At 43.1% G+C, this 144,179-nt stretch overlaps 2 protein-coding genes across 2 annotated transcripts; one reads left to right on the top strand and one right to left on the bottom strand.

The window, feature by feature from the left end:
• Nucleotides 1–50,316: 50,316 nt before the first annotated feature.
• Nucleotides 50,317–97,951, top strand: LOC135542308 (SRSF protein kinase 1-like). The gene is made up of 15 exons (XM_064969186.1): nucleotides 50,317–50,599; nucleotides 51,234–51,288; nucleotides 72,836–72,957; nucleotides 73,713–73,821; nucleotides 80,065–80,240; nucleotides 83,027–83,133; nucleotides 83,397–83,562; nucleotides 89,683–89,708; nucleotides 89,916–90,123; nucleotides 90,470–90,850; nucleotides 91,317–91,417; nucleotides 91,870–91,977; nucleotides 93,004–93,073; nucleotides 93,250–93,342; nucleotides 94,944–97,951. Exons 1-15 carry the CDS (start codon nucleotides 50,587–50,589, stop codon nucleotides 95,126–95,128), a joined length of 1,920 nt encoding a protein of 639 aa, XP_064825258.1. The 5' UTR covers nucleotides 50,317–50,586; the 3' UTR covers nucleotides 95,129–97,951.
• A 76-nt stretch (nucleotides 97,952–98,027) lies between these two features.
• Nucleotides 98,028–111,276, bottom strand: lhfpl5a (LHFPL tetraspan subfamily member 5a). The gene is made up of 4 exons (XM_064969187.1): nucleotides 111,148–111,276; nucleotides 110,139–110,412; nucleotides 108,119–108,367; nucleotides 98,028–98,223 (listed from the first exon to the last, which is right to left on the bottom strand). Exons 1-4 carry the CDS (start codon nucleotides 111,274–111,276, stop codon nucleotides 98,213–98,215), a joined length of 663 nt encoding a protein of 220 aa, XP_064825259.1. The 3' UTR covers nucleotides 98,028–98,212.
• Nucleotides 111,277–144,179: the final 32,903 nt, after the last annotated feature.

Raw genomic sequence — 144,179 nt, forward strand, 5'->3', positions numbered from 1 at the left:
TTTTCTCTGCTACCACACGGCAAGCGGTACCGGAGCTCCAAGTCTAGGACCAAAAGGCTCATTAACAGCATATACCCCAAGCCATAAGACTACTGAACAATTAATCAAATGGCCATCGGACTATTTATATTGACCCCCCCTCCTCCATTTGTACACTGCTGCTATTCACTGTTTATTATATATGGATAGTCACTTTACCCCTACCTACATGTACAAATTACCTCAACTAACCTGTACCCCCGCACACTGACTCGGTACCGGTACCCGCTGTATATAGCCTCGTTATTGTTATTTTATTGTGTTACTCTTTACTATTTTTTACTTTATTTGTTAAATATTTTCTTAACTCTTCTTGAACTGCACTGTTGGTTAAGAGCTTGTAAGTAAGCATTTCACAGTAAGGTCTACAATTGTTGACCTTACCGTGACAAATGTGACAAATAAAGTTTGATTTGAACAGTCCCCCATTTTTAACAGTAACTCCATACAGTGCCTTGCGAAAGTATTCGGCCCCCTTGAACTTTGCGACCTTTTGCCACATTTCAGGCTTCAAACATAAAGATATAAAACTGTATTTTTTGTGAAGAATCAACAACAAGTGGGACACAATCATGAAGTGGAACGACATTTATTGGATATTTCAAACTTTTTTAATAAATCAAAAACGGAAAAATTGGGCGTGCAAAATTATTCAGCCCCTTTACTTTCAGTGCAGCAAACTCTCTCCAGAAGTTCAGTGAGGATCTCTGAATGATCCAATGTTGACCTAAATGACTAATGATGATAAATACAATCCACCTGTGTGTAATCAAGTCTCCGTATAAATGCACCTGCACTGTGATAGTCTCAGAGGTCCGTTAAAAGCGCAGAGAGCATCATGAAGAACAAGGAACACACCAGGCAGGTCCGAGATACTGTTGTGAAGAAGTTTAAAGCCGGATTTGGATACAAAAAGAGTTCCCAAGCTTTAAACATCCCAAGGAGCACTGTGCAAGCGATAATATTGAAATGGAAGGAGTATCAGACCACTGCAAATCTACCAAGACCTGGCCGTCCCTCTAAACTTTCAGCTCATACAAGGAGAAGACTGATCAGAGATGCAGCCAAGAGGCCCTTGATCACTCTGGATGAACTGCAGAGATCTACAGCTGAGGTGGGAGACTCTGTCCATAGGACAACATTCAGTCGTATATTGCACAAATCTGGCCTTTATGGAAGAGTGGCAAGAAGAAAGCCATTTCTTAAAGATATCCATAAAAAGTGTTGTTTAAAGTTTGCCACAAGCCACCTGGGAGACACACCAAACATGTGGAAGAAGGTGCTCTGGTCAGATGAAACCAAAATTGAACTTTTTGGCAACAATGCAAAACATTATGTTTGGCGTAAAAGCAACACAGTTCATCACCCTGACCACACCATCCCCACTGTCAAACATGGTGGTGGCAGCATCATGGTTTGGGCCTGCTTTTCTTCAGCAGGGACAGGGAAGGTGGTTAAAATTGATGGGAAGATGGATGGAGCCAAATACAGGACCATTCTGGAAGAAAACCTGATGGAGTCTGCAAAAGACCTGAGACTGGGACGGAGATTTGTCTTCCAACAAGACAATGATCCAAAACATAAAGCAAAATCTACAATGGAATGGTTAAAAAATAAACATATCCAGGTGTTAGAATGGCCAAGTCAAAGTCCAGACCTGAATCCAATCGAGAATCTGTGGAAAGAACTGAAAACTGCTGTTCACAAATGCTCTCCATCCAACCTCACTGAGCTCGAGCTGTTTTGCAAGGAGGAATGGGAAAAAATTTCAGTCTCTCGATGTGCAAAACTGATAGAGACATACGCCAAGCGACTTACAGCTGTAATCGCAGCAAAAGGTGGCGCTACAAAGTATTAAATTAAGGGGGCTGAATAATTTTGCACGCCCAATTTTTCAGTTTTTGATTTGTTAAAAAAGTTTGAAATATCCAATAAATGTCGTTCCACTTCATGACTGTGTCCCACTTGTTGTTGATTCTTCACAAAAAAATACAGTTTTATATCTTTATGTTTGAAGCCTGAAATGTGGCAAAAGGTCGCAAAGTTCAAGGGGGCCGAATATTTTCGCGAGGCACTGTACATATAAACTTGGAAATTAATTATAAATGAACACAAATAAAACAATAACATTTACAGTTGATTTGTATATTTACACCTCCGAGACTTACATCCTTTGATCTATAGTTACCATATGCACACGCTTATTTCCATCTCTTGTCAGACAACTGATAATGACATTTCAGCTGGAGCTTTTGACTTTCTCCATTTCTTGCTTCGGGTTCCTAAGAGAGTGGTAGCACACGACTTCAAAAGCAAAGGAAACGCAAAACACAGCAAGTATTAATAATGCGTTAAGCTACGCATAATTATATATGCAAAGAAAAAACAACGTTGGATAACATATCGATTCTATACCTTTGGGATTCTTTTCTGCCTTAAAAAAACACCTCATGCTTTCATCCAGTCTTCCCCCGTTAGACACAGGTTACAAAAGGTGTTCCCAACCCAGATAATCACTATCCTCCCCATCTCCTTCTTCCTCCATGGCCACCTGAAATACAATCTTACAAAACTCAGTCACATGTTTCTTAATCACACTTTGCAGGGGATGTGATGCTATTATTACAGCGAACTTCCCTTTCAGTGAGGTGGCCTCCTGTAGCTAGTCTTCCAGGAGCTGTACCTTCTTTGATTAACTTCTCACTAAAAGTTGCCAACAGTGTCTGAAATGTTAACACTATCTCTGCTCCACCATGATCTGAGTATGTGTGACATTCAACGTATCTTCATAGTAGTCTCTATGTTTATTTATTTGATTTATTTCACCTTTATTTAACCAGGTAGGCTAGTTGAGAACAAGTTTTCATTTACAACTGCGACCTGGCCAAGATAAAGCATAGCAGTGTGAACAGACAACAACACAGAGTTACACATGGAGTAAACAATAAACAAGTCAACACAGTAGAAAGAAAAAAATAGTCTATATACATTGTGTGCAAAAGGCATGAGGTGGTAGGTAAATAATTACAATTTTGCAGATTAACACTGGAGTGATAAATGATCAGATGGTCATGTGCAGGTAGAGATACTGATATGCAAAAGAGCAGAAAAGTAAATAAATATAAACAGTATGGAGATGAGGTAGGTAAATTGGGTGGGCTATTTACCGATGGACTATGTACAGCTGCAGCGATTGGTTTGATGTTTGAAGTTGGTGAGGGAGATAAAAGTCTCCAACTTCAGCGATTTTTTGCAATTCGTTCCAGTCACAGGCAGCAGAGAACTGGAAGGAAAGGCGGCCAAATGAGGTGTTGGCTTTAGGGATGATCAGTGAGATACGCCTTCTGGAGCGCGTGCTACGGGTGGGTGTTGCCATTGTGACCAGTGAACTGAGATAAGGCGGAGCTTTACCTAGCATGGACTTGTAGATGGGTCCTGTGTGGCTCAGTCGGTAGAGCATGGCGCTTGCAACGCCAAGCGTCGTGGGTTCGATTCCCGGTAGGGCCACCAATATGTAAAAGTAGTGGCCCCAGCCGACTTGTAAGTCGCTTTGGACAAAAGCGTCTGCTAAATGGGGTATATTATTATTATATATTATATGACCTGGAGCCAGTGGGTCTGGCGACGAATATGTGGCGAGGGCCAGCCGACTAGAGCATACAGGTCGCAGTGGTGGGTGGTATAAGGTGCTTTAGTAACAAAATGGATGGCACTGTGATAAACTGCATCCAGTTTGCTGAGTAGAGTATTGGAAGCTATTTTTTAGATGACATCGCCAAAGTCGAGGCTCGGTATGATAGTCAGTTATACTAGGGTAAGTTTGATGGCGTGATTGAAGGAGGCTTTGTTGCGGAAGATAAAGCTGTCTCTAGATTTGATTTTAGATTGGAGATTTTTGATATGAGTCTGGAAGGAGAGTTTACAGTCTAGCCAGACACTTAGGTACTTAGAGATGTCTACATATTCTAGGTCGGAACCATCCAGGGTGGTGATGCTAGTCGGACGTGCGGGTGCAGGCAGCGAACGGTTGAAAAGCATGCATTTGGTTTTACTAGCGTTTAAGAGCAGTTGGAGGCCACGGAAGGAGTGTTGTATGGCATTGAAGCTTGTTTGGAGGTTAGATAGCACAGTGTCCAAGGAAGGGCCAGAAGTATACAGAATGGTGTTGTCTGCGTAGAGGTGGATCAGGGAATCGCCCGCAGCAAGAGAAACATCATTGATATATACAGAGAAAAGAGTCGGCCCAAGAATTGAACCCTGTGGCACCCCCATAGAGACTGCCAGAGGACCGGACAACATGCCCTCCGATTTGACACACTGAACTCTGTCTGCAAAGTAGTTGGTGAACCAGGCAAGGCAGTCATTAGAAAAACCGAGGCTACTGAGTCTGCCGATAAGAATATGGTGATTGACAGAGTTGAAATCCTTGGCCAGGTCGATGAAGACGGCTGCACAGTACTGTCTTTTATCGATGGCGGTTATGATATCATTTAGTACCTTGAGCGTGGCTGAGGTGCACCCATGACCGGCTCGGAAACCAGATTGCACAGCGGAGAAGGTACGGTGGGATTCGAGATGGTCAGTGATCTGTTTGTTGACTTGGCTTTCGAAGACCTTAGATAGGCAGGGCAGGATGCAACAGTTTGTAACAGTTTGGGTCCAGGGTGTCTCCCCCTTTGAAGAGGAGGATGACTGCGGCAGCTTTCCAATCCTTGGGGATCTCAGACGATATGAAAGAGAGGTTGAACAGGCTGGTAATAGGGGTTGCAACAATTCCGGCAGATCATTTTACAAAGAGAGGGTCCAGATTGTCTAGCCCATCAGATTTGTAGGGGTCCAGATTTTGCAACTCTTTCAGAACATCAGCTATCTGGATTTGGGTGAAGGAGAAATGGGGGAGGCTTGGGCGAGTTGCTGTGGGGGGTGCAGGGCTGTTGATCGGGGTAGGGGTAGCCAGGTGGAAAGCATGGCCAGCTGTAGAAAAATGCTTATTGAAATTCTCAATTATAGTGGTGACAGTATTTCCTAGCCTCAGTGCAGTGGGCAGCTGGGAGGAGGTGCTCTTATTCTCCATGGGCTTTACAGTATCCCAGAATTTTTTGAGTTTATGCTACAGGATGAAAAATAATTCTGCTTGAAAAAGCTAGCCTTAGCTTTCCTAACTGCCTGTGTATATTGGTTCCTAACTTCCCTGAAAAGTTGCATATCACGGGGGCTATTCGATGCTAATGCAGAACGCCATAGGATGTTTTTGTGCTGGACAAGGGCAGTCAGGTCTGGAGAGAACCAAGGACTTTATCTGTTCCTGGTTCTACATTTTTTTGAATGGGGCATGCTTATTTAAAATTTGTTGAGGATAGGGGGCAGTATTTTCACTTTGGATGAATTGCATGCCCATAGTGAACTGCATCCTACTCTGTCCTAGATTGCTAATGTATGCATATTATTATTACTATTGGATAGAAAACACTCTGAAGTTTCTAAAACTGTTTGAATTATGTCTGTGAGTATAACAGAACTCATAGGGCAGGCAATCTTCCAAACAAGAAGTGAAATTCTGAATGTGGGTCAACTTTTACGTCATCACCCCTTCCTTTCCCAACAAGATATGGATCTGGTAGCACTTCCTACGCCTTCCACTAGATGTCCTCATTCAGTAGAAAGTGGAATGGAGCTTTTGGTGTGAACTTTGACCGAATGCCATTTTCCTGTGGCGCATTTCTCTGTGGGTGCCACCGTCGTTTCCATTTGGCTGCAGCTGAAAATGTATGATCCGGTTGGAACGTTATTGAATATATATATGAAAATAACATCCTGAAGATTGATTCTCTACTTAGTTTGACCAGTTTATTTGACCTGGAATAGATATGTTTGATGTTTTTGTGCGAGTTGTCCTGGACCAGCATCAGTTTTTGGGTACGTGAGCTGAAAGTGGTAGCAAATGCAGCTAATTGGACACTAGTATTGGACATTATGGAACAAAACAACGATTTATTGTGGAACTAGGACTCCTTGCACTATATTCTGATGAAAGATCATCAAAGGTAGGGGAATATTTATGATGTAATTTCGTATTTCTGTTGACTCCAACATGGCGGAGAAATACTTTTACGTCTGAGCGCTGTCTCAGATTATTGCATGGTAGGCTTTTTCCGTAACGTTTAAAAAAAATCTGACACAGCGGTTGCATTAAGAACCAGTGTATCTTTAATTATATGTAGAACATGTATCTTTAGTCAAAGTTTATGAGTATTGATGAGTATTTCTGTTATCTGGCGTAGCTTTCTATAATTCCTCCGGATATTTTGGAGGCATTTCTGAACATGGCGTCAATGTAAACCGAGATTTGTGGATATGTTGTGTTTTTGCTGTAAAACATTTTAAAAATCGAACATGATGGGTAGATGAACAAGATGTTTATCTTTCATTTGAGGTACTGGACTTGGTAATGTGTGAAAGTTAAATATTTCTAAAGAATATTTTTGAATTCCCTGCGCCACCTTTTCAGCTGAATGGGGGGGGGGTGGAGTTCCCCTTGGGGAAGCATGCTTATCTAAGATGGTGAGGAAGTTACTTTAAAAGAATAACCAGGCATCCTCTACTGACGGGACGAGGTCAATATCCTTCCAGGATACCCGGGCCAGGTCGATTAGAAAGGCCTGCTCTCTGAAGTGTTTTAGGGAGCGTTTGACAGTGATGAGGGGTGGTTGTTTGACCGCAGACCCATTACAGATGCAGGCAATGAGGCAGTGATTGCTGAGATCTTGGTTGAAAACAGCAGAGGATTATTTGGAGGGCAAGTTGGTTAGGATGTTATTTATGAGGGTGCCCATGTTTACAGATTTGGGGTTGTACCTGGTGGGTTCATTGATAATTGTGTGAGATTGAGGGCATCAAGCTTAGATTGTGTTAAGCATGTCCCAGTTTTGGTGACCTAGCAGCACGAGCTCTGTAGATAAATGGGGGGCAATCAATTCAAATATGGTGTCCAGGGCACAGCTGGGGGCAGAGGGTGGTCTATAGCAAGCTGAAACGGTGAGAGACTTGTTTCTGGAAAGGTGGATTTTTAGAAGTAGAAGCTGGAATTGTTTGGGTACAGACCTGGATAGTAAGACAGAACTCTGCAGGCTCTCTCTGCAGTAGATTGCAACACCGCCTCCTTTGGCTGTTCTATCTTGTCGGAAGATGTTGTAGTTAGGGATGGAAATCCTAAGCCAAGATTCAGACACGGCTAGGACATCCGGGTTGGCAGAGTGTGCTAAAGCAGTGAATAAAACAAACTTAGGGAGGAGGCTTCTAATGTTAACATGCATGCATACATATCGTGCACAATTAGCTGTCCTTCCTCTACTATGAGAAATCTCCTGTATCACTATACACAGAGGAGGGGTATCGTTCCCTTGAGACTCTATTACCTACTTCATGAGCCACACAGATCAATTGCTCTCCCAATTGCCTGTAACATTAAAGCCTTGGTTTCTGGGACTCCATAGAATCTACTGATGTCGGTCCTGCCAAACTCTGCAACTAAAACCCTTATGCAAACATTCTGTCTTTAACACAGGCCCTGTATGTACCTTGCCTCCGGCCACAAATACAGTACCAGTCAAAAGTTTGGACACACCTACTCATTCAAGGGTTTTTCTTTATTTTTACTATTTTCTACATTGTAGAATAATAGTGAAGACATCAAAACTATGAAATAACACATATGGAATCATGTAATAACCAAAAAAGTACTAAACAAATCAAAACCCTTTGCCTTGAAAAAGATTTGTAGTGTAGGACACACATTTCTTCTATTGATTCAAAGTCAAGAAAGTATCAGGTTTCAGGTTATACCCAAGTGCAGACTGTGTAGAATTAACAATGTTTATTGTAACAGGGGCACGCAAACAACAGCTCAAGGAAGGCAGGGGTCGATAATCCAGAGTGGTGGGGCCAAGGTACAGGACAGCAGGCAGGCTCAGGGGCAGGCAGAGTAGTCAGGCAGGCGAGCTCGGAGTCGGGACTGGCAGGCGTCAAAACCAGGAGGGTGAGAAAAGAGAGACTGGAAAAAGCAGGAGCTGAGACACAAAATGCTGGTAGACTTGAACAAACAAGACGAACTGGCACAGACAGACAGAAAACACAGGTATATATACCCAGGGGATAAGTGGGGAAGATGGGCGACACCTGGAGTGGGGTGGAGACAAGCGCAAGGACAGGTGAAATAGATCAGGGCGTGACACAAAGAAAGCACCTGGAAGCATATCAACAGGAAAAACAGAAAAGTATGCACTAAAACTCCAGCAATTGTTGCTCAATACTCACACGCACACACACCAACCCAGTATACTCTAACTCCTCATTCTTGTCTTATCCCCCATCTCCATAGCTACAAACATGTGGTGACACGGCGGCGTGCAGGCACGGCAGTGGTGGTGTGTTGGATGGTTGCCATAGTGGTTGGCCTGACGCCCATGCTGGGCTGGAACAACTGGCAGTGTCTCCATGACAACGTCTCTCAGGTGATGTGTACGTTTGAGAAAGTCATCAGCATGGACTACATGGTCTACTTCAACTTCTTCGGCTGGGTGCTGCCGCCACTCGTCCTCATGCTGCTAATCTATGCTGAGATATTCTACAAGATACACCACCAGCTCAACAAGAAGGTAGCTCACTGTCTGTAGAGAAGTACCTGTCTTGAGAATCAGATGACTAGAACAGGGTAACCCTACCTTCTTTACCATGAGCTATGTGCATTGTCTCTATTATATGTGCAATAATTATCTATGCTGAGGTATTATATGATCCAACGCCAGCTCGGTAAGAACATTAGCCTGATTTAGTCTTACCAATGTCTTGCTAAGGTTAGCTTGAGCTAGTCTTCCCAATGTCTTGCCAAGGTTGGCTTGAGCTAGTCTTTCCAATGTCTTGCCAAGGTTAGCTTGAGCTAGACTTCCCAATGTCTTGCCAAGGTTGGCTTGAGCTAGTCTTTCCAATGTCTTGCCAAGGTTGGCTTGAGCTAGTCTTTCCAATGTCTTGTCAAGGTTAGCTTGAGCTAGTCTTGCCAAAGTTAGCTTGATCTTGCCAACTCCTATGGTCATTCTCACATGGCCTGACAATGATCCCAGGAGTTGGCAAGACCGCACAAACAGTTCTGGGACCTGGTTACATGAAGGTCACTGACTAGACTAGAGTCAGGTGAATGAAGCGGGTACATTTGATGAGCACAGCAGGGAGGTGGAAGGAGATAAAGGGGTGTTGAAATTCGCAGTACTTTGGCATAACAGGTTATTCCCCTCAGGGATGAAAGCTTAGACAGGCATAATGAGCAGAGATGTTGATTTGTTTCTAAATCAGGTGTCAACTCACTCCACCCAGGACACAATGCTGTGCAAATCAAACACACTTGGAATAGAATAACCAAAAAATGTAACGTCAGTTAAAACCTGTTGAAACTCCCCATCCCGGATCCGGGATCGTGACTAAAGCCTCAGGCTCATTAGCATAACGCAACGTTAACGATTTCTGAAAATCGCAAATAAAATGAAAATAATGCGCCTGCTCTCAAGCTTAGCCTTTTCTTAACAACACTGTCATCTCAGATTTTCAAAATATGCTTTTGAACCATAGCAATTGACTAATTGCTAAGCTAGCTTAGCATTTTGAGTAGCATTTAGCACGCAACATTTTCACAAAAACCAGATAACCAAATAAATAAAATCATTTACCTTTGAAGAGCTTCGGATGTTTTCAATGAGGAGACTCTCAGTTACATACCAAATGCGCAGTTTTTCCTAAAAGCGTCTGTGTGTAGGAGAAATCGTTCCGTTTTGTACATCACATTTGGCTACCGAAACGAACCGAAAATTCAGTCACCTACAACGTCAAACTTTTTCCGAATTAACTCCATAATATCGACCGAAACATAGCAAACGTTGTTTGGAATCAATCCTCAAGGTGTTTTTTCACATATCTCTTCATTGATATATCGTTCGTGGAAGCCTGTATTCTCCTCTGAATTCTGTGAAAAAATACTTGCAGCTGACTTTTGCGCACCAATTTCGGCACAGGACACCGGGCGGACACCTGGTAAATGTGGTCTCTTATGGTCAATCTTCCAATGATATGCCTACAAATACGTCACAATGCTGCAGACACCTTGGGGAAACGACAGAAAGGGCAGACTTACTCCTCTCGCATTCACAGCCATATAAGGAGACAATGGAAAACAGAGCCTCAAAATCCTGCTCATTTCCTGGATGCCGTCTCATCTTGGTTTTGCCTGAAGCTCACGTTCTAGGGCACGCACAGAAAATATCTTTGCAGTTCTGGACACGTCAGAGTGTTTTCTTTCGAAAGCTACCAATTATATGCATAGTCGAGCATCTTTTTGTGACAAAATATATTGTTTAAAACGGGAACGTTTTTCATCCAAAAATGAAATTGCGCCCCTAGAGTTTCAACAGGTTAAAACATCAGTTAACTTGTAAGTATGCATTACAGAAAGTCTAAATCCTCTTCTCCATCCCTCCTACCCCAGGTGACGGAGAGCCACATAGACCGCAGCCATTACTACAGTAAGGAGCTGAAACTAGCCAAGTCATTGGCTCTGGTCCTCTTCCTGTTTGCCATCAGCTGGCTTCCTCTAAACATCCTCAACTGCATCACGCTGTTTAGCCCAAACGGTGATAAGCCCACGCTTCTCATCTACATCGCCATCCTACTCACACACGGCAACTCCGCTGTGAACCCCATTGTCTACGCATTCCAGATCAAGAAGTTCCAGAATGCGTTCCGGAAGATCTGGAAGCAATATGTGCTGTGTAGGGACCCGGTAGGCAAGCTGCCCCAGAGAGGGAGTCAGGGGTGCCAGAGCAGATTGGAGAGGATGTTGAGGGCGAACGATGATAACAATTATGTCTGATCTGGTGATGAAGGTCATAGGGGGGCACGGGTCTGTCGTATCCCGCAATGTGTATGTTGTTTGGTGTGGCGTTCTTTTATGCTTTTTAAATTTGTACACTTTGTTTGTTAACCATCTGTCAATGATGGCTTTCAGTGGTGGGGTGTTGGACTGATCGTGTTGATCATGTACATAGTCGGTACTAAATTGACTGTTATGGAAACGCTGCCGGCAGCGGAATCCAATACAGCAGAGAGTTTCTACTACAATGCAACTCAAACACGAAAGTAATGGATATCCCAAGGGCCAAACTAATCCCTGATTGTCTGCGAGTGGATTACAAACCCAAATGTAAATGTGGAAAACGCAGGGGAATCAGACAGAGAAGAATGACAGGATAGTAGACAGTATAAATAAATAAAAAACATCCCTTACCTACCACCTTGCTGATCAACACCCAGTCACTGAAGGGGAAAGCGGATGAGCTGTCAGCGAATCTGCGCCTCCAACATAAATACTTGGAGGCCTGTTTGCTGGCGTTTACTGAGACTTGGCTGGATGAGTCCCAGACAGGGAAGTGGAGCCAGCTGGCGTCACACTGGCCAGATCGTGATCTGACCGTCACAGGGACTAGTGGTGTAAATGGATCCCGGTAAGAGAGAGACTCTGTACCCGCGATATTGAACTGCTTTGTGTCACTGCGACCATACTATCTGCCCTGTGAGTTCCCCCAATTGTTTGTTACCGTTGTGTACATTCAACCGAAAGATAATATAGCAAAGGCATCAGATATTATTTATAATCTGTCACAGAAACTGGGTTCCATCTCCCCCGACGCACCCACATTTATTTTAAGGGATTTTAACAACAGCACTTTGCACAAGGTCCTGCACACGTACCACCAGTATGTGAAATGTCACACTAGGAAAAACAAGACTCTTGACCTGTGCTATGGGACAATACCAAATGCTTTCTCTGCCACCCCCGGACCTCCCCTGGGGACATCTGACCACAATGTTGTCTACCTCCAGCCAACCTACTGTTAGCTCTTGGAGAGGGAGAAACCTACAATTACAACTGTCCAGATCTGGAACGACAACAGTATCACTCCTCTATAAGGGTGTTTTGACTGTACTATGTGGGAGGTATTTGAAGACAGCAGCTCTGATCTTAACAAACTCACAGATGTTGTTTCAGACCGTGTCAACTTCTGTGTTGAGTCAGTTGTGCCTATAAAAACCAGTAATATAGTCCCTAACAATAAGCCTTGGGTATCAAAACATCTAAAATCACTACATGATAGGAAGAAGGCAGTTTATGCTGAGGGCGATAGACAGGCTTTAAGAGATGTACAACGTGAGATCAAAAGACAGATAGCGGGGGACGAGGAGGCATACAAGCAAAGGGTGGAGTGGACCCTCTCCTCAAGAAACTCAAGGGTGGCCTGGCAAAAGATTAAATACATGGCTCGTGCCACCCACAGAGGCAGGGGAAAAACCAATGCTGACCTTGGGAGACATGAGGGCCAGAACAAGGCTAATGAACTGAATGTTTTCTTCTCAAGATTTGAATCAGACGACTTAGGAAGCAAACAAACAAATGGAAGCATCATTACAAGTGTTTGAGAGGGTTGTTGTTAAACAGGCTGATGTTTTGAAGTTGTTCAGTGGATGTAATGCACAAAAAAGCCCAGGCCTGGACAAAATAAGTGGACATTGAAGCACTGTGATGAACAAATAGTTGGTGTTTTTACAGACATTTTCCAATCCTCGCTCGACCGGCAACTGTGGTGGAATATTGACTCAGAAATATAACACATTTTCTAGAACTTGTGAATTCAAATGAGACTTTAATACAAGGTAGCAAAGCCGAGCCCTTCCACGTAAAGACTCTTTTACAAACGTAACAGAGCCGAGCCCCTCCATAGAAAATACTAAATTCTCATATTACAGAGTCCTGCCTTTATAGGATTCTGTCTTTGCATAACGTATAAAGTCCCCTCCCTCTATATGAAAATAGCTTCCCTTGACCTTTCTTTATCATCATTTTTCCATCTCAGTTCTTGCTTGTTAACACCCACATCTGACAGCTGTATAGGTTATAATGGTAGCAGGGCCCTGGTCCTATACTGGTCCTATATGTTCCATTTCCTTATATGGCCATTCTGTCTTAGCTCTCCAACATGAACAGCTTAGATGCTGCTAATAATGGAAATGTAATCGATAGTCATGGGTTTTGCTCCAACACAACACGTGCCAGTATTGTGGAAAAACTCAATAATTATACCCATTCCTAAAGCATCTTAGCCCTCTTTGCTGCATGACCCTGTCGCCTTGACATACTTAGGAATTAAATGCTTTGAGAAAATTGTGAAAGGTCATATTCTCAGCACCACCCGTTTCAGTTTGCCTATCAGCCCAGCAGAGGAGTTGATGATGCCATTCTCACTCTCCTCAACATGATCTACAGACATCAAGAGGGCGCCAAATCCCATGTCAGTGTTCTGTTTGTTGACTTTTCTTCTGCCTTCAACACAATCCAGCCTTATATTCTGGCACAGAGACTCATAAGTGACTTCTCCTGAGATGGGGGGCTGGTTTTGTGGCTGTTGGACTTCTTGAGCCAGATGTCACAGCGGGTCAAGTTGGGTCCCCGAGTGTCGGACATATGCACCACCAACACAGGCTCCCCACAGGGATGGGTTTTGACCCCACTCCTGTACATTTTGTACACCAATAGTTGTACTAGTTCCCATCCTGACAGACACCTAGTTAAGTTCGCTGATGACACTGCCTTGATCAGCCTGTTACATGATGATGAGGAACAACATGGCCCCGTCCTAAATGACTGTGTGGAGTGGTGTGATGAATCACACTTGGTCCTCAACACCAACAAGACCAAAGATATGTGCATAGATAGAGGAATACAAATACCTGGGTGTCCTCTTGGACAATAAGCTTCAGTGGAGTAAATGTACAGACCTGATCTACTAAAAGAGTCAACAGAGACTGTACTTTCTAAAAAAGCTGGGATCTTTTAATGTTGAGAGTATTTCAACTTTTTGTATTGTTTGTTGGTTTGGCAATGCCCGTGTCAGCCAGAGAAAGATCCCGAGAAGGATTATCACCACAGCAAGCAAGGTACTTAGAGTCAAACAGACAGGCCCTCAGCAAGGCTCATAAAATTATTTTAGACCCAAGCCACCCCCTGTACCCGGACTTTGAACTACTCCCCTCTGGGTGCAGGTCTAGGGCACCCCCTGGCATGAAAACCAAACTAGACAATAATTTGTGCCAGGTGTGATATCCCTCCTAAACAGTTCAGGCTGATGTTCCTATCGACCCAGTAAGGCCAGCAGGCTAGCTAGTCTTTTTTTATTTGGATGTGACTGTTATGAATATTGTGCTGTCAATGAGTGGTATTGTCATGTACATGTTTAAACACCGCGTTAAACATGTACATGATACTGCAGCAACATTTCCCCATGGGGACAATAAAGTAAATAAGTAAGTAAGTGAAGATGTCTGGAATACTGGATTATAAGAGCAGAAGGATGAACATGACAATGGTTTCTTTGTTGATTCGCCTGCTGGTTAGAGAATTATGATTGGATAAAGAGGTGGAGGTGGTGGGAGGGATCCTAACAATGCAGTGATTGAACTGAAGGAGGGTATGGAGAAGGGACCCTATCCCTAACCCTTGGCAGAATCGAGGGGGACCCTAACCTCAGTTTGACCCCACACAGTGAGGAAGTTCTGTCAAGGAATGTTCCTAAATTAGGGTTGAAATGTTACCTCACACAGGCTGAACTAACTATCCACAGGTGACTGGGTTCCCATACCGTAACCGTGGGTGATTTAATCTCTCTACATTCTAGAATGCTGCAGAATGGCGTCACTCCTAATACATCACTAAGGTCCATCGACTGACAAGACAGGTTGTACTGTCTGACCTGATGTATGACAACAGAACAGAACAGACCAATGGAGAGGTCAGGTCAGAATGGTGATTTAGGATTCCAAATTAGAAGGAAGGCAGAACTACTAACAATGACTTCAACCATCTCCCATCGGCTTAGGGAACGATGATGTGTAACGGGTGAAGGGGGTATCTGGCATGTACCGATAGGAACCTGCTGAACTATTAGTAGCACACTATGGCTGTGTCTGAAATGACACCCTATATAGAGCACAACTTTTTGGGGGGGACCAGAGCCCGTAAATCACTTAACTTGAAATGGTTCAAACACGCACAGTCATGAAGAAGGTGCAACAGGAGGTTGAAAAAGTTTGGCATGGGACCTCAAATCCTCAAAACGTTTGACAGCTGTCCCATTGATAGCATTTTGACTAGCTGCCTCATTGCCTGGCATGGCAATAGCACCGCCCTCGATTGCATGGCGCTACAGAGGGTGGTGTCATACATTATTCAAAATGTATGACAAATCCAATAAGGATTGATCTAAGGGAAAATACTCTGACATTGTGGTTTTAAATACTACATTTTGTTTATAAACAAATGCTCTCGAAACAACTCAGTCTCTGGATCCGATTTTGGAGATGAGGGAGAAGGATAAAGTGAGTGAGAAGGTGAGGGATGAAAGAAGAAAAGGGTGAGGCTGTTGAGGGTGGGGGTGGGGGTGATGAAGGAGGTGAGTGGAGAGGAGGCAGGCGAGAGGTGAGAGGGGACATGTAATTGGACAGAAACCAATGGTGTAAAGTACTTAAGTAAAAGTACTTTAAAGTACTACATAAGTAGTTTTGGGGGTTATCTGTACTTTACTATTTATATTTTTGACTACTTTTACTTCACTACATTCCTAAAGAAACTACTGTACTTTTTACTCCATACATTTTCCCTGACACCCAAAAGTATTCGTTACATTTTGAATGCTTAGCAGGACAGGAAAGTGGTCTAATTCACACACTTATCAAGACAACATCCCTGGTCATCCCTACTGGCTCTGATCTGCCAGACTCACTAAACACATGCTTTGTTTGTGTTTAGTGAGTATTGGAGTGTGTCCCGGGACGTAATTTTAAAAAACAAAACAAGAAAACGTTGCATTCTGGTTTGCTTAATATAAAGAATGTGAAATGATTTAAACTTTTACTGTTGATACTTAAGTATATTTAAAACCAAATACTTTTAAACTTTACCTCAATTAGGATTTTACTGGGTGACTTTCACTTTGACTCGAGTCATTTTCAATTAAGGTATCTTTACTTTTACTCAAGTATGACAATTGGATACTTTTTCCACCACTGACAGAAACAACCACACAAAGTGTATAACTATCAATTAGTTCAACTGTGGTCAGATAAACATTAAATGTATTATTATTACTATTATTAAGTAGTATCATGATAGTCACCTACACATCCTTCACAGACAACCACAACACATATAGTGTTGTGGAATCCTGACTTTCATTCTCCTCCAATGATCCGTTAATTGTGCTCTTCAGGGCTGCAAAGGGTGTAGATTGAGTCAATTATTATTATTTTTTTTTAGAATAAGGCTGTAATGTAACAAAAAGTCAAGCTGTCTGAATTATTTCCGAATGCACTGTATAGGCCTACATTTGTGCGCAGGCCAGTTAGTCTAGTGCTACTTCTATATGCGAAATCAGGTGCGCATCCTTACTCAACACTGACAGAAGCATTTCAAACAGAAGACGATGACTACATTGACAAAACTTGCAAAAGGATTGAAATAAACAAGAACTTGTTTCTTACAAGTATAGCATAGGTTGTGAGTTTTTCAAAACACATGTTCACTCTGACAATGAGAAAGGTAAATGACTGTAATAAAATATATTGACTGCAACCAAACCAACATTGCAGATGAGAAATTATGGGAATTAACGGTAAATGTAGGCTACAGCGAGTTATATACAGTGGGGCAAAGAAGTATTTAGTCAGCCACCAACTGTGCAAATTCTCCTACTTAAAAAGATGAGAGATGCCTGTAATTTTCATCATAGGTACACTTCAACTATGACAGAGAAAATGAGAAAAAAAATCCAGAAAAGCATTGGATTTTTAATGAATTTATTTGCAAATTATGATGGAAAATAAGTATTTGGTCAATAACAAAAGTTTATCTCAATACTTTGTTATATACCCTTTGTTGGCAGTGACAGAGGTCAAACGTTTTCCGTAAGTCTTCACAAGGTTTTCACACACTGTTGCTGGTATTTTGGCCCATTCCTCCATGCAGATCTCCTCTAGAGCAGTGATGTTTTGGGGCTGTTGCTGGGCAACACGGACTTTCAACTCCCTCCAAAGATGTTCTATGGGGTTGAGATCTGGAGACTGGCTAGGCCACTCCAGGACCTTGAAATGCTTCTTACGAAACCACTCCTTCGTTGCCCGGGCGGTGTGTTTGGGATCATTGTCATGCTGAAAGACAAAGCCACATTTCATCTTCAATGCCCTTGCTGATGGTAGGCTTTGTTACTTTGGTCCCAGCTCTCTGCAGGTCATTCACTAGTTCCCCCCGTGTGGTTCTGGGATTTTTGCTCACCGTTCTTGTGATCAATTTGACCCCACGGGGTGAGATCTTGCGTGGAGCCCCAGATCGAGGGAGATTATCAGTGGTCTTGTATGTCTTCCATTTCCTAATTAATTGCTCTCACAGTTGATTTCTTCAAACCAAGCTGCTTACCTATTGCAGATTCATTCTTCCCAGCCTGGTGCAGGTCTACAATTTTGTTTCTGGTGTCCTTTGACAGCTCTTTGGTCTTGGCCATAGGAGTTTGGAGTGTGACTGTTTGAGGTTGTGGTCAGGTGTCTTTTATACTGATAACAAGTTCAAACAGGTGCCATTAATACAGGTAACGAGTGGAGGACAGAGGAGCCTCTTAAAGAAGTTACAGGTCTGTGAGAGCCAGAAATCTTGCTTGCTTGTAGGTGACCAAATACTTATTTTCCACGATAATTTGCAAATAAATTCATTAAAAATCCTACAATGTGATTTTCTGGAATTTGTTTTCTCATTTTGTCAGTCATAGTTGAAGTGTACCTATGATGAAAATTACAGGCCTCTCTCATCTTTTTAAGTGGGAGAACTTGCACAATTGGTGGCTGACTAAATACTTTTTTGCCCCACTGTACTGTATGTAATGGGGAATTGCTGATAGAAACAGCAAACAATGCACACAATAAAGCTAAGAATTGTAAAAAATGTGCAAATATTGTACAATCCAGATGAGCATAGCTCTTAGACTTTCCCAGCTGCCCCGGTCAACTGTAAGGGCTTGAATACTTATGCAAATGAGATTTCTGTATTTCATGTTAAATAAAAGTGCAAATATTTCTAAAAACATGTTTTCACTTTGTCATTATGGGGCATTGTGTGTAGATGGTTGAGATTTTTTTTTATTTTTTACATCTAACCATTTTGATTTCAGGCTGTAACACAACAAAACGTGGAATAAGTCAAGGGGTATGAATACATTCTGAAGGCACTGTAGTAGGGTAATCTCTATGAACACTAAAAACATTATCATTAGCGCTTTCCATCTGCAAATGTGTTTTGAACTATTATATTTGACTGCAGTGTTATTTCAATCCAGTTGTTATTTCCCACTGACTGGCAGCAGCATAGAAAAGCTGACGCCTCTCTTCTGGACCCCCTTCTTTCAACAACACTCCCTCTCTTCCCTCTCACACACAATCTACCCTATGAATATATTTAGGTCAAAGGTCCCAGCAGCTCCTCAGGTTTCTGGACACTTGACAGCATTTTTTACCACAGTCAGTTGACAGTTTTTTTTGTTCATCTGTGGGACTACATGCTGAGGAAAGTGTTTGTCTTGCACCTGTGATAAGATGCTATGTATAACTTCTCTACAGTATCTTTTCACAGTACAAGGAGTATAGACTCAAGCCTCATCTTGGTGTGAACTGTGGTGACCCCTGCCACTAAACAGCCAACTCACCTTTGGTTTAGGACAAGAACCGTTCAAGCAGATTTTTTTTGCTTCGGCCGAAGTATGTGAAAATATGTGAAAATATTTAGTCGCCAACGTATTCTTGGCTTTTTGTTGTGTATACAACTAAGGATGTATTTTTTAAAAACAGTAGTTGCTACAAACACCCTACTCAGTGTACATCTTCTGACATGTAGGTACATTTTGTGAAGATGTGTGTTTGTGTGAGGATGCATGCTTCTCTCACTGTTGCCACAAAACATGACAAAAATAAATTTGCAACGGAAGACAACAGCGTGATGCCTGGTCACCAATACACATCCTAATATAAAACATATTGCTGAGTATGGTCAATCCTTCTGTGACCCTATTGTCATCAAATGGTGTGTAATGACATCATTAGGAGTGAGTACTTTCTAGTGAAAATAAGTAAGACGCTGTTCTCTAGTGGTCAGAAGTTAGAACTACATCACAACATTCCCTCTCGATGAGAAGCAACCAGATCACGTTGAGCTCATGTGATGATGTAGGAGGCAACCCATCTGCCTAGGGAGACGAGATCACGTTTGGTAGACTCATACCAGCCAGGTAGAGTGCCAAGCCGTCCGGCCTACATCTGGCAAAAGACGAAGCTGTAAAGGCATGTTGTTTGACATCAGTTGCTTGAACTCACTGATTGAAATGTCTTTCATGGAATTGAACAAGCCGTTTGAGTCGTTCAGGCTGAACCAAATACAGAAGACTGAGATTACAAATATCGGTAATCATTAACACACCAAAACACTGAGACACAGTCCAGCTGTTTCACAATGCATCTATTTAAAAAAAACAAAAAACATAAAGACACAATTACACACAACTAGGCACAAACATACCATTGAAAACAAAGTTACACATTAAAACTTTAGCTAGCACTTATAATAAATTAGTAAATAGTTTATTCATAATTTATTAATCATTAAGCTACTGCATTTCATTAGATGTTTAACTATTTACTTATCATTAGTTAAGTATTTTTGTGGTGCCTCATCTAAAGTGTGGGCTATTTATACTTTATAAATTAATAGCTTGTTAAAGTGAGTCTTAAAGGGCTAGGCTACATATTGAACTTCAATCTTCTCCGGCCAATGGCACAACATATTGATTTATTGATAAATTCGAATCGCCGTCATAATCATTGGCCTGTCAACACCATAAATCCAAATCCACATCTCCATCTATGGAGTAGGAATGGGCTGATTTAGCAAGCTAGCTACTGCAGGACATCAACACAAGTGGACAAGAAATGAAAATGTGTTTAGGATGTGATTTAATTGGTGTGAAGCCAAATCCAAACTGGCCTCCCTTGGGAGGCATTTTGCTGCACCAGGACAACCCACGGCTGAGTTCAGCTTAAGATTGATTGGCAAATTATTTTATTAAAAAAAATATACAGGGAGCATCAGATACATGGGCTACACAATTTGAGAAAGAGGGGTTAGAGAGAATAAAGTAGACGGCACGGGTCAAAGTAATTGATTTATGACCCTGTGTCATCATGACGTACACATGTCCAAATATGGGCCTCCGGCCAGGCCATCCTGTTCCTGTGGTCACGTGTTAGAGGGTGTGTGTTATTTTATATCTATATTGCATCCTTTGAAGAAGTAATGGTGATTGATGTCTAGGGGCCTGGTTGAACTGGGGGGGTTGAGTGTTTGAACTTTTGGAACGTGTATGTCCCCCACCCCCAGTTTTATTGCCCTTGTGGTTGTTATCTGATGAAGCAGGAATGTCCTGGGGGTATTGGCTGTGGCATATGCATTATAAATATCCTGATCAAGGCCTGCGATTTTTAAACTAAAGGCCCGAATATTAAACATGAAAAATATGTCTCCTCGGCCAATTCTCGGGGTGCTCTGCAGCTCATGTCATGAATCCAATGACAAAAGCCTGGAGGATGTTTTGCGTGACGCTCCAGAATGTTTTAAAGGATTTTTATGTACAAGTGAGGGACATATGTCTTACATATTCCAACCTGAGGAATCTACGGTTAAGATATTCACAGACAGCGGGTCCAAACCCCTTTATCGGGCAGAACCCGAGAGTTTTTCTCCAGCGTTAAGGATGAGAGAATGGCTTAAAATAAGACTCGCGCTGTGTCAAATTGAACAGGCCCTGAGTGCTTCAAGTCTACCCGGATATGCGTTGGAAGAACAGGTCTGCGGACTAAATGATCTGATGGCCCTAAGAGTCGCTTCAATGGCGTATACCCCTGAACGTGTATGGCCCCCCAGTTGTATTGCCCTTAGGGTTGTTATCTGATGAAGCAGGAATGTCCTGGGGTATTGGCTGTGGCATACGCATTATAAATGTCCAGTACAAGGCGTGCGAACCCAGAACAGTAAACACAATTTTTAAACATGGATTTTGCGATCAGTGGCAAAGCTGTGATGACTGGTAACAACTGAAGCAGGACGGCGGCTGAAACATAGAGAAAGGGCAAAGTATACTGCCGCAATATACGATGCTCCAAAAAAAGTGGTTTCTAAGTGTGTATAGAACCCAGATACCGCCCGCAACTGCGCTGAAAGATGAAGTGCTGAAGTCTAATGGACAGCACTGGGGGTACTAGGGGTATCTGTTTGATTTCTTGGCCTGTAGAGTGAAACTCTATAAGGTAGCCGAAGGAGAAGAATATACCGACCAGACATTAGGAGTGGACTATGGGGTTGAAGACTGGACGGTTTTCCGCCAGGTTTTGTGTCCCGAACTGAGGCGTATCACCAAGGGGTACAGCTTGTTCACAGGCTACGAGACCCGTTGGGAAGGTACCCCTGACTCCTCAGGAAGAGTATTTCCCTGTGGCTGGTTAAAATACAGAGTAAGAATGGACTTCCCTGTGGCTGCGTGGAGTTCTATATCAGCACCGAGGAAATCCGCAACCAAAACATCCGGGAGGGCGGTTTGGTCGGTGATTTTAGGTTGCGCATGCTTATCCCTTTTAAAAGTTGGGATTTAATAGAATTGAAAATGTTGGAGTTGTTGGACGCTCTGTTTGTACAGAGCCAACAGCGCCAGAGCATTGTTCGGCTAAAGAAGTGCATAATATATACGAATCGTGAGGATTACGATTCAAAGGAGCCCCAAGAATGTACATCGACAGAAGGGTCAACCCACGGAGAAAACTAAGTACGCGGCTGCGTTAACCACGCCCAGATACCCCGAGGGCTGGTTCAACAATAAAAGGAGGGTCCTTAAAACCTACAGTTCTTCACTTACGCATTAACAATGGATATTCCTACCGCATACCAGAACTCCGAAACGTCATGGGGGCCCGACACTAAGGACTGTATGCTTCGCCGCCCAACATTCTACTCCCCCCTGGCAAGACCCGCGACACCCCCTACAGGTACACAGCCCGAGGACGTGTTTGATGGTGTGGTCAGTACTATTTTTGTGGACACCGTCAAGGCCTCTGTAGCCACGCTTTTAGACATGGTGATTGGAGAATATATACGAGAAAAATGCATCGGTTGTGAGATTAATCACCCCAGCCAGCGCAGGCATCCATGCCTATACGACCCCCCAAGATACTACTTCTTCAACAATTTTGAGGCGCTGGTGAAAAGACCGGCAGGTTTATACCATCGCTGGTCAGAGCCCTGGAGTCTATGGGTCTATCCCCAGAGTTTACGGGGTAACCGAGGCATTCCTACATAAACTGAAGGAGGTGATCTACATCCACGAGAAACTCAAAGAAATCCGACACACCCTGGTGGACGATAACAAATACAGGGAGGCTGTGGTGGCTGATGTGATGACTTTCTGGATCAATAAACCCCAAGAGACCGAGTGACATTTTTGTTATTTAGATGTAAAGCAATGGGTAACTATGTGTATACGATGTTAGAGAGAATAAATACATTTTTTCTTTTGAGAGAACTTACAAATGTTATGCATCAAATTATTGAAAATAAAGTGACCAATGTATCGTTCTACACAACCCACAATTCCGGGACTAATGTAGAGCGTGTGTTGAAAATGGAACATGTACATGAATCATGTACGACATGCGGGCGAGTGTCTACAAAGGCACAAATGGTAACCCGGCTTGATGGGGATTCTGAAGAACTAGAAACAACCTTGTCTAAGATTTTACTTTATTTGTTTGAAACACCATTTAATTGTAACATGTATCATATTTGTTGTTTATATACTTTTATAGCGGATGTGTGTTTTGTAAAAATTCAGCGAAACAAACCTGTTAATCTAAACCAAATATACAGGGTTTTGCATGATGCGATCATTGAGAAAACGGGGACATGTATCCTGCAACGAATTCTGAATTGTCTGTATACGTAATACATAATGTTTTCTTGAAAATAAAAATCCCCAAAATGAAAATGAAATGTTGTCGTTATTTGAAAGTGGCTCATTAACGTTATTGTACCCCAGAGAGGCAAGAAGGATGGCAGAGCAGATGTTGAAAAACATTTATTATAATCCCTCTAATACTGGGTTTTGTGGAGGCAAGGAACGTTTACAGCGAGCTTTAGCCGAAGAAACAGGTAGCCGGTTAAGTGATGCTAAAGTGAATGAATGGCTATCAGAGCAGGATGCGCACACTACATAAACCTGTAAGAAAACAATTTCCAAGAAATAGAGTTTTTTCTACCCAACCATTGTCCCAATTTCAGGCTGATCTATGTGACATGCAGGCCCTTGCAGATAAAAATGATGGAAATCACTACATGCTAACGGTTATAGATATTTTCTCTAAAATAGCTTTTGTCAGGGTCTTAAAAAATAAGAGTGGTGCAGAGGTGACCCGGGCCTTTGACTCTATCTTGAAGGAAGGAGGAGCCCCCAAGAAAGTGCAGACTGATGGCGGAAAATAATTTTTTAATAATACTTTTCAGAAACTCATGAAGAAGCACAATATAGTACATTTAGCTACAGGCTCGGATTTGAAAGCTTCAGTTGTTGAACGCTTTAACAGAACTCTGAAGGAGCGGATGTGGTGCTATTTTACAGCTCACAACACGCATAGATATATCGATATAGTTCAAGATTTAGTAATTGGGTATAACAATAGTTATCATAAGAGTATACGGATGAAACCCTCCGAGGTCTCTTCTGAAAACTCCTTTCAAGTCTTTAAAAATCTGTATGGTTTGCTCCCCCTTCGCCGTAAGAAAAAAATAAATTTTAAATTCATTGTGGGGGACTTGGTTCGTATATCCAAGTTGAGGGGTGTTTTCGACAAAAAAAATACGTGCAAGGATACAGTGATGAGTTATTCACGGTTACAGAATGTCTGCCGCGCATACCCCCGGTCTAAAATATTATGACGGGGAACTTATAGAGGGATATTTTTATGAGAAGGAATTACAGAGGGTACAGTTGGGTAAAGACAAAGTGTTTCACGTGGAGGAGATTCTAGATCAAAAGAGAGAAAAGGGTCAAAAATGGGTTCTGGTCCGCTGGAAAAACTGGCCACAAAAGTTCAACAGTTGGGTATTAGAGCAGGATGTGGTGGAGGCATCGGGGGTTAATTTAAACCCCCATGCATGATAAAATACATCATCATTCGTGTGTACACCGGAGTGCATAATGGAACACTGCGGCTTCTACCTGACTCTCCCCAGTAATGCGTCCGCACATATATATTGTAATAATCAGAGTTCGAATTATGCAACCAATTTTCCAAAGCCTGTATAGTTATCAGAGGCCTGGGAAGTAGGTCTCAGCGAGATTACATACCCCCATAGCTGGTATAATATCAAAGATAAGGACCGTGATTTTTATTGCAAAAAGTTATCGGAACCTGCGAAACTTATTAAGGTTAAAAAAAGGGTTCTATAGAACCGTCGACAGGATCGTCTCCGAGTTGAATGAACGCCTATCGCAGAACAGTATGGAAATATTCCTGATGTACAACCCTATACATAAACGTGTAAAAAATCTCAGGAGATGCTGACGGGGGGATAAAGACCGGCGGTAATTTAGCCTACATGTTGGGGATGGGTCCCAATAAATGGACGTATGTGAAAGATAAATTAGTCCCATTCGGATATACATGCAGGATTATACAACATATTTGTGTATACCGACATCATATCCTATCAAAGGGTCGGAGACAACTGTGTGCCACTCCTGAGAACGGTACATATAGACGGAAAGGATGGGGACATAGTCACTGTCACCTACGACAAGCCACACTACGTACCTGTAAGCAAGAAATATATTGAAAACATTCTTGTTGAGCTTAAAACGGATCAGAACGAAAACATCGAATTTATTTATGGTAAAACGATTGTAAAAATCCACTTTAGACCCACCAAAACCTCTCTACATATATAATATTAGTATTATATATTTTATATACATAATACATCTAAATTACAAAGGGTTATGGAACACCGACATCTCGACCCTAACCGGTATGTCTCATACTATGTTGATCAAGTGGGTAATGGGTTACCCGGCTATTATGGTTCCCCCACCATATATGGTTCGGGGATAGGAGGTATATTTCGTAACCTCTTTAGGATGGTTTTACTGTTTATGAAGAGAGGCCTCAGCATAGCCAAACCGCATTTAAAATCAGCAGCAAAAAATACAGTAAGTGAGGTTGTAGCCAATGCTTTGACCAGAAGGGCGTCACCAGATGTCGAGCGTCAAGAAGGCTCAGGGTTGATGATGTTGTCTCAAAGACCAAAAAAGAGACCTCCGGGTATAAGGCGCAGGCTTGCGCCTAAAAAACGGAGGTTAACTGTTAAAAGAAACTCAGTTAGTCAAATACGGGGTAAAGTGAGGAGGTCTGGACCAAAAACGGTAAAAAGAATACTCTGAAGTATTTTCTAAAAGAACAAGCACCATGGCTCTTTTACACCGCATGTCCTCTGAAGCTATAAAGACAGAGCTCGATCTTTTCACGGCCCCCTTAACACAACATTCAGTAGAGAGGTCCAGTTATGTGGAGATAGCCCCACTCTCTGCCATTACAGACAACGGTCCCATAGAGTTTTTCATACCAGGCCACGGTGACAACTATCTGGACCTCAACAACACCTTGGTGCATTTGCGTCTAAAAGCGACCAAAAGAGATGGTACTGATATTGCAAACGATGTCAAAGTGAGTCTCATTAATTACCCAGTGTCCACCATCTTCTCCCAAGTGGATGTGACTTTGGGGGAACGTCTAATCTGTCAAAGCAGTGCCACATACCCATACCGGGCCATCATGGAGTGTTTACTCAACTATTCTGAAGACACTCTCAAGACCCAATTCAGCGCAGGGCTGTTTAGCAAGGATACTGCAGGAGGCTCTATGGAATCGACAGACCCATCCACCGGTGCAAACAAAGGACTAGAGGAACGCGCTCGCTACTGTGCAGAATATCCAGAGTTTCATCTGCTAGGCCCTGTACACTCTGACATTTTCTTTCAAGAACGTTTACTCTTAAATGCGGTTGATTTAAGACTAAAATTAACCCAGGCCAAGGATGAGTTTTGCCTAATGTCTGCACAGGACGGGGACTTTAGTTTAAAAGTGTTGGGGGCCACGCTTTTTATTAAAAAAGTGTCTGTATCTCCGGCAGTTCGTCTGGGTCACTCACAGGCTTTGATGAAAGGAAATGCCCTTTAACCTCTCCAAAGAATTGCCATGAAAACCTTTAGCATACCTGTGGGCAGCAGAATCTGCAGTCAAGAAAACCTATTTCTAGGCCCTTTACCGCGATACGTGGTTATAGGTTTGGTTGATCACGCCTCCAATACGGGCAGCTTAAATAAAAACCCATTTAATTTTCAACACTTCAATGCAGAGTATGTAGCTCTGTGTCAGGACTGACGTCAGGTCCCTGCTAAGGCTTTCCAACCGCAATTTAATAACAACATATCTGTGCGAGAATTTTACAATCTATTCCTGGCTACCGGGAGGCATCTAAAAGATCTCTCTTTACCTATTGACAGAAATGATTTTGCAGAGGGTTACACAATGTATGCTTTCAATTTATCCCCTGATGATGACACCTCAGGAAATCTTTTGGTGGTGTCCCAAGGTAACCTCAGGCTGGAAATGCGTTTCCGTACACCTTTAGCCTGTACCGTTAGCATGATTGTTTATGCATGCTCTGATTCAATCTTGGAGGTGAATAGCCGAAGACAGGTTTTAGTAGATTATTATTAAGGATCGTTGAGCAAAGACATGAATACCCAAGAGTTGGAAGGGCTCATGAGCCGACTGATTGGAAAACAATTTTGCGGAGTGTTGGCTTGTGATGAATTACCTATGGAGAAATGGATGGTGCGGCCTGCCATGTTTATTGTCAATACCCATCCTAAACACATGCCGGGTGAACATTGGCTAGCTGTGACATTAGAAGAGGAAGGAGGAAGAAAAATCTCAACTTTTTTTGATTCCTATGGCTTTCCCCCCGGTTTTTCACATTTCCCCAAATCTATTAAAGAATTTTTGACCAAAAACTGCTCAAAGATATACTACAACATCAAACAAGTGCAAGATAACCTTTCCACTACATGCGGTCAACACTGTGTATTCTACCTATGCCAAAGAGCCCGGGGAGTTTCTTTTGAAGATGTTATGTCTCTTTATAAGGATGATTTAAGAAGTAATGATAACGTTGTAGCTTGTTTTGTTAGAAAATATCAAAAGTGTTCAAATGTGTATCCTTTAAGAATGTGTGATCAAGGCGTATGCTCACGCCAAATGTTTCAAGAATGCCACAAATGTTAAATTGCTTATTTTTTGAAATAAAATTGATTGAATTTAATCATAGTCATTCAAAAGTCATTCAAAAGTCTAACCACCCAGAGAGATCGGGATTAGGGAAAGGTCCGGAGGCGTTCAGGGGGGTAAATAGGTTATCATCATTCATTTCATAAGGATGCGGGGGTTTTGGGGCATCTTTAGGGGTGCTGTATCTCGTTGAAGGTTTGTGTTTTATAGAGAGAATCTGTTGACGAAGCTTATAGTTGGGTACACCCGAGAGGGGAATGTTGAGGATGGCCAGGGCCTTAAGAAACTGAAGCCACCAGGTCTTCTGTCATCAGCAACCTTGTGGGCAGATGTGGTACTTTTAAGCAAGTCAAGCATATGTGAATCCTTGACAACAGAGCCCTGAAGGATAAACTCTCCTTTGTCGTTCCAAGTAGCTGCCCCATTTGAGTCTTTTATCTCATTCATAATGTAGCTAACATTTTTCCTGTTACGTGCCGGAACATGGGCTAACAAGTCATGCATAACTTTATCTTCAACAGCTTTAAGCTTTAAGACACACTGTAGCTTGTAGCATAAGTCAGTAGCCAAAGGGCAATTTGGTCCCGTCAGGCAAAAGCAGTCTCTTGTCATAGACTACCCTGAATATTTTAGCAAGTGGGGCCTTCCTCAGATGGAAGCCCTTTTTATCCCTAACAATCTGTTTGTAGGAGCTCAAAATCTCCAAGTCACTATTCCTGTCATTTAGGAACCCCTCGACCAAGCGTGTGATTGATTCCAAGTTTACACGCTGGGGCATTTTTGTAGTTTTGAGTCACGCCTTTGGCTTTCAACACCATGTGATTCTTTTTAGTCCTAAAAGCATAGCTTTTGGGACCACAGGAGGACCATTCTGTGATATGGTCACCCTCTGCGAGTTCACTCGTTAAGCCACCCAGATAGTTGCTGAGTGGGGGGCTCCAATCCCCTGGTTTGCTTACATAGACCACAGAGTCTGTGTCGTGGTAAAGAACCCGCCTCTGAAGCTGCTCCATGAGCTTGTACAGTTCAAGTCGGCCATAGGCCGTGGTAAATGCTGCAAGAAACACATTACCCGGGGATAGAACCCACTTCTTGTTACGTCGCCATTGCACCAAGGCAATGTCTTGACTCAAGAATGAAAAATGTGAAATTTCGTATTGGTCCGAAAAAACAAATTCCAAAAATTCTTCGGGGTCTTTAATAATACATTGTTGTTAGCATATTACATCTCTGCGATAATTTGCCCCAAAGCAAATTTAAGTACAATTTCGACACATTTCGTTTGGTTTTGTTGACCTCTATTCTGTCAGGGTCAAGAAGTATGCCTTCTCTGTCGTGATAGTCTTGAATGTACCTGTCTTTGCTCTCTTGATCTGTGACCGATGCAGGATAGCCTGAAGCCATTTGCTTGCATCTCAAGAAGGTCTTGATGTACTCTTTAAAAAGAGTGTCTGATTTCTTGGAAAAGTTCCACACTTCAAAGATTTTGGCCACCCGATACCATCTGAGTGATCACATGGGGTTTGTTGTTTGTTTTCACTGCAGGTGCGAGAAAGGGGAAAGAAAAGTTTTCCTTGAGGGCCCCTGTAAGGCAACACTGGTATAAACAAACCCTAGGAGGGTAGACAGTTGCTTTGATCAGACCAAAATAGTTTTGAGGTAAGTCAAAATCACAATGAATAATTTCCGGATGCCCCATAGGATAGCATGAGGAACTCATTACATGAGGATAAAGGGATGTAAAATCTACATATCCTATTGTCTCGTCGGGTTGCGCTACATACCGCAATGTCAAAGCATTGGTACGGCCGCCATACAAGGCCTGTCGGGGTTCCAGGGGTTCTGGGGTGTCATAGCTGTAAAGGAAGGCTTGAACATGAGGATCAGACTTTTTGAGGGCGGTCCATTCGTACTCCCACAAAACCTCCACTTTTAGGCTGTAAGTAGCCTGTAAAGAATCCAATTTGTCTTGAAACTCTTGGTACATTTCCCCAAAAGCATTTTGGGTTAGGACACACATGGTCTGGGGCACAAAGCAAGATTTACAACCATGGAAGAAACAACCGTTGTACTCATACATGGTCTCAACCCCGTCAATCTGGGTGTAGCCATCTACATGGTAAGAGCCAAACCCCTTCTCCCCCCGATTCAAAGCATGTTGAATAAAAATGTCTTTATCCTGGGCCATATACTCCAACCATTGAATGGACCCACTAGAGTATGACTTGAATTGGCGTCGGTAGTTGTCATGCGAGGGGATAGCTATAGAGGCTGTAGGCAGATAGTGTGTACGATAGGTTTTCATGCATGCCGATGCAATAGTTGTACAACTCCAGGGGTCAATGCCTGCATCTTTGATTACCTCTTCTCTGAATCTGAGGCATCCTTCACGAAGTATAACCACATCATTGTCACAGTATGATTCCATCTCTTTATGGAAATCAAAGGTGAGCCTTACTGTCTCGTACCACGTCATGAATCTCTCACGCTCTTTGGGAGACATTTGATCACACCCGTACATTTCTGGGCTGGGATATGATCCGACATAATGTAGATTCTCCTCAGATGTGAAGAAGTGGGGGAAGCAGCCTTTCACAGAGTTTTCAAAACCCAAGGCTTCTGGCATTTGAGCCAATCGCATGGGTAAGAAGCTTAAACTGTCAATGTATCTCTGGTTGAAGGCTGGGTCTACAAAACAGGATTTTACTACCTTGAGCTATGACCCTGGGTGCCACGCCTTGCTGTATCAATGGGTTCAGAAGCAGGTAAGAGTCGTAGGCTCTAGCATTGTGGGCTATAAACATGAAGTGTCTGTACTGTGGCTTTCTAAAATGTTTTTGAAAGAGTAGTGCACAATTGGATCCTTCTGCAGACCACTTTTCCCCCTTGAATGTCGTGGTAGATACAGAAATAGGCAAATGATCCCCCGATTGCTGATTTGTCTCAAAATCATAGAACACATATTTCTGTGAATGTTCATCTTCAGCCAATGTTCAAGAAGTGCCACTTGTGTGGCACTTCTTGAACCACTTCAGCGTCTCTGCTTTTCAAAGGCCCTTTACAGATTGGACAATGTATGATTCCACACACATACGGTTTAGGGCTATCTATTTTAAGGTTGTAATTGCAATGACATTTTGGGCATTTCTTGTTAATGTCACAAATACTTAGAGATTTACATTCCTTAGGGTGCCATGTTTCAATTTTGTGTTTTTCGTAACAGTAGGTCGAACGACATGTGCGGTGGCAATCCTCACAGGGTGTCAAGTTTAAGGGTTGCATTGGGCAATCTGCATCCTGACATACTGAACAGTTATAACGGACGAGTGCCCCCCCTTTCGGGTGTAGCCGGTATGGCAGGATGGACACATATGGTGCCCCTATGAACGCCGTGATGTTGGTAACGGCATAGTAATGTTCGTTTTGCACATACAAGTACAGAATCTGAGGATGTGGTTGGGGGGTGTTTTGGAACTTCAAGAGAGCTGCATTAGCTCTACTGTGGTACAAAACCACAATCTTGATATTCAGAAAGTTTTCAAATTTGACTATGTCAGAGAAAGCCACAGCATCCTGTATACCGAGACCCACGGCCGTTTGGATCTCTCTAGCCTTTTGCAATGCCGTCAGATCAGTACATCCAGGGTTAAGTAAATGCGCTAGGCCTATTGCGAAACATAGCTTATTTTCGGGATTGTGAACGTTTATGAGGTAGGCCCTTTTATTGCTTATGATTTCTGACTGCATTAGGCTATCAAGCTTCCTTCTCTGCCCACCACCACCCTGGGGTTGACGTATTATTTGCACTACAAGCTCGAGGGTCCGATCTGCTATGACGGCTAAATTTGACTGAACAAGGCGTTCTAGCAGCGCGGTAAATTGTTCAAGATCTGCTTCGCCATTGGGTAAAATAAGAGATACTGTGTTATGCATCTCCACAAATCTCCAACTGTAAGACATCACGTGGTTCGCTATAATCTCTTGCCGTCTCTAACAGATCGTTCAGAGTGTCCATTATCATTACGTAAAACATCGCATAGTCAAGATTCTGATTCACCCATAGGAAATTGAAAAACTGTCGAATCTCTGTACTGTTGAATTTATTCCGGTACACAACCCGGACACGTCTATCAATACCATCTCTCTCCAGATTTATTAGACAATTTTCCAATTCCTCAAAAACATATTGTGGCGTTTCAGACTCTACGGACCTGGGCGTTACTGGTTGGTATATCGCTGTTGGGCTGGCAGGGGCCGAAAATGTCTGACTCTCGTTCCTCCGATTAATTAAGGTTATGAGGGCTTCGGGAATCTGTGATAACAGGTTTTCATCGGGTGTCCCTGACTCGTTCATACGATTAATCATTTCTAGGAGTTCGGCTGGAATCTGGGATAATATGCTTTCATCGGGCGTCCCTGACTCTTTCATACGTTTAATAACTAGGAGTTCTAGGAGTTCTGGCGGTATCTGTGCTATGAGGCTTTCAACTGTCTCACCTTGTTCCTGTAGTTCTGCCATTTGGATAATTAAGGATGTGCGTTTTTGGGTATTTCTGGAATGATAGGTGTTACATGTAGGATTTTAGCGTCTGTATTTGCGTTTTTTAATCGGTTTGCTGTTTTGTTCTATGCCAGAACAACATATCGTCTCTGTACTGTCTCTCAATTAAAACCCCCAGTCGTTTGTATAGCAAAACGTTCCTCGATTTCAAAGCCCTGGAAAATAATGTGAAAAACCTTTCTTGTTCTATTGCAGATACTGATGCCATAGAATTGACGGGGTTGATAAGGTTGGCCGCATCACAGAATAACTGGTCGTCAACATCTGAAATGTCATTAAAAACCGGTCTATCCTCCGCTTTTGGTTGTTTCATCGGTGCGCCGGAATCCCCCAGCTCTAGATGTATGTGTCCGTCTGTGCCGTTTTTCGCCGGGGAGGAGTCTGAATGAAAATAATACATACAAAATAGGTTATTAAATATAAAAATATGTTAGATATATAAAATGTCAAATACATTTAAGGTATAATACTATATATTAACAATACATAGTTAAAATACCTCGGCTTTTGTGGCGCTGGCTGTTCTGACGAATCGCAGAAAACGGGTGTGTGTGACTTTTTTCATCTAGTGTTCCCGATTCTGCAGGGCCGGTCTCCTGGCAGTCTGAAAAAACATTATTTGTCCTTGTTTTAACATATTCTATCAAAAGAGGTATAACTAATAAAAAGACGTATAACTAATAACAAAATGTATAATGGTCTCATACCGTGTCCATGGAGCGCCGCTCGTGAAGCCGCAAGTTCCCTGCCCAGTAGTACTTTTCTGGAGGGGTGGATTCTGAGAAATGTACGAGAGCCCGGGTTGTGCGCTGCTTGTTGGGGTCTGGAATATGTTGTGAGGGGGTGGAGGTTCCCGGGATTCGTGGTGAGTTTGAAAAAACGTTCGTACAGAACGGAAGAATTGCATCCAAGTCACCCGATGTGTCAGATGTCCATAACGAATCCTTTATCATTCTTGGCTGTATGTCGGCTGTAAATACATAAAATAGCTTTTAAAATAGTACACACTATTTTTGTTTTATATATATAAATATTCTTGGGTATGTGTTTAATTATAAGGATTTACAGCGAAAAAATTATGATGGGGATTGACTGCCGGGTTTTTGAGACTGAGAATCCCCCTCCCTCATGTTGTTCCAGATCCGTTAAACCTCGTAAAAGCTGCGTAAAATGTTTGGGATCCTAACAAACGTTAGACAATATTACCAGTTATACGCTTTATATACACTTTTTAACTTATATTGGCATTTGGACTGAAATACACAAATAACACGGGTTTAATATTACAATAATATCCCGATAATATTCAAACAAATCTTAAAATATATTTTTCACTTACTCACCTCCAGAAATATCCATTAGGAGAGATTCACTTATTCAGAATATATTTTTTAATCTGTCCGGGCAGCTAAATATTCGGGCCTGTGGGTTTGCGCTAAAGCTGTGCTAACAGTGTTAAAATAGATGCTCCACGTTATGTCCCTAACTTGCGAAAGTACGGAACGAGTTTAAAGGGAGATATCCTGTATGCAACCCCCCTGTATGTTTGGTTTAGAGAACAAAGGCGGTGAATTCAAAGAGACATTCTGTCTACAACCGGGTTGGTGGGGTACTGGGCGCTGATTAGATATCAGTAGTTAACCCCGGGCGGTCGGCAGATATCTGGACATGCCGTATGCCTGATAGTGCAAACTTTGGTTTCAAACGATTCTCTACAGATAGAACGCTTGGGCCCCTGTTGAACACACACACACCTGCTGCTCCGTCACACGCAGACTCATGCACGCCCCCTGATTTTTCGTGTCTTTTTCCTTCGCGACAGAGCTGGGTGATGATGTGAAATACATTTTCCCATAGTTAAGGGGTGAAATACAGTTTTTAAATTCCCTTTATTGAATTCCAAAATATTTCGTACAACCTGTTAGAATTAATTAATAACTTTGAATAATATTTAAACATGCATCACAAGTGTTTTATGTAAAAAACCTTGAAGGCCTGCAGTTGTACATTATTACAAACTTTAATAACCCGTAATGTTCATAAATCAAATCAAATCAAATTTTATTTGTCACATACACATGGTTAGCAGATGTTAATGCGAGTGTAGCGAAATGCTTGTGCTTCTAGTTCCGACAATGCAGTAATAACCAACAAGTAATCTAACTAACAATTCCTAATCTACTGTCTTATACACAGTGTAAGGGGATAAAGAATATGTACATAAGGATATATGAATGAGTGATGATACAGAGCAGCATAGGCAAGATACAGTAGATGGTATCGAGTACAGTATATACATGTGAGATGAGTATGTAAACAAAGTGGCATAGTTAAAGTGGCTAGTGATACATGTATTACATAAGGATGCAGTCGATGATATAGAGTACAGTATATAGGTATGCATATGAGATGAATAATGTAGGGTAAGTAACATTATATAAGGTAGCATTGTTTAAAGTGGCTAGTGATATATTTACAACATTTCCCATCAATTCCCATTATTAAAGTGGCTGGAGTTGAGTCAGTGTCAGTGTGTAGGCAGCAGCCACTCAATGTTAGTGGTGGCTGTTTAACAGTCTGATGGCCTTGAGATAGAAGCTGTTTTTCAGTCTCTCGGTCCCAGCTTTGATGCACCTGTACTGACCTCGCCTTCTGGATGATAGCGGGGTGAACAGGCAGTGGCTCGGGTGGTAGATGTCCTTGATGATCTTTATGGCCTTCCTGTAACATCGGGTGGTGTAGGTGTTCTGGAGGGCAGGTAGTTTGCCCCCGATGATGCGTTGTGCAGACCTCACTACCCTCTGGAGAGCCTTACGGTTGAGGGCGGAGCAGTTGCCGTACCAGGCGGTGATACAGCCCGCCAGGATGCTCTCGATTGTGCCTCTGTAGAAGTTTGTGAGTGCTTTTGGTGACAAGCCAAATTTCTTCAGCCTCTTGAGGTTGAAGAGGCGCTACTGCGCCTTCTTCACGATGCTGTCTGTGTGAGTGGACCAATTCAGTTTGTCTGTGATGTGTATGCCGAGGAACTTAAAACTTGCTACTCTCTCCACTACTGTTCCATCGATGTGGATAGGGGGGTGTTTCCTCTGCTGTTTCCTGAAGTCCACAATCATCTCCTTAGTTTTGTTGACGTTGAGTGTGAGGTTATTTTCCTGACACCACACTCCGAGGGCCCTCACCTCCTCCCTGTAGGCCGTCTCGTCGTTGTTGGTAATCAAGCCTACCACTGTTGTGTCGTCCGCAAACTTGATGATTGAGTTGGAGGCGTGCGTGGCCACGCAGTCGTGGGTGAACAGGGAGTACAGGAGAGGGCTCAGAATGCACCCTTGTGGGGCCCCAGTGTTGAGGATCAGCGGGGGGAGATGTTGTTACCTACCCTCACCACCTGGGGCGGCCCGTCAGGAAGTCCAGTACCCAGTTGCACAGGGCGGGGTCGAGACCCAGGGTCTCGAGCTTGATGACGACCTTGGAGGGTATTATGGTGTTGAATGCCGAGCTGTAGTCGATGAACAGCATTCTCACATAGGTATTCCTCTTGTCCAGATGGGTTAGGGCAGTGTGCAGTGTGGTTGAGATTGCATCGTCTGTGGACCTATTTGAGCGGTAAGCAAATTGGAGTGGGTCTAGGGAGTCAGGTAGGGTGGAGGTGATATGGTCCTTGACTAGTCTCTCAAAGCACTTCATGATGACGGAAGTGAGTGCTATGGGGCGGTAGTCATTTAGCTCAGTTACCTTAGCTTTCTTGGGAACAGGAACGATGGTGGCCCTCTTGAAGCATGTGGGAACAGCAGACTGGTATAGGGATTGATTGAATATGTCTGTAAACACACCAGCCAGCTGGTCTGCGCATGCTCTGAGGGCGCGGCTGGGGATGCCGTCTGGGCCTGCAGCCTTGCGAGGGTTAACACGTTTAAATGTTTTACTCACCTCGGCTGCAGTGAAGGAGAGACCGCATTTTTCCGTTGCAGGCAGTGTCAGTGGCACTGTATTGTCCTCAAAGCGGGCAAAAAAGTTATTTAGTCTGCCTGGGAGCAAGACATCCTGGTCCGTGACTGGGCTGGATTTCTTCCTGTAGTCCGTGATTGACTGTAGACCCTGCCACATGCCTCTTGTGTCTGAGCCGTTGAATTGGGATTCTACTTTGTCTCTGTACTGACGCTTAGCTTGTTTGATAGCCTTACGGAGGGAATAGCTGCATTGTTTGTATTCAGTCATGTTACCAGACACCTTGCCCTGATTGAAAGCAGTGGTTCGCGCTTTCAGTTTCACACGAATGCTGCCATCAATCCAAGGTTTCTGGTTAGGGAATGTTTTAATCGTTGCTATGGGAACGACATCTTCAACGCACGTTCTAATGAACTCGCACACCGAATCAGCGTATTCGTCAATGTTGTTATTTGACGCAATACGAAACATGTCCCAGTCCACGTGATGGAAGCAGTCTTGGAGTGTGGAGTCAGCTTGGTCGGACCAGCGTTGGACAGACCTCAGCGTGGGAGCTTCTTTTTTTTAGCTTTTGTCTGTAGGCAGGTATCAGCAAAATGGAGTTGTGGTCAGCTTTTCCGAAAGGGGGGCGGGGCAGGGCCTTATATGCGTCGCGGAAGTTAGAGTAACAGTGATCCAAGGTTTTTTCGCCACTGGTTGCGCAATCGATATGCTGATAAAATTTAGGGAGTCTTGTTTTCAGATTAGCCTTGTTAAAATCCCCAACAACGATGAATGCAGCCTTTTTCATACCATTGTATGAAAAACTATAAAATAATACATGTTTTTTCAGATATTACATTTTGTCTGCGACAGACCCTGGCGTGAGAGAAAAGACCGCTTCCCCTTTCGTTAAATGTTTTTTTTTTTACTATTTCTTACAGATAAAGGGTCCGGTTAGCCCTGACCGTTTTCCGTTTCCAGTTCACCATCGCAAAGTCGTTTGCCCGCTCCATCGAAGCTCCAGACGTTTTCACTCCAGGGAAAGATCCGCCTTCGCCCTTGTGGGTCCTGGGTATGTCTCAACGATAACCTCGGCCATCGCCGTAATTGTTCACTATTTTCAAAAAGACTGTCCAGCTTATTCATCAGTGTTCGGAAAATATGGTAATCGCGCCATTTAAAACTGAACATTATTTGAAAAAAATTTACATCCTTGCATGCTTTGGAAAATATATATGAACTAACAGTTTGTCGCATTTGCACTATCAAATTGTTCACATGCTAAAATTGTCACTCTGGAGTCCGGGGTATACACCATTGAAGCGACTCTTAGGGCCATCAGATCATTTCGTCCGCACACCTGTTCTTCTAACACATATCCGGGTAGACTTGAAGCACTCAGGGCCTGTTCAATTTGACAGAGCGCGAGTCTTATTTTAAGCCATTCTCTCATCCTTAGCGCTGGAGAAAAACTCTCGGGTTCTGCCCGATAAAGGGGTTTGGACCCGCTGTCTGTGATTATCTTTACCGTAGATTCCTCAGGTTGGATAAAATATAATAAAAATATATAAAAAATATATTGGTCAAATATTTGGGAAAGCCTGGCTTCCCTTGGCATCCATGAAGACAAGCCGCAGGTTGCCTGCAAGTTACCGTTGGATTTCTCTATTAATGGGAAATTACGCAGCGCTCCTAGCTAAAATAACGCCTCTTGCGGTGAAAAAAAGGCTAATTGCAGACCAGCTGATCTGACGCTGTTACAGTGTCAAGCCGGAAGTTGGAACTACACCATTTATAATTTGACTGGAAATGTAGCCTGTGTCTATTTAGATAACATGTTTATTTGCAGACAATTACTTAGCCAAATTATGCCCACGTCGAGGCTACTCTTCAGCGTCAATACATTTACTGAAGACAATTTACAGTGCCTTCAGAAAGTATTCATAACGCATGATTTATTCCACATTTGGTTGTGTTACAGCCCGAATTCAAAATGGAATACTACAAAAATAATTCCTGACCCGTCTACACACAATGTCAGGGTTTACCAGAATTGGACCCAGAAGCAGACCAGGACAAGGTGAGTATAAAGATGGTGAGTATTTATTAATCAATGAGAACGTGGAGGTAGATAGTTCCGGGTGGAGGAGCGGGCAGCGGAGGTGGGTTGATGGGAGTGGATAGGCAGATCCAATGGATAACAACACACTGGCGACGAGCAGACAAGGATGGGGTATGGGTTCCGGGTTGAATGGCTGTAGACAAAACAAACGGCGGTAAATTAAAGGCAAGCAAGACGTACAAAACAATAAAACAAAACTCTATAAACTGGAGGCTGGTTCGTGGGCACAACATACTGTTCATGGCTAACGATCCGGCAGGGAATGGATGTCAGGTCAGAGCTTTTGAAGGGGAGAGGTGACGATCAGGACAGGTGTGCAGATTACTGACGGGATACAGGTGCGGGTGAACATCGATCTCCCAACAAGCTAATTCGCCCGGCAACCAGACAGGGTGCGTTCCAGGACACCGGAAACACACTCCAGGACAGAAACACAGGCAAACACAGACTCAGGAAGCGGGATTCGTGACACACAATACCCCATAATGACGAAGTGGAAACATGTTTGTAGAATGTTTTGCAAATTTATTGAAAATTAAAGAAATATCTAATTTACATAAGTATTCACAGCCCTTTGCTTAAATACTCAGGTGCATCCAATTTCCTTTGATCACCCTTGAGATGTCACTACAACTTGGAGTCCACCTGTGGCCAAGTCACATTGTACAAATGATTGGAGACAGGAACACTAAATATATATATATATATATATTTTTTTTAATACTCCACCCAAAAATACAACATGCCATGAAAAGGCATGGGAACGAAGCCCAAAACAAACAAGTATACAAAAACATAGGGATGAAACCCAAACAGAGGTTAAACCTCTAATAAATACATATGGATGAGACCCATAATAACAAGAGCACAACAATACACAGGACGAGACCCGTAATAACATCTACACAATACACGAAAGCCGAAACAAAGCACAGGTACTCACAAGACCAACGGACATGGGAACAATAACTAACCAAGACAATGGTGAAAGGAAAGCACATATGCAATTACTAATCAGGGGGGAATGGGAACCAGGTGTGCGTAATGAGACAGTTCAGTAATGCCTAGAGGTCGTTGACGTAGACCTCCGGTACTGGTGCACGGAATGACACGCTTGCACTAGCAGCGGATGACACCGGCCTCGAGGACGACCACAGGGACGCGGTGCGGGTCGGTCAGGGCTAGTTGCAGCTGCTGAAGCTGCGTCGGGCGGGCCAGTTGCAGCTGTGGAACTGCAGCTGCGTTGGACGGGTCAGTTGGAGCTGCGTCGGAAGGGCCAGTTGCAGTGGCCAAAGTTGCAGCGGCATCGGATGGGCCAGTTGCAGCTGCTGAAGTTGAGGCGGCGGCGGAGGGAGCAGTTGCAGGGGCATTGGACGGAAGCTCAAAATTAAACTTATACAAAAACACAGGGATGAAAGCCAAACAAAGAGCAAAGTTAAAACTCTAATAAATACATGGGACGAGACTTGTGATAACAAGTGCACAACAATATACAGGACGAGACCCATAATAACTACACAATATACGCAGCACTAACGCCAAAGCACAATACCAACGGACATGGGAACAATAACTGACCAAGACAATGGTGGAAGGAGAGCACATATATACAATTACTAATCAGGGGGGAATGGGAACCAGGTGTGAGTAATGAGACAGATCAGCAACGCCTAGAGGCCGGTGACGTAGACCTCTGGTACTGGTGCAAGGAATGAGCAACAGTACTGGGGGATCCGTGACAGGACATGATTTAGAAAGAAACACACTTGTCTATATAATGTCCCACAGTTGACAGTGCATGTCAGAAACTATACCATGAAGTCCAAGAAACTGTCCATAGATCTCCGTGATAGAATTGTGATGAGGCATATATCTGAGAAACGGTATACTACTATTTTTAGAGTGTTGAAAGTTTCCAAGAGCACAGTGTTCTCCATCACTGGGAAATTAAAAAAATCTGAAACTACCCAGACTCTGGCTAGAGCTGGCCGTCCGACCAAACCGAGCAACCATGCAAGAAGGAACTTGGTCAGGGAGGTGACCAAGAACCCAATGACCACTCTGACAGAAGTACAGAGTTCCTTGGCTGAGATGTGAAAACCTCCCAGAAGGACAATAGTCTCTACATCACTTCACCAATCAGGGCTTTATGGAAGAGTGGCCAGAAGGAAGCCACTCATGAGAAAAAGGCATATGACAGCACTCCTGGAGTTTGCAAAAAGTGAAAGACGTGAAAGACTCTGAGAACATAAGGCAAAAGATGTTGTGTTCTGATGAGACAAATACAGTATTTCAACAAGACCAGGCGATAACAGGCAACACTGATAACTCGAGCTTGGTTCCCAAGTTTCTAAACCATACAAGGCCTATTTTGTATAGTGTTGCCATAATAATTAAATTGAGGAAGTGCGATCATAATCATTAGGATATTTTAGTGATCCGCAGTAGATGTCCCAAATGCTCCACAGCCTTCAGATGATGTGAGCCAAACAGCGCACTTACGCTTGATATGCGTTTTTAGGCTATGGATCAGAAAGTGAACTTGTCATTTCCAAACGTTTAGCTCAGTTGTATGCTGCTTTGGGATCAATTAACAGCAAGGGTTGAATTAAATAGGCCCAATATTTTTTCATGACGTATTTGGCGATGTTCAACTCATTCGCACAAAACGTATAAATGAAAGCATTCACTGTGAAAATGGATACATGTAGGCCCTTCATATATAGGCTATGCACAGCACTTGGTTCAATTTATCGAATCAGTTATTGGGTTTTATGCACAAACCGCAAAAACCTGTCAAACTCTCTCCAAACATCAGTGGCGACCCATCATTCAGGGCAGGTGGGGCAACACCTGTTTAGCTTTAAAAAAAATGTAAACAAATTTTGTTGCCTGTTTTTGCATGTTATTTCCGCATTAATATGTGTCATATATCAGTTTGCAAACAATGTAAAACAAAATCTTTGAGTTAATAACGCAGCATATAAACATGGTCTGTTTTTGCTTTCCTGAGTAAGGCAGCTCAAAATTCCAGGTGTATACAGAGCGTAGGGGTTGGTAATGCTCTCTAGTTGCGGCATAATTGTCTCAGTGTTCTGTCACTCATGGGGACACTATATCACCGCAAAATCTACAGGGAGAGCTTGAAAATTCAAGACCCTTGGGTGCTGCTACAGATTTTCCTGATAAGTGCCCATCCAAGAAAGCTCAAGATCATTGGACACAGATAAAATGATGTCAAATCATGTTATGTCTACCGTAGCATTGATTGGGCGTATCATGTCAACATCATACAGTACTTTCAAAATCTTAGCTAGCAAGCTAGACAAGCTGTCGTCATCTTGAATTAAATCGACTACTGGCAAATACTTTTCAATCCTTGTCATATGAAGACAAATTCTAGATAAAACGTATCGGTGCTCATCAGCCGTTGGACATGAATACACACAAATTGGAAATTTAAACAATGAGCGGTTTAGAAGGAATCAGTGGTGCTGTTCAGTGGAGAGGGTTTGTGGTCCAAAGTTACATACAGACTCAAATCTTTTGCCACTTTAATAATTAATAATTTGATGTAATAAATGTACCACTTTAAACAATGCCACTTTATATAATGTTTACATACCCTACATTACTCATCTCATATGTATATACTGTACTCTATACCATCTACTGCATCTTGCCTATGCTGTTTGGCCATCGCTCATCCATATATTTATATGTACATATTCTTATTCATCCCTTTACACTTGTGTGTATAAGGTAGTTGTGAAATTGTTAGATTACTTGTTAGATATTACTGCACTGTCGGAACTAGAAGCACAAGCGTTTCGCTATACTCGCATTAACATCTGCTAACCATGTGTATGTGACCAATGAATTTTGATTTGAAATACAACTGGTAAACTTTCTCTACCTTGTTCTCTGCATTTCTCCCTTTGTTGTTGGTTCATCACACCAAATGGTTTAATCAGCAAACATTATTGTAAAATGGTGTTAACAGTGTTGAACATTGGGAAATAGTGTAAATACAAGTCACATCCAGGTTAATTCTTTGTATTGATAAATGCAAAGTTTCCACGCGGGAAGGCTATTAGCTAAATCAGTCATAGAATTTGTTCAAGTCCCCTTGGTTTGTAGCACAAAAGTAAAAGCTAAAGGCACTGCCATCTACTTGAACTTGTAACGGCTTTCTTCTGTTGAAGGAGGAGCAGACCAAAATGCAGCGTGGTATTTTTGAGACATGTTTAATAAAGAATGAAAGTAGACTAGACGTGAAATAACTGAACATGAACAATACAAAAACAACAAATGGAACGTGAAAACCTAAACAGTCCTATCTGGTGAAGACACAGAGACAGGAACAATCACCCACGAAAACACTCACAGACTATGTCTACCTAAATATGGTTCCCAATCAGAGACAACGATAATCACCTGACTCTGATTGAGAACCGCCTCAGGCAGCCATAGACTATGCTATACACCCCACACAACCCCAAGACGAAACACACCACAAATAAACCCATGTCACACCCTGGCCTGACCCAATAAATTAAGATAAACATAATAAATATAGACCAGGGTGTGACAGAACTGGATTGGTGTAACAGTACATGCTTACCAAAGAAGATATTGCATGTGGTAGGCCTATGCATTCACAGTGCACTAAACACACTTTAATTGAATGTACTAAAGCAATCAACACATCTACGCACTGTGAATTGCAATGATATTAGGCCTACACTCCTATAATCAAATCACATTTTAATTGTCACATTCTTCACAAACAACAGGTGTAGATTAACAGGGAAATACTTACTTACGGGCCCTTCCCAAAAATGCAAAGATTATTTTTCTACTATTTCTAAGAAAAATTATCTAAAACTGAGAAAAATAATAACACGAGGAACAAACAGAAAAATAATAACACAAGGAATAAATACACAATGAATAACGATAACTTGGCTATATATACCAGGTACAAGTACTGAGTTGATGTGCAGGGTTACAAGGTAGTTGAGATAGGTATGCACATTTAGGTAGGGATAAAGTGACTAGGCAACAGGATAAATAATAAACAGTAACAGCAGCATACAGTATGTGATGAAACAAAAGACATTAGTGCAAAAAAAGGGTCAATGCGGATATTCAGGGTAGCTATTGGTTAACTATTTAACTAATCATTTAGCAGTTTTATATCTTGGGGGTAGAAGCTGTTCAGGGTCCTGTTCGTTCCAAACTTGCCGTGCGGCAGCAGAGAAGACAGTCCATGACTTGAGTGGCTGGTGTTTTGGACAACTTCCTCTGACACCGCCTGGTATAGAGGTCCTGGATGGCAGGTAGCTCAGCCCAAGTGATGTACTGGGCCATACACACTACCATCTGTAGCACCTTGCAGTCGGATGCCAAACAGTTGCCATGCCAAGCGGTGATGCAGTCAGTCAAGATGCCAAGATGCTCTCAATAGTGCAACTGTAGAACTTTTTGAGGATCTGAGGGCCCATGCCCGAATCTTTACAGCCTCCTGAGAGGGAAGAGGCATTGTCGTGCCCTCTTCACGACTGTGTTGATGTGTGTGGACCATGATATTGGACCATGAAATTCCGGTTCCGGGTTGGAGCGAGCGGTCGCATCTACACTTCGGTCCGCAGGTAGTATAACTTTTCATTACATTTCATTATAGTACAACGGTTTGATTTGTCTAATCTTAGCAATTTCTTCTTAGCTAGCTACATAGCCGTCTTTGTATCAAAGATAATTGCATAATTATCGTATTTCGTCGTCCTAACGTATCTGCCCAGCAGCTAGCTAAGCAGCTGGCTAACATCCACTGTCCACCAGCACTGTAGAAACTATTACACTCAACTGAACGACTCGATTAGCGTAGTGTCAGCTAGCTACATAGTTGTCTTCGCTGTCTTCGTATCCAAGATGATTGTGTAGTTTAGAGTGAGTAGACTTAGAGTGATTATCTTAATTTACCGAGGTTAGCTAGCCAGCTATTTGTCGTCCTTAACGTAGGAGATGCTGCTAGCTAGCTAGCCAACAGCTAGCCAACCTCTACTGAATTGAACTTCAACTACCCGGTCAACATTCCGCGTCGCTCCACAGGTAGTATCACATTTTCATTTCACTTCATTACAGTACAACGGTTTGATTTGTTGATCGTAGCTAGCCAGCTACATAGCCGTCTTTGTATCTAAGATGATTGTGTAGTCTAGAGCGATTTTCTAGGTTAGCTGGCCAGCTATTGTCGTTCTTTTAACGTAGCTAGCCAGCTAGCCCCCGAATAGCAGCACTGTAGAAACTATTACAGTACAACGGTTTGATTTGTTTGATCGTAGCTAGCCAGCTACATAGCCGTCTTTGTATCTAAGACAATTGTGTAGCCTAGAGCGATTTTCTAGGTTAGCTAGCCAGCTATTGTCGTTCTTTTAAGGTAACGTAACGCAATCAACCTGCTAGCTAGCCAGCTAGCCCCCGAATAGCAGCACTGTAGAAACTATTACACTCGACGGAACGACTTGATTAGTGTAGTGTCAACATCGCAGCCACTACCAGCTAGCCTACAAAGTCAACAACGCAGCCACTGCCAGCTAGCCTACTCCAGCAGTACTGTAGCATTTCAATCATTTTAGTCAATAAGATTCTTGCTACGTAAGCTTAACTTTCTGAACATTCGAGACGTGTAGTCCACTTGTCATTCCAATCTCCTTTGCATTAGCGTAGCCTCTTCTGTAGCCTGTCAACTATGTGTCTATCTATCCCTGTTCTCTCCTCTCTGCACAGACCATACAAACGCTCCACACCGCGTGGCCGCGGCCACCCTAATCTGGTGGTCCCAGCGCGCACGACCCACGTGGAGTTCCAGGTCTCCGGTAGCCTCTGGAACTGCCGATCTGCGGCCAACAAGGCAGAGTTCATCTCAGCCTATGCCTCCCTCCAGTCCCTCGACTTCTTGGCACTGACGGAAACATGGATCACCACAGATAACACTGCTACTCCTACTGCTCTCTCTTCGTCCGCCCACGTGTTCTCGCACACCCCGAGAGCTTCTGGTCAGCGGGGTGGTGGCACCGGGATCCTCATCTCTCCCAAGTGGTCATTCTCTCTCTCTCCCCTTACCCATCTGTCTATCGCCTCCTTTGAATTCCATGCTGTCACAGTTACCAGCCCTTTCAAGCTTAACATCCTTATCATTTATCGCCCTCCAGGTTCCCTCGGAGAGTTCATCAATGAGCTTGATGCCTTGATAAGCTCCTTTCCTGAGGACGGCTCACCTCTCACAGTCCTGGGCGACTTTAACCTCCCCACGTCTACCTTTGACTCATTCCTCTCTGCCTCCTTCTTTCCACTCCTCTCCTCTTTTGACCTCACCCTCTCACCTTCCCCCCTACTCACAAGGCAGGCAATACGCTCGACCTCATCTTTACTAGATGCTGTTCTTCCACTAACCTCATTGCAACTCCCTCCAAGTCTCCGACCACTACCTTGTATCCTTTTCCCTCTCGCTCTCATCCAACGCTTCCCACACTGCCCCTACTCGGATGGTATCGCGCCGTCCCAACCTTCGCTCTCTCTCCCCCGCTACTCTCTCCTCTTCCATCCTATCATCTCTTCCCTCTGCTCATACCTTCTCCAACCTATCTCCTGATTCTGCCTCCTCAACCCTCCTCTCTTCCCTTTCTGCATCCTTTGACTCTCTATGTCCCCTATCCTCCAGGCCGGCTCGGTCCTCCCCTCCCGCTCCGTGGCTCGATGACTCATTGCGAGCTCACAGAACAGAGCTCCGGGCAGCCGAGCGGAAATGGAGGAAAACTCGCCTCCCTGCGGACCTGGCATCCTTTCACTCCCTCCTCTCTACATTTTCCTCCTCTGTCTCTGCTGCTAAAGCCACTTTCTACCACTCTAAATTCCAAGCATCTGCCTCTAACCCTAGGAAGCTCTTTGCCACCTTCTCCTCCCTCCTGAATCCTCCTCCCCCTCCCCCTCCTCCCTCTCTGCAGATGACTTCGTCAACCATTTTGAAAAGAAGGTCGACGACATCCGATCCTCGTTTGCTAAGTCAAACGACACCGCTGGTTCTGCTCACACTGCCCTACCCTGTGCTCTGACCTCTTTCTCCCCTCTCTCTCCAGATGAAATCTCGCTTCTTGTGACGGCCGGCCGCCCAACAACCTGCCCGCTTGACCCTATCCCCTCCTCTCTTCTCCAGACCATTTCCGGAGACCTTCTCCCTTACCTCACCTCGCTCATCAACTCATCCCTGACCGCTGGCTACGTCCCTTCCGTCTTCAAGAGAGCGAGAGTTGCACCCCTTCTGAAAAAACCTACACTCGATCCCTCCGATGTCAACAACTACAGACCAGTATCCCTTCTTTCTTTTCTCTCCAAAACTCTTGAACGTGCCGTCCTTGGCCAGCTCTCCCGCTATCTCTCTCAGAATGACCTTCTTGATCCAAATCAGTCAGGTTTCAAGACTAGTCATTCAACTGAGACTGCTCTTCTCTGTATCACGGAGGCGCTCCGCACTGCTAAAGCTAACTCTCTCTCCTCTGCTCTCATCCTTCTAGACCTATCGGCTGCCTTCGATACTGTGAACCATCAGATCCTCCTCTCCACCCTCTCCGAGTTGGGCATCTCCGGCGCGGCCCACGCTTGGATTGCGTCCTACCTGACAGGTCGCTCCTACCAGGTGGCGTGGCGAGAATCTGTCTCCTCGCCACGCGCTCTCACCACCGGTGTCCCCCAGGGCTCTGTTCTAGGCCCTCTCCTATTCTCGCTATACACCAAGTCACTTGGCTCTGTCATAACCTCACATGGTCTCTCCTATCATTGCTATGCAGACGACACACAATTAATCTTCTCCTTTCCCCCTTCTGATGACCAGGTGGCGAATCGCATCTCTGCATGTCTGGCAGACATATCAGTGTGGATGACGGATCACCACCTCAAGCTGAACCTCGGCAAGACGGAGCTGCTCTTCCTCCCGGGGAAGGACTGCCCGTTCCATGATCTCGCCATCACGGTTGACAACTCCATTGTGTCCTCCTCCCAGAGCGCTAAGAACCTTGGCGTGATCCTGGACAACACCCTGTCGTTCTCAACCAACATCATGGCGGTGGCCCGTTCCTGTAGGTTCATGCTCTACAACATCCGCAGAGTACGACCCTGCCTCACACAGGAAGCGGTGCAGGTCCTAATCCAGGCACTTGTCATCTCCCGTCTGGATTACTGCAACTCGCTGTTGGCTGGGCTCCCTGCCTGTGCCATTAAACCCCTACAACTCATCCAGAACGCCGCAGCCCGTCTGGTGTTCAACCTTCCCAAGTTCTCTCACGTCACCCCGCTCCTCCGCTCTCTCCACTGGCTTCCAGTTGAAGCTCGCATCCGCTACAAGACCATGGTGCTTGCCTACGGAGCTGTGAGGGGAACGGCACCGCAGTACCTCCAGGCTCTGATCAGGCCCTACACCCAAGCAAGGGCACTGCGTTCATCCACCTCTGGCCTGCTCGCCTCCCTACCACTGAGGAAGTACAGTTCCCGCTCAGCCCAGTCAAAACTGTTCGCTGCTCTGGCCCCCCAATGGTGGAACAAACTCCCTCACGACGCCAGGACAGCGGAGTCAATCACCACCTTCCGGAGACACCTGAAACCCCACCTCTTCAAGGAATACCTAGGATAGGATAAGTAATCCTTCTCACCCCCCCCTTAATGATTTAGATGCACTATTGTAAAGTGGCTGTTCCACTGGATGTCAGAAGGTGAATTCACCAATTTGTAAGTCGCTCTGGATAAGAGCGTCTGCTAAATGACTTAAATGTAATGTAAATGTAATGATAGTTCCATAGTGATGTGGACACCGAAAAACTTGAAGCTCCCGACCTGTTCCACAACAGCCCCGTCGATGTGGATGGGGGCGTGCTCGGACCTACATTTCCTGTAATACATGATCAGCTCCTTCAACTTGCTGATGTTGACGGAGAGGTTGTTGTCCTGGCACTTCACTGCCAGGACTCTGGCATCATCCCTGTAGGCTGTCACATCGTCTTTGGTGATTTGGTCTACCACCATCGTGTCGTCTGCAAACTTAATGATGTTGTTGGAGTCGTGTGTGCCCATGCAGTCGTGGGTGAACAGGGAGTATAGGAGGGGACTAAGCATGCACCCCTGAGGGGCCCCTGTGTTGAGGATCTGCGTGGTGGATGTGTTGTTGCCTACCCTCTCTACGGCACGTCAGGAAGTCCAAGATCTAGTTGCAGAGGGAGGTGTTTAATTCAAGGGTCCTCAGCTTAGTGATGAGCTTTGCGGGCACATTGGTGTTGAACGCTGAGCTGTAGTCAATGAACAGCATTCTCACATAGGTGTTCCCTTTGTCCAGGTGGGAAGGGCAGTGTGGAGTGCAATAGAGATTTCATCATCTCTGGATCTGTTGGGGTGGTACAGGAATTGGTTGAAAAGTGAAGACACTTGCCAGCTGGTCACTGCATGCGCTGACTAGGTGTCCTGGTAATCAGTCTGACCCTGCGGCCTTGTAAATGTTAACCGGTTTACATTTACATTTACATTTAAGTCATTTAGCAGACGCTTGGTTTTACTCACATCGGCTACGGAGAGCATGATCACACAGTCGTCTGGAACAGCTGGTGCTCTCATGCATAGTTCAGTGCTGCTAGTATCACAGCGTGCATAGAACGTATTTAGCTTGTCTGGTAGGCTCGCGTCACTGGACAGCTCACGGCTAGGTTTCCCTTTGTAATCCGTGATAGTTTGCAAGCCCTGCCACATCCGACGAGCATCAGAGATGGTGTAGTAAGATTCAATCTTGGTCCAGTATTGACACTTTGCCTGTTTGATGGTTCGTCAGAGGGTGTAGCGGGGATTTCTTGTAATCTTCCGGATTAGTGTCCTGCTCATTGAAAGTAGCAGCTCTCGTCTTTTGCTCAATGGAGATGTTGCCTGTAATCCATGGCTTCTAGTTGGGATATGTACGTACGTACTCAATCCCATCAGATTGATCCTGGAACATATTCCAGTCTGTGCTAGCGAAACAGTCCAATTGCTTATTACTGAAAGGTCGCTGGTTTTGAATCCCTGAGCCAACTGGGTGAAAAATCTGTCTATGTGCCCTTGAGCAAGGCACTTAACCCTAATTACTCCTGTAAATCGCTTTGGATAAGAGTGTCTGCTAAATGATTGTGTAAAATGTAAAATTATTCCCTACACTTCCTTGTGTTGTCACATAAACTGAAATTAGGTGAACTATTCTAATTTTAGCAACCAGGTGGCGGAGCGATTTCTGCATATTGCACATGAATTTCTTGTTATTTTTTTCTTGTTATTATGTGTGTATTGTTATTGTATTGATAAATATCGCTGCATTGTTGGAAATACAAGCACAAGAATTTTGCTGCACCTGTGATAACATCTGAAAAACTGTGTACACAACCAATACACTTTTATTTGATTTTACTTTACCTATGATCGGGGTATAATCACTAGTCTAAAACGAGAGTTTCTATTTTACAAATTCGGGTAGGTCACTCCCCGTTTCGCTTGCTTCCGTTTAAGAAACGTTTGCAACAGAATGGGCTTAATGAAAACGACCCAGGTATGGTGTTGTGCACACTGCTACCACTAGGTGGCACCACTACACTGGTGTTGGGTTGAACACGTTGGCTCTTGACAGTGCAGCATCCATCCAACCTGCATGAAGTTCAGGAAAAGGTAGTAATCGATTAAATGCATGGCAAACTCCTATTATCAATAAAGTGGGCCTAGATTTGGCCTGGGCCACATCTGCATGATGATAGATTTTTGGGGCAAGTGAACCAGGACTACTGTTTATTCAGTTAAAACGATTCGATATAATCATATATCAATATGATCCGTAAACATATTTGTTTTCTAAGAGGACATGTAGCAAAAAGTATAATTTTGTTTCATGTAGGCCTAGCAAAGGGGCACAGAGAGTAACGTTAAGTGGCCGTGGTCATGAGGGAACGTTTGTGAAGTTGTGCCTGTAATGGGACGCCGGTCTGTGCTATCTGGGATCGTTGGGACGTTCCCCCACCCAAGGAGGGCCTAGTAGTCACAAAAATAGTTGGGTGTGTTGGTTAAATTGTGATTTTAATGAATAGAGCGACCGTTTTTTTCCCTTCCTGTGAGCGTGAAGCGATAGGAAATAGCATGGACGGATGAGCGCTCAACTCCGTTCACATACTCTGGTACAGGTTAGGGTTATGGACGTCCCAAGAATTCCAGATTGCAATGACCAAGGGACGCCTGCGCTCTGACTACTACACTGAAAACATATCGCTCAACTCCAGCTTGAACCCCATCCCCCGGGCCCGTTTACAGCATGGAAAGGAAAGGTAAATCTGCTTAAAGAAGAAGGACGATAAATGAACAGTATCAGTGAATGCGATCCAACAAGCTGAGGCCGTTGATGTTGGACATGTGACTGTTATTGAAGGAATTGTCAAGGCCGTGGATTTTGTTGTTGTTTGGAACTAGACAATAGCCAACCACGCGTTGTAGCTAGCTAGGCACGAAATGCTAGCTATCGTGAGCTGTAAAGCTAGTTAGCGGTGGAGGTTTTCACAGCTGCACAATCCTGATATGATTTGATAAACATGATTAAAACTCTTGTGCAATTTAATAAAATAAAAACACACGTGTGGGGAACACCTGTATTTTTGTAGCTAACTTAACTAAGTCTGGCCATTTCAGATCTAACACCTGCCCGCTAGCTATCTTAGCGGCTAACGTTATCTGGCTAGGTAAGGTTAGTTCCATATTGCAACTTTGTGCGCATATACTTTCGCCCTCCTTATCACTATGGAACACTGTGGTGTTCACGTTATAACCAGCTACCAATGTTATAATTAACTAGCTAACGTTAGCTAACAGGTTTGGTATCAAACGAACGTTAATACGTACTGTTGTGAAAGGTCTGCCAAATGAAACGATGGTAACGTTATTTTTTGTCGTCTACCCCCGTGACAGTTCTTGCACTCCAGGCGAGGAAGAAAAGGACAAAGACGAAAAAACCCGGCAAAAAGTGAGTGCCCAGTCACTTTCTTTAATTAGTTAGTCATTTGGACTGTCGAGAGAGCGCTCCTCTGCATGGCCGAATGTACTTTATGGTCTTAGATCCTGGTTATCGGCTAGATAAGTCTGATTGGAATCTTTCTGTTGGTATTTGGGTTTTCATTATGCCACATAATCCTCATTTTGCTGTCGTCCATTCGGTGCGTTCCTTATCCTGGTTTGTGTGGTTGACTCATTCACTGAACTGACATGAGAAGTGAAAGTTGCCCTGATGCCATTGTTTTGTCCAGGGCTGCATCTCAATCGTGTCAATGGGGTTCCCTGCTCTCCTTTCACTACCTCAGGGTTTAATGGAGAAGGAACCCGTGATGTTACTACTCATAAATGAATGAACAAATACATGAAAGGACAGTTAACATTATTCCTGTTGACAGTGGTGCTCCTATGACAGTATGGTCAATTTTATGCTTTCACAGAGTACCCATGTGTGGTGGAGATTCGGGGAGATGATGCTCGAGCCAAAGCTCTGCCAATTATTGATGTGCTCAATTAGCCTTCTCTCCTCTGAGCACACAAACACTGACACACACACACACACACACACATGCTGCTCTCATGCTTTTGGGCTGTAAGTGTGATAGCATAGCAGTGCTCGTAGGGCCGAATACCTGTAGGGTTGTTGCATGTATACTGACTAACGGAGATGGATTGTGTCTGCCCTGCAGGAATCATTAGATATAGAGCATGGAGTATCACACCTCGGAAGATAATTTAGTGGTCCTAGATGTGGACGGGCAAGGTTATTTAAATACCCAAACGGGCGTTAGTATTTGATTACTTTTGGGTACAATTTTTTAGACAAAATCCTAATGAATTCAGGGCATTATTTTTATTTCTACTTTGCACATTCTTCCACTGCAAATCTACCATTCCAGTGTTTTACTTGCTATATTGTATTTACTTTGCCACCATGGCCTTTTTTTGCCTTTACCTCCCTTATCTCACCTCACTTGCTCACATCGTATATAGACTTGTTTATACTGTATTATTGACTGTATGTTTGTTTTACTCCATGTGTAACTCTGTGTCGTTGTATGTGTCGAACTGCTTTGCTTTATCTTGGCCAGGTCGCAATTGTAAATGAGAACTTGTTCTCAACTTGCCTACCTGGTTAAATAAAGGTGAAATAAATAAATAAAATGTAAAATGATACCTAGGCTAAATATAAGCCTTGCACAACCATAAGTCCCACTAATAATTTTATAAAAATAGTTTGAAGGTGCTACACACGATTTTACATTGTAATTTAAAAAAATGCTGATAATATACAGTGCATTCGGAAAGTATTCAGACCCTTTAACTTTTTCCACATTTTGTTACATTACAGCCTTATTCTGAAATTGATCAAATGTTTTCCCTCATCAATATACTGGACAATGAAAGAAAGTTGATTTGAAAACCAATATGGACGTCTTTATTAAAAAATGACATCCGGATGTGGTTGGATTTTGGCTAGGCTACTTTGAAGCAAGCTAAGACATGCCTCATAATACGTAGTAAAAAATTAAGGTTTCAAATTAAAAATATGTTTTCAAAATGCATAAAACCTTCAGCTCATTGCAAAGTGAAGCCTGCCTTCTGTTGCCTATGCATTTGAATGGTGAATGGGAAGCGCACTTCAATTACCAGTTGAGAAATAAAAATAGTTGCTCTTTTTAATCGTGGTCATCAAAACTGTTTTTAACACACAATTACATTTAGAATTGTTGCGCAATGATTAGGCAAATAAAAGTAGGTTTCACTCCAGCAGCAACGAAAGAGCTGTTTGAGGAGCTGTAGCATCAGCTCTCGTGCTGTCTGACAGATGTTCTGCTCAAAGGCAGGAAATGCTGTGTAAGATACAGAACGAATATACCCGTGTCAATTTAATTCCACAGAATTATGCAAATTAACCGAATAGACAGATAAGCATGACCGGTCAAATGAATTACATTGACTGCAGTGGTAGGCTTGATTACCAACAACGACGAGATGGTCTACAGGGAGGAGGTGAGGGCCCTCGGAGTGTGGTGTCAGGAAAATAACCTCACACTCAACGTCAAGAAAACAATGGAGATGATCGTGGACTTCAGGAAACAGCAGAGGGAGCACCCCCCCCCCCCTATCCACATCGATGGGACAGTAGTGGAGAAGGTGGAAAGTTTAAGTTCCTCGGCGTACACATCACAGATAAACTGAAATGGTCCACCCATACAGACAGCGCGGTGAAGAAGGTGCAACAGCTACTCTTCAACCTCAGGAGGCTGAAGAAATTTGGCTTGTCACCAGAAACACTCACAAACTTTTACAGATGCACAATCGAGAGCATCCTGTCAGGATGTATCACTGCCTGGTACGGCAACTGCTCCGCCCACAACCGCAAGGCTCTCCAGAGGGTAGTGAGGTCTGCACAACGCATCACCCTGGGCAAACTACCTGCCCTCCAGGACACCTACACCACCCAATGTCACAGGAAGGCCAAAAAGATCATCAAGGAGAACAACCACCTGAGCCACTTCCTGTTCACCCCATTATCATCCAGAAGGCAAGGTCAGTACAGGTGCATCAAAGCTGGGACCGAGAGACTGAAAAACAGCTTCTATCTCAAGTCCATCAGACCGTTAAACAGCCATCACTAACATTAAGTGGCTGCTGCCAACATACTGACTCAAATCTCAAGCCACTTTAATAATTAATAATTGGATGTAATAAATGTATCACTCGTCACTTTAGACAATGCCAATTTATATAATGTTTACATACCCTACATTACTCATCTCATATGTATATACTGTACTCTATACCATCTACTGCATCTTGCCTATGCCGTTCGGCCATCGCTCATCCATATATTTATATGTACATTTTCTTATTAATTCCTTTACACTTGTGTGTGTATAAGGTAGTTGTTGTGAAATTGTAAGATTACTTGTTAGATATTACTGCACTGTCGGAACTAGAAGCACAAGCTTTTTGCTACACTTGCATTAACATCTGTATGTGACCAATAAAATTTGATTAGACTGGTATTTCCATCAATGAATAGGCACATAAGCATTATTTCGCAATGGGATTTAATTTCTTCTCCTGGACAATTGGCTCGGCTGCAATTTTGTTTTATTGCCGTTTAAATGACCGGCTAAAGGAAACCCAGACACACATACACCGCCAGTCCTCCGACTCTGTCTCTGGTTGTCCTAAAATGGCCTAACAGTGCTAGTCTCAATCTACACAACACTGGGGAAGAGTTTTCCAGTTTTTGAATTCCGTTGCAGCGCTCTCGCGCACTTTCCTTCCATTCTCCTGTCTCAGTCTTGATCTCATCTCCTTCCTTCCCTCCCTCTTCTCTTTCCAGTCTTCATCCCTCCACACCCTCCCTTTCTTCCTCTCTCACTTCCTCTTTCTCTCTTGCCTCAGTAGCTCACTAGTATTAGTTGCGCAGTGTGTTCAGTTCTGGTGTGGTACAGAGGAGAGCTGGGGAGCGGTGTTGCGAGCGAGCCCCAGATCAGAGCACCGTTCCTGGGTTAGCCTGGCCGAGCCTTCCCCTGGGCTATGTGGCTTCTCGACTGGATTGTCTCTCTCAACACCGCCGTTGTCAAGCTGGCCACCGGCCTGAGGTGCAAGTGAGTGGCAGGTCAGATGCTGTGTGTGTGTGTAGGGCTCTACATTAAGGTTTGTCTGTTTGTCCGGGCAAGTAGAAAAAAAATATATTGGTCAGACAACCAGAATATAGATTTCAGTCGTCCTTATGAACATGTAAAAAAAATCTATCTATTACTCCGATCAGATTTGGATCAGGCAGTGCATGGTTGACATTGAGTAAATTGCCTATATTCCTAAATCCTACTTCAATTAATGTTATATTTACACAAAGAGAACAATGTAGACCGAGCTAAGAGTTTCACCAAAGCAGTGCAAAATATATATTTTTTTCTCTCTCAAATGTCAGATGATCGAGGCCAATAGACACTCGTGTCTTATTGTTAAAGAAGGCCAAATGTTCAATGTTCTCTCCACTTGATATGAATGTGACATCCCTATTAAGCCACTCCTTCAGTTTCATGCATGCTAGATTTCTTCTGCTGCGCTATTTCATGATCAAACAATGAATGAATCGAACGGTGTTCTCGGCTACCTCAAAGTTTTAAGTTGTTTTTGAATAACCCAAAAACATGGGAGTCCTTAGGTAATAATGAGAGCGATTTGAAGAAACAATTGCAGCATGTACAAATCCAATGATACATTTCAACAGACCTGAAATGTCATTAAAGCATGAAGACAAATTAAAGTTATGAAGAGTATTTTCTAAACTATTCCAATAGTGTTTATTGTCCTAAAGTTGCAGCTTTTAAATTGGAATTAAATATGAAAGTAGGAGTCTATGCTATTCTCATTCACAGATGTATTTTTAATTACATATTTTAGGCCACGGTGAGTGAAATGGCGCAAACAATCCTCAGATGGTCAAATCTAATGAGTCAAAAGAACTTGTGCTACAGCTGAGGAAAACTTATGAAAGAAATGATGCGTAGTTGGCCTAGGCCTATTGCCATATTATTCTAGCAATGTGCAACCTACCTACAACACATATTGTAGCCTAGGCCTAATAAGAGACGAGGATGAGGCACAAAAATAAAGCAAATCAGTTTATATTTATCCAGTTCTGAGGACAGCAGATTTGCTCTGCAGCCCATGATGATTTACATCCCATCACAGACACACAGCCAGCAAGGCTTGTTGACTGTCACTCACTCCATCTGTGCGCTTCGGCACACACAGATAGCCAGATAGGGTTAGGCTACAACACATCTCTTAGGAGCAACAGCTCCACCGGAGTGGAATGGACTATTTGAAAAGATTTGGCTCCGCTCAATATATTTTGTCAATGTCATGATTCCTCTCGTGTCTCTCTCTCTCTCTCACTCTCACTCTCACTCTTCCTCTCAAGCCAAATGCTAAGCAGTCTTCTTTAAAAAAATAAATAAAAAAAACAAGTCTGGAGGATGGCCGCTAGGGGGCGATAACATTGTCAATGAGCAAGCGCCCTTTTGGCCGAAAGTGTTAGACCACATGTGGCTTAAGCTTTTGGACAAGTAAAAAAATCTGTCTGGCCAAAAAAGTTAATGTCAATCCCTGATCTGTGTGTGTGCAGCACACCTGACTTATTGGTGGCTTGATCAATTATTATTTTTTACTACGCAGCAGATGTTGACTGACATCACTCCACTGGGCACCAGATTAGATGAGAATGACGAGTTTAGGAGGAAGGGGTGTGTGTGCATGGTGTATTACGTGTACCTGAGGTGTGTGCAGAATTGTGTGTGGCGCGTATGGAGACGTGTGAGTAGGGTTGCAAAATGTATTGAAGGTTCCTGGATTTCCAGAAAACCTGGTTGGAGGGTGTGCAATCCATGCCCAGGGGAAATGCTTGTTTAGGTTCCACCTCCGAAGGATGACGCAAGCTACTGACACAGGCTAGTATATTCACGAATTTAGGGTGGGAAAGAATGTCCTGGTGATATCCACGTTAGAGCCTTGCTACCCGAGTCCGACGGGCCCTGACATCATATGGGTTAGGGTCGGGTAGGGCCTGTTTTAAGACACGAGATATTATTTCACAGAAAATAATGTTGCTTGAGTTTTGTCGGAGTCTAGTGTGACAAAAAGTAGCTAACGGCAAACTGTTCTCATGTGTCTTCAATTGAGCAGAGCAGCCCAAGCAGAGCCGTTGCTATGGATACTCGGACTAAGCTGCCAAGAGCAGAGCTCATGCCGCGTGTGCTTCATGCAGGGAGCAAGTGACAGACAGAGAGGACCAGCTAATGGATTTACTAATGGAGTAAGTTATTTTGGGCCAGGCCTTCATTTTGGCAGACGCAATCAGACCTGGGTAATGTAGGGCCTGAATGTTGCGGCCTGGCCTCGGGCTTAACATGAATGCCAACAAATAGTAAAATGACAGCTGTTAGTGTATCTTGCTAACCTTATCTTGCTAGCTAATGTTATCTGTTGCAGATTTTTTTTTTAACTACACCGTTCTCAAAAGAGTAGCCAGCTGGCTAATAGTTCTGGAGCTAGGTTTGTCATTCACATAATAAGGAAAACGTTGCCACAGATGTAAAACGGTTTCTTTGACTTCGTTATCCACAAAGTTTTTGGCATCTTCCACCAGAGACATGCGCTTTTTCTACATTGTAATGGACATGGTGCAATCTTGGGTAGGTAGGCTACTGGCAGGCTGCAGTACAGCAAAGCCAATTCAGCCCTTGCTCATGGTTCTCACAGGGGCTACACCAATCAAAGCAGTAAAGCGTGTAGTGAAGTGGTCAAAACCATTCAACTTGGGTTGACGGGACGGGGGGGGGGACAACTTTACCAACATCATAGCATACGCATCACTGTATCGTATATGAAATAGGAGCGAGACAACTTTACCAACATCATAGCATACGCATCACTGTATCGTATATGAAATAGGAGTGATAGTGTAATCAATGTGTAATAACTACGTAAAATATTTATAAACGCGTTACATTATTTGGCATGCAGTCATTTCGGGTCCTGATTGGTCAACAAGCTTATTTGATTCGTCAGTAGTGATTTGACGTGTATCTTTTTTGACACGCAAAGCCGCAAACGACGTTCCATAGAAATCCTGGTTGAGAATGAAACGACTGAACAAATTAACAATGAAACAGCACAGCAAGTAAGTGAAAGAAATAGGTTTTGATTATGTTTTACTGGTAATGGGGACACGTAAATGCCAACAAAATTACCTTTTGGTGTGTGTGTAACCTTTTATTTAACCTTGCAAGTCGGCTCAGAACAAATTCTTATTTATAATGATGGCCTACCCCGGCCAAACCTGGCCAAACCTGGACTACGCTGGTCCAATTGTGTGCCGCCCTATAGGACTCCCAATCATGGCCGAATGTGATACAGCCTGGATTCGAACCAGGGACTGTAGTGATATGCAGTGCCTTGGACCACTGCGTCCGTGTGTGTGTGTTAACTATTTAACTGTACTGGAATGCTTAAAAGGCCGCAAAAAAATATTTTTATATCTGTATCGGGTTTTTTTTGTTGCAAGGAAAATAATGGATATCGGTATTGGCCAAAAATGTAATATCGGTGCATTGTGTGTGTGATATTTGTTTTTAACCTCCTCAAGTCAAGGTCCTCAAAATGTTGGCACCACTATGGGGGCCGCGGCCCCTAGGTTGGGAACCCCTGATCTAGTTTATTCCTTTCCTGCCAATCCTAACCATTGTTCCACAGATTTAGAAAGGGAAGGCCAGTCACTTCCAGTTGTATTATCCAGGGCAATGGACTGTATGTTACTGTAGTGTTTTTCTAAGGCACTATAATTCTCTGCTACATTTTCATCCTCGATCTCGCTCTGCCTGCATAGCCGTTGCTCCTGCTCTTTATGTAACCCATTTCTTCCTGCAGTGAGTATGTGTGTGTTGGACTGCGGAGAGCCCCCCCAGCAGTGAGACTGAGTTAGTTAGGACATGAGGAGAAGGGGTGGTAGGGGGTGGGGAAGGAGCACTGCAGACTGTATGTGTGTGTGTGCAGTTAATTTACAACAGTAGTTCTGTAACCTAACTGTTTTGTACCGACTGCCTCACTGATTGCCACTCTCCCTGACTGACTGATTGTCTCTCACTGACTAACTAGCTGATTGTGAGTGGACTAGGCAGATGTAGGAAATTAAGAAAAGGTCACCTCTTAGTCGAGCTGGCAAGTCACGTTCTGATGTTTTTCCTGCCTGAAGTTAAAGGTCCAATGTAGCTGTTTTTAAAATTAAGTACCATACTGTGATTGTTTTCAATTCAAGTTGTCGAAAGGAAACAAAAATGGCTTCTTAGCATAGTCATTTCTCAAGCAAGAAGTTTGCTGGGACTGTGGGAGTTGTCTGAGTGGGGAGGGGAAATCTGAAAACTTGCTGTTATTGGCAGAAAGGTTTGGAACTCTCTTATTGGTGTATTAACTAATTTACCACCTGGTGATGTCACCAGGCAGGCTACAACTCCATCCCATCAAAGCAGGCTGTTATTTCAAGCTGTCTTTTCAAAGAACTTACACTAAAAGGGCATTATCATTTTCATAATTTCACACTTATTCCAACTTCATAGTGTGGAAATACTTTTGGTCATGTAGATCAGAAATATATTTCACAGCGGTTTAGCTAGTACAATGATTCTCTACACTATACTTGTTGGTTTTGTAGCAAACTGAAATATTTGAATTTTAGCAATCAGGAAATGGCAGAGCTATTTCTGCATAGTGCATCTTTAAATGCACTATGCATTATTATGTGGGATGAATGCTGTAACACAGAATAAAACAATTAATACAAGTCCCATGATGGTAGTGACTGCCCATTACTGCTTATCACTTATTAACAATAATTTATTCACATTACTTAACTTAAGTAAAATATTTCAGTTGTGCATATTACATTTTGTTTGATTACTATTATTTCATTCCATGTCATCCTCTCATCTCTAGAGCTGCTGCCTAAATAACTATTTTAGTGGTTCTTCAATGTAAATAAGGCATACTGGTAGAGATACTTTTTGTCATGTAGTGTATGTGGACACCAGCTCGTCGAACATCTCATTCCAAAATCATGGGCATTAATATGTAGTTGGTCCCCCCTTTGCTGCTATAACAGCCACCACTCTTCTGTGAAGGCTTTCCACTAGATATTGTAACATTGCTGCGGGGACGCCTCGAGCGTTTGTGAGGTCGAGCACTGATGTTGGGCGATTAGGCCTGGCTCGCAGTCGGCGTTCCAGTTCATCCCAAAGGTGTTCGGTGGGTTGAGGTCAGGGCTCTGTGCAGGCCAGTCAAGTTCTTCCACACCAATCTCGACAAACCATTTCTATATGGACCTCGGTTTGTGCATGGGGGCATTGTCATGCTGAAACAGGAAAGGGCCTTCCCCAAACTGTTGCCACAAAGGTGGAAGCACAGAATCATCTAGAATATCAGTGTATGCTGTAACATTAAGATTTCCCTTCAGTGGAACTAAGGGAGCATGAAAAACAGGCCCAGACCATTATTCCTCCTCCACCAAACTTTACAGTTGGGGCTGAATTGGGTCAGGTAGCGTTCTCCTAGCATCCAACAAACCAAGATTTGTCCGTTGTACTGCCAGATGGTGAAGTGTGATTCACACCACTCCAGCTGACACTTGGCATTGCCCATGGTGATCTTAGGCTTGTGTACAGCTACTCAGCCATGTAAACCCATTTCATGAAGCTCCCGATGAACAACTATTGTGGTGACATTGCTTCCAGAGGCAGTGTGTATGTGTGGTTTTTATCATGACTTCTAAATACAGAGTTTTTACTGATCATTAAAGACTAAAGACATTCTGACTTACATGTAGACACACAAACAGGCCATTTTACGCAGTGTACACCGCACAGGGAGATGTAGACATGTAGTCACGTTTGTTGACCCCTACAAATTGTTGCATTATGTGCAAGGTTGGTGGAATGTTAGCATATTTCTGGTGGTTTAACTTGGAATGGCAGTCAGGTAGCTAAGCTAACACATCCACCCAGTATCTGTTGGAAAGCAGACTGAACCAAGTTTTACTCTAGGATTTTGCCTGTGCTGAGCTCTGTTCTGTTTATTTAAAAAATAATTTAAAAAACCTAGTACTTGCCGATGACAAGAATACCCATAACATGATGCAGCCACCACCATGCTTCAAAATATGAAGTGGTACTCCATGATGTGTTGGATTTTCTCCAAACATAACACTTTGTATTCATGACAAAAGTTTGCAGTATACTTTAGTGCCTTGTTGCAAAGAGGATGCACGTTTTGGAATATGTTTATTCTGTACAGTCTTTCTTTCACTCTGTCATTTATGTTAGTATTGTGGAGTAAGTCCAATGTTGATCCATCATCAGTCATCTCCTATCACAGACATTAACGGTTTTAAAATCACCACTGGTGAAATCCCTGAGCGGTTTCCTTCCTCTCCGGCAACTGAGTTAGGAAGGGCGCCTGTATCTTTGTTGTGACTGGGCTTTGTGATACACCATCCAAAGTTTAATTAATAACTGCACCATGCTCAAAGGGACAGTCGACGGTTACTTAAGAAAATTAAAAAAAAAACATCTACCAATAGGTGCCCTTCTTTGCGAACCATTGGAAGAACTCTCTGCTTGAAATTCACTGCTCGACTGGGGGACCTTTCAGATCATTGTATGTGTGGGGTACAGAGATGGGGTAGTTATTAAAAAATGGTGCTAAACACTTGCATACAGTAGGTCCGTGTAATTTATTATGAATGTTAAGCAGACTTTATTAACTTCAGGCTTGCCATAAGAAAAAGGTTGACTTATTTTAGCATTTTTTATTAATTTGTATACATTTCTAAAAACAATTCCACTTTGACATTAAGGGGTAATGTGTGTGTGTGTGTGTGTGTCAGAGACACAATCTCAATTTAATCAAAATGTGGCGCCTCCCGGGTGGCGCAGTGGTTAAGGGCATTGTACTGCAGCGCCAGCTGTGCCATCAGAGACTCTGGGTTCGCGCCCAGGCTCTGTCGTAACCAGCTGCGACCGGGAGGTCCATGGGGCAAAGCACAATTGGCCTAGCGTCGCCCTTGTTAGTGAAGGCTTGGCCGGTTGGGTTGTGTATCGGAGGACGCATAACTTTGAACCTTCGTCTATCCCGAGCCCGTACGGGAGTTGTAGCGATGAGACAAGATAGTAGCTACTAAAACAATTGGATACCACGAAATTGGGGAGAAAAAGGTGTAAAATTCACACACAAAAAAAAAGGGTTTCGGAAGGCACTTTATATCCATGACAATATATGAAAAGAGTAATTTGTTGATTGTATTTGACAGTGTGTTGTGCCCTTATAGCCATTCCTTTACGCATGAATCAATCGATTCTTTATGCTTCGGGTCCACAGTCCGCACACAGCTTCATACCTTTGTGCGATTGTAGTCTGTCACCGTCTCCGGATTCTTTTTTTGGTCACAGCCGATGGCAACAGTGGGATGCTGAGGATGCAAACTCTTATTTATTTGACATCTGTCCACCATGAGTGTTGCTTTAGCGCTCTCCATCACTAATGTGGAGTGTAGCTCCGCTTGTATCTTTTGTGCAGAATGCTGCAGCTTCCATCTCTGTTTGTTCACCATTCCAGAGCAGGGAACGGTGATATTTATGTGAAGAAGTTGTCCATGGTCACATTACTGCCTTTGGCCATGTAAAACTCCACGAGTCTCAAAACCAGTCCGAGTCACTCATCCGCTGGCCTGGTTTATTCTTTCACCACATATGGAAACGTATTGAGTGTTGGGCTTGAAGACTAAGTTAATCACATGAAGACCCTTCATAAGCAATGTCGATATCAAGCTAAAAATGCAATCAGATTCCAGCTCATCTAAACTCTACATCATTTGCAATGCTGTCAGTCCGTCCATTAGTTTGGTTCGGCTTTCCATTGTGAACTACACACATTGTAAACTGTGTCTGATTTGACTCTGATGGGAGATTATATACCATTTCCAGCCTTTTCATAATAAAATAATTAGACCGCCCACAAATAAATATTCTTAAAAATATAAAAAGCGTATTACATTTGATAAATTTGATTAGTAAAAATCTGCATTAAAGGCAAGCACCAATGTTTGATAAACCGTGCATAAACATTTGTAAAAGATGCATCACATAAAGAAATATTGGTGAAAATATTATATTAAAAAAGGCCCAGATAGGCAATGATATGTTTTGGGTTATTCTACAAAGGCATACTGCAACACATAGGCTTCGCCTATTTAAGTTTCTCTAAAGGACAGCCATTACAGCTGTGAATAATTTTAAGATTCTACCAACCTTGCACAACTCTTAGGGCAACATATCCCTTGTTTTTAGCAAAATTGCTCAAGCTCAGTAGATTTGTTTGGGAATCATGGATGGACAGCAATATTCAAACCGTGTCTCTGATTTTCAAGCAGATTTAAGTTAGTACTGAGACTGGACCATTCAGGAACACTCAACACCTCTTGGACAGTCATTCTGATGTCTTTGGCATTACTAATTTGTGTAATTGTTCCTCTGAATCCCAGGGTTAGCTTTTCCAAAGACTACGGCGTGACAAACTCCCCAGTCCCTTCCGGTGACAGGCGTACACATAACATTATGCTGCCACCACAATACTTAAAAAATACTCTGGGGTGTAAAGACCGTAGCCAGTTGAATATGGATTTACATTACTCTGTCTGTTGCTCAAGTCATTGCTAACAGCCATCTGAGTAAAATAAAAAATAAAAGCAAATGTATTACGGTCAAATATCATCTTTGTTTAGCCTAGATTCTTGGAGACTATGCTGTACATGTTTTGAGGTGACAGGACAGTGTTCAGTGTGTGCAGATGTACCCCTGGCTCCATAGTAACAGTAATAAGTGGGGAAACATTGTGAGGAACACGGTAATGTAGATTAATGGGCTGAGTAATTTATGAATAAACTCTCTGTCACTTTACATAAAGAGAGGGAGATGCACAGGCACATGGACACAGAGACAGACGACCACGCTGTGCAGCATTGCTAACAGTAGTGAACACAAAGAGAGTGAATAGGGTGAGAGATGGTACAGATGCAGATTGTGGTGCGTTGTAATGATAATGAGAGAAGGAAGCATCGTGAGGAAATGAGAAGAAAGACTAAATGAGAGGGGGAGGTTGTTTTGGTCTGAGGTAGAGGAGGTGTAAGCATTCATCACCTGCAATGCAGTGCTGGGCTGAGTCAGCCAATCATAGCTGAGCAGAGAGGGGAGGAGGTTGGGCCAGGCACTGACGACAACCAAGGAGAGTTCTCGGTCAGCGAGAGGGCGAGAGGGAATGAGCGGGGGAGAGAGGGGGGCAGTAACAGCAGTGTCTAGCTCCTTTGCCTGAGCCTGCAGCGAGACTGGGGCTCACAGATTTCTCCTCTTCATTCTTATCCTCCTCTCCTTCTCCGCACTGCTCTCTTTCTCTCCCGCTCTCTTCCTCGCTTTGTACTTTTCCCCTCTGTTTTCTGGACTCTTCATCTCCACGCTGATCCCATCCCCTCTTCACTCATCTCCTCATCCTGTCGTATTGTGGTGTATGGAGTGAGGATCTCTGGTCCTGCCTGCACCCATCCTCTCTACACCTCCCTCCATGGGCATCCGAGCATCCTGCAGGTAAGAGCAGGGGGAGAGGAGGTGCGTGTGTGTGTCAGGATCTCTGCACTTGCATGTCCTTGAAGTACCCCTGGTGTGTGTGTGTGTGTGTGTGTGTGTGTGTGTGAGAGAGAGAGCTGTAACAGCTGGACTTTGTCCTCTGCAGTGGTCTTGAGGATTGAGGAAGCAGAAAAGACACTTGAGTGATTTTAGGGAGAAGTCTGACCGAAAACACTGGTCTTTCTGCCTGTCTGTCTGGTGCTATAGCCTAACTGAGAATTCAACAGTGGTCAGGGAGGTCTGTGAGTCTTTTCTGATGTTTGACCCTGGTCAGATTAGGGTTAGATTAGCGAAGTAGTGACCGAACGAAAAGAGGGTTAATAGAGAAAGGAAGTGTGTGTTTGCATGTGTGTCAGGGCGTGACATTAACTTTTTTAGTCACGTGTCCTTTGGACAGGTAGGACAGATTTGATTTACTTGTCAAAGAAATCTAAAATGGTCTAACACCATTTTACACCATTGTATGATGCAAGGAACCACTTTACAAAATATAATGCATTACTATTTTTTTTACTATAGAAAATCTGAGAAAATGGAGGCTACACTCTGCCTATTAGCTTCTTTGCATACAACCAAGTACTTTTATAAAGACAAATGAATAGAATTGGCATAATAAAGCAATCCCCATAAAAATATTGCACTTCTGAATCTGTGGCGAAAGGTAAGGAGTTAGAGCAGTGTTTGTCAGACCATAAGTCCAAAATCGTCTAGCGTCCAAACGATTTGGCCTACAAACATTTTTGACCCCTCTATGGAAAAGCTATTCTCACTAACATTTATGTCTGTTGTTTTGCTCTAGGAAGTATATATGGAGACTGTTTAGTGACACAAATAAGGGGTTAAATACTTTTGTGTGTGTGGCCAACCCTTCAAATTAGTGGATTTGGCTATTTCAACAACACCGTTGCTGACCGGTGTATAAAGTCGAAGACACCGCCATGCAATCTCCATAGGAAAACATTGGCAGTAGAATGGCCATATAGAAGAGCTCCGGGAAGGGGACCGCTGAAGCGTGTAGGGCGTAAAAATCATCTGTCCTCTGCGACACTCACACGGCCTCTGGACGCAACGTCAGCACAAGAACTGTTCATCTGGAACTTCATGTAATGGGTTTCCTTGACCAAGCCGGCCCACACAAGCCTAAGATCACTATGCCAAGCATCGGCCGGAGTGGTGTAAAGCTCGCCGCCCTTGATCTCTGGAGCAGTGGAAACACCTTCTCTGGGGTGATGAATTACGCTTCACCATATGGCGGTCAGGTGGACAAATTTGGGTTTGGTGGATTCCAGGTAAGCACTACCGTTTTCGGCTAGGCCCCTTAACTCCTGTGAAGGGAAATCTTAATGCTAAAGCATATAATGATGTTCTAGATTATGTTCATGTGTTTTTAACTTTGTGCAACCCTTTGGGGAAGGCCCTTTCCTGTTTCAGCATGGCAATGCCCCTGTGCACAAAGCGAGGTCCATACAGAAATGGTTTGTCGAGATCGGTGTGGTAGAACTTGACTGGCCTGCACAGAGCCCTGACCTCAACTCCATCGAACACCTTTGGGATTCATTGAAACGCTGACGTCGAGCCAGGCCTAATCGCCCAACATCATTGCCCGACTTCACTAATGCTCTTGTGGTTGAATGCTGTAGGGACTTGCTTCCAATGTTCCAACATTTAGTGGAAGGCCTTCCCAGAAGAGTGGAGGCTGTTATAGCAGCAAAGGGGGGACCTACTCCGTATTAATGCCCATGATTATGGAATGTTTGACGAGCAGGTGTCCACATACTTTTGGTCATATAGGGTAAGTTTCCTGTATCTTTCTTATCTCTCAGATATAGGACAGACACTTCAGAACAAAGTTCCTTTTTTGGGGGGGGGGCGACGACAACTATCTGTTGTACCATGTAGTGAATCTGTTATTCAATGTGTTTGTATGGGCTAAAAGCAGTAAGGCCAAATACAATTTTTCATCAAATAAGATATATATATATATATATATATATATATATATATATATATATATATATATATATTTTGATACTTCAACTTTACAATTCCAAATCAAATAGCTAAAGGATCCTTGGTATGACCTTCTTAAAACAATTCCATATAGCTTACTAGAAACCCCTCCCCCCGGCTTTGACAGGGCTTTGAATGTAATGGGTTAAAGTCTGGCTACATTTTATAAATAATAAAAAATATATCCCATTTAGCAGACGCTTTTGTCCAAAGCGACTTACAAGTCGGCTGGGGCCACTACTTTTACATATGGGTGGTCCCAGCGGGAATCGAACCCACGACGCTTGGCGTTGCAAGCGCCATGCTCTACCGACTGAGCCACACAGGACCCCTCTGGTTCCTGCCTCATGTCAGCATCGGTTTGGACATTTAGCTGTAGCCAATATGCATATCACCTATAATTTGACATTTTTATATATGTACATGACAAATAGATTTTAATATTGTGCCAATGTTGGCCTCTTCTGATCGAAGTCATTGATATTGTGATTACATTTTATATATATATATTTCTTGTCCATTCAGACAGCTTAAATATATATTCTTGTCTGATATATATATATATATATATATATATATATATTGATTGATTGATTGATTGATTGATTGATTGATTGTCCGGGACAAGTAAAACATTTATATATATATATAAAAAAATATATATATATATATATATATGTTTTACTTGTCCCGGACAAGAGGACAAACACTAATGTCGAGCCGTGTGTGTTTTCGCGAGTGTGTTAAGTGGGGTGCGTGTGTGTGTCAGGAATGAATGCAACAGCAGCTGTGACGGTTGCTCATCAATGGAGACGGGATAATGTTGGTGACATCGTCTACACGTCCTTCCCTTTCATAATTGTCTGGCACCCTCTCTCGCTCCATCTCATTCTCCACCCCTCTCTCCCAACTAGGGTTGTGAACTTTTAAACGACATGGGGATCGTTAACGTTGAGACGATCCCGAACCAAATCTTTTTATTTTTTATTTTTTACAAAATTAGAATCTGTGTAGTTATCACACAACTACCACTAAAAGGAATGGATCATCATCATCGGAACATTTTCATTTTCAAAATGCCTAACGTAACAATGCTATAACTTTAGTAGGAGGAGATGTGCATCTTTGAAATGATTTGCCGTGGATATAAAGCTCTCCATTGGGAGAATGTCAGACGGTGAGACAGGGAAGTGACTGCGGCGACATTTGGTTTAAATGAGGTGGTTGCTAAATAAATGCAAACCTTGTAAGGTGGATTTTAATTGACAGTGACTATGTGAGAATGTTGCTTGTTTATTTCTGGTGTGTGTTTTGTTGTGTAGGATGATGGATCCCTGTAGCCTACAGCTGTTGTGGATGAGGAACTTGGCTCTTTCGCTATTAATCTTTCCTTGATTCCTTGTATCATCTTCACTTCACCTACTTTTCAAAACGCTATGAGAAGGTTATCAAGGACGGGTGAATTTGTAGTTGTCCCTGAGGTTCAGAATAGTGTTGTTATACTTGATCCCAGTCAGCTGACATTGAGTTTGTCAGCAGACAGGAGTTGGTTAGTTGGTGATACTGGTGGGTTTGAGGTGTGTGTGTGTGTGTGTGTGTGTGTGTGTGTGTGTGTGTGTGTGTGTGTGTGTGTGTGTGTGTGTGTGTGTGTGTGTGCGCGCGCGCGCGCGCTCGAAGAAGGAAATGGGGCGAGAGTAAGTCAATACTCATTTTCCTCACTAAGTTTTCCTCAGTAGACTTCCAGTGTTGAACAGAAAAACACCAGACAGTGTCTTAGTCAACAACAAAAAATGGGATGTGCTGCTCTGTTTTCACCCACTGATTACCCCATGGCGAACATCAGCCTCTCGAGCTGACTGGAGAACTTGCACACCCGCTGTGGCTTAGATATAGAATGAATTATAGTTCTATGGGCTGAGGTCCCATGTGTCTGAAGGCGTAAGTACACTACACGATTTTTGCCCAGTCTACAGACCCTACTCCAGAGAACTTCTCACATTTAACTATTCAGTCAAGCCAAATTGTATTGAACTTGTAACCATATATAGTAAATTCAGCTGGTGGCACAATCAGGTCAGAGTCATGCTATATTCTTCTAGGCAGGTTTGCACGTGTAGTGGGGAAATCATTAGGGTTTGTTCCCTTCCAAGACGATTCGATATGTCTAGGTACAGTGCATTCGGAAAGTATTCAGACCAATTGACTTTTTCATCATTTGTTACGTTACAGCCTTATTCTAAAATGGGATTCAATACATTTTTCCCCACATCAATCTACACACAATACTCCATAATGACAGAGAAAATGGATTTAAACTAAAATAAATCAAATCACATTTTATTTGTCACATGCGCCAACAAAATGCTCGCTTTACAACCCTTAACTTCTTGACGCACCCATCCCTTTAGTGGGATCATTTTCATCAACAAATTCAAATTAAATTACAAAAAATATTTAATTTTCATGAAATCACAAGTGCAATATAGCAAAACACAGTTTAGCTTGTTGTTAATCCACCTGGCTAGTCAGATTTCAAAAAAGCTTTTTGGCAAAAGCATACCAAGCGTTTATGTAAGGACATCTCTCTCAGACAAAACATTACAAACAGCTAGCAGCCAAGTAGATTGGTCACGAAAGACAGAAAAGCAATAAAATGAATTGCTTACCTTTGATGATCTTTGGATGTTTGCACTCACGAGACTCCCAGTTACACAATAAATGTTCCTTTTGGTCCATAAAGATTATTTTATATCCAAAATAACGCGCCAACCAAATGGAGGTATGTTCAGAAATCCACAGGATCGAGCAGTCACGACCAGGCAGACAAATTCCAAATAGGGTCCGTAAAGTTCGTAGAAACTTGTCAAACTTTTTCTATAATCAATCCTCAGGCTGTTTTTACAATATATAACCGATAATATTTCAACCGGAGCTTCTTCAATAGGAGGGAGAGAGAAAATGTCTGCTCCAAACTGTTGCGCATGCAAAACGCTGCTGGCACCCATCCATACAATGACACGATGTGATCCTTCTTGCTCATTTTTCAAAATAAAAGCCTGAAACTATGTCTAAAGACTGTTCACACCATGGGAAAGCCATAGGAAACAGAATCTGGTTGATACCTCTTTTAAATGGAGCGAAGGCAGGCAAAGGAGCAGGTTTTCGCCTGCAATATCAGTTCTGTTATACTCACAGACAATATTTTGACAGTTTCAGAAACTTTAGAGTGTTTTCTATCCTAATTTGACAATTATATGCATATTCTAGATTCTGGGCCTGAGAAATAGGCAGTTTCATTTGGGTAGCATTTTTCATCCAAACATCAAAATACTGCCCCCTACATTCAACCGGTTTTAAGTATTCAGACCCTGTGCTATGAGAATTGAGTTAAGGTGTATCTTGTTCCCATTGATCATCCTTGATGTTTTGTACAACTTTGAGTCCACCTGTGTTAAATTCAATTGATTTGGACATGATTTGGAAAAGCACACAGATGTCCACATCAGAGCAAAAACCAAGCCATGAGCTTGAAGGAATTGTCCATAGAGCTCCAAGAAAGGATTCGAGGCACAGATCTGGGGAAGTGTACAAAAAAATGTCTACAGCATTGAAGGTCCCCAAGAACACAGTGGCCTCCATCATTCTTAAATGGAATAAGTTTGGAACCACCAAGACTCTTCCTAGAGCTGGCGGCCCAGCCAAACTGCACAATCAAGGGGGAAGGGCATTGGTCAGGGAGGTGACCAAGAACTCGATGGTCACTCTGACAGACCTCCAGAGTTCTTCTGTGGAGATGGTTGTCCTTCCGGAAGGTTCTCCCATCTCTGTAGCACTCCACCAATCAGACCTTTATGCTAGAGTGGCCAGACAGAAGCCACTCCACAGTAAAAGGCACATGACAGCCCGCTTGGAGTTTTCTAAAAGGCACTTAAAGGACTCAGACCATGAGAAACAAGATTCTCTGCAAGATTGAACTCTTTGGCCTGAATGCCAAGCGTCACGTCTGCTGTGCAGCGTTGCTCCCTATCCAACCTGACAGAGCTAGAGAGGATCTGCAGAGAAGAATGGGAGAATCTCCCCAAATACAGGTGTGCCAAGCTTATAGCGTCATACCTAAGAAGAGTCTAGGCTTTAGTCGCTGCCAAAGGTGCTTCAACAAAGGACTGAGTAAAGGGTTTGAAGACTTATGTTAATGATATTTCAGTTGTATATTTTTTTCAACATTTGACAAATGGATGATAACCTGTTTTTGCTTTGTCATTGTGATATTGTGTATGGATTAATCCATTTTAGAGTAAGGCTGCAAAGTTATAAAATGTGGAAAAGTTACTTTTCACTGACAAACTCAACAATAATCTGTCTAAACTGCGTGCGCTGTCTTTCCTTCCTACTATAGGCAATGCGATTTAAAACAAGCCACAACCTTTTTTGCCTTCAAGAGGTGCCCATTGCATCCAGAATTGTAATAGCACCTCGCGTGTTCAAGATGATCAACCCTGCCTATTTTGTTGTATTCCATTACAAGATATTCCATTACAATTTAAGTTCCTAACACTTTTAAAAACAACTCCAAAACCCCGCTCCCTCGCCAATGAATTCTTGCTTTCTTGCCTGACAAAAGAACTACAGAGTTTTCCAATGTGAGCTGATTAGTTACGAAGCTGGGACAGTTTCCGCATGATTTGCATCGGTCGAAACATGACAAAACAAGCAACTTGTTAGCTGGCTATGTAAACAAATCCAACTCATCAAATTTATTTATAAAGCCCTTCTTATATCAGCTGATATCTCAAAGTGCTGTACAGAAACCCAGCCGAAAAATGTTTGGGCTGCCCGAGCGGAAATGCCGTCGTTACAGAGGCAAGCGATGGGGATAATGAGATTAATGCGAAGGGAAAACTGGCCACCTCTTCCTTCCATTCTACTGGCTAATGTACAGTCACTTGATAATACGATGAATGATCTCTGATCCGATTTGCTACCAACGGGGGGACTGCAATATTCTTTGCTTTTCAGAAACATGGCTCTCAGACAAGATACCCCCCACGGCTAAATAAATTACAGACAGTGTCACCAGCGAAGCACTAGCACACCACCACCTCCATGCTTCATGGTGGGAACCACACATGTGGAGATCATCCGTTCATCTACTCTGCGTCTCACAGAGACACAGCGCCTGGAACCAAAAATCTCAAATTTGGACTCATCAGACCAAAGGACAGATTTTCACCTGTCTAATGTCCATTGCTCGTGTTTCTTGGCCGAAGCAAGTCTCTTCTTATTATTGGTGTCCTTTAGCCGTGGTTTCTTTGCAGCAATTCGACCACAAAGGCCTGATTCACGCAGTCTCCTCTGAACAGTTGATGTTGATGTCTGTTACTTTAACTGTGAGACATTTATTTGGGCTGCAATTTCTGAGGCTGGTAACTAATGAACTTATTTATCTTCTGCAGCAGAGGTAACTCTGGGTCTTCCTTTCCTGTGGTGGTCCTCATGAGAGCCAGTTTCATCATAGCGCTTGATGGTTTTTGCGACTGCACTTGAAGAAATTTTCAAAGTTCTTGAAATTGACTGACCTTCATGTCTTAAAGTAATGATGGACTGTTGTTTATCTTTGCTTATCTGAGCGGTTCTTGCCATAATATAGACTTGGTCTTTTACCAAATAGGGCTATCTTCTGTATACCAACCCTACCTTGTCACAACACAACTGATTGGCTCAAACGCATTAAGAAGAAAATAAATTGTGCAAAGCTGTCATCAAGGCAAAGGGTGGCTTTGAAGAATCTCAAATATAAAATATTTTGATTTGTTTATCACTTTTTTGGTTACTACATGAATCCATGTGTGAATCCATGTAGAAAATAGCAAAACATTTAAGAAAAACCCTGGAATGTGTAGGTGTGTCCAAACTTTAGACTGTTACTGTATATGAGCCCTGGTCAAAAGATGTTTACTATAAATGGGTGCCATTTGGGATACAGACACAGATTCCTCTATCACTTTGGCTGATTTGATTGAATGTACAAAGGCATCACAGCTGTCGATGGGGTACTATTTAGAGGCCTGACCTCCCAGCTTCAGGGAGCACCAACAGGACATACTTTAATATATATGTCACGTTTTCCGACCTTAAAAGTAGAATGTCAAAATGGAACCACGTCCCATGACATCGGTTGTGTAGATCCAGCAGCTATACGCCTCAATCCCAAGTTAACGGAAAAGGCTCATCTAACCCTACCCTCTCTCTCTCTCTCTCCAGACCAGACCCTGCGCCGCGGGGAGGTGCGTCCAAGCAGAATGACTCTCCTATCCCAGACCAGGATGAGGAGATACTGGGCTCTGATGACGAGGAGCAGGAGGATCCCAACGACTACTGTAGAGGTATGATACACTGTGTACACACACACACACACTCTTGTACAGCGCTTGGGGGGAAACACAATTCAGTCTCATTCAAAATCCAATTTTTCCCTAACCTGTACTCTTAACCTAACCTTAACCCAAAAACCGAACCATAACCTAACCTAATTCTAACCTTAACCCCCTAAAAGTAGCATTTGACCTCGTGGCGACTAATAATCTATCAATCAAATTGATTGATGAAGCCCTTTTTACATCAGCCGACATCACAAATTACTTTACAAAAACCCAGCCTAAAACCCCAAACGGCAAGCAATGCAGATGTAGCAGCATGGTGGTGAGGAAAAACTCCCTACAAAGGCAGGGGCCGAGGAAGAAACCTAGAGAGGAACCAGGCTCTGAGGGGTGGCCAGTCCTCTTCTGGCTGTGCCGGCTGGAGATTATAACAGTACATGGACAAGATGTTCAAACATTTGTAGGTGACCAGCAGGGTCAAATAAGAATAATCACAGTGGTTGTAGAGGGTGCAACAGGTCAGCGCCTCCGGAGTAAAAGTCAGTTGGCTTTTCATAGCCAATCATTCAGTTAGAGACAGCAGGTGCAAAAGCGAGAGAGTCGAAAACAGCAGGTCTGGGACAAGGTAGCACGTCCGGTGAACAGGTCAGTGTTCCCAGTTGGTGAAATGTTTGCTTACTATTCTTGTGGGGACTTCTAGTTAAAGTTAAACACGTCCATACACAGTCACACACACCAACTACCATATGTTACTATTGCAGGAGGTTACCACCATGTGAAGATAGGAGACCTGTTCAATGGAAGATACCATGTGATCAGGAAGCTGGGCTGGGGACATTTCTCCACTGTATGGCTGGCCTGGGACATACAGTAAGTGCTGACGGTGTACAGTATCTATAATATCTGTCTAACATACACTGGAGCTTGGAATTCCCTGGATTTCTGCATAAATTTAGCATGAATTTTGATCCGAGCTTCATCTAAGTCACAATAGACATCTGCTTAAACAAATAACACACAAACAATTATACATTTGTCTGTCAGTGTTTGTCTATGGAGATTGCATGGCTGTGTGCTCGATTTTATATACGTGTCAGCAACGGGTGTGGCTGAAATAGCAGAATCTAGTAATTTGAAGGGGTGTCCACATACTTTTGTGTATATACAGTTGAAGTAGGAAGTTTACATTCACTTTAGCCAAATACATTTACCCTGACATTTAATCCTCGTAAAGATTCCCTTTAAGATAGTCTTTTAGGATCACCACTTTATTTTAAGATAGTGAAATGTCAGAATAATAGTAGAGAGTGATTTATTTCAGCTTTTATTTCTTTCATCAGATTCCTAGTGGGTCAGAAGTTTGCATACATACAATTAGTATTTGGTAGCATTGCCTTAAAATTGTTTAACTTCGGTCAAATGTTTCGGGTAGCCTTCCACAAGCTTCCCACAGTAAGTTGAGTGAATTTTGGCCCATTCCTCCTGACAGAGCTGGTGTAACTGAGTCAGGTTTGTAGGCCTCCTTGCTCGCACACGCTTTTTCAGTTCTGTCCACAACTTTTCTATTGGATTGAGGTCAGAGCTTTGTGATGGCCACTCAAATTCCTTGACTTTGTTGTCCTTAAGCTCTTTTGCCATAACTTTGAAAGTATGCTTGGGGTCATTGTCCATTTGGAAGACTAATTTGTGACCAAACTATAACTTCCTGACTGATGTCTTGAGATGTTGCTTCACTATATCCACACAATTTTCCTCCCGCATGATGTGTTGAAGGAATTCTAAATTCCTCTGTATTATTTCCCAATCAGAATTAAATACTCTGTCAATGCATTCAAAGGGTTTGTAAGACCCTATTATTTCATAAGAATTGACAGAGCCCCGGTCTTAAAAGTCAGGTAACAGCGTTTAATTCAAGAGAGTACTGGTACATACACATTTTTCCACAGGTTATAAACTGAAAATGACGTCAGCGTTTTCTAAATGTTCTCTCTCTTCATGACACTGGTAGAGAGGCCCTATAGTTCTCGAGCCTTCCCTCCTCGCCTGAAGCCATGGTCAGTCAGTGTAAATCAGCATTCAAGACAGTCTGGAGAAAGTCCGTCCCTACCATCTGGAGATAGTTCATTCATTTGTACAAAGGAACAGACCGTCATTGTTACTAAACTCTTGACCACATTCACTTCAGTACTGGGATCAGATAAGAAAATTCATACATATACATTAACATTTAGTATTTTAATTAGTACATATACAATAACATAAGTGTATTCTGATTAGTACACCCTGATTGAAATGTATACATAATTAGTCATTATAGATAATAAATTCCCTTAACATGATGCCATCTATTTTGTGAAATGCCCCCCGCCCCTTGCAGCAAAGCACCCCCACAACATGATGCTGCCACCCCCGTGCTTCACGGTTGGGATGGTGTTCTTCGGCTTGCAAGCCTCCCCCTTTTTCCTCCAAACATAACAATGGTCATTATTGCCAAACAGTTCTTTTTTTTATCAGACCAGAGGATATTTCTCCAAATAGCACGATCTTTGTCCCCATGTGCAGTTGCAAACCGTAGTCTGGCTTTTTTATAGTGTTTTTGGAGCAGTGGCTTCTTCCTTGCTGAGCGGCCTTTCAAGCCATGTCGATATGGGACTCGTTTTACGGTAGATATAGATAATTTTGTACCCGTTTCCTCCAGCATCTTCACAAGGTCCTTTGCTGTTGTTCTGGGATTGATCTGCACTTTTCGCACCAAAGTACCTTTATCTCTATGAGACACAACGCTTCTCCTTCCTGAGTGCACAAAGTAGATGTCCTAACCGACTTGCCAGAACAATAGTTTAACAAGAAATTTGTGGAGTGGTTGAAAAACTAGTTTTAATGACTCCAACCTAAGTGATTTTAAACTTCCGACTTCAACTAAATAGTGTACCAGGACGAGAGTTTTCAGCACCGCGGCCCAACATTTCAAGGAGATGGGAGTGATCCTACAGAACGGATTCTTTCCAGAAGTGAGTCCCAGGATGGTCAAATGTAGGAAGGAATTCTATCAGGTGAATAAAGAACGTACCTCCAAGAATATCCCCTTTGCACTGCTTCAACCTGCAACGATGAGAATCGTCCATGGTGGACAGAGAATTACTTGCTAAGGAGACACCAGTGATGTAAGCTCCCACTATCCATGTAAACGAGCTATTTGTTGTCACCAGAGCAGGGACATATTCCTGACATTTTCATTAATGTCCTGAGTGAACAATATGGCTAAGATGGTAAATCGTACATCATCAAAAGTTAATGGACTGAATGGACCTGTTAAACGAAAATGAGTGCTTATGTACTTGAAAAAGATAAAGACCCATGTTGCGTTTTTATACAAGAAAAACATCGAACAGGCAGACCATAAGACTTTAGCGCGAATGGGTGGGACAGGTCTTTGCCTCTTCATTTAACACAACGACACTGGCAGTAGCTGTGTTGATCAATAAGAATTTACCCTTCAATGTAACGAAAACAGTTATTGATCCACTGGGACATTATGTAGTGGTCCATGGAAGAATGTGTACTGCGTCTTGAACCGTGCTAAATATATATGCACCTAATTACATTTTTATTCATAATTTCAGGGAACACATTTAGTTAGGGTCGACTTAAATTGTCTGGATCCGATGCTGGCTCCTCAACTAAATTAACCTCATCGACTGAGTTGGCCAAATGTACTTTATCATTTGTGACAGACTTAAATTTGAAAGACACAACATCGTTTTAGAGAATTTGCCATTACATCCAACTGGCCTCACAACTGCAGACTAGAGGTTGACCGATTTATGATTTTTTTTTTAACCGATACCGGTTAATTAAAAAAAATATATTTTTTATTATTTATTTATTTATTTGATTGATGTATTATATATAGTATTTTTTAAATGTATTTATAATAATGACAATTACAACAATACTGAATGAACGCTTATTTTAACTTAATATATCAATTAAATCAATTTCGCCTCAAATATATAATGAAACATGTTAAATTTGGTTTAAATAATGCAAAATCAAAGTGTTGGAGAAGAAAGTAAAAGTGCAATATGTGCCATGGAAAAAAGCTAACTTTTTAAGTTTCTTGCTCAGAACATGAGAACAATGAAGACTGGTAGTTCCTTTTTAACATGAGTCTTCAATATTCCCAGGTAAGAAGTTTTAGGTTGAGGTTATTATTGGAATTATAGGACTATTTCTCTCTATACCATTTGTATTTCATATACCTTTGACTATTGGATGTTCTTATAGGCTCTTCAGTATTGCCAGTGTAACAGTATAGCTTCCGTCCCCCTCCTCGCCCCTACCTGGGCTCGAACCAGGAACACATTGACAACAGCCACCCTCGAAGCATTGCTACCCATCTCTCCACAAAAGCCGCGGCCCTTGCAGAGCAAGGAGAACAACTACTCCAAGTCTCAGAGTGAGTGACGTTTGAAACGCTATTAGCGCGCACCCCGCTAACGAGCTAGCCATTTCACATTCGTTACACCAGCCTAATCTCGGGAGTTGATAGGCTTGAAGTCATAAACAGCGCAATGCATTGCGAAGAGCTGCTGGCAAACGCACGAAAGTGCTGTTTGAATGAATGCTTACGAGCCTGCTGCTGCCTACCACCACTCAGTCAGACTGCTCTATCAAATATCAAATCATAGACTTAATTATAACATAATAACACACAGAAATACGAGCCTTGGGTCATTAATATGGTCAAATCCGGAAACTATCATTTCGAAAATAAAACTTTATTCTTTCAGTGAAATACGGAACCGTTCTGTATTTTATCTAATGGATGGCATCCATAAGTCTAAATATTCCTGTTACATTGCACAACCTTCAATGTTATGTCATAATTACGTAACATTCTGGCAAATTAGTTTGCAATGAGCCAGGTGGCCCAAACTGTTGCATATACCCTGACTCTGCGTGCAATTAACGCAAGAGAAGTGACACAATTTCCGTAGTTTAATATTGCCTGCTAACATTAATTTCTTTTAACTAAATATGCAGTTTTAAAAATATATACTTACGTGTATTGATTTTAAGAAAGGCATTGATATATATGGTTAGGTACATTCGTGCAACGATTATGCTTTTTCCGCAAATGCACTTTTTTTAATCATCCCCCGTTTGGTGAAGTTGGCTGTCTTTGTTAGGAAGAAATAGTCTTCACAGTTCGCAACGAGCCAGGCTGCACAAACTGCTGCTTATACTCTGTTGCACAGAACGCAAGAGAAGTCACAATTTCCCTAGTTAAAAGAAATTCATGTTAGCAGGCAATATTAACTAAATGTGCAGGTTTAAAAATATATAGTTGTGTATTGATTTTAAGAAAGGCGTTGATGTTATGGTTAGGTACACATTGGTGCAACGACAGTGCTTTTTTCACGAATGCGCTTGTTAAATCACCCGTTTGGCGAAGTAGGCTATGATTCAATGATGAATTAACAGGCACCGCATCGATTATATGCAACGCAGGACAAGCTAGATAAACTAGTAATATCATCAACCATGTGTAGTTAAACTAGTGATTACATTAAGATTGATTGTTTTTTATAAGTCACGTTTAATGCTAGCTAGCACCTTACCGTGGCTCCTTGCTGCACTCGCATAACAGGTAGTCAGCCTACCACACAGTCTCTTCGTGGAGTGCAATGTAATCGCCCATGATCGGTGTCCAAAAATTACCGATTGTTATGAAAACTTGAAATCGGCCCTAATTAATCGGCCATTCCGATTAATCGGTCGACCTCTACCACAGACCACGTGGATAACCACGCCAGACCAGGACCTCCACATCCGGCTTCTTCATCTTCGCGATCGTCTGAGACAAGCTACCACGACAGCTGATGAAACGGAGGAGTACTTCTGTCTGTAATAAAGCCCTTTTGTGGGTAAAAACTTCTGATTGCTTGGGCTTGGCTCTCCAGTGGATGGGCCTATGCCCAGTCATATGAAATCCATAGATTAGTGTCTAATGAATTCATTTCAATTGACTGATTTCCTTTTATGAACTGTAACTCAGTAAAATCGTAGAAATTGTTCTATGTTGTGTTTTATATTTTTGTGCTGTATTATTTTGGCTGGTGGGGAGGGTTGAATTACCTTTTTGTGGTACTTTTGCTGTAAATGTAAAAAATGAAATACTAAAAATATATTTAAGTGCCTTTGAATGTGGTATGGTAGTAGGTGCCATGAAAATTTTAAAAGGTATGCAGAAATGGGCCTCCGGGTGGCGCAGTGGTCTAGGGCACTGTATCGCAGCGCTAGCTGTGCCACCAGAGACTCTGGGTTCGCGCCCAGGCTCTGTCGCAGCCGGCAAAATATGAACATATTGCCATTAAATGCCGTTGGAAGTTTAGAAGACGCGCAATGAAGAATGAATGAGTGTCCAGTATTAGTAATAGAGGCAATGCTTCTAAAAAGCCTTTGCACTAGATTTGAGATTTTATCAAATTCGAAACTCTGAAATTATGTTTGCGCTGCAAAGAAATCCAATGGGCACTTTTACATAGGCTGAAACACCAGACTATTCTAGCGAACAGTGTTCGGATGCCTTTTTGTGGTAGCCTACTTAAGCTTCGTGTAGCCAGTTTGCGGTCTGTCGACGCGATCATTTTTGTTTTTATGTTTTAAATGATTTTGCTTTTCGTGTTAATTTCGGAACCGTCTCTAAAAAGCCAATACTTGTGAGCCGGCCCTCGTGATTGGCCCTGTTTTGAGAGGCGACAAGCGTTCTTCTACTATAGAGACTAAACTTGGGATTCATGTGCTAAGAAAAACATAATAGATAATTATCTCCATTCTACATGGAATGGAATAAACATACAATCTGTGCTAATTCCATCAAACATGTTCTGTACTTATCAGTATGAATTTTTTATTTAGGTTTTGTAAATACCTTTTCAGAGGACTGAACTGAACCAGGTGCGAGCCATAATGTTTGTCAAAGCACGTTAATCTCCAATTTGCTGCGTGCGTCTGGTACTCTAAAAAGTTGGACAGGGTTGTCAGGTCTGATAATTAGTATGGTGTTCCTAATGTTGGTACACTGTGTAAGTTGTCCTGTATTTCCAGGGGGAAGCGTTTTGTGGCCATGAAGGTGGTGAAGAGTGCAGAGCACTACACTGAGACGGCCCTGGATGAGATCAAGCTGTTGAGATCGGTGAGGAACACGGACCAGAACGACCCCAGCAGAGAGAAGGTGGTTCAGCTACTAGACGACTTCAAGATCTCTGGCATGAACGGAAGTCGTATCCTCAGTAACACAATGACAACGGTGCTTTATCAACTTTTATACACCACATGTGTGTTCAACAAAGTATGAAAACAGACCAAGGTTATTATAGTTTTGTGTTTTTACAAGTTTTTCAGTTTCTATTTGAATTTCAGTTTAGTTTCAGTTTTGTGACCTTGATTTACTAGTTTTTATCCAGTTTGATGAAAACATTTCTAAGTAGCCTATGGGAGAGGCCATTTATGTGTTGTAGGCTGTATTTCTGTTAGAATTAAGTGTTTGGTCACGTCCTTCGTAAACATGGTATGGATGTACTGGGTCGTACTCACCACTCTATAGCGCCTTGCAGTCTTGTGCCTTGCAGTTGCTGTATGAGGCAGAGATGCAGCCAGCATGTGTGTGCGTATGCGTCTCTTCACAGTCCGTGTTGTGCCGTAAGGTGTTTTATCTGTTTTTAAAATCTGATTTCACTGTTCGCTTGAGTTACTTGATGTGGAAGAGTTCAATGTAGTCATGGGTCTATGTAGTACTGCACTTTTCTCAGTCTCTTCTGGACTATGACTGTGAAGAGATCCCTGGTGGCATGTCGTGTGTGTGTGTGTGTGTGTGTGTGTGTGTGTGTGTGTGTGTGTGTGTGTGTGTGTGTGTGTGTGTGTGTGTGTGTGTGTGAATGTCCCTTTTTCAGGACTGTGTCTTTCAAAGATAACGCGTTAAAATGTAAATAACTTCACAGATCTTCATTGTAAAGGGTTTTAATACTTTTTCCTATGCTTATTCAATGAACCATAAACAATTAATGAATGCACCTGTGGAAAAGACATTAAGCCGATTTTTGTCAATTCGTTTGTGGATAACAATTAAGTACCTAACTGCCCTGCTACACTACGGCAATCAAGTGTCTTGCATTGCCATCAGCCATCGAGGGAATGCTTCCTTTGAAATGAATGCAAGCTACTATACTTCCCGTGTTGCGCTCGCGTTGCGTCACGTCCACTGGCAGCATACAAGCTCAAGAATCGCTGTGGTTCATTTGTCGATGGCTGACGTGCATATTGATTCTGTCTTGTGAATTGAAATAATGAGAGGTTTTTTTTGGTTGCATATGGCCTCGACTATACACCACTGGATATTTTACTAAGATTTATTAAGTCAAGAAGCTACTAGCTAGCAGAAACTCTAGCTAGCTACATTGACTATGTTTACAATGCACACACGTTGCTTTTGTGTAATCAGAGGATCATTTAGTACAACCACTAGCAACAAAACAAGACCAACACTATTGTACTTGTGCGTAGTGGATGAATATGGTACAGTAGAGGAAAATAGAATAAAGACCCCCTTCCCCTCTGCTCTCTTCTGCTGTCAAAACTATACGCTCTGTAGCAGTTCAAATGTCACATTGACGCAACGCTGATGGCATAGTAACGCGATGCATATAGCAAGTGTTACTGTGGTTTTCAATTAGAATGGTCAAAAACTAACAAAAATTGCTTCTTGCAAAGTGCATTTTCTCTAGCAATAATTTTTGTCTGAGTGTATGGAAGTGGTCTGAGTGGTAAGGGGAACAATGAAAATGTGCTGTTATTGGCAGAGATGTTTGGAACTCTGTTATTGGTCAATTAACTAATTGACCACATGGTGATGTCACCATGGAAGTCCAAAACTCCATCCCACCAAAACAGGCTGAAATTTCAAGTGGTCTTTCAAACAGCTTTTACATTAAAATGGCATTATCATAGTTTTCACAATTTCACAGTATTATTCCAACCTCAAATAAAAATTTTATTTGTCACATACGCCAATTACAACAGGTGTGGACCTTACACTTACGAGCCCTTAACCAACAATGCAGTTCAATAAATAAAAATATATGCTAAATAAACTAAAAAAAAAAAAAGTTGCACAATAAAATATCAAGGCTGTATACAGGGGGTACCGGTACCGAGTCAATGTTTAGTCGAGGTAGTTTGTACATGTAGGTAGGGGTAAAGTGACTATGCATAGATAATTAACAGCTGTATAAAGGACAATCCCATCTTTTGACTGTACTGGTCTTTTTAAAGAGTGCTCGATGCTCCCACAGCAATTCAACATTGATAGTTTGATAGTTAGTGATCATGATGCACAAGCTCGGCCAATTTGAAACATCACTATCTCCTCTCAGCATTTACCTGCCAGATTCGGAAGCTTGGGGGGAAAAAAAGAAGAAAAAAAAGCTTAAGTCCCATTTGATTTTTTTGCTGAAAGTTTACATAATAATATTTTTATTTTAGTTTCAGTTGTAGTTTACTATAATAACCCTGAAACAGACAATCAAAGGACACAGGCATATTCCATCTACTTGTTACTCCCTAAGACCTAAGATCAGTGCGTTAGTAATAGTCAATATTATGAGCCTTAAAATCTTTATTGCCCTAGTCCTGGTACTATCTATCAGTGGTTCAGAGATGTTGCACTGATGTTTGGCCGGTGTTATACAGCTGTTGGCAGCACAATACACTCCAGCTAGATGACACGCACAGAGCCACAGATGTAGTGACAGTTTGTCTGTCTGTCCCAGCAATGCTTACATCCTGGTCACAGCTGGGTGTCTGGGCAACGTGTCCAGACTTCCTCCGTCCCAGCATGCCCGGCTTCTGGAAGAGGTCGTAATGATTTCTGGGTTCGTTGGCCCACTTTCATCATGGTTCTTGGCAGAACCTTAGGTGTTCACATTTTTTTATATTGGGTAGGTGTATGCCAAATGCATAGGCGTGAATGACGTGTGTGTGTTTTTGAGTCCTTGACCCAGTTTCCCATCAGATGTCTGTATGGTGTTTGAGGTTCTGGGTCATCACCTGCTGAAGTGGATCATCAAGTCTAACTACCAGGGCCTTCCTCTGCCCTGTGTCAAGAGCATCATTCGACAGGTAAAACAACACCTTATTCCTCACACAACATTGGGTGTGTTCCAGGTTGGGTGCATTATCTTTAGCAAAAACAAACATTCTACATAACTTTCACGTCGAAACAGTAATTAATTATACATTTTTAAAAATTAAATGGAGAGGGTTGAAAATTCCAGACACTATCCCAAAAGTTTCCCTGATTCTTGGAATCCTCCAACCGGAATTCTCCTTAATGTTGAAACCCTATGCAGCAGTGGTCTTACTGATGCTCTACCCTCCTATAGGTTCTCCAGGGGCTGGACTACCTCCACTCAAAGTGTAAGATCATCCACACGGACATCAAGCCAGAGAACATCTTGTTGACTGTTAACGAGCCCTACATTAGGAATATGGCTGCTGAAGCTACGGAGTGGCAAAGGACAGGAGCTCCACCCCCCTCTGGATCTGCAGGTACAGACACACCACAAAGAAGTAGACACGTATACATCCTACGATAGGAAGATGGGTGATGAGGTTACAGAGTGACAGAGGACAGGGGTGCCAGCCTCTTCTGTATCCACAGATGACTGACATTTCTTTCAACCAATTGGCACACTGAATTAACATAGTGAACAGTTTAGGAAGGTTTTATCAATAAGAACGTAACGTTACCATCAGGGCTTGGGATGGTGAAAAATGGGATTGTAAAGCTAGAATCCTTCATTTTAAGCATTAAAGCGGTCACCCTGTCTGTGTTTTGGTACCCTCAGAGGGTCGGAAGAACCCGAGGCATATGGTTTTAAAGGAAAAGGCAGAGATGAGGCGAAGCCTGAACCGGATGCTTCCGGTTTCTTTTATCCCCGCACAGACGTTTATTTTACGCCTGCTACGTTGCATGCTGAACATCCTGCCTGCGTTGCGTGCGCCAGCATTGCTAATATACATTGACACATACACATTTGCACATGCATCAATCATTCATCCAAAAAATGTTTGCGGGTGTCAACGAACGTCTGCATAGCCAGGCGCTAAAATAGAACTTGTTTTTTGGAGCATATACCCACGTGGGTGATTGAAAGATAAACGAGGGCCACACTCCAGTCCATTTAGTGCTGGTAATCCGCCTTAAAATTGGTTTCTAACTTAAAATAAATTCCACAGAAGAAGAATGAACAAGGAGAAAAACGAACTAGGTTTCCCGTTTTTTTAAAAATCTGGATTAATTGTCAGAGTAGAGAACACACAATTTTGTATGACTCAACATGGGCCAAACATTGTACAAAGATCTAGCAAAAATAAAGGGACCATATGCATTTCAGGTAAATATCAACCCAGGACAAATTAGCTTGCAACAACAAGCTAGCTAAATGTCCATGAATGTTAAATGTGTGTTTCGACCTGTCCCCAAATGAATATAGTTGGTTCAGTTGGTTTTAAGTATTTCAGCCTGCTTGTCATGAACGTGTCTGGTGGGGATAGACAAAATCAACAACTGCACGATGGCGCACGCAAACACGTGCAGATCCTGTTTGGTCAGCATGTTAGGTTAGTGTTTTGGTGAAAAGCAGAGGGATGGGCCTGGAGAAATATAACCTCTCAAATTAATAGACAGATCTATGGATTCAAGGGCTGACTATCCATGATAACAAAATTATAACCCATGTAAGTGTTTGTTTACATGATTTTACTCCAATGTTTGTAAACAATCTTGTATTTTCAGTTCTGCTGAAGTACGACAGTTGAACTAAGATCATGAGGTGTTCATAAGTTATATTCTTTAAGAATCAGTGTGTATACAGTTAATTCAGAATGTATTCAGACCCCTTCCATTACAGCCTTATTCTAAAATAAAATGTATTGTTTATTTCCTCATCAATCTGCACATGATACCCCATAATGACAAAGCAAAAACAGGTTTTGGATTTATTTGTATGTATTAAAAATAAGCAGATACCTTATTTACATAAGCATTCTGCAGCTGAAAAACATCCCCACAGTATGATGCTGCCAACACCATGCTTCACTGTAGGGATGGTACCAGGTTTCCTCCAGATGTGTCACTTGGCATTCGCTTGGCTTGGTTTTATCAGACCAGAGAATGTTTCCTTTTGGCAAACTCCAAGCGGGCTGTCATGTGCCTTTTTACTAAGGAGTGGCTTCCATCTGGCCAATCTACCATAAAAGCCTGATTGGTGGAGTACTGAAATGATGATTGTCCATCTGGAAGGTTCTCCCATCTCCACAGTGGAAATTTGGAGCTCTGTCAGGGTGACCATTGGGTTCTTGGTCACCTCTCTGACCAAGGCCCTTCTCCCCCGATTGCTCAGTTTGGTCGGGTGCCCAGCTCTAGGAAGAGTCTTGGTGGTTCCAAACTTCTTCCATTTAGGAATGATGGAGGCCACTGTGTTCTTGAGTACCTTCAATGCTGCAGAAATTCTTTGGTACCCTTCCTCAGATCTGTGCCTCGACACAATCCTGTCTCGGAGCTCTATGGACAATTCCTTCGACCTCATGGCTTGGTTTTTGCTCTAACATGCACTGTCAACTGTGTGACCTTATATAGACAGGTGTGTGCCTTACCAAATCATGTCCAATCAATTGAATTTAGAAGAAAAGGAAACGCACAGCTATTTAGGTGAGGTGCTGGCTAGCGGAGTAGAAAACAATCAATTGAATTTACCACAGGTGGTCTCCAAGTTGTAGAAACATCTAAAAGGATTACCAATTGAAGTTGGATGCACCTAAGCTCTATTTCGGGTCTCATAGCAAAGGGTCTGAGTACTTATGTAAATACATTTTTATTTTAGTATTTTTTTAATACATTTGCAAAAATTCTAAACCTGTTTTCGCTTTGTCATTATGGTGTATTATGTGTAGATTGCTGTGGGAAAAAATCATATTTAATCCATTTTAGAATAAGGCTGTAATGTAACACAATGTGGATAAAGTCAAGGGGTCTGAATACTTTCCGAATGCACTGTATATCGGGAGTTGTACCTGTTCACACACACACACGAGTCTGCCCTCTCCTTGGCTAGAATGGTCCCACTAGATCTTGACTCCTCCCGACTGCCTTCTAGTCTGAGTACCAGTCTCTTTAGCTAACATTCCACTGCAAAAGACTGGCCTTTCGGCAATCTCAACATTCAATATGCGCTGGATTTACAATGGAGTTGCTGACATGTGGATCCACAAATGTATAACAAAGTATAACAAATACTATAACAAATGTATAATAAAGTCAAAAACAAACATTAACACTATATACAAAAGTATGTGGATACCCCTTCAAATTAGTGGATTCGGCTATTTCAGCCACACCCACTGTTGACAGGTGTATAATATCAAGCACACAGCCAATGCGATCTCCATAGACAAACATTGGCATTAGAATGGCCTAACTGAAGAGCTCAGTGACTTTCAACCTGGGCTCAGCACATCGAACACCACTGGGATCAATTGGAACACCGACTGCGAGCCAGGCCTAATTGCCCAACATCAGTACCCGACCTCAATAATGCTCTTGTGGCTGAATGGAAGGAAGTCCCCACAGGAATATTCCAATATCTAGTGGAAAGTTTCCCAGAAGATTGGAGGCTGTTATAGCAGCAAAGGTGGCACCAAGTCAATATTAATGCCCATGGGAGAGCACTAGTAAGACAGTGACTCAGCCCACATAATAGGGTCAGAGGCAGAGAATCCTAGTGGAGAGGGGAGCTGGCCAGGCAGCGACAGCATTGGTGGTTCTTCACTCCAGTGCCTTACTGTTCACCTTCGCACCCCTGGGCGATAGTAATGGCGCTAGAGGGGATGGCTGCCCTTTTATGGGCTCTTAACCAACCGTGCTGTTTTGTTTTATTTGTTGCATTTTTTGTAACTTATTTTGTACATAATGTTGCTGCTACTGTCTCTTAAGACCCGAAAACAGCTTCTGGACATCAGAACAGCGATTACTCACCTTGAACTGGATGAAGACTTTTTCTGTAATGAGTCGGACGAGAGGGATTTACTCCAGACACCCGACGAGTCCCTCATCCCCTTCATTCGCAGGAGAAAGACGGCGATATCGCGAAGGAGATCAAGGTGCCTTGTAAGGATCCGTCGACGAGTGGCTATTCTGTCTTTGCCATCGGTACTATTGGCCAACGTACAATCACTGGATAATAAAGTGGACGACCTTCAAGCACATATATCCTACCAATGGGACAATAAATGCTGTAATATCTTATGTTTCACCAAGTCGTGGCTGAACGACGACATGAATAACATAGAGCTGGCCCTCTGTTAAGACAAGGGGGGGTCTATGTGTATCTGTAAACAACTGGTGCATGATATCTAAGGATGTCTCAAGGTTTTGCTCGCCCGAGGTAGAGTATCTCATGACAAGCTGTAGACCACACTATCTACCAAGAGAGTTTATATTCTTCGTAGCTGTCTATTTACCACCACAACACCGATGCTGGCACTAACACCACACTCAGTGAGCTGTATACGGTCATAAGCAAACAGGAAAACGCTCATCCAGAGGCAGCGCTCCTAGTAGCCGGGGACTTTAATGCAGGCAAGCTTAAATCTGTTTTACCTAATTTCTACCTGAGAGCTGAAGCTGTTCCGGATGACTGTGTGATCACGCTCTCCACAGCCGATGTGAGTAAGACCTTTAAGCAAGTCAACAATCAGAAGGCCTCCATACACTGACGAACTTCACTGACATTTTCAACCTGTCCCTGTCTGAGTCTGTATTACAAACATGTTTCAAGCAGACCACCATAGTCCCTGTGCCCAAGAACACTAAGGTAACCTGCCTAAATGACTACTGACCCGTAGCACTCACATCTATAGCCATGAAGTGCTTTGAAAGGTTGGTCATGGCACATCAACACCATTATCCCAGAAACCCTAGACCCACTCCAATTTGCATACCACCCCAACAGATCCACAGATGATGCCATCTCTATTGCACCCCACATTGCCCTTTCCCACCTGGATAAAAGGAACACCTATGTGAGAATGTATTCATTGACTACTGCTCAACGTTCAACACCATAGTGCCCTCAATGCTCATCACTAAGCTAAGGACGCTGGGACTAAACACCTCCCTCTGCAACTGGATCCTGGACTTCCTGACAGGCCACCCCCAGGTGGTAAGGGTAGGTAACAACACATCCAACATGGGGGCCCCTCAGGGGTGCGTGCTCAATCCCCTCCTGTACTCCCTGTTCAGTAATGACTGCACGGCCAGGCACGACTCCAACAACATTAAGTATGCCGAAGACAACAGTGTTAGGCCTGTTCACCGACAACGATGAGACAGCCTATAGGGAGGAGGTCAGAGACCTGACCGTGTGGTGCCAGGACAACAACCTCTCCCTCAATGTGATCAAGACAAAGGAGATGATTGTGGACTACAGGAAAAGCAGGACCGAGCACTCCCCCGTTCTCATCGACAGGTCTGTGGTGGAGCAGGTTGAGAGCTTCCAAGTTCCTTGGAGTCCACATCCCCAAAGAAACTAACATGGTCCAAGCATACCAAGACAGTCAGGAAGAGGGCACGACAAAACCTATTCCCCCTCAGGAGGCTGAAAAGATTTGGCATGGTCCTCAGATCCTCAGATTTCTACAGCTGCACCATCGAGAGCATGGTTGTATCACTGCTTGGTATGGCAACTGCTTGGCCTCTAACCGCAAGGCACCACAGAGGGTAGTGTGTACGGACCAGTACGTCACTGGGACCAAGCTTTCTGTCATCCAGGACCTCTATACCCAGGCAGTGTCAGAGGAAGGCCCTAAAAATTGTCAAGGACTCCAGCCACCCTAGTCATAGACTGTTCTCTCTGCTACCGCACGGCAAGCGGTACCGGAGCGCAAAGTCTAGGTCCATAAGGCTTCTAAACAGCTTCTACCCCCAAGCCATAAGATTCCTGAACCTCTAATCAAATGGCTACCCAGTCTATTTTTATTGCCCCCCCCCCCCCTTTGATGCTGCTGCTGCTCTGTTATCTATGTATAGTCACCTTAATAATTCTACCTACATCTACCTACATGTACATCTTACCTCGACTAAACGGTGCCCCCGCCCATTGACTCTGTACCGGTACCTGTATATAGCCTCGCAATTGTTATTTTACTGATGGTCTTTAATTATTTGTTACTTTTATTTCGGTAGATTATTATTATTTTAACTGCACTGTTGGTTAAGGGCTTGTAAGTAAGCATTTCACTGTAAGGTCTACCTGTTGTATTCGGCGCATGTGACAAATAACATTTGATTTGTGCCAGACTACACTCAATTGTAGGACCTACTGAAAAGACAAGTCTTCAGTAAAGACTGAAAGGTTGAGCCAGAATCTGCGTCTCTCACATTGATACAATGTTCTGCCGATCATTCCATAAAAATTGAGATCTATAGGAGAAAGCCCTGCCTCCGGCTGTTTGCTTAGAAATTCTAAGGACAATACAATACAGACAGACACCATGCTACTGGTACTGTATGCTAATTACTGAGGCAGATTTGACATCCTATGCTGGTTTAGTCATTATCTAGCTGAGGATATGACAGTCGAATGTTCTCTTTCTCTTCTTTCTGCCTAGTGAGCACAGCCCCTGCACCCAAACCAGTAAGTCTCTGTTTTTATGCGTTATTTATAAAAGCATGATGTTTTTATTGAGTGTGGTTGCTGCTACCAGGTAATGCATGGGAGTGGGTGTCTCTGTTCACACCTATCAATGGAAAAGCAGTTCTACAAATTGTATAGTAGTTTAAGCCTTGAACTCTCTTCCCTTCACTCCTCCCTTCATCCCCCTCTCCTTACCCCTCCCCTCAGACGGCGAAGATGTCAAAGAACAAGAAGAAGAAGATGAAAAAGAAACAGCGGAAGCAGGCAGAGATGTTAGAGAAGAGGATTCAGGAGATGGAGGGAGCGCCGGAGGGAGGAGAGGAGGAGGGGGAAGAGGAGACTGAAGGGATAACCACAGACGCCCCCCCGCCCACCTCCGACACGCTACAGGACATTGCTAATGGTGTCACAGCAGGTAAACACCATGGTTTTACAGAACACATTTAATCCAGTTTAAAATGATCCTGTGTTAAATTATGGACCACCATTAGATTCTGTTCCTGTTCACCTTTTTAAAAGAAACTGAAAGGCAAAACACGTGTTTGGGGAGGCGCAAAATCGCAAATCTTGATTACATAGGAAGTAGTGTTTATGGCATGCAAGGTGATTTGTAGAACAGTGATTTTGGCAACCCGGCTGCCATGTAGTGGATCTCAAACAATATTTGGACCAAATGTCATTGGACCAGGGTTGCGGATCATTGGTGTGTTTACATATGGTTATGTGACTGACTGTCCTATCACTTAACCTCTGTCCCCTAGACCCAGCTCCAGATAAAACGGAGAAGGAGAGCAGGATGGAGGTGAACTGCAATGGCCACACCCTCTCAGAGAGCCATGAGGTACAGAGCACCAACGAAGAAGAAGAGGAGGACCAACAGAACGCCAACAAACTTGACGCCGTAGCCCCCAACAACGCCAGTACACAGGGACGGGACTCGCCGGCCAACGCAGTTTACCCAGAATGCAACGGCAGAGTGCCCGGCCACTCCGGAACACACGATAAAGAAGGGAGAGGAAAGGAGGGCAAGACGGAGGAGTGTAAACGACCAGAGAAGGATGAGGAGGAGAGAAAAGACGAGGAGATGGAGACTGATGTGGTGCCTGGAAGAGAGGATGAAGAGGAGGAGGGCGAGAGGAACGGTTAGTGGAGGGGGAGAGGTGGCACTTTGCCGCACACTTCATCAGGAGGGGAAACCTAAAATAATATTTGGATAGAATAAAGATCACGCAGTTCAGACATGTCTCTTTGAAATGTAGATTCAAGTATCATTTCAGCTCTATTCCTCACATTTCTGGTTGCAATGTTCTGAACGGTTCACCTCACTGAAGACCCTCGCGTTGATGGCGTAAGTGTTATTTGTAGGTGTCAGTAGCTGTAATGTCTCTGTTTCTCTACTCTCTGTCATCTTTCTGAGGGCTCCTTATAATATCACCACCTGAGTACTTCTCTTTCTTTCAATCTTTTCCATCGTATTTTCCAGTTGACTCAGCAGAACCGACTTTTTCCGGATGGTGCGGCATCACACAACGCTCACATTGTAGATAAATATTGTTTTGTTCCTCTCCTTTTTCTCTCTCCACTTTCCACCCTCTTCTCTCTTTTTAGATAAAATAGCAGCAGGCAGTCTGTTGGTCAACCCTCTGGAACCTCTCAATGCAGACAAGATCCAGGTCAAAATAGCTGACCTGGGGAATGCCTGCTGGGTGGTGAGTATAGTACAGCCATTTTTGAATTTTGGGGGGAAAATGGGGCCCAAATCATCCTTCCTTGCTCGCTAGCTTGATCGTTAATCAGGGCCGGATGTTGTGGAAGACCCACTTCTCATCCCGTCGACTCGAAATGACCAGATTATTAAATAAATATGACCAGATGCCACAGACAGCAAGGGTTTTACTACAGTCTATTTTAGATACTGCTGCGCTGTCAGAACTAGAAGCACAAGCATTTCGCTACACTCGCAATAACCTCTGCTAACCATGTGATGTGACCAATAAAATTTGATTTGACTTAAAAGGCTTACACCAATACGAGTCATGTCAGATCAGTGATGCCTTCTTTCTCTCTCCATCTATCCCACTCTTTCTCCCTCTCTATTTCTTTCTCTCTTTCTCTGCCCCCTCCTCTATCCCTCTCTCTCTCTCCATCCTCTCCTGCTCAGCACAAGCACTTTACAGATGACATCCAAACTCGTCAGTACCGTTCTCTGGAGGTGCTGATGGGAGCCGGCTACGGGACGCCTGCTGATATCTGGAGCACTGCCGCAATGGTGGGTAGTGATAGGATAGAGGACACTCACACACACACACGCACACACCCTGACACACACTCCTCACGCTTGTCAGATCAACCCAAAACATGGCCTCGCCTGTCTGCCTCCGTGTTCCTGTCAGTAGGAACACGCAAGGAACGTCTCTGCCCTTACCAACTACCACAGGTCACGTCTGGCTGTATGTTGACTTGGTCATGTAAATGTGGGTTACATCTCACAAGTACAACCACATTTAATAAATAGTTTAGTTTCCCAAGGAGGTCCCGCAAGAATGTGAAACAACTTAGTCAATGTATAACAAGCCTCAGAAAATCTTGAACTAACTAGCTCAGCAGACAGTGCTCTGATATGTATTTGTATTAAGCTGTGGGGCTTACCAGTCATCAGTCTATCCCCTGTCTGGTACAACTCTGCATTTGACCCTTTTCACACACACCAACAAACAGGTGTGCTCATTCTACAGTGGTCCCTGGAGTGTACGTTCAAACCGGTGGGAATTAGAACGCTTATTTGGAACGTCCAGTTTCGATTGATGCAACAGTCAGCGTTTGAGCTGGCCACGCTGTCCTTACTGCGTTCTGTAAGGGACCACTGTAGAATGAGCACACCCGTTTGTTGATACGTGTGAAAAGGTTCAAGTGCAGAGTCCCTACTGTGTTCTGTGAAAGCAAATTGAGATGGTTTGGGATGAGTTGGACCGCAGCGTGAAGGAAAGGCAGCCAAGTGCTCAGCTGTTGGAAAATAAATCCAGGTGACTACCTCATGAAGCTGGTTGAGAGAATGCCAAAAGTGTGCAAAGCTGTCATCAAGGCAAAGGGTGGCTACATTTAAGAATCTCAAATATAAAATATATTTTGATTTAACACTTTTTTGGGGGTTACTACATGATTCCATGTGTGTTGTTTCACAGTTTCGATGTCTTCGCTATTATTCTACAATGTAGAAAAAATAAAGAAAAACCATTGAATGAGTAGTTGTGTCCAGATGTTTATCTGGTGCTGTGTATGTGACCGTCCCTTCTAGGCTTTTGAGCTGGCTACGGGAGACTACCTGTTTGAGCCTCACTCTGGGGAGGACTACTCTAGAGATGAAGGTGTGTTCCCCTCCCTGTAAGGCCTTTTTATAGTATCTACAATATTTTAGACCTCAAGACACACTCACTCACATCCTGTTGTGTAGATCCTGCCGCCGTGTCTGAGGATTCTGCAGACCTTCATCGCAAATGATGATTGGCACCGTCTAATTTGTTTGTCGTCCTCTCTTGTGTAGATCACATAGCTTTGATCATTGAGTTGTTGGGTAAAGTTCCTAAGAAGCTGATCCTGGCCGGAAAATACTCCAAGGAGTTCTTCACCAAGAAAGGTAAGGAAACGCCACATTAGAGTGTTGTACGACAAACCAGGATTTTAGAAGGGTATGCTTGAAATGGAAATGGTCAAATTAACTCAACAAACAAAAACATATCGGAGTTTAGCTTTGTTAATGAAAGACTAAATCAATAGTTATTCCTAGTTGTTTATCAAAGTTAGCTGGCTAATGCATTGATTCAGCTTTGTAGTTTATCCCTCTGCTGTGTGTGTGTGTCATAGCAGGTTTAACCTTTTCACACGTACCAACAAACGGGTGTGATCATTCTATAGTGTTCCCTGCAGCGTACCCTCAAACCGGTGTGATTTAGAACGCTTATTTAGAACGTCCAGTTGCTATTGACACAACAGTCAGCATTTTGAGCTAGCGACAATGTTTTCTCACAAACATTTTGCACAAACAAAGTCCTTACAAAATTATGTCCTGAATGTGAAGTTTTCTTTTTGGATGCAATGTTCAGGCATTCACAGGAGTAGAGACATCATACACAATCATCCAAATCGGGAAATGTGGGCTACATTAGTCCTAGCGCTAACTGACGTAACTCTCGGCTGAACTAACTCTCGGCTGTCAGAAAGCACTATGAATAGCTAATGACTATTTATATTTCATCACGGGGGAGCTGATCATAGATCTAAATATTTGAGTAAAACGCTTTCTAGAAATCGAATGTAATCTGAAGACGGGTAGTTTGTGCACTCCGCCATGTTTTTTTTTTCTTCACGTCAGCCAAAGATGACAAGATGAGTTTGGTCCGTTTGCAGTAGGCGTGTTGAAGGGGGTGTGTCGTGTACGATCATTCACTTTCGGAATTAACCTTCACCTCGTTATATCATCTTTGGTCTGACAGACGTTAATGTGACACCCAGAATGCATTGTATAATGTCTCATTAAAATCAGTACAACCTTCCAAAAAGTATTTTACACACATCATAGGTGTCCATTATGCAATATGCAATAATCGGAATGCATTATCTTTCACCAGTACTTGAAAACGCAAATAAAACTGTAAATAAATTGTTTCATACATATGCTACAGTTGAAACGCCAACACGATATACAGAAAATAAGGCAATTACTTTGATAGGAATGCACACATGTCCAAAGTCTGAATGTGCCAATTCGTGCAAGACTGCGCAAATGTCTGCATACTTGATCTGCGGAAACATTGGTGAAGTGCTTGGGCTCTCCTCGAAGAGAGCAGTTTGTCAAGCTCAATAAAGCCTCAAACATAAATTGTCCGCAATGCTGAAATGGGCTACTTCTATGTGAATTAATGAGGAGGCAGAACACACCTAAATTTAGACTGTTAGAAAATCATTTGAAATTGACAAGTTGAAACGGTCTTGTTTAACTGTTAATTGTTGCGTAATAATCACATTTTGGAACAGTGAGTGCATTCTGACATTGTCTGCATAAAACAACTCACGCTGGCGGCAACCGTTAGAGATATGTGTTACTCACGTATGAAAGGGTTCAAGTTGAGCCTTGTCTTAAAGTGCTGGTGTGTTTAGTTTAGTTTTTTTCACATGTAAACTAAACTGTCTTGGGAATGTGTGTGTAGTTAACTTTCTCACCCCCCCCCCCCCCCCCAGGTGACCTGAGGCACATTACCAAGCTGAAGCCATGGGGTCTGTTGGAGGTGTTGGTGGAGAAGTATGAGTGGTCTAAAGAGGAGGCAGCTACCTTCGCTAGCTTCCTTTTCCCAATGTTGGACCTGGTACCAGAGAAGAGGGCTACGGCTGCAGAGTGCCTCCGACATGCATGGATCACCCCCTAGAGGAGCCACAGCGCTACTACAGCCAACAAGCAGCTCATACAGTACACACATGCATACATACATACAAGAACATATGAACATACACAAACATACATACGTACTCACAAGCATTCACACACACACACATATAGATACACACTAAGAGGAAGCCGTTGCCAGCACCATGCCTGCATTGCCTCCCTAGTGGCTCAACACACGCACAAACCACGCTAGACTGGCTACTGAAGCCCTACTGGTGGCCTTCATAGAAAACACTGGTTCCAGATAAAAAAACACAAGGAAGCCCGATCCATCAGCACTATATCTATTTATGTCTCTCTCTTTTACTTTGTTTCTTTTTGGTACTGACTGGATATGACTTGAGTATGTGATCTCTTTTTCTTTATTTACTCTTGTTTTTCTCTGTGCCAATGATGACACCTCTAACATGTTTAATTCAGAGTTTCTCTTTTGTTTTTGTTCCTTTGTTTAACAGATGTGCATGTTCAGAGTTAAGATCAAACCTCACAGAGCTCCACTGGACAATTGCAAGACCAATCCAATCATATCTACAGAACACTGTACCACTATACTAGCACATCCGAATGGTTGTTATTTTATATACAGTATTGATAGAGGTTAGTTTGAGTCTTTTCCTTCAATAACAAAGCATATTTACAATGTGTGTAGGATTGTGGGGAAGAGTAGCTACCTAGAAAGTAATCAAAAGAATCAAAGGATTCTCCATGAAGTATTCCTGAACTGGAATTGACTGAATGCAATGGAACTTGTTCTGTTTCTCTTCAATGACATCATCCCTGTCCTATCCTTCCTTGTCTCATTCCAAGCAGCTGTTTTGGAATGGCACTTACCACAGTGTGGAGATGGTACCATCATACTCTGTCCCGCGTTTCATTTACTATCTTCTGTTACCTGCATTGATCCACAGACCATGACTAGACCAATGCTACTGAATAACCATGTTTCAAACTAGCCAGCAGATTCTGACCTTACCGTTACGCTTGTTTACACTAAGCAAGCTGCACTGGGGTCGGAACACAATCATGGTTAGATTTAGACACCGCAGAGCCGGCGCACTGTCTAAAACGTTCCCCAATGCAGCGATGGGATGTGCCACTGTACCCCAAATTGTACTTCAATTCAAATGGCCCTTTTCTTCCTCATCCGAGCTAGCAGTAGGCACAGCAGCCATTATGGAATGGCACGTCGCGTTGAACAGAGGCTGATTCGCTGACACTGCCATTCCAAAATGGTGGCGGTCGCTACTGCTCGCTATATCATGAGGATGAAAGGGCATTTTTCTAGTAAAACTAGCAGTATTTCAATCTTCTTGATGTATCAGTTTGGATATAGGTAAACTTTTCAGTACAGTGTTATATCCAAGGATGTATATAAAACCTGGATTGCTGATGCTATGTATTGGCCAATGAGTGGCTTTGAAGCAACCGGTCGACCATATTGGCACTCCCTAGAAGAGGCAGTCCTTCATAGGACTTAATGGAATTCCACAGTATTTCAATTAAATTAAAGGACAAAATGAACTGTATTTAAATATTTTTGTAGTGGGGACAGTAACAATTTAAAAGTATGCATTAAGGTGTCTAACAGAATAATCTTGGCAAAAACAGACGTCAATGTAGACATTTAATAAATGCATTTGTTTAGCTTCCCAAACATTTTTTTTTTACAATGGTGGAGTGCCAAGATGACGGCGCGGTGGCTTCAAAACAGTGACCCTGTAAGTCATCTAGTGTGTGTGTGTGTGTGTGTGTATATAAATCATTGGGCACATCCCATCCCTGCATTGAGAAGTTTTCCAGCCCATATCTCGCTGCGGCTCTGTGGTGTCTTAATCTAACCATGATTGTGTTCTGACCCCAGTGTAGCTCAGTGTTAACAAGCGTAACATAGGGTCAGAATCTGCTGGCTAGTTTCATACCTCTCCTGTGGTGTTTAAGGTTCTAGATAAGGTTTGCCTCTGAGAAAATAATGCTTTTTTTTTTTTTTTTGCTAGATGGTGTGATACAAGAGCGTGAGAATTTTCCCGTTTCAGAAAAATTATCAGAATCAGAATTCTGTATTCGAATCCAGGACAGATTTACCCCCCAAAAAAAGACTCCTTATTCTTTATATAGTTGGAACAGGGTGCCATTTTAGGCACAACCCATATCTGAACCCCTATCTTGTACATATCTGTACCAAAGAGTTGGCCTTGTCTCTCTGAACTTGTGTTTGGAGCTTCTGTTTGAACTGTGTATATTATGAAGGAGCGGAAGCTCTGCCTGTGTCCCAAATGGCACCCTATTACGTATTTTGTGCCCTATTTATGACTAGAGCCCATTTAGGCTCTGGTCAAAAGTAATGCACTATATAGGGAATAGGGTTCCTTTTGGAATACACACTCTGCTAAGGTGCAAATGTTTGAATGAGTCGTTATGAGGTCGATTGATGCCTTGAGATGCATTTGCTAGTTTTTTTTGCTGCATTTTTAAAGCTTATTTTCATACTGACGTTGCCACCCTTGCAGAGTAGGACTGTTTTAAATGCATCAAAGATAGAGAAATATATAATCGTGGATTGTAATAAAGAATGATGACGCTGTTATAATGCTTTGAAGGGTGCCCTCCCCCCGATCCCATGGGTTATTCTTTTTCTACAAGCCCCTCTCCTCCCGCCCTCGTTCTCAATGCGCTCTTTCCCTGACCTCTCCTTGCCTTTCTTCCTCATCTGCCTCCCCCTCTCCTGACCTCCCTCTCTGCATTTGATTGTTCACTGCTAAACTAAGCATTTTCTGTAGTTGAATAAACATTTAGATTTTGAAAATGGCTGACTTGTACTTGTTAGGAGGCAGTGCAGTATATTCTATATTCAAGTAAAGCAAGGTCAGGGTATATTAATATGGAACATTTTATTATCACTTATCAGCGTTCTACCAGGTACATGTATTATTGTAAAGTGATGCACTAAAGTGGAGTTGATATTGCCTTTTAACTAGCTGGGCTTTATTTCCACAACACCACCACCTCACAGGTCTGTCTTTCGTGTTGTATGTAGTACGTCTGTCTTCTGTGGTTGATAATGAGCTCAGGCTTCCTCTGAAACAGAGAGAGAAAGAGGTAAGACTCTTGTACTATGGGAGCATTCTTTTCCGACAGATGGCGTCACTCCTACTTATCCAAAGTAAATGCATGCTCTTCAATTGATCGCTGCCCGCACCTGCCCTACCATCTAGCATCACTACTCTGGACGGTTATGACTAAGAATATGTGGACAACTACAAATACCTAGGTGTCTGGTTAGACTGTAAACTCTCCTTCCAGACTCACATTAAGCATCTCCATTCCAAAATGAAATCTAGAATTGGCTTCCTATTTCGCAACAAAGGCTCATTCACTCATGCCGCCAAACATACCCTCATAAAATTGACTATCCTACCGATCCTTGACTTCGGCAATGTAATTTACAAAATAGCCTCCAACATTCTACTCAGCAAATTGGATGTAGTCTATCACAGTACCATATACTACTCACCACTGCAACCTGTATGCTCTCATTGGCTGGCCCTTGTTTCATTTGTTGCCAAACCCACTGGCTCCAGTGGTAAAGCCCTGTCTTATCTCAGCTCACAGTTCACCATAGCAACACCCACCCGTAGCACATGCTCCAGCAAGTATATTTCACTGGTCATCCCCAAAGCCAACACCTCCTTTGGCCGCCTTTCCTTCCAGTTCTCTGAGTTTGATGACTGGAACTAATTGCAAAATCACTGAAGCCTTATCTCCCTCACTAACTTTAAGCATCAGCTGTCAGAGCAGCTTACCGATCATTGCACCTGTACACAGCCCATCTGTAAATAGCCCAACCAACAACCTCACCCCCACATTGTTATTTTTTGCTCCTTTATACCCCAGTAGCTCTACTTGCACATTCATCTTCTACACATCACTCCAGTGTTTAATAGCTCAATTGTAATTATTTCGCCACTATGGCCTATTTATTGCCTTACCTCCCTAATCTTACTACATTTGCACACACTGTACATAGATGTTTCTATTGTGTTATTGACTGTATGTTTGTCGCACTGCTTTGCTTTATCTTGGCCAGGTCACAGTTGTAAATGAGAACTTGTTCTCAACTGGCCTACCTGGTTAAATAAAGGTCAAATAAAAATCCCTCAACTGGCCTACCTGGTTAAATAAAGGTCAAATAAAAATCCCTCAACTGACAGAAGGTGCATGCGGAATCTTCACACTATCTAATGTAATCTTCACACTATCAATGCCTTTTCCTCATTTGGGCAAAAGTCTGTCCTCCGCCCTCTCTCCTCCATGACCCGGAAACCGATAAGTGGTTGAGGAGTGTGTTGAGTCATTAGTAGGTAAATGGAAGATGGTCCTACACTCCAGCCTCCTTTTGGCAAGGAAGCACTAGTGATTCCTATCTGAGTCCTTCGTGGAAGAGTTTTGAAATCTGCCATACCCCCACTGAATCAGCTATTGTTTTCTTGAAGGACAAAAGCATGAAAACATTTAAATGATATGCTACCTATCCTTATCTATAAAATGTAGTGCTGAGCGATTAACCAACGTTAGGTTTTTAAACGGCTAATTGAGGACTTTGGATTATTCATTTAAATTGGGTTTATTCTGGGAGCACATTGCAGTTATTCTTTTACACCTGGTAAATTAGGTTACTATGGGGCAGAAATGGAGAGAGAGAGAAGAGACTGAAGAATGCAGGATCGAGAGGTATAGAGGGCAGTTGCTTCGCAAGGTAATGTACACTATAGAGTGCATTCAGACAACTTGACCTTTTCCACATTTATTTTCACATTACAATTTGTAAGTCGCTCTGGATAAGAGCGTCTGCTAAATGACTTAAATGTAAATGTACATTACAGCCTTTTTCAACAATGGATTAAGTTTTTTTTTTTCTCCCCTCAATCTACACACAATACCCTGTAATGATCTTGGGAGAAGGGCCTTGTTCAGGAAGGTGACCAAGAACCCAATGGTCACTGACAGCTCCAGAGTAACTATCTGAAAATGGGAGAACCTTCCAGAAGGACAACCATCTCTGCAGCACTCCACAAATAAGGCCTTTTATGGTAGAGTTGCCAGACGGAAGCCACTCCTCAGTAAAAGGCACATGACAGCCCGCTTGGAGTTTGCCAAATGGCACCTACATGACTGTCCATGATGAAACGAAGATTGAACTCTTTGGCCTGAATGCCAAGCGTCACATCTGGAAGAAACCTGGCACCATCCCTACGGTGAAGCATGGTGGTGGCAGCATGGTGTGGGGATAGCTGTGCAGAGACTCTACCCATCCAACCTGACAGCTTGAGAGGATCTGCAGAGAAGAATGGGAGAAACTCCCCAAATACAGTTATGCCAAGCTTGTAGCTTGGCATACCCAAGAAGACTCTAGGCTGAAATCGCTGCCGATGGTGCTTCAACAGCGTACTGAGGAAAGGGTATGAATACTTATGTAAATGTGATATTTATTGTTTTTAATTTTTTTTATAAATTTGCAAACATTTCTAAAGACCAGTTTTTGCTCTGTCATTATAGGGTATTGTGTGTAGATTGAGGGGGGGGGGAACGATTTATCAATTTTAGAATAACGCTGTAACGTAAAATGTGGAAAAAGTCAAGGGGTCTGAATACTTTGAATGGACTGTATATACAAACATTTGTGGACTCCCTTTCAAATTAGTGGATTCGGACATTTCAGCCACACCCATTGCTGACAGGCGTATACAGACATGCAATCTCCATAGACAAACATTGGCAGTAGAATGGCCTTACTGAAGAGCTCAGTGACTTTCAACGTGGCACTATCCTAGGATGCCACCTTTACAAAAAGTCAGTTTGTAAAATGTCTGTCCTGCTGGAGCTGCCCCGGTCAACTGTAAGTGCTGTTATTGTGAAGTAGAAACGTCTAGGAGCAACAACGGCTCAGCCGTGAAGTGGTAGGCCACACAAGCTGACAGAATGGGAACTGTTTGTCTTCGGTTGTGACACTCACTAACTAGTTCCAAACTGCCTCTGGAAGCAACTGTCAGCACAGGAACTGTTTGTTGGGAGCGTTATAAAATGAGATTCTGTGCTTCCAACTAAGGCAAAATTCTGGGGAAGGCCCTTTACTTTTTCAGCATGACAATGCCCCGTGCACAAAACGAGATCAATCTCGACAAACCATTTCTTTATGGGTGTGGAAGAACTTGACTGGCCTGCACAGAGCCCCGACCTCAACCCCATCAAACACCTTTGGGATGATTGGGGATGCCGACTGCGAGCCAGGCCTAATCGCCCAAAATCAGTGCCCGACCTCACTAATGCTCGAGGCTGAATGGAAGCAAGTTCCCGCAGCAATGTTTCAACATCTAGTTGAAAGCCTTCCCAGAAGAGTGGAAGCTGTTATAGTAGCAAAGGGGGGGACCAACTACATATTAATGCCCATGATTTCGGAATTATGTGTTTGACGAGCAGGTATCCACATACTTTTGGTCATGAAGTGTATCTCTACCAGTATTACTTATTTACTTTGAAGAACTACTGAAATAGTTATTTAGGCAGCAGCTCTAGAGATGTGAGGATGACATGGAATGAAATGATAGTAATCAAACAAAATGTAATATGCACAACTGAAATATTTTACTGGTTGCTAAAATTCAAATATTTCAGTTTGCTACAAAACCAGCAAGTATAGTGTAGAGAATCCCTGTACCATCTAAACCGCTGTAAAATATATTTTCCAACACCAAAAATATTGTATTTTCAGCTGTTTGAAGTTGGTGTACAAAACCGAAAGTAAAATACGCAAAAATGTAACTTAAGAACGGGAATTCTAGGAATAGTGCACATAGAACAGATCTACCACTTTTTAGACTTGCTTTCAATGAGAATGACAGATCTATAACTCATGTTTCTTTATGAATTTGGTTAGCCAAAAAAGTTACATACTGCAGGTTTAATGTTTAAGAAAAGAATCAAAAACCGTGGTGATATTTTTTTTTAATAATCAAACCACAATAACATCAAACATATTGCTCAGTACCAGGCACATGCACAGAGAGGGCTCTACCTGTGCAGATCACATGCCCCTTTACCCTTCCAGTCTCCTTTTCGGTGGTGGCAATTTCCCCCCTAAAAACATATTTTTATAAATGTTTTGTAGTTCTGAACCCACTGCCCCGCAAGTCATTAAATCCTCCTCTTTGCTTCAGAACCATAAAGTGCCAAGTCTTGATTGTTAATCAATGACCAGTCAATGGCGTACAAAGGTGGCCACCCATATCCAGATTAGTGACCAGAAAGAACTTTAATTTCATCCAGTTTTGCCTGGCAAAACAAAGTAGGCCTACATTTATCATCCATATTAAATACAGTTAAGCAATCTACTACCGACTCATCTTTGCCCGAACCATAATAGGCTACCTGGCGATTTGATTGATCATTTTCATATTTCAAATTGGCCTAGTTTCGGCAGCTACTAGCTATGTCTTAAGCAGCTGTAACATCGCACTGCCTTCAATATTATGGGATGAAGATGTAACATTCTGGCCAATTTATTACGATATTTGTGAGGAAGAACAGGGCTACCCGGCTGGCATGAGCACACTGCAGGCAGGCTGACCTCCAAAGTGATGGTACACTGCAGACAGAGCATGGTTTCCATCCGATCTGGCAACTGCCTCTACAAGTAGGCCGTATTATTTTGCTTTATCTGGACTACAGTGAAGTGACATGATACAGTTTATTAGGTACACCCATCTAGTACCATTGCCTCCAGAACAGCCTGGATTATTTTGGACATTCTACAAGTTCTCGGAAACGTTCCACAAGGATGTTGAATCCTGGCTGAGGAAGGTCACCAAAAATCCTGAAATGTCCATCCCTAACCATAACATTTTCCGACAAGGTATTACTGCCAAAGTAGGCGGAGTTGCAATCTACTGCAGCCTGCAGAGTTCTGTCATACTATCCAGGTCCGTGCCCAAACAATTTGAGCTTCTACTTCTAAAAACCTACCTTTCCAGAAACAAGTCTCTCACCGTTGCCGCTTGTTATAGCCCACCCTCTTGCCCCCAGCTGTGCCCTGGACACCATATGTGAATTGATCGCCCCCCATCTATCTTCAGAGTTCTGTAAAGTGACCTAAACGGGGACATGCTTAACACCCCGGCCGTCCTATAATCTAAGCTAGATGCCCTCAATCTTTTAAAAAATTATCAAGGAACCTAACAGGCACAACCCTAAATCCGTAACCATGGGCAGCCTCATAGATATCATCCTGACCAACTTGCCCTCTAAATACACCTCTGCTGTCTTCAATCAGGATCTCAGCGATCACTGCCTCATTGTCTGCGTGCGTAATGGGTCCACGGTAAAACGACCACCCCTCATCACTGTCAAACACTCCCTAAATAACTTCAGCAAGCAGGCCTTTCTAATCGACCTGGCCTGGGTATCCTGGAAGGATGTTGACCTCATCCCGTCAGTAGAGGATGCCTGGTTGCTCGACAAAAGTGCTTTCCTCTCAATCTTAAATAAGCATGCCCCATTCAAAAAATGTACAACTAAGAACAGATATAGCCCTTTGTTCACCCCAGACTTGACTGCCCTTGACCAGCACAAAAACATCCTGTGGCATTCTGCATTCGCATTGAATATGACATGCAACTTTTCAGGGAAGTCAGGAACCAATATACTCAGTAAGTTTGAAAAAGCTAGCCTTAGCTTTCCTAACAGAAATTTGCTTCCTGTAGCACTAATTCCAAAACTTTTTGGGACACTGTAAAGTCCATGGAAAATAAGAGCACCTCCTCCCAGCTGAGGATAGGAAACGCTGTCACCACCGATAAATCTACGATAATCGATCATTTCAATAAGCATTTTTCCACTGCTGGCCATGCTTTCCACCTGGCTACCCGTACCCCGGCCAACATCTCAGCACCCTCTGCAGCAACTTGCTGTTAGCTTGTACGATTCTTTCCAGTCTCATTCGTCCTCTCCCATCAACAAGCTGTTTTCACCCACAGGACTGCTGCCGACTGTGTGTTTTTTTGTTTGTCGCACCAAGACACTGTCTTGCGTGAAAATCTGTGAGGGCGGCCATCTCTGAGATACTGGATCCGGCACGCCTGGCACCAACGATCATACAACGCTCAATGTTATTTTGCCCATTCAATCGAACAGTAATTGAATGCCTTGATGCCCGTTTCCCTGCTTTATATAGCAATTCACAGCTTCGTGACTCACTGGCTGTAGGAGCAATCCATTTTCGTGAACCAGGTGGTATACCTAATAAACTGTCCGGTGAGTGTATATCCCTAGTTTGTACTGGCTTCTAACATGAATGACTTTCAACTCCAAATGCAGGTGTAAAACAGTATTTCTGTAACCGATGTTGCGCTTTGAAAATTGCGTCGCTGTTTATCAGGGTTGGGTAGGTTACTTTCTAAATGTAAGTAGTTAGTTACTATGCAAAATGTGTAGAATTCCCAAATCAACTTTTATTGGTCACATACGTGTTTAGCAGATATTGCAGGTGTAGCAAAATACTTGTGTTTCTATTTCTGACAAGTGCAGTAATATCTAACAATTTCACAACATGTACCCAATACACACATCTAAGTAAAGGAATGGGATTAAGAATATATAAATATATGGATGAGCAATGTCACAGCAGCATGGACTAAGATACAGTAGAATATAATACAGTATACACATATGAGATGAGTAATGCAAGATATGTAAACATTTTTAGTGACTAGTGTGCCATTTATTAAAGTAGCCAGTGATTTGAAGTCTGTATGTAGGCAGCAGTCGCTCTGTGCTAGTTATGGCTGTTTAGCAGTCTGATGGCCTTGAGATAGAAGCTGTTTTTCCGTCTCTCTGTCCCAGCTATGATGCACCTGTACTGACCTCGCCTTCTGGATGGTAAGTTGGATGAACAGGCAATGGCTTGGGTGGTTGTTGTCCTTGATGATCTTTTTGGCCTTCGGGTGACATCGGGTGCTGTAGGTATCCTGGAGGGTAGGTAGTTTGCCCCCGGTGATGCGTTGTGCAGACCTCGCTACCCTCTGGAGAGCCCTGGGCGGTGCAGTTGCCATACCAGGTGGTGATACAGCCCGACAGGATGCTCTCAATTGTGCATCTGTAATAGTTTGTGAAGGTTTTAGGTGTCAAGCCAAATTTCTTCAGCCTCCTGAGGTTGAAGAGGCGCTGTTGCACTTTCTTCACCACAGTGACTGTGTAGGTAGATAGACCATTTCAGTTTGTCAGTGATGTGTACGTCGAGGAACTTGACACTTTCCACCTTCTCCACTGCGGTCCCGTGGAGTGGGGGGTGCACCCTCTGCTGTTTCCTGAAGTCCACGATCCTGTTTTGTTGACGTGAGTGAGAGGTTATTTTCCTGGCACCACACTCCCAGTGCTACGGGGCAATAGTAATTTCGTTCAGTTACCTTTGCTTTCTTGGGTACAGGAACATGTGGGGACAGCTGACTGGGATAGGGAGATATTGAATATGCCAGCTGGTCCTGCGCATGTTCTGAGGACACGTCGTGGCTGGTTTTCCTTTTGTAGTCCAGACACACACATTTCCTAGGTGGCACACTGAATTGTGCGATTCTACCTGTAACCAACAGGGTTGTGAACAGTTTGAAGTTGCATGCTTTGCAACCTTTTGCCTCCTAGGAAATGTGTGTGACCGGTCCTTCTCAAATAGACCATAGACATAATTTACACACACACAGGGAAGTCAGCTCCGACAGATCCAGCTCAGAGCCATCAGCAGCATCTTTTAATTTAGAATGGAAAATGAATGTTTATTCAGCTAATTTTAGTGCATCGAATCGTAATCCAACCGAATCGTTTCCAAATTTTGCGAGGATTACTGCATCGCCAAAGAGGGAGGTAAAAATAAGCTCACTAAACTTCCAATCGGTCAAAACCATTTGATTTTAAGATGGGTGAAATCCAAGGGTGTGCTAGATATTCATTGGCTATGTCATAGCTCATTTGTAAATTATAAATATTTATACATTTCTAATGCAAACAGTTAATCTTCAAAAATGATAAGTTAATTAGAGGGTGAGAACTAAAGTGTACGCTACCTCAAACTACACTACCTTCCCCTTAATCTGATAGTGGTAGTGGGGTGGTAGATGCCTAGTCTCCCTTATGACTCAGATCAGGTGCCTACATAGTAGACATACATCATTTGCACACACACCTTAAAGTACATAATTTACGCACACACACCCTACATTACATCATTTACACACACACACACCTTACAGTACATTATTTATACACACACACAGTCAGCTCAGACAGATCCAGCTCATGATATCCATCAGCACCAGATTTTAATTTAGAATGGAAAATAAATGTGTTTAAACAAATATTAGTGCATCGAACCGAATCGCACCAACTCTTTTCAAACTAAAACGTATCACCCTGTATCGTATCGGAGCCCAAGTATCCAGATACGTATTGAATCGTCTTGAAAGGCAAAAGAATGCACATCCCTAGGAGTAGTACATGTGGTTATTACACACTAGTTAGGTGTATACAGTTGTTAATACATACTGGTATAAGGGGTTATTTAAGTCACACTGAGACCAATGTCTTGTTCACAGATGAGCCCAATATTCACATCAATACACAAAAACAAAACACAAAGGTCCTCAATCAGCCATTTGAATTTCCTTAGTGGCACCAATTCATCCAATTTTTTTAGACAGCTTTGGAGATCATTCCACAAGTACGGTGCAAATAAACTAAAAGGAGATATTCCCAACTCAGTAGAGATGGAAGGGATGTCCAGAGTTAGCCATCCCTTAGACCAGGTCTGTTATCTCGGAAGTCTAAGTTAACAACGAAGTAATGTACGGCTGAAGTTTATGCAGGAGGTGCAATGCATAAATCTACGAGCCTTTAAAGAGGGCCAGCCTACTTTCTGATACAGAATGCAGTGATGCGTACTGAACCTGTCGCCCATAATAAAGTGTAGTGCGCTATGATAAACAGCGCCCAATGGCTTCAGCACACTGACTGCTTCACTCATATCGACAATATCGCCATAGTCTTTAACTGGTATGGATGTCGACTGAATATTTCGTTTTTGCCGATTTTTAATGAAAGGTATTACCTATTCCTATAAAAGATACCCAGATATTTTGAAGTAGAGTATTACAAAATGGTGACATTTTAATGTACTTATTATATTGAGCTGAAGAAAGGACGTGACTAAGAGTTTCATAATATTCCTTAGAGACTGAGGAGGAAAGTTGTGGTAAAGTGGGTTTGGATGTTTGAAACTTCCTAATGAGATCTTAAAGGGCAGCGATGAACCTTAACAGTAATTGCTGTATTACATTGTGGCTGAACACTGTTGGTTACACTAGTCTTCCTCTGCGTTTCTAAACGGCACATGCAAGACCTGTAAAGTGGTGTCACAGCACCACTTATTGAAGATCTACACAAGTTCTCTGCTCTCCCAATGAATTCCTCTCACTAACTGCCCATAGTGTTTCGAGAGGTTGCTTTGCCTAAATGTATTTTTAATAATGGTGCGTTTGAAGTCGTCTCGCTTTCTCATTAGGCCGTCTGTGATATGATATAAACTCTCTGGGTGATCTGATTCCGGCACTAATGACTTGGATGAGGACAAGGACAACAGTCAGAGACTGTTTGAGGAACATTCTTTGGAGGAATGCCTTGTTTCGGAGGAAGAGTCTGCTCACACACATCAACATCAGTGCTAGAAATGATGTTATAGACTTCATCTTTTCCCTCTCTCTTTTGTCTCTCTCTCCACCACTGTTTTGATTTCCAGTTTTTTTTAATAGAATGTCTGGAAATGGAAGAGTTGAGGTAACATTTAATAATTCTATAATTCAACTTTTCCATGTACCTCCATCCCACTCCCCTACCTCTCACCCGTTTCCTCTTCTTCCCCGTCATCCCTCCATACCTTTGTCTTTTTCTTTCCCGTCCACCTGAAAGTTGTCAGGCAGTAGCTGGTCCTGTCTGTTCCCCAGGGAGAAAGCTAGGAAGGAGAGGATGAGGGAGTCCATGATGCTGATGATAGCCAGGATGTAGGCCCAGCGCACCGTGCAGTTACCCAGGGTGTACTTATCTGTTCTCTGTCCACACATCCTCTTCACCTCCTCACTGTCCCAGCCATCAGGGTAGATCATACAGCCTATCACCATGCAAGTGGCTAGGAAGGGGGTGGGACAGAGAGAAAGTGATGGACCAGTTAAAAAGCTAATTGTAGTACAGGTGACTCTGGAGGGGGCGGGAGCAAGACAGATGGACGGACCAACAATTAGTTAGGTAGATGAACAGACAGACAGATGGACAAGACCAAGGCCCACACAGCAATGAAAGCTACGGCAGTAGTTGCTTGGCAACTCCAGTCTGATGAGTTAGATAGACTTCATCCATAATTCACCCCTAAGCTCAGCCATCTCACCTCGGCACGCTACGCTACGTGTGATATCACATTACCTGTCCTGAAACATTCACTTTCTAACCTGGCACATACAAACTCACTTTCTATTCTTTGAGCATATACTCTCGCTTTTAAATTCAGACTCAGCTTCCTGAGTAACATTTGACAACAGTTTGCTCTCTTAAAACTCGCTCATGGTCCTGGAGAGTTTATGGGTATATTTTGTTCTAGCCCAGCATTAACTTATTTAATTAGTTGAATCAATGTGCCAGTGTTGGGCCAGAACAAAAGCCTGCACCACATAGCTTTCCAGGACCAAAGTTGGTGACCACTCTGGATTTCCTCTTCCCTCTAGGTAGCTGTCCTTGGGGCTGAAATACTCAGTTGAACTAATTTTGTTCATTTCCCGTTGAGGTGTTCACTCAGGGATGTTGCAGCCTGCATTTCAGAAGTAGATTAAAGGCCGTTTTCACCACAAGCACAAATAGACTGACTGCGTTGTCATGGGGAAAAGCCTCAGTGTTCCATTACACACAGGCACAGGTGGGGGATTGGTGGAGGAGGAAGAAGAAAAGGAAGAGGACTGCTACTTTAAGTGGAACAATACCACTAATCAGACTCAATACTTAGCCTACAAACAAGTAAACAGCACTGAACACACACTATCCTAATCATACACAGTAACAAATTGCTGGAAATTTACAGCAACTTTTTTCAATCTACTGTATTTCTATATTCCAGTACTGTAAAGAGCAACACATGAAGGGGGATCAATAGCATTCTTCTACACTGCTGTAAAATTACAGCAATTGCTGTATTTTTACAATACAATATTACAGTAAAGTACTGTGTAAGCTGGTTTGCGGTATACTGTGAATAATGGTGTGTTGTGGGAAAATGTTGTGGATGGCAAAATTATCTCTGACTCATTAACATTGAGGCATGCCATTGTGAGAGGCTATATTTGTTGCAACCATTAATAAAAATGCTGTACCCCACAGAATACAGTACCATACCGTATTTGATTTTTCTAAAAACATTTTCCCATAAAATTTACACCAATCCCATGTAATTACAGTAAAATATTACAATTACAGTAGCAAGTGTCTGCTAAATTACCAAAATGTAAAAATGCAAAGCACACTGCTGGGTATTATAATGATCTCCGCCCTCAAACGTCTTCAATCGTAGGCTAGTGAAATACAGAATAGGTATTGAAATACCTCGATCAAATACACTGCCCATCATTGGCACTAGATGCCTGCACTGTAAATAAAACTGTTTATTAACCCCTGTGCTTCCAGTAATGCCCTATACATTCTAGAAATACAGCATGTTGCTATAGTCAGGTGTTCCAGTAATATGCTGAACATTTGTGTTTCAGCAAAGGTCCTATAAATCTACAGTAATTTACTGGCTTTTGTGCTGCCAGGAATTTATTGTAAATGTACAGTAACCTACTGACTACTGTGCTGCCAGTAATTTACTTTACAAATTAAAGGAAATGTTTCAGTGTATAGCTTCTTCTTCTACTCACAGGAGGCCAGCTGCATCCATGCACATATCTTGTAGACGCTGCCGGCATTACAGAAGAAGAAGAGGCTGAAGCAAACAATGCTGCCCACCACCAGCAGCATGGATATGCCAACGAAGAACATGGCTGTCTTGAAGGCACCGGATGGGATGGAGCCGAAGTCCAGCGCGCTCCCTTTGCAGATGAGCTCGCCGGTGAGCGCGTTCCCGATACAGTAGTGGAACAGGCCAAAGTAGCCCGCCTGCGGGGTGTTGACGCTGTCACCGATCCAGTAGGGCTGGATAAGAGGGACATCAAGAACAAGAAATATGCACACAAGGGTTTTGGTTACTTACAGCATCATCATGTGTACAAATTAACAAAAAACACCAGAGGATGACACAGGAAAATGTTAAAAACACTTATGGTGGCCTCCCAAGTTGTGCAGCGGTCTAAGGCACTGCATCGCAGTGCTAGAGGCATCACTAAAGATCCGGGTTTGAGGCCGGGCTCATTTGAGACCAATGAGGCGGTGCACAATTGGACCAGCGTCGTCCGGGTTAGGGGAGAGTTTGGCTGGGATGTTCTTGTCCCATTGCACTCTAGAGACTCCTGTGGCGGACCGACCGCATGCACGCTGACAAGGTTGCCAGTTGGACGATGTTTCCTCCGACACATTGGTGCTGCTGGTTTCTTGGTTTAGCAAGCAGTGTGTCAAGAAGCAGTGCGGCTTGTCAGTGTCGTGTTTCGGAGGCCGCATGGCTCACACCCGAGTCCGTACGGGAGTTGCAGCGATGGGACAAGACTGTAACTACCAATTTGGATATCACGAAAACCTAACCTTAACTCTTATTCAAACCTACCTCTAATCTTAGCAAGCAGTTGTTTAACAGATTTTGTTGATAGCAGACACATACAGATGGTTATATCCAAATAAAGTGGGGCCACACTTATTTCCAATGTGGTCCTCAGGATATGACACAGCAATGTTAATCTAGAAATAGTTTCCGAGAAGAAATAACTGTCTACTGACCTGTATGAACACCACCATCACCAAGATGGCGAAACAGATGGTAAAGATGGTCCACAAGACACCCACGGCGCGTGCGTTACGCACGTAGTTGGTGTGGTAGATCTTAGCCGCTTCCTGCGCAGGGAGCATGGCGACGGTTGAAGAAACTATTTCTAGATGATTACTTTTCTTGATGGTTTCCAAGTCGAGAGAGGGGGAAAAAAACGTTTAGTTCCTTCTTTCTACACTCACTTACTTAGACGTCCGTAGGTATAGAGGTATGTATCCACTCTGCCTCGTCTGTCCTGATGAACACTGCTGCTCGGAAATTCAAAACCATGGACAGCTCCCGGTGCTGAAGGCTTCACTTACTGACATACAGTATCTCTCACACACTGAATGTAACAACCAACACGGACCCCACACGGAACAGACCGATGAGTGGACAGTTGTGCAGGGCACCCAGTCAGAATACCACCTGTTGAAGCAGTTGGTTCATGAATGAGGCATGCAGTGCAGGGTAGGCCTAGTGGGAGATTCCCTGGGTTTCTTAGGATTCCAATGAATGATTAATTGATGGTGAGAAACAGATCCTTGGAAGAACGAGGAAAGTTCTAGGCAATTTTAATTCATTGATGGACGGATAAACGGGCTCTTACGTGGATAGTGAGAGTAATTTGGTGAGGAAGACACTGAGCCTTTTGTTGTCTACAGAGGAAAGCCAACGTAGGCTATAGGCTACACAGCCCTACTCAGGCATCTGAAAACAGTGGTGTCGCAGCAGAGTTTTCAACACTTTGTCAGTGTGTTTTATAGCCTCTATGAAGGCCTACCCACTGGGCACAAAATGGTCAATGTATTGTGATGTGGAAAATACATTTGATTTTCAAAAATGTCAACCACAGAATTGTCACCATGATAACCAAATTTCAACATAGACAAACTACAATAAAATATTTTGAACATTTAAAACAAGTCAGATCTCCAACGTTATATCCACTATCAACATTTGAAGGACAGATATCTTCTGCTTAGTTCCATCTGTGCCACTGACTTAGTCTGGCTTTACTTAATGACATCGGAGGAGATCCTAACCAATCTCCTAACCAATTGTGCTATTTTGTGTTTTTTTTTCGCCCTCATTTGTAAATTATTTTGTATGTCGTGTTTCTGCCATCATCTGTTATGACCGAAAAGAGCTTCTAGATATCAGACAGCGATTTACTCACCTCGTACTGGACAAAGATTTTTTATTTAACGAGTCGGACGTTAAGGATTTACACATTTAACATGGTGAGGGGGAAAAACAACTCTTGACCACCTTTACTCTGCGTTGAAAGCTGCCGCTTTCAAGGAGTGAGACTCTAAAGCGGAAGCTTATAAGAAATCCCGCTATACCCTCAGACGAACCATCAAACAAGCAAAGCATCAATACAGGACTAAGATCGAATTGTACTACACCGGCTTCGACGCTCGTCGGATGTGGCAGGGCTTGCAAACTATTACAGACTACAAAGGGAAGCACAGCCGCGAGCTGCCCAGTGACACGAGCCTAACAGATGAGCTAAATTACTTCTATGCTCACTTTGAGGCAAGCAACTTTGAAGCATGCATGAGAGCATCAGCTGTTCTGGACGACTGTGTGATCATGCTCTCCGTAGCCGATGTAAGAACTTTAAACAGGTCAATATTCAAAGCCGCAGGTGTGCGTGTTCAAGATATCTGCGACGACATACAGTATACACGCTATGTGGAAATCTTCACAATTTCTGTAATAATCTGCGCAGAATCTCGAACACAAACCTGGAGGAGGGGGTAGGAAAGCGATATCTATTGACAATGTAAGATATTGAAATATGTCTTATGTACCATGGAAAAACACATTGTATGAAATGAATGAAACAAACCATATAACCTATAGCATTCGTACCATGTTCCAGCATTCATGACCTCGGTCACTCAAGATGACCTCGGGAGAACCGTGGGTGCTGAAGATAGTCCACTATCGCCTTGGAGGTGGCCTCGCTAGTCTCGTCCTCGATGGATGTCATACAAAACTAAAATCTATTTTTGGTTCCAAGCACCCTTTTTAATGGGTTACAGAAGGGTTAAGAGTTAAGAGTTAAGCACATATTCTTTGTTTGCTGATCTTAATGGGTATTGCCTTCTTGGTGTTCTTGGGGACCTTCAATGCTGCAGACATTTCTTGGTACCCTTCCCCTGGTCTGTGCCTTGACACAATCCTGCCTCCGCTCTATGGGCAATTCCTTCGACCTTATGGCTTGGTGTTTTTCTCTGCACTGTCAACATGCACTGTCAACTGTGGGACCTTATATAGACAGGTGTGTGCCTTTCCAAATCGTGTCCAATCACTTGAATTTACCACAGGTGGACTCCAAGTTGAAGAAACAGCTCAAGGATGACGAACGGAAACAGGATGCACCTGACCTCAACCTGTTTTCGCTTTGCTATTATGGGGTAATGTGTGTAGATTAGTGAGGAAAATATTTTAATCGATTTTAGAATAAGACTAACGTATCAAAATGTAGAAAAAGTGAAGGGGTCTGAATACTTTCTAAATGTATTGTACAATAAACAAAATATTGGACATTGTATTCCCACTTGAATTTGTGTGCTTTTAAATGGTTGAAAGAGCAGTGATAGACAACTAAACCAAAAATCTGACATTGTTTTTCCATTTTAATTTGGTCATGCATTTAGATTCCAATGTGTTATCACTATGCATTCAACCAACGTTTGTCTGTCTTTTTGAGTGGGTGGATTTATGTTGTAAACTCATTGATCAATATCAGCCAAATATTACCCAATTATCGACATTGAAATTACATGGTGTACCAAATGGGTATCCTGCATGGTCAGCATAAGTTTTGTTATTTTGATTTCTGAGTCAAAACTGTATTTTTCCTTTTTCGTTTTCTGAATTTGAATAACGAAAATCGCAAATCTACTTGTTTACTCATTGTGTCAAAATTGGACATGGAATAAAGCAAAAATAAATAATGGTCTGTGTACGTTTGGGCCAAAAAAACCTTTTCACGTGTGAGTTCCAAATAATTCTAATGGTCACCCCACTTGAATTTTAGTGTGATATCAGAATACACACACTGTTCCAAAATGTGATTGTTATGCAACAAGACAGTTAACCCGTGCTGCCCTCAAACCAAGGCTTGTCCATTAAAAATGATTTTATACCAAGTTTTATTTTCTAACAACAGTTTGTATTGAGGTGTGTTCCGCCTCCTCATTAATTCACATAAGAAGTTGCATAGCCTTTACTGAGCCGGACAAACATCTCTCTTCAACGAGAGCCCAAGCACTTCCTCAGTGTTTCCTCAGATCCAGTATGAAGACATTGCGCATCTCTAATCAGAACAGGCCTTGCACAATCCCCCCCCCCCCCGACACATTTTATGGATGGCACCCGCATTGCTTTCATTGTTGTTTTCCTTACAAATTGGACTTTGGATATGTGTGCATTCCTATCAAAGTAAGTGGCTTATTTTATGTATATTGTGTTGTTTTTTCTACTGTAGCACACCGTGTGTATTTATGGATCATAATGTATTAACTGTTTTATTCACATGTTTTCAAGTACTGGTGACAAATCATGCATTCCGATCCTCGCATAGAATGTAATGGACACATATGATGTATGTAAAATACTCTTTTGAAGGTTGTACTGATTTATGATGACCTAATGCTAAGCTATTTGCCGGCTATGTGTTGTGCCCTGTTTGTTTTTTGTTTTTGTTTTTTAATTTAACCTTTATTTAACTAGGCAAGTCAGTTAATTAATTAATAATATCTTCTTATGGCTAGGGGTTCCGCTAGCGGCACCCCTCGACAACATTCCACAGAAAAGGCAGTGCGCGAAATTCAAAAATATATATATATTTTTAAATATGTAGCTTTCATACATTAACAAGTGCAATACACCAAATGAAAGATAAACTTCTTGTTAATCTACCGATCGTGTCCGATTTCAAATAGACTTCACAGTGAAAGCACAACATATGATTGTTAGGTCAGAGCCTAGTCACAAAAACACACACAGCCATTTCCCAGCCAAAGAGAGGAGTCACAAAAAGCAGAAAGATATAATATTAATCACTAACCTTTGATGATCTTCATCAGATGACACTCATAGGACTTCATGTTACACAAGACATATATGTTTTGTTCGATAAAGTGCATATTTATATCCAAAAATCTCAGTACATTGGCGCGTTACGTTCAGTAATGTTTTGCAGAGAGCCACATCAATTTACAGAAATAGTCATCATAAACTTTAATATAAGATACAAGTGATATTCACAGAATTAGAGATATACTTCTCCTTAATGCAACTGCTGTGTCAGATTTTTTTAAACTTTACGGAAAAAGCAAACCATGCAATAATCTGAGTACGGCTCTCAGACAACAAATCAAGCAATACAGATATCCGTCATGTTGGAGTCAACAGAAGTCAGAAATAGCATTATAAATATTCACTTACCTTTGATGATCTTCATCAGAATGCACTCCCAGGAATCCCAGTTCCACAATAAATGTTTGATTTGTTCGATAAAGTTCATCTTTGTCCAAATACCTCCTTTTTGTTTGTACGTTTAGCCCGGTAATCCAAATGCTTAATGTGCGAATGCTTAGTTCAGATGAAAAGTCAAAAAAGTTATATTACAGTTCGTAGAAACATATCAAATGAAGTATAGAATAAATCTTTAGGATTTTTTTTATCATAAATCTTCAATAATGTTCCAACCGGAGAATTCCTTTGTCTTCAGAAATGCAATGGAACTCAAGCTAACTCTCACGTGAATGCGCATGGCCAGCTCATGCCTCTCTGGCAGACCTCTGACTCGGTCCCCTCTCATTCGCCCCACTTCACAGTAGAAGCATCAAACAAGGTTCTAAAGACTGTTGACATAGGAAGTGCAATTTGACCCAATAGACACTGTGTATTCGATAGGCAAAAAGTTGAAAAACTACAAACCTCCGATTTCCCACTTCCTGGTTGGATTTTTCTCTTTTTTTTCACCTGCCATTTGAGTTCTGTTATAATCATAGACATCATTCAAACAGTTTTAGGAACTTCAGTGTTTTCTATCCAAATCTACAAAAAATATGCATATATTAGCAACTGGGACTGAGTAGCAGCCAGTTTACTCTGGGCATGCTTTTCATTCAAACATGAATATGCTGCCCCCTATCCCAAACAGGTTTTAAGAACAAATTGTTATTTACAATTACGGCCTACCTCGGCCAAACCCAGACGACGCTGGGCCAATTGCGCTCTGCCTTATGGGACTCCCAATCACGGCCGGATGCAAAATAGTCTGGATTCAAACCAGGGACTGTAGTGCCTTAGACCACTGCGCCACTCGGGAGCCCATGATGTTGTCAGACCATGATGTTGTCAGACCAAAGGTTTTATAACAAGGGATAGTTCACTCAACTGACTTATAGTGCTTTCAAGACAACTGGGAACTCTGAAAAATACTAGGTCAAATCAGGATGTCAGTGATTTTCAGGTCGGGAAGTCTGAGCTCTAGAAAGGGGCTGTGTTCCGGAGTTGGATGACCGGTCAAAACAATTTTTTCCCTGTCAGAGCAGTTGTCTTGAACGCACTGAAGTCAGAAGTGAGAGATTTCCGAGTTCCCAGTTGTTTTGAACGCAGCATCAGATTGTAAATTTGGTTACCAGTTTAGATGCCTCCTTTCCAGGGGGTTTTATTTTTATTTAACGTGTAAACTTCTGTTTCCCACCCATTTATTGATAAATCCCCCATCTACGTGGGAACTCCAAGACTGATGGAAAAGCATTCTAGGTGAAGCTGGTTGAGAGAATGCCAAGAGTATGCAAGGCAAAGGGTGGTTTGAGATCAGTACCTGAAGGGTGAATAGAAAAATGTTCACATCTGACCCCTGAAGGTGGTAGCACATTACTGCCATCTAGTGGATGTTACCTTTTACAACAGGTTATTCTGTAAATACACTACAATTCAGAATTAATGATACTAACTTCAACCCATGTCAGATTTAAGACTATTGGATACCTTATTGTACATATAGTACCAACATATATAAGCATAATAATATCGACTTCATCCAAAGTGCTTTACCTTTTAAAACAGGCCTAAAAACAGGCATTTGGCGAGTAGTGAATAGATGTTTAAAGACAGCAATTACATTCACTTTCTTTACATATCAAGAAGAGGAGGGGAGGTAAGGGTGAAGAAGTTTCTTCAACCGAACCCATGCACACCAATCTATCCACTCTCTCCCCACACACCCACATCCCTCCATACAAATGCCATATGTCAACTTTCAGTAAAAACAACACGAAGTGAATTTAAACATTGAATTAAACCGATTGTTGAGGGAGAGCGAGAGAGGTTGAGTTAATCCACTTGCTTTGGTAATGTTAAAATATGTTTCCCATGTCAATAAAGCCCCTTAGAATTGTATTTGAATTGTGTGAGAGAGAGAGTTAACCACTGTTGTACATTCCATTTAAAATAGTGTAAAACTGTTCTAGAATCATGTTGTCTCAGCACAGTAGGGTACAGCAGGGTTAGCGAGATATCCAGACTTACAGTGACGGGGCCAGGATTATTGCTTCTCATCAGGGTGTAGTAGGAGGCGGTAGTGCAAGACTTTGAGAGCATCATGTTCACTTGATAGGGCTGAGTGACTGAACTGTATGAATGGTCCTGTCAGTGTGTGTGTGTTTGTGTGTGTGTGTGTGTGTGTGTGTGTGTGTGTGTGTGAGTGAGAGAGAGAAAATGTGTTTGTGGGGAGTGAATCAGTAATATTAGACAGGTTCCGTATCATTGATCATCAACCCCCCCCCACAGGGGGTATGTACAGATGTAGGATCTTCCTTTGATCATTTTCTCACAGCAGGAAAATAATTATGCAGCAACAGGAAATATGAATTATTGTGTGGATTATAATTATTTCACATTTTTGTAAGGGTTGATAAATATTTAGTTAGGGCAAATCAAGTTTGACTTTTCGAAGTGAAAATTACAAACTTCAGCAGCATTTTTAAACCTTAAATTTTGTGTCGCTGGCCTACACCCAATAGTCCATAATGTGAAAGTGGAATTATGATTTTCATTTTCGTTTTTACAAATTAATAAAAAATGTAAAGCTGAAACGTCTTAAGTCAATAAGTATTTAACCTCTTTGTTATGGCAAGCCTAAATAAATTCAGGAGTAAAAATGTGCTTAACAAGTAATATAATAAATTATAAATTTGATACATGTTATTTATTTTCCGTTATTCCATGTCCAATTTTGACACAATTAATGGGAAAACAAGCCACACTCCATTTTGACAAAATAACGAAACGTACACGGACGAAATGTACACTGCATGACAATGTCTAACGTTTGTAATGTTATTTGATGTTTGAAGTTTAGCTCAGGGCCAGAGGCTACAGAGGCTCACCAGTAGGTGTCACTATAATGTTAGAATTGAAATAGCATTAGCTTTTACAAGGTCATCACGACACAAGTGAAAAGAGTCGGACTAAAATAAGGATTTATTCCTGAATTTTATCAGAGGCTTTGGGTCATTTTTTAAAGCATATTCTACCACTGATATGTGTAGGCTAGGATAAGGGTTCAGCTCTAAAATGCTTCACTAGGCCCAATTTTCTGACAATTTATCGAGAAGTTGACAGATGTCAGCTATGTGAGTAATAAGGTAAACAATAGCAAAGCTTTCCTCCATCTTTTTTTCTTAAAATGTTAACCATCATAAAAACAGAAACAGATGGATTGTTATTTTCTTTTAACCATTTTTAAAAAATGGAGCAATCCATCTTTCTGCCCCCAATGTTTATTAGGCCTGCCTACCCAATGGCCATGCAGTTACCCTAATTGCAATGTCAATTGTATTTACAAACCTAATTTGGATATTGCATTTGTTTTCCATTATCACTGTCAACTCTCAGAATGACACGTCCAGATGATGCTCTCATGAAAACTAGACAACGCCTAAATGATCATGACATTGAAGGATAATAGGTAAAGAATAGTAACTGCCACCTGTCTCGTTGCATAATTTCACGATATAATCTGATGACTATTGTGCTGAAACAAATTAACGGTGCGCGAGACAATCGAACAATGCCGGTCTCGTGGGAGGGGCGGGCCGGTAAATCAATCAATCAATTAAATAAAATGCTCCCGCTCATCTGCTCCGCGGTTCATCCCCGCCGAAGCCAAGTCTCATGAATAGACCACCCGACACGCATCTCCAGATGAACGGAAACGACCATCTGCTTCCGTTGATAGGGGGAGGTTGAAGATACATTTCTATTTTCAACCTAGTGAGATATATATATATATATATGTTTGTTTGTTTTGGAATAGCAGGTAGCCAAACATTAAATGTCAATTCATTTTAATGTTAAGGAAATGGGCTGACTAATATAAATACGATGATATTATTAAATGTGATGATGATAACTATATTGGAACACGGCTATTTCTACCACAACAACTAGACGAATCCTTTCCATGAAGCATACATTTATAGACCTACGGGAACGATAACCACTGTCGTGGTACCGGTTTTTTTCAATCACGTTGACAAATGTTTCAGATGTAAGATATTTTCAAAACTCTTAAATACAGAACTAAACTGATAACGCTTGTAATGCCGCCTAGCTTATGTTCAGAACCTTTGATTAAGCACTCATGGGGGTTTCACGCATCTTTCACCTCTGAGTCATTCAAACCAAATCAAAGTTTTCAGGGGAATATTTTGATTAGTTATCAATATATTAGATAAAATTACTAAATGGTGAGTCTATCATTAACTACCATTTAATCCAATAGCAAAACATACAATTATACAAATGTCAAAACTGTTCTTTTCAATGTGCTGTATATAAATAGTAGTAGATGGTAAATATAATTGTCCATACAGTATTTGACTATAACTTGACATGCACCATTTTTTTCATTAATTTGTATCCAATGGCAGGTTGTGAGCATATTGAGAAAAATGTCAGTCTTACAGTTTCATTATCCTGATACAGTACATAGATATAGACATGGGAGGCTCCAGGGAGGGGCAACACAGTGCTGAAGCCCCCTCTAGAATACTCCTAACATCCCCAAGAAAGAATGTGTTATTATATGCACAGATGTACACCGCATATTACAAGCACCCCTATGCAAGGACCAAGCTACCCCTTAGCTACCCCTTAGCCCCTAAGCTACCCCTCAGCTACTCCCCTGAGACTCTCTGCTGGAAATTCTTCAGCGTACAGTGTATCAATGAAATTCAGATAATGAGTGGAATATATTGTTATATACAACCCAGGTATTTCAACCTTTGCATTGTACAATATAATTTCAAATGGTACCACATGACTACTGAGACTCTGTCCTACTGAAGCACACCGGTTGATGGAGAATGATTATGTAGTGTTTACAGCCACATCCATATATGATTCGTTTTTACCTTCCAACATAAATTGATATGAAATTGATACATTTGTGAGGTAAAAATATAGAAATGTACAGTGTTCAGCAGTTATCAAACTATATACGTCAACGAGACACTAGATACTTTTGTTCATATTAGTTATCAGTTTTGAGAAGTTTGATTAAGTGATAGGTAATTGTATTGTTAACCATTGACAAGATATACATCAACTTGACACTAGATACTTTTGTTCATATTAGTTATCAGTTTTGAGAAGTTTGATTAAGTGATAGGTAATTGTATTGTTAACCATTGACAAGAAAATCATATCAAAGTAAAAATGAATATTGCATTTTGAAAAGCAGATACATACTACATCTCTGTATCTAATTTGATATATTGAACAACTGACTTTGTGAAGTTGTTGTACTCAGTCAATTGAAAATGTCCTTCGAGTTTTGAAACATGAGTCATTTTCACGATCTGTTTCGATTTTTGTGCTTCGAGTTGTGAAAATCGATCACATACTTGTGAAAATTGCACCAAAAATGGTTATGAAAAAAAAAATCCCTCGGTTAAAAGGGAGAGAGAGGGACAGTGTAAGAGGCACTCAAGAGAAAGAGAGCGGGAGAAGGAGAGATCAACATCAACGATGATAGCCATCAGCAGCTGTCGTCAGCAACTGTCCTTCTCTCCTTCAGGGGAAAGTTGTGTTTTGGCAACTAAGGACAAGGGAGGCCCTGTGTTTTTGGATAAGTAGCCTATTTACCCTGTGAGATTCAGTGTATCAGATAACCCCTTCATGATTGTGAGGTCACAAACAAAGCTGACCTGCAGTTAGTGAACAGTCTCAGTGGACCTATTTGATACAGGATACTGTTTCACATTTGAAATAACTGTGGAAGTCAAGGTTTTCCCTGAGAGTTGAACTTATATTTTTTTTAAATGATCGGAAATAGGACTTTAATATGCCTATCTTATATAATTACGCTTTTTAGTGTAATTAAGCTTAGCCTACATCATCTCTCATGACAAAGTCAACAGTTATATTATATACTGCAGAGAAGGGCTGCCCAACCCTCTTCCTGGAGATCTACAGTCCTGTGGGTTTTCAGTCCAACCCTAATTTAACGCACCTGATTCTACTAATTAGCTGCTCAACAAGACTTTATCAAGCTGAATCAGATACGCTAAATTGGGGTTGGACTGAAAACCTACAGCACAGTAGATCTCCAGGAAGAGGCTTGGGCAGCACTGCTGTCGAGAGTCTATAATGATTTCCCTACTGTGACGTCCCTCCCGCTCTGTCTGCTGGGATCTTCTGTTTGGTAGTCTGCTTGTTGCAGGAGGCCAGTGGGCATTGCTGGGACGATGGTCAGCTGATTTGACGCACCTGGGCAGGCTATAAAGGGTGGCCACACGAGCCAACACACACACACACTCTCTCTCTCGGCTGGCCGGCTGGCTGGCTGGCTGGCTGGCTGGCTGGCTGGCTGGCCGGCTGGCCGGCTGGCTGGCTGGCTTCCACCCACCCACCCACCCACCCACCACCTTTAGTTTTTTGGTTTGTTTTCACCATACAACACACCATATACTACTAATCCTGCAGACATCAACAGCTTATTTTACATGTTTGTATTAAATGTATTCCTTTTTTAACGTGTAAGTTATGCATGGTCTCCATTTGTTGTTACGAACTATGAGCCAGGTCGTAAAATCCAAACGTGCAGTGTTTTCTGTGCTGCGTCGACCTTCTGTGTGCCTTTTCAATTGTTCATCTGTACAGAGACTATGTATACATAAACAACGGAAAGGCATACAGAAGGCCTACACAGCAGAGAAAACATCAATGAATGGTGACCTTCCTGACCCCTGGTAACTCAAAATTACCCTCAATCTTAACCCCCCCCATATCTTAAGGCAACATAGTTAAGGAGAAACACGTCACACTGGAGCTGTGTGGACGAAAGGGTCCTTTGACTTAGGTCCATTTAAGTATTTAGATGGTTTTACTTTAGGACCTTGGCTGATTGTTAACCCAACCATTCAGCTTTCCCTGGTTGGTGTGTATTGTGTGTGTATGTGGGCAGAACTTCCCCTTAAAGTCCTGTTTTTCTTGTATTTCCTGTATGTGTTGACTTCTTTGTACCTTTTTAGCTTCTAGTGGGCCTCAACAGTGCATCTCCAGTGGACCCCGTTCTGGGCAATTTTCTTAAGTTCTTTCCAAGTGGTTCCTGCCTGATCTTTATTTGTTGCCTTGTGGGTTCCATTCATTCATGTACGTTATAGTCAGTGATTCATTTGATTTTCAACCAGGGAAAGCAGGTGTGCTCACTCTCTTGGCCAATCAATGACATACATTGATAGTAAAAAACAGCAGGACATTGTGCATCCTTGCACTGAGCAAACCAAACATTAAGAACACCTCCCCCTTTTTGCCCTCAGAACAGCCTCAATTCGTAGGGGCATGGACTCTACAAGGTTTCAAGTGTTCCAAAGGGATGCTGGCCCATGTTGACTCCTATGCTTCCTACAGTTGTGTCAAGTTGGCAGGATGTCCTTTGGGTGGTGGACCATTCTTGATACACACAGGAAACTGTTGAGTGTGAAAAACCCATCAGCGTTACAGTTCTTAACACAAACCGGTGCCCCTGGCACCTACTGCCGTACCCCGTTCAAAAGGCACTTACATTTTTTGTCTTGTCCATTTAACAAGTGACATCAATAAGGAATCATAGCTTTCACCTTGATTCACCTGGTCAGTCTATGTCATGGAAAGAGCAGGTGTTCTTAATGTTTTGTATACTCGGTGTATAACGGTAGCTACGTATTTGTGTGTGTGTATACTGTTTGTTCTCATGTCAATGCACTCAGCTTTATTAAGTGATTTTTTTATCCCAGCACTACAGTTAGGCTGTTTATAATCAAGTTATTTCAAATCCAGCAGCAGCAATCCAATTTTCATCCACATAATGGAGAGAGAGAGTAGGTGTGTGTGTGTGTCTTGTGAGTGTATTCATGAGTGTGACTGTGTGTGTGTGTGTGTGTGTGTGCTGTGCAGGCCAATACACCCTGCCACCACAGTCACAGAGGCCTCTGCAATCTCTGCATCGACTGTCTAAACCCTGGTCTGAACCCTGGGCTCTCTACCATAACCTTACTTACTTAAATTACTGGTGTACTGTGATGAGTTAGTGAGAGTTATTCTTGTTATTCTTCTCTCAGGTCTTATGGCCTATTGGCGAGGATCAGCCCCCTGTGCGGAGCCAACTCTGCAGCCATTTCTAAAGGCTCTCGGTCTGCTGGTGTCCTGGGCTCTGGGGTGTAGAGACAGGCAGACCAGGGTCCTATGATCCGGTGATGCTGCTCTCTTCCAGCATTGTTGTGTGTGTGTGTGTGTGTGTGTGTGTGTGTGTGTGTGTGTGGTTGTGTGGGTGTGTATCTGGCTGTGGGTGGGTGCTGGTTAGTGTTTACCCTGTCCTAAGAGGCACCCCCTCAATCTTTTCCCATCTCTCTCTCTTTCTCGCTCTCTCTCTCTCTCTCAGCCCTTTTTCTAGTGTGTTTCCATAGAAACGAGGTGCAGGATGCCCTTAAGAAAAGCAGACAGAGACGTCCACGCCCAAATCGAAACACATAAACTGTCTATTTTCACCATGTGACTCGACTATCACCCAAAAACTGTTCTCATCCTATTGTTAATTACGCCATATTTAACTAATATGTCAATGTGTTGTTGTCACCATTGAAAATGAAAACTTGTCCTGGATGAATGTACAGCGGTAACAAAGACGATGATGACAGGCACAGCTAACACCCCCAAGGTGTAGCTAGAATAGCCCAGTGGGATGTATGACTGACTGGTGTATCTGTTGGTGATCAGATCAGACCTCTGGATGTATCCTACCAGTGGCATGTATTAATGGATGCCAAGGAAAGCCAGGCTTCCCCATAAAATTGACAGATTAAAAAAATAAAAAAATAATTTGTCTTTCATGTTTCGTAATTTTCCTTCAATTCGCAAGAGGCTAAATGTGTCTCACAGGAGAAAGCATCTGAGCGAACTAAACAGCGCCCCTCTGTCTCTTCATGTATGCCATCTATCTGATGCTGTCTGGTCCAAACAAGTATAGCATTGTTGCCGCCCGTAGCATTGAGGGCAAGGGAAGCCAGCGAGCATTTGGCCTCCCTTGATAAAAAAAAGTATAAAACATTTGCCAATCAGCGTTGAGCTAAACTGGGTGAGCTCATCTGTGAATGGTCCTGGCGCACCACAAAAAAAGTGTCAAGGGTAGCCAGCTTGGATTTTGGCGTCCAATCAAATGCCATTGAGAGCATACGTCATTGACAGAAAAAACTTGAATTGTTGCATGTCGTTGTGGGGTTAGGGTTAGCTGTGTTGTTAGCTAGCTAAAATGGGCCCTTTCCTAAATTATCCATTGATGAAGATAGGGATTTGGACTTGTGGTTTTACTTAATTCTCCATACTGGCCAATGATTATAACAGCAAATCTGATCCAACCATTAATTCATACATTATTGTGCTCCTGGCCTGAGAGGATGGAAGTTCAATATGTAACTAGACATAGAAGGCTAATGTTAACTAGCTAACGTTGCCTACGAATGGAAGTTAGGCTAGCGAGCAAGCATTTTAGCCAGGTAGCCAGGAAATCAAAAAATAAAAGTGTGTACGGTATGACAGAGTGATAGACCGTTTCGTTAACATGAAAGAGAGGAGGATGGCATTGGAGTTTCTCTACAAGTAGGGTGAGTCAACATGTTTTTCTACTTGCACGAATGTGCACACACACGCACACAGACATCAGAACCATGGACAGCCACATCATATTTAGCTTACGTTGATTGGACTAAATTGTTTTTGGTATCTACTATATTAGACTAAGCATGATGATGTTGAAATGTTGAAGTTGAAATGGTGCTGGAATGATGAAGGCAGCTCCTGTTTCCTTTGCGACTTGCTGTAACTCTCTAGGGTTCTGTATCAATAGTTTAGGGGAGCCGGAAATGTGGGAAACATGAACTTGCTTGACCATGCTGTAGGTCATGTAACTGTCTGTTACAGGCAATATGCTTTGTGGACTTCACTGGACAGAGGTTAGTATCCGGTTTTGTGATAAAACAAAGGTTTGGTTGAATTTATTCTGCCACTGTGTCTACTTATTGTCTCGGCCTTTAGGCCTATATATCACGGTCGCAAGGAATATGTATGAAAAAGTTATAGAGCAAACAACGCAATTATCACAACACATAGAACAGGGGGGGCTGATCCTAACCCTCCTGTCGCTATGTTGTCTGTCTCCTCTCTCCGTTCAGCTACTACATGTGGCTTCACTTATAGCTCTTTGATGGACGGGGCTCTCTGGTGTGTGTGTGTGTGTGTGTGTGTGTGTGTGTGTGTGTGTGTGTGTGTGTCCGAGATGGGGGAGGGGAGTCAATGCAATTTTAGTGTTCTTATTTGACCTATAGCTGTTACCATCCCCTACCCTGCCACTCACACAACCATACACCCCCGCCTTTCCCTTCCCACTCCACCCTCCCGTCCTCCTATCCTCCCGTAGCCCCCTTGCCAGTGTCAGTTGGCCAGCCAGCCTTCTCCCTCTCCCTGACAGCCAGAGGCTAGACTAGCGCCCCTACACCCTCTCCCTACTCCCAGCCCAGTGTGAAGCACACAGACCTGGGTAGAGGGAGGCAGGGAGTCTGGGCACGCAACCCACAGCTGTGGCAGGGACAGAGTCAGAGTGTGTTTGGGTCACCAGGAGCCCGGGGGCAGAGAGGGATGTAATTGTACTCTACTGTGTGTCACTACTACTGTTCTTACTTGACCTTGCAGTGCAGTCACAGTCCACCCCGTAATCACTCATACAGTTACTAAAGTAGACAATGTGATGTTGTCTATAATGATAACTATAATAACTGTTTGTTGTGAAGATTTGTGTGTGTGAGGGTCTGTAGTGTACTTTGTGTCACTGTTCTGTAAACAAAAAGCAAACAAAGAGAGACCGATCCTGCTAATTCTCTCTCTCTCTCTTTCTCTCTCTCTCTCGGTGGATGAAGAGAAGGGAAGAGAAGGGAGGGGTAGGATGGAGACTGGGAGTGGTTTGTCTGTGTCTGCACGGCCCAAGGGTATACACACAAACACACAGTCTGACTTAGATGAAGTCACAACCAGCTGACTTTCTGCTTGGTTGCTCTCTCTTCCTTCTCTTTCTGATCCCCTCTCACTCTCTATTCTTCTCTTTCTTTATCTCAGTCCCTCTCTCTGCCAACTTCAAATTAAGGCTAGGTTTATTGGCATGACAGGAGTGATTCACTGTTGCCAAACCAACACACTGCAAAACAATAATTGGCTCCCAGTGTACAGTATATCTATGTCCCATTATTCTTTCACCTCCTCTCTTCCTCTCTCTCTCTATGTTCAGTGGATGGGTTGAGACTGTCTACCCTCCTCGTTATGACAGACACAAACCCACGTGGATATACACACACACAAATACACACACAATCCTGGCTGCTGTGAACAAGCCTTTGTCTGTAGAACCACAGAGGGGCTTCTATTACTGAGAACAGAGATAGATAGATAAAAAAGAGAAAAAGACTATAGATAGTAACTGCAGTGTATACAAATATAGCAGTGCAACTAAAAGGCTGTGTGTGTGTGTCAGTATTGTCAGTATGTCTTACTATTCCCTCCCTTCCCTCCCTCCTAACCAATCAGTGAGCTGAAGACTCTGACGTATTCATGCTCAATTCAAACGGTGGCAAAGAGAGGAAGTGGAGAGAACAGGGTTTTTATTAAAGAATAGGAATCAGCTGAGAGACTTCAAAGCTACTGATAGAAGCTGTATCTATGTGTGTGTCTTTGTGTGTGGAGGGAGGAGAGACATCGAAGAATGAGAATATATTAGGCTACAACTTCTTCCTCTTCTTGACATCGCTGTCACTTCTGTAACCGACTCAAATGTTGGGCGTTGTGTGTGTGTGCGTGTCTGCGTGTGTGCGTGCGTGCGTGGTGCGTGCGTGCGTGCGTGTGTGTATGTGCTCCTCTATCTCCCTGCCATCATGTAACAGACAGACGGGGCTTAGGCCTCCACGCAGTCACTGAATACTGTGTCTCTGTGTGACGTCTGGAGGCTGCATTCCTTACTCGCGCTCCTCCCTGCAGGGTGGATGCAACTGGGTTGCTCTCGGATCAGCAGACAGTGTTGATGATACACAGTTCGATTGTTACAGGAAGGCAATCCGTAAAGAACTCGGTCACAGGAAGTTTACAGTAAATACTAATGGTTTATTGGAAATCGTCTATTTAGCAAATGTGTCTCTGTCCAAAATAAATGGGAAGTCAGTGCTTTATTATCATGTCCAGGCCAACACCCTCAAGCAAGTAGTGTGGTGTTTTGAGTGTAACCGTACGGCTTCACATTGCATAATTGTCGAGCCATTATTACAACATTGAGCGTTTAAATCCCTGTGAATTTCCACCGCTATTGGTATATGCAATTGCAACATACATAAACTGCTGTCTTTTGTTATTGTTGTTATACTTTATACAACAGGTGGGTCTAATCCTGAATGCTGATTGGTGAAAACCGCGTTCCAGCTGATGTCCATTCCACAAGTAACCACGGGCTAAATCTACGACGTTAAAATGCCTATTTACTCTGTTCCATCTGACTGGACAATCCACTGTCTCATCAGCCCAGCAATGCAATGTATGGACTTGATCACCACTATAAAAAGCAGCTAGACATTATCTCACATTATTTTAGACTAGCATTTAGTTTTCAACAGCAGAGATTTGCATAAACGTTGCTGTCTGTCTCTTTGACATTTGCAACATGGTTTCAATATTCAAATTCGATCTCCTGTCATGTCTTGTTATGTCTGTTCCTGTCCTTTCTCTTCACTCTCTCTCTGCTGGTCTTTTTAGGTTACCTTCTCTGTCTCTCATTCCTCAGCTGTTCTACATCTGCCCTAACTAGCTCTTTCACTCTTCCCCACCTGTTCTCTCTTCCCCCTCTGATTAGGTCTCTATTTCTCTCTCTGTTCCTGCTACTTTCAGTGTCTGATTCTTGTTTGTGTTTTTTGATGCCAGAAGCAAGCTGTCGTCTCGTTTGCTTCCACCTTGTCCTGTCCTGTCGGAGTCTGCCTGGCAGGAGCATCCTGCACTATACTAACGTTCTTTTTGTTCCGCTGACAACGTTGGAAGAGGATTTATGCCATTCCTGTATTTTCATTAAAGAACTCTGTTTTCTGTTAAAACCGCTTTTGGGTCTTCACTCAAGTTCATAACAGAAGAATCAGACCAAGAATGGACCCAGCGGCTCCGGACCCTTTTCACTCCGCCGTCGAGATCCAGGGAGCGATGCTAGGCAGACACGAGGAGGAATTGTCTGCTGCTCAACATGCCGTTGAGACCCTGGCCGTCCAAGTCTCCGACCTCACAAGACGGGTTCACCAACTCCACCTCGATCCACCGCCCACTTCCAGGGTTTCCGAGTCTCCGGAGCCCAGGATCAACAACCCGCCGTGTTACTCTGGGGAGCCCACTGAGTGCCGCTCATTCCTCACTCAGTGTGATGTGGTGTTCTCTCTCCAGCCCAACACTTACTCCAGGAGCGCAGCCCGCATCGCCTACGTCATTTCTCTCCTTACCGGACGGGCGCGTGAGTGGGGCACGGCAGTCTGGGAGGCGAGGGCTGAGTGTATTAACCAGTATCAGGACTTTAAGGAGGAGATGATACGGGTTTTTGACCGTTCTGTTTTTGGCGAGGAGGCTTCCAGGGCCCTGTCTTCCCTATGTCAGGGGAATAGATCCATAACGGATTATTCTATTGAGTTTCGCACTCTCGCTGCCTCTAGTGACTGGAACGAGCCGGCTTTGCTCGCTCGTTTTCTGGAGGGTCTCCACGTCGAGGTTAAGGATGAGATCCTCTCCCGGGAGGTTCCTTCCAGTCTGGACTCCTTAATAGCTCTCGCTATTCGCATAGAGCGACGGTTTGATCTTCGTCGCCGAGCTCGTGGAAAGGAGCTCACGTTCTCCGTTGCCCCCTCTCCACATCACTGCCACCTGCCGCATCACTGCCACCCTCCTCCGCCGGCTCGGATGCTGAGCCTATGCAGCTGGGGGTATTCGCATCTCGGCCAAGGAGAGGGAACGGAGAATCACCAATCGCCTCTGTCTCTACTGCGGCTCCGCTGGTCATTTTGTCACCTCATGTCCAGTAAAAGCCAGAGCTCATCAGTAAGAGGAGGGCTACTGGTGAGCGCAACTACTCAGGCCTCTCCTTCTGGATCACGCACTACCTTTCCGGTCCATCTCCGCTGGCCCGGTTCATCTGCTTCCTGCAGTGCCTTGATAGACTCTGGGGCGGAGGGCTGTTTTATGGACGAGACCTGGGCTCGGGAACATGACATTCCTCTCAGACTGTTAGGGGAGCCCAGGGCCTTGTTCGCTTTAGATGGTAGTTCTCTCCCCAAGATTCAGCGTGAGACGCTGCCTTTAACCCTCACTGTCTCTGGTAATCATAGCGAAACCATTTCTTTTTTAATTTTTCGTTCACCTTTTACACCTGTTGTTTTGGGTCATCCCTGGCTAGTGCGCCATAACCCTTCTATTAATTGGTCTAGTAATACTATCCTATCCTGGAATGTTTCTTGTCATGTAACCTGTTTAATGTCTGCTATCCCTCCTGTTTCCTCTGTCTCTTCTTCACAGGAGGAGCCTGGCGATTTGACAGGGGTGCCGGAGGAGTATCACGATCTGCGCACGGTGTTCAGTCGTTCCAAGGCCACTTCTCTCCCTCCACACCGGTCGTATGACTGTAGTATTGATCTCCTTCCGGGAACTACTCCCCCGGGGTAGATTATACTCTCTGTCGGCTCCCGAACGTAAGGCTCTCGAGGATTATTTATCGGTTTCGCTCGACGCCGGTACCATAGTCTCCTCCTCCTCCCCCGCCGGAGCGGGGTTTTTTTTTGTTCAGAAGAAGGACGGGTCCCTGCGCCCATGCGTGGATTATCGAGGCTGAATGACATAACAGTTAAGAATCGTTATCCGCTTCCTCTTATGTCTTCAGCCTTCGAGATCCTGCAGGGAGCCAGGTTTTTCACCAAATTGGACCTTCGTAACGCCTACCATCTCGTGCGCATCAGGGAGGGGGACGAGTGGAAGACGGCGTTTAACACTCCATTAGGGCACTTTGAATACCGGGTTCTTCCTTTCGGCCTCGTTAACGCTCCAGCTGTCTTTCAGGCACTAGTTAACGACGTCCTGAGAGACATGCTGAACATTTTTGTTTTCGTTTACATGGACGATATCCTGATTTTTCTCCGTCTCTCTCGATTCATGTTCAGCACGTGCGGCGCGTCCTCCAGCGCCTTTTGGAGAACTGTCTTTATGTGAAGGCTGAGAAGTGCATTTTTCATGCCGCCTCTGTCCCTTTTCTCGGTTCCGTTATTTCCGCTGAGGGCATTAAGATGGATCCCGCTAAGGTCCAGGCTGTCATTGATTGGCCCGTTCCTAAGTCACGCGTCGAGCTGCAGCGCTTTCTGGGCTTCGCTAATTTCTATCGTCGTTTCATCCGTAATTTCGGTCAGGTGGCAGCTCCCCTCACAGCCCTTACTTCTGTTAAGACGTGCTTTAAGTGGTCCGTTTCCGCCCAGGGAGCTTTTGATCTTCTTAAGAATCGTTTTACATCCGCACCTATTCTTGTTACACCTGACATCTCTAGTCAGTTTGTTGTTGAGGTTGACGCGTCAGAGGTGGGCGTGGGAGCCATTCTTTCTCAGCGCTCTCTCTCTGACGGCAAGGTCCATCCTTGCGCGTTTTCTCTCATCGCTTATCGCCGTCAGAACGTAACTATGATGTTGGTAATCGCGAACTGCTCGCCATCCGCTTAGCCCTAGGCGAATGGCGACAGTGGTTGGAGGGGGCGACCGTTCCTTTTGTCGTTTGGACTGACCATAGGAACCTTGAGTACATCCGTTCAGCCAAACGACTTAATGCGCGTCAGGCTCGTTGGGCTCTGTTTTTCGCTCGTTTCGAGTTTGTTATTTCTTATCGTCCGGGCTCAAAAACACCAAGCCTGATGCTTTATCTCGTCTCTTCAGTTCTTCTGAGGTCTCCACCGACCCCGAGGGGATTCTCCCTGACGGGCGTGTTGTCGGGTTGACTGTCTGGGGAATTGAGAGGCAGGTAAAGCAAGCACTCGCTCACACTCCGTCGCCGCGAGCTTGTCCTAGGAACCTTCTGTTCGTTCCCGTTCCTACTCGTCCGGCCGTTCTTCAGTGGGCCCACTCTGCCAAGTTAGCCGGCCACCCCGGCGTTCGGGGTACGCTCGCTTCCATTCGCCAGCGTTTCTGGTGGCCCACTCGGGAACGTAACGCGCGTCGATTTGTCGCCGCTTGTTCGGTCTGCGCGCAGACTAAATCTGGGAACTCTCCTCCTGCCGGCCGTCTCAGACCGCTTCCCATTCCCTCTCGACCGTGGTCTCACATCGCTTTAGATTTTATCACCGGACTGCCTTCATCAGCGGGGAAGACAGTTATTCTTACGGTTGTCGATAGATTCTCTAAGGCGGCTCATTTCATTCCTCTCGATAAGCTCCCTTCTGCTAAGGAGACGGCTCAGATCATTATCGAGAATGTTTTCCGAATTCATGGCCTTCCGTCTGACGTCGTTTCCGACAGAGGCCCGCAGTTCACGTCTCAATTTTGGAGGGAGTTTTGCCGTTTGATTGGGGCTTCCGTCAGTCTCTCGTCCGGCTTTCATCCCCAGTCTAACGGTCAAGCCGAACGGGCCAATCAGACTGTTGGTCGCATTTTACGCAGTCTTTCTTTTCGTAACCCTGCGTCTTGGTCAGAACAGCTCCCCTGGGCAGAGTACGCCCACAACTCGCTTCCCTCGTCTGCTACCGGTCTATCCCCTTTTCAGTGTAGCCTCGGGTACCAGCCTCCGCTGTTCTCATCTCAGCTCGCCGAGTCCTGCGTTCCCTCCGCTCAGGCTTTTGTCCAGCGTTGCGAGCGCACCTGGAAGGGGGTCAGGTCGGCACTTTGCCGTAATAGGGCGCAGACTGTGAGGGCCGCTAATAAGCGTAGGACCAAGAGTCCTAGATATTGTTGCGGTCAGAGAGTATGGCTCTCCACTCAGAACCTTCCCCTTAAGACAGCTTCTCGCAAGTTGGCCCCGCGGTTCATTGGTCCGTTCCGTATTTCCCAGGTCATTAATCCTGTCGCAGTGCGACTTCTTCTCCCGCGCTATCTTCGTCGCGTTCACCCGGTCTTCCATGTCTCCTGTGTTAAGCCCGTTCTTCGCGCCCCCGCTCGTCCCTCCCCCCCCCCATCCTTGTCGAGGGCGCACCCATCTACAGGGTTCGTAAGATTTTGGACATGTGCCCTCGGGGCCGTGGTCATCAGTACCTAGTGGATTGGGAGGGGTACGGTCCTGAGGAGAGGAGTTGGGTTCCCTCTCGGGACGTGCTGGACCGTTCGCTGATCGATGATTTCCTCCGTTGCCGCCAGGTTTCCTCCTCGAGTGCGCCAGGAGGCGCTCGGTGAGTGGGGGGTACTGTCATGTCTTGTTATGTCTGTTCCTGTCCTTTCTCTTCATTCTCTCTCTCTGCTGGTCTTTTTAGGTTACCTTCTCTGTCTCTCATTCCTCAGCTGTTCTACATCTGCCCTAACTAGCTCTTTCACTCTTCCCCACCTGTTCTCTCTTCCCCCTCTGATTAGGTCTCTATTTCTCTCTCTGTTCCTGCTACTTTCAGTGTCTGATTCTTGTTTGTGTTTTTTGATGCCAGAAGCAAGCTGTCGTCTCGTTTGCTTCCACCTTGTCCTGACCTGTCGGAGTCTGCCTGGCAGGAGCATCCTGCACTATACTAACGTTCTTTTTGTTCCGCTGACAACGTTGGAAGAGGATTTATGCCATTCCTGTATTTTCATTAAAGAACTCTGTTTTCTGTTAAAACCGCTTTTGGGTCTTCACTCAAGTTCATAACATCTCCAGCTGTTCCATGGTAATGAACTCAGTGCCAGAACTTTCACTTGGGTCCTTCCCCCCCCCCACACATTCTGAAATGGCATTTTTGTCCCCCCCCAGTTTTATCATTGGAATGTGATACAAAATGAGGCAACGGTTTGGGTAGGCTGTTTGAAGTCTTTAACTTACTGGATAAAAAATAATATATATATATATATGATGCCCCCAACTTCTAAAGCCTAAGTTGCGCCCCTGAATGAACGTGTCGGGATGAGACAGGCAGGCAGCTTTTCTAAGTCAGTCGAAATCATGAATCAGCATCATTTATATGGATATATACAAAGTACTATCAATAGAAAAAATTTATCAAAGTGCAGCTAATTTGCTGTCTTTCCAGCTTCAGTTTGAAGTGATTGTGTTAGCTGTGTTGTTGGCTAGCTCCTCTGAACAACAGTGCCCTGACGAGAGAGCACATTTTCTACGCCAGGCAAAATCGGGCATCATTTTGGATGTATCCAAATAAATGTCACTAGAAAACAGTTTGAACAAATGCAGCAACTCTGCTGTTATTCTGACTGCACAATTTTTGTGTGTGTTACTTTTTACCCCTTTTTCTCCCCAATTGGTAGGTAAAGTCTTGTCCAATCGCTGCAATTCCCATACGGACTCAGGGAGGGTCGAAGGTTGAGAGCCATACGTCCTCCGAAAACATGACCCTACCAAGCTGCACTGCTTCTTGACACAATGCTCGCTTAAACCAGAAGCCTGCCGCACCAATGTGTCGTGCATGCGCCCGGCCCGTCACAAGGAGTCGCTAGAGCGCGATGGGACAAGGACATCCCAGCTGGCCAAATCCCCCCCCTAACACGGATGACGCTGGGCCAATTGTGCGCCACCTCGTGGGTCTCCCGGTTGTGGCCGTCTGCGACACATCGAACCCAGGTCTGTAGTGACGCCTCTAGCATTGTAATGCAGTGCCTTAGACCGCTGCACCACCCGGGAGGCCCCCTGGCTGCACCGTTTGACGCGAATGTGTAAGTTAGCCACAGTTGTCTAGCTAGCAAGCAAGGGATAAGAACGTTGCCAGCCAGTACGGCAATGGAACATTTAGAACGAATGACTGGGTCAAATCCATAGATACAGAACAAAAAGACTGAACAAAGACTGGCAACCGAACCGATAGAACGAACGACCAGCCGGCTAGGGTAGAGAGGATGAAATAGTATGAATATGTTTTTAATGAAAAGATGTAAATCATTATTTGAATATGTTGGTGACCCAAATATGTTGGTAACCCGTAATGTTGGTAACCCAAATATGTTGGTATCCCGTAATGTTGGTAACCCAAATATGTTGGTAAGCCCTCGAAGCCAGTGTTTGGAGGATATATTGGCCGGGCCTAACAACACCCGTGCCAATATATCCTCCAAACACCGGCTTCTCAGGCATTATCACTTAAGAATCTTTCATAACGCACAGACTGTTATGAAATGGTCTGTCTGTCGGTGTAAAGGGCTTAGGTAGTCACCTGCAGTTGACGTGAAGTTGGGACCGTACACTAACATGCGCTGCTGTCGCTGTGGCTGAGAGAACAAGGGGAAAATCAAAACAGCTTTGGATCAAGAGCACTGTAAATGTGTACATGCATATGTGTCTGCGTGCGCGTGGAGTGTGCCTTAACAAGTACGATATATGTACATATTTGTGTGGGGTTATGCATGTTTATCTGTCTGTTAGTACAGTATGTGTATCCATGTTTGTCTGTATTTGCCTGTGTGTGGGAATCTGTGTGTACAGTCCAAAAGAATAGTCTGTGCGTGCATATCTGTGTGTACCATAGTGTGTATGTGTGTATGTGTGTATATTCATTGTTTTGTGTGTTCAGGTCCCAGTTGTGTCAGTAGCAACTTGGTTCCTCAGGCTGGAGGATTGAGGCTGATCCTTGTTACTGAATGTTAATCTTACCAGGAATCCTGCGCTGCTGTGAAGCTATGCATGTATATATGCATGCTCCAGCCAGACCCCAACAACCTCTTGGTCCCCTGGTCCCTGCTGCAACCAAGCTACTCAAGGCTTATATTCACCAAACGTCTCAGAGGAGGAGTGCTGATCTGGGATTAGACCCCCTCTCCCCCGGATATAATCGGATATAATCACAGCCACCTGGTGAAGATAGCAAATGGCTAAATGGGCCAAGTTATGTAATGGGAACAGCTAATATGGAGCCTTTGACTACGTGCAACTACGTCAACGATTTGAATTGCCTGATGCTTAAACTAAAACTGTAACTTTTTTGAACGTTCGCAAGTATGGCCCTTCTGTATTTTAAAGTATTGTGGTGGCAGCCTCGTGTTATGGGTATGCTTGTCACCTGCAGGGACTTGGGAGTTTGTGTTCTAGTGTAAAGCAATTCTTCTTTTTTTGAAGTCGGTACGATTTTGTTTAGATTATTAAAAAAAAGAATCACGATTTTCAATTTCAGTTTAGATTATTTTCTTAATTACTAAATGCTTCGTGAAATAATGACATTCAAATGATTTCAGAGCTTTTTATTGGAAATTCCAAAGCCAAAAATAAAGAACAGGCAAACCTTGAAAATATCCACATTGGCTAGACATCAATAGAAAAATACGAAATGAATATGAACTTACACAATCGGGCCTCCCGGGTGGTGCAGTGGTTAAGGGCCATCAGAGACTCTGGGTTCATGTAACCGGCCACGACCGGGAGGTCCGTGGGGCAATGCACAATTGGCCTAGCATCATCAGGTTTAGGGAGGGCTTGGCCGGTAGGGATGTCCTTGTCTCACCGTGCACCAGCGACTTCTGTGGCGGGCCGGGCGCAGTGCGCGCTAACCAAGGTTGCCAGGTGCACGGTGTTTCCCCCGACACATTGGTGCGGCTGGCTTCTGGGTTGGATGCGTGCTGTGTTAAGAAGCAGTGAGTCTTGGTTGGGTTGTGTATCGGAGGACGCATGACTTTTTGAATTTGAATTTGTTCTTAACTGACTTGCCTAGTAAAATAAAGGTAAAATTTTAAAAAATAAAAATAAATTTGACTAGTTTTACAAAGTAGATAAGGCATACTTTCATGAACTGTCTCTATCCCTTTTTCTTTTCTTTGTGTTGTGTATTTTCCTCTCTCGTGTGGTCTATGTGTTCTGTGTGTATCTAACCTAAAGTAGCAGGCCTAAAAGTTAAAAAAAACTCTTTCTGAGTGGAAGAAACAGGCGCAGTGGAACAAGGAGAAAGTCAAATTCATTTGTTATCCCAGTGGAAAAGAGACCATAATTTCACCCAAAATAACACATTTGCCGTTGTACTTTTTTGTTGCTCTTTTTTAAAGATATCCTTCTCATCAGAAACAAGATTAAAATAACCAATGTTTTTTTTTTCCATCCTTGACGGCCTGGATGAGGGCCATCTGCCACTGGAGTTTGATGAAAACAGTCCGGGCAACACTTTATTTGGATAAAACATCTGTCGATGCTCTGCAGACAATCAGTAACATTGCAACTAAACTATATACTAGCCCTAACCCTAACACTTATCCTAACCTCAAACATAACCCTAGCCATATCGCTAACCCATAACCTTTACTCTAATTTCTTACCCTAACCATAACCTTAGCAAGCAGTTGCTTATCGACAGATAGTCAGTTGCTTATCGACAGGTTGTTTGTTGATAATCTGACCATCTGTGAAGCATCTACAGATGGACTATCCGGATAATGTATGACCACAGGCCAATATCTAATGTGTCAGAGTCTGCTGCACTTGATGTTTTTCTTACAAACCTCATCACTGGCCATCTGCTCCCTGATGCTCTCCTCTGGAGAACCTCCCATCTAGTAGCTGCCAATCAGATCCCTCCAGATAGTATTGATTGAGTTACAGAGACCAGAGGATTCAACGATGCTCCATAGGATGATTACTTCAGGAGAGGTTAGGGTTAGTCCTAACACTTTGACGGACCACTGTGTGCCGGCTTAGCAGAATAGCTCGCTCCCTCTCTGCATACGGACCAGGGTATACTGTCTGTACAACAGATCGAACACTTGTGATCGCCTGTTTGATAAAGTATTAGCCAGTTACTTCACCGAAAAGCTAGCTGATGCGAGTGGAGACACTTCTAGCTGTGGAGTGAACTTTAGGATAAGATCTTAATTCTGTTTCACTCATCTCTAAACTCACACCACAGCGACTCCAGCTGTTGAGCTGAGCGCAACTACATATTCGGCTCGAGTGCACAACTGTGATGGAACGCACTGTGCCAGCATAGCTTCCCCCCTCTCTGTGTACTACCCAGGGTACACAGTCTGCACAACAGCTCGAACCAGGTTCCTCTGCCTCACAAACACACTTTACCAATTTAATTTGGCAACTTAACTCCGTTAAGTCGGAGATCTTGTTGTAGGCAAAATTGTAGGAGATCCCAAGAATTGTTTCATAACAGGGATGTAAACAAATGTGTGCACAACATTTGAGAGAAATAAAGTTTTTGTGCATATGGAAAATGTCTGGGATGTAATTAAAAAAAATGTTTACCCCTTTTTCTCCCCAATTGGTAGTTACAGTCTTGTCCCATCGCTCTAAATCACTGCATTCAAAACCAGAGACAACATCCGGGTACTTTGCCAGTCAGGAAAGGTAGTGGAGAACAGAATCACATGCTCTCTGTGGTAAACAGAAGCTTCTGGCAGTTTCTGAAGCCAATGTGGCATGTTGAATATATTTTCTCTTCTCTATGAATTTGGCTCCAGCATTTAAACCATTTTGGCTATAAGCTATTCCTGAAAGCTAAGACTCTCTGGAACACGGATGTGCCGTTTGTTCCCCTCTATGATGATCACAGGCCACGTAGGAAACGTTAGAAGGGAGAGTCACAAAAACCGCAATTTGGCCTACAAAAGAATATAGTTGAATAGCCCCATAATAGCCCTTCTAAAGGTACAGACACACTGAGAAATCTGACTGCCGATAGGTACTTAGCACAATAGAAGGGGCCATTCCTTCTCTTACTAGAACAAAAGACGTCTCTGCTGTGTAATGACCGGTTACCGGTGAACCAGCCTTTTCTACTTGTAGAATCGCAATGCTCATCAGTGGCCGAGAACCTGAGTTTGATCCAGTCCCTTCTTCCTGAATGTGGAATGAGGCAGTGCTCCGTTTGTTGGTTTGAAAGCTTTTGAAAGTGTCTGAAAGAGTGTTCTATTGGAAAAGTTTAGCTACTTTTTGATTTTGGATCAACGGGGTTGGCATCAGTTGCTGGAATCACTGCCAGGGTTCCTGCCGACCGAAGGTCTGATGATGAGCTGCTTGGCATAGCAGCTAGCCTAGCTGCCATTGTTAGCGCGATTTCCTTGATGGCTTGAGCGCAGCCCGCAACATGGTTAGCCCATGTGGATGGATCCGCGGATTGTCCCGGGCTTGTGGCTGTCTAGATCCCTACTGTTTGTTGCTATTTCCATCTTCCCTACACCCTGTGCTGTCTGTAATTGCAGGGATTAACAGTATAGCCTACGTTGCTAGCATGACAAAGGCCAAAGCTGGTGGGAGTACAGTTAAAAACAGTGGTGTCTCCCTATCACAGGTGAAGGATCTTTTAAACAAACAAAAATGGTTCTACAAGCAGTTGTTACGACAACAAGAAAATAGCTTCAACTGTTGCGTCCGAATACTGGTGGAGTCAACTAAGAATGGACGACCTGAACAGAGAGGTCCAGGACCTGCAGAACAATTTACAGTTCTCCTAGGGTCAGCTCGATGAGTTTAAACAGGACAATGGAAAGATGACAACAAGATGACAGTATGTGAATCCACGAGGACAAAGAAATCTAATTATGTCGCAGTACAATCAAGGTGGAACAACATTGTTGTAGACGAAATTGCAGAATCTCCACATGAGACTTGGATGGAGTCTGAGGACAAAATGAGGGAAACTGAAGATGGACCACAGGAGGATTTAGTTGGAGCTGACCCACAGGACTGAAAAGCCCACCACCGGCCCCGGTGACAGGCCCAGGCCGATAGTTCCTGAGGTTCAATTACAAGGTAGCAGTTCTGGAAAGAGCCAAGAACTTGAGGGGAACGTACATCTTCTTAAACAAGGACTATCCTGAATCTGTGAGGCAGAAGGGAAAATAACTTATCCTGGCCAAGAAAGCTGCCAGAGTGCATGTGGACATTGCTTACATCCGATTTGACAGGCTCATTGTCCACCCTCCCTCCCAAAAGCCTGGAAGGGATGAGAGAGCCAAGCCCATGGATTTGTAGCTTTAACCCTGCAGCACACTCACACACTAACACACACCAACTGATTATTTTTATTTTTCTCTTGCTTTATTTGTTATTTTACATATTATGTCTTTCTCTGAGAAGCTACCCAGGAAGGGGCTGAAAATAGCCAATATTAATATACTGTATGTAGCTTTAGAAATAAGGTTTATGAAATCAATAACTTGCTAACATCAGATAGCATTCAGACCCTTTACTCGGTATTTTGTTGAAGCACCTTTGGCAGTGATTACAGTCTCAAGTCTCTTTGGGAATGATGCTACAAGCTTGGCACACCTGTATTTGCGGAGTTTCTCCCATTCTTCTCCTCTCAAGCTCTGTCAAGTTGGATGGGGAGCATTGCTGCAGAGCTGTTTTCAGGTGTCTTCAGAGATGTTTGTTCGGGTTCAAGTCTGGGCTCTGGCTAGGCCACTCAAGGACATTCATAGACTTGTCTCGAAGCCACTCCTGCATTGTCTTGGCTGTGTGCTTAGGGTTATTGTCCTGTTGGAAGGCAAACCTCTGCCTCAGTCTGAGGTCCTGAGTGCTCTGGAGCAGGTTTTCTGTACTTTGCTCCGTTCATCTCTCCCTCAATCTTGACAAGTTCCTCAGTCCCTGCTGCTGAAAAACATCCCCACACCATGATGCTGCCACCATCATGCTTCACCGTAGGGATGGTGCCAGGTTTCCTCCAGACATGACGCTTGGCAGTCAGGCCAAATAGTTCAATCTTGGTTTCATCAGACCAGAGAATCTTGTTTATCATGGTCTGAGTCCTTTAGGTGCCTTTTGGCAAACTCCAAGTGGGCTGTCATGTGCCTTTTACTGAGGAGTGGCTTCCGTCTGGTCACTCTACCATAAATACCTGATCGGTGTGCTGCAGAGATGGTTGTCCTTCTGGAAGCTTTTCCCATCCCCACAGAGGAACTCTAGAGCACTGTCAGAGAGTGGTCACCTCCCTGACCAAGGCCCTTCTCCCCCGATTGCTCAGTTTGGCCGGGCGGCCAGCTCTAGGCAGAGTCTTGGTGGTTCCAAACTTCTTCCATTTAAGAATGATGGAAATTTCAGAATAAGGCTGTAATGTAACAAAATGTAACAAACTGTATCAGCCATTTCTGAGACTCACTAAGATAATTATTTGGATGATACAGCAGTAGCAATATAAGGATATAACATCTATCACAGGAGGTTGGTGGCATCCTAGTTGGGGAGGACGAGCTTGTGGTAATGGCTGGAGCAGAATAAGTGGAATAGTAGCAAACACATCAAACATGTTTGTTTTTTTAGTAAGAAATGTGACGAAAATTTCAAATAATTTGCATAGTCAACTTACGCACAGCTCTGACCCACACACTTACCCCACCAGACATGCCACCAGGGGTCTTTTCATAGTCCCCAAATCCAGAACTAATTCAAGAAGGTGCACAGAATTATATAGCTCCATTATTGCATGGAACTCCCATCTCATATTCCTCAAATTAACAGCAAACATGTTTAAAAAAAACATATAAAGCAACTCAAGACACAACGCCTCTCCCCTGTTTGACATAGATACTTTGTGTGTATGTATTGATATGTGGACTACAGTATGTGTGTCATTTTTAAATGTATGTAGTTCTGTCCTTGAGCTGCTTGTCTACTAATGTTCTATATTATGTCATGTCTCGTGTTCTGTGTGGACCCCAGGAAGACGAGCTGCGGCTTTTGCAACAGCTAATGGAATGGGGATCCTAATAAAATGGCCAAAATACCAATCAGAGAGCATAAACCCCGACAGACGTGACAAGAAAAAGGGAAAAAGAGGGCACTTTTCCCGGTGTAATCCACCCCCCTTTTTCATTAGAATTGTTCTAACTAAATCAATAAAGGTGCATAATACATACAGTATTTTAGGTTAGGTTTGATAATGTGCACCTGCTTATTAGTTAGGTAGCTAGCTACCATTAGCTTGCTAACAGAGCCAGGAAGTCACACACACATCATGTGAAACGAATGGGGTGGTATGTGCAGCGCAATGCACACAACACTAAATGCTTCACCAAGATAGCTATCTAGCAGTAATCAGTAATCAATGAGGAGGTACAGCATTGAGACCATATGGCATGGAATATTATTCATTTTGTGAGGCTGAAATAGTAATGATTTATTTTGAGTAAATTGTTTTCTTCCATAAATAGCCATCACATGCACATTACTCACTTGTAAATGCATATATTGAACTCCAACAACCAATCAACATAGTACGTGCTTGATATGAAATCTTGAGAATGAACAGATTTTTTTAACCTTTATTTTACTAGGCAAGTCAGTTAAGAACAAATTCTTATTTTCAATGACAGCCTAGGAACAGTGGGTTAACTGCCTGTTCAGGAGCAGAACGACAGATTTTGTACCTTGTCAGCTCGGGGATTTGAACTTGCAACCTTTCGGTTACTAGTCCAATGCTCTAACCACTAGGCTACACTGCCGCCCCAGATAACAATTAGGCCTATGTATGACCAGTTGATATTCACCAGAGCAGTTTTATTTAAACTTACTCTATTCACTGGTAACATTAGTTTATACACAATAATAAAACACTTTATGCACAAGGGGGACACTGGATGAATAGGATCACATAAGGTTTAGATTTACTTGATTTAGCTCAGCTGTCGTGCTGGGTTTGGGATGGAGGAGTTCACACAACTTATGACCAATAGGATGCAATCAAATGTACAAACCCCGACATCCCAGCACGCCAGACAGGCAAAAAGACACCTAAAGATGAGCATTGGGTGGGAGTTGGGCTCTGATTGCTTAGCGACAGAATGAAATTTGCTGCGGAATAGGGGGGTCCAAAATAGGAGAGGGTTGTTAAACTTTTTTTGGGGAGAGGGTTGTGTGTTTTTTTATTGGGCAAAGGGGAGGGTAGTGGGTTTTTACCCCCTGGTTTACATTCACTCTTCTGCTTGTATTTTCCTTTTAAACAATTACCCTAATAAAGTTTAGAAACGTTTGTGAAGGTTTGATATGGTGTCACTATTATTAAGCTTTTTATTTTACCTTTATTTAACCAGGCAAGAACAAATTCTTATTTTCAATGACAGCCTAGGAACAGTGCCTGTTCAGGGGCAGAACAACAGATTTGTACCTTGTCAGCTCGGGGATTTGAACTTGCCGACATTTGAACTTTTGAGGCGTGGAAGTCTGTTTCAGGCCTACCAGAGTTACTCCTATAATCTAACGATATAATGCTTGTCTTTATACAAAATATTTGGATCGAAAATGAACAAATTCTGTCCGTCTATATCTGTATAGCAGACGCAGTAGCCATCTGGCATAAAGAAATGCATGTTGGTGTTGTAGCTTGCCACTGGCATATCTCTCTCTATGGGGTTAGGCCTAAACTTCTCTTCCTTTATATAGGCTCTATATACATATTAAAATATGAATATCATACAGTGGACACCTAAGTCTATAGGCCTATGCATGCAATGCCCTGACACAATCAATCAACCCAAACTGTGCAGCGGCCAGTTGACGAATGGAAAGAGACATCTGTTTCAAAACACCAAACACACTTGAATGACATTCGGAGATTATCAAGCCAAACCTTCGATACCCTGTAAACCTACAAGGTAGGGCGGGATGTATTTTCTTTTAATCGAGATTGACATGGTCAATTTATTGTGGCGTTGAAAACGCAAAACATGACATCGAAGTGCCTGAAGTCGGTATGCGTTGTTTATTGGTTGTGTGGTGCATTGGCACAGGAACCTGTTGGTGGAAAATTTGTTGCAAATATTTTATAGAATTGTAAATATGGCATTAAAATGTTGGAATATGATTTCCCCCTAGCTGATCATTGTCTGCAGCTGGCTCTGATCTTACTGTAACTTACTGTAATGAAACAGGTAGGGAGAGTGAGCTTATCTGTGGTGGTCGGCAAACCCTCAACCTGGCCTGTAGCTCTGCATTGCATCGACTGTCCCACATAAGCATGCCGATGGCAAAGTCGATATCCACGTTTATAAACACAGGGTCGCTACAGTTATTGTTATTTTTGGTCGTAAACATTATTTTGAGGTGAGGGTGGGAGGGTGTTCAATTTACACTGAACAAAAATATAAACATAAAATGTAAAGTGTTGGTCCCATGTTTCATGAGCTGAAATAAAAGATTCCAAACATTATCCATACAGAATGCACAAAAAGATTATGTCGCTCAAATTCTGTGCACAAATTTGTTTACATCCCTGTTAGTAAGTATTTCTCCTTTGCCAAGATAATCCTTCCACCTGGCAGGTGTGGCATGTCAAGAAGCTGATTAAACAGCATGATCG

Source organism: Oncorhynchus masou, chromosome 6 (assembly GCF_036934945.1).
Source record: "Oncorhynchus masou masou isolate Uvic2021 chromosome 6, UVic_Omas_1.1, whole genome shotgun sequence".
In the NCBI taxonomy this organism is placed as follows: Eukaryota; Metazoa; Chordata; class Actinopteri; order Salmoniformes; family Salmonidae; genus Oncorhynchus; species Oncorhynchus masou.

Excerpts from the sequence above, each read along its gene's own strand:
- LOC135542308 (XM_064969186.1), top strand. Across the intron at positions 73,822-80,064 it reads TGGCTGGCCTGGGACATACA|GGGGAAGCGTTTTGTGGCCA; the intron begins GTAAGTGCTGAC and ends CTGTATTTCCAG. Across the intron at positions 93,074-93,249 it reads GGACTACTCTAGAGATGAAG|ATCACATAGCTTTGATCATT; the intron begins GTGTGTTCCCCT and ends TCTCTTGTGTAG.
- lhfpl5a (XM_064969187.1), bottom strand. The coding sequence starts at position 111,276 with ATGCTCCCTGCGCAGGAAGCGGCTAAGATCTACCACACCAACTACGTG. Across the intron at positions 110,413-111,147 it reads TGATGGTGGTGTTCATACAG|CCCTACTGGATCGGTGACAG; the intron begins GTCAGTAGACAG and ends CCTCTTATCCAG. Across the intron at positions 108,368-110,138 it reads ATGGATGCAGCTGGCCTCCT|CCACTTGCATGGTGATAGGC; the intron begins GTGAGTAGAAGA and ends CCCCCTTCCTAG.